General features: G+C 33.4%; 6 protein-coding genes and 1 long non-coding RNA gene across 14 annotated transcripts in view; 6 read left to right on the forward strand and 1 right to left on the reverse strand.

The window, feature by feature from the left end:
- The first annotated feature begins 10,222 nt into the window (after positions 1-10,222).
- On the forward strand, positions 10,223-11,038 carry LOC145317445 (uncharacterized). The gene is made up of 2 exons (XR_013879000.1): positions 10,223-10,372; positions 10,873-11,038. It is a non-coding gene; the product is annotated as an uncharacterized LOC145317445 (long non-coding RNA).
- Positions 11,039-11,533: 495 nt separating this feature from the next.
- Positions 11,534-37,627, forward strand: LOC145317437 (TRPL translocation defect protein 14-like). Its single transcript, XM_080158532.1, has 12 exons — positions 11,534-11,719; positions 12,141-12,299; positions 23,561-23,700; positions 24,055-24,142; positions 24,916-24,968; positions 30,498-30,662; positions 31,043-31,130; positions 32,073-32,166; positions 33,016-33,152; positions 35,490-35,630; positions 35,838-35,920; positions 37,372-37,627. Exons 1-12 carry the CDS (start codon positions 11,666-11,668, stop codon positions 37,466-37,468), a joined length of 1,299 nt encoding a protein of 432 aa, XP_080014658.1. The 5' UTR covers positions 11,534-11,665; the 3' UTR covers positions 37,469-37,627.
- Positions 37,628-50,435: 12,808 nt separating this feature from the next.
- Positions 50,436-87,826, forward strand: LOC145317430 (uncharacterized). Its single transcript, XM_080158517.1, has 9 exons — positions 50,436-50,918; positions 72,261-72,340; positions 74,558-74,774; positions 75,752-75,878; positions 76,119-77,169; positions 78,111-80,285; positions 83,895-84,068; positions 86,386-86,511; positions 87,367-87,826. Exons 3-9 carry the CDS (start codon positions 74,558-74,560, stop codon positions 87,505-87,507), a joined length of 4,011 nt encoding a protein of 1,336 aa, XP_080014643.1. The 5' UTR covers positions 50,436-50,918; positions 72,261-72,340; the 3' UTR covers positions 87,508-87,826.
- Positions 87,827-92,304: 4,478 nt separating this feature from the next.
- LOC145317431 (structural maintenance of chromosomes protein 5-like) lies at positions 92,305-128,827 on the reverse strand. Its single transcript, XM_080158518.1, has 28 exons — positions 128,678-128,827; positions 128,185-128,288; positions 127,863-127,954; positions 127,380-127,452; positions 127,240-127,292; positions 127,078-127,134; positions 121,715-121,798; positions 121,058-121,122; positions 120,610-120,670; positions 119,756-119,881; positions 119,321-119,437; positions 118,776-118,870; positions 116,073-116,252; positions 114,778-114,898; positions 114,427-114,596; positions 113,782-113,968; positions 113,119-113,417; positions 111,664-111,768; positions 108,831-108,932; positions 103,601-103,712; positions 102,985-103,074; positions 102,333-102,496; positions 100,236-100,301; positions 99,080-99,178; positions 97,239-97,368; positions 96,774-96,890; positions 93,838-93,912; positions 92,305-93,269 (listed from the first exon to the last, which is right to left on the reverse strand). Exons 1-28 carry the CDS (start codon positions 128,722-128,724, stop codon positions 93,120-93,122), a joined length of 3,141 nt encoding a protein of 1,046 aa, XP_080014644.1. The 5' UTR covers positions 128,725-128,827; the 3' UTR covers positions 92,305-93,119.
- Positions 128,828-129,649: 822 nt separating this feature from the next.
- LOC145317442 (DNA-directed RNA polymerase III subunit RPC9-like) lies at positions 129,650-132,549 on the forward strand. The gene is made up of 5 exons (XM_080158537.1): positions 129,650-130,260; positions 130,681-130,721; positions 130,939-131,024; positions 131,877-131,969; positions 132,307-132,549. The coding sequence occupies exons 1-5, from the start codon at positions 130,104-130,106 to the stop codon at positions 132,428-132,430; spliced, it is 501 nt and encodes a 166-aa protein (XP_080014663.1). The 5' UTR covers positions 129,650-130,103; the 3' UTR covers positions 132,431-132,549.
- Positions 132,479-136,534, forward strand: LOC145317436 (uncharacterized). 2 transcript variants are annotated; one of them, XM_080158530.1, is made up of 7 exons: positions 132,479-132,609; positions 132,872-133,066; positions 133,261-133,434; positions 133,710-133,759; positions 134,400-134,469; positions 134,946-135,006; positions 135,496-136,534. In XM_080158530.1, the coding sequence occupies exons 1-7, from the start codon at positions 132,557-132,559 to the stop codon at positions 136,207-136,209; spliced, it is 1,317 nt and encodes a 438-aa protein (XP_080014656.1). In that variant the 5' UTR covers positions 132,479-132,556; the 3' UTR covers positions 136,210-136,534. The 2 variants fall into 2 exon arrangements, with proteins under 2 accessions (XP_080014656.1, XP_080014657.1); XM_080158531.1 differs by having other exon boundaries at positions 133,261-133,335.
- A 1,040-nt stretch (positions 136,535-137,574) lies between these two features.
- Positions 137,575-144,179, forward strand: part of LOC145317433 (E3 ubiquitin-protein ligase MIB2-like) — a 17,059-nt gene continuing 10,454 nt past the window's right edge. For all 7 annotated transcript variants that reach the window (XM_080158521.1, XM_080158522.1, XM_080158523.1 and 4 more), the window contains exons 1-9: positions 137,575-137,650; positions 137,916-138,213; positions 138,542-139,196; positions 139,323-139,543; positions 139,672-139,766; positions 140,121-140,243; positions 140,584-140,718; positions 141,264-141,382; positions 141,569-141,669. In XM_080158521.1, coding sequence (XP_080014647.1) covers positions 137,608-137,650; positions 137,916-138,213; positions 138,542-139,196; positions 139,323-139,543; positions 139,672-139,766; positions 140,121-140,243; positions 140,584-140,718; positions 141,264-141,382; positions 141,569-141,669 — 1,790 coding nt within the window. In that variant the 5' untranslated portion in view covers positions 137,575-137,607. The remainder of the gene's footprint in view (positions 137,651-137,915; positions 138,214-138,541; positions 139,197-139,322; positions 139,544-139,671; positions 139,767-140,120; positions 140,244-140,583; positions 140,719-141,263; positions 141,383-141,568; positions 141,670-144,179) is intronic.

The following is a 144,179-nucleotide window of genomic DNA, read 5'->3' on the forward strand; positions in this document are numbered from 1 at the left end:
TGCAAAACATAGCAAATTCTTGCAAAACATAGCAAATTCTTGGAAAACTTAGCTATTATGTCCTTCACATAGCAAATTCTTGCAAAACATAGCAAATTCTTGCAAAACATAGCAAATTCTTGCAAAACATAGCAAATTCTTGCAAAACTTAGCTTTTCTGTCCTTCACATAGCAAATTCTTGCAAAACATAGCAAATTCTTGCAAAACAAAGCAAATTCTTGCAAAACATAGCAAATTCTTACAAAACATAGCAAATTCTTACAAAACATAGCAAATTCTTGGAAAACTTAGCTTTTCTGTCCTTCACATAGCAAATTCTTGCAAAACATAGCAAATTCTTGCAAAACATAACAAATTCTTGCAAAACATAGCAAATTTTTGCAAAACATAGCAAATTTTTGCAAAACATAGCAAATTCTTGCAAAACATAGCAAATTCTTGCAAAACATAGCAAATTCTTGCAAAACATAGCAAATTCTTGCAAAACATAGCAAATTCTTGCAAAACATAGCAAATTATTGGAAAACTTAGCTTTTTTGTCCTTCACATAGCAAATTCTTGCAAAACATAGCATTTATGTCCTTTACATAGCTAAATCTTTCAAAATGCAGCTTTTCTGTCCTAAACATAGCTAAATGTTGCAAAATGTAGCATATTCTTGCTATTTAGACCACCCATTCCTGGGATCTTAAGCTTTAAACAAGAAAACCTTACTGTTTGGTTATTGAATTGATAGGATTTCAGAACAATGATATTAATTTTGATGTTTTATAACTCTGAATTTTTTCATCCATTTAAAATAGCCAGCTTTTTGTTAATAAATGTGAAAACTAAAAATGCTTTTAAATTTAATGATCTACTAGCTGCTCTGCCCCTAGAGACCTTTTTTTTTGGGGGGGGGGGTGGTTAATTTTTACTAGGGGTGAATTCTCCTGGGAGGGTGGTACCTATACCTATAACCTATCCCAGAACTAATAAGAAGCTAAACTAAGTACAGAACCCTATAAGTTCAGAAGTTAACGAGATATACATACAGATAGACAGACACAGATCCTGTTACTTTTATTATAAGGATAGTAAAATATATGTTCTTGTGTAAAAGCTAGCTTTACAAAATAAGAAGAAAAAACTTGACACATCATGCCGTCCGCTGTCGCGAAGTATGGTCTATGAAGATTAGAGTGGGTCAATTTTCAAAGTTTTTTTTTAATTTTTAATTCATCACAATGGATTTATTATTACTTGGATCTTACACGAGATTTGCATGTTCTATAATAAAGTGAACTCTCTAGTGGGCTAAAATAACGATCTCCCCCACCCAATTCTTTTAACCTATTCCCTCTTCTCTTACTGGATAAATGGCCCACAAAATAAAATCGAAGAGAAATTGCAACCAAAATTTTCTCCTGTTATAATATCAACGTGAATCAATACAGAACTTAGCAACTTAATTTGGCGACAACTTTTCTATGTAATTCTATGTCAATAAGATAGCGTGCTTATCAGTTCCAAAATTGAGCCATCCTTATGACTTTTGACCCAACACGACCTGGGGTTGGTTAATTACCAATACTAAAATCTAATCACACAAAGTTTTGAAATTAAGAAATATTCTAATTTATTTTTTTGGTATTAATTAATATGAATACTAAGAAAATTTATAATCCCTGATAACTTTTCAACATATATATTTAATTGTAAAAAATTCCAAAAATTAACATTTCTTTAGCTCTGTTATTGGTCATCCCCCCATATAGTATTATAATGTCCATTTCGCAAAACGTACTATTTATAGGGATCTAAAGGGATAAGACAATTGCCGATAAGTTGATGTAAATCCTCAATGATTAAACATAAAATCATCCCTTCTGTAAGTTATAATTAGTGGTTGAATCGTTTACTATTAACAGGGATCTAAAATGATATTCAATTGCCAATAAGTTGATGTAAATCCTCAATGATTAAACATAAAGTTATCCCTTCTATAAGTTATGATTAGTGGTTGAATCGTTAATGGACAAGACACTCATTTTAATGTACCAACCAATAAAAATTCAATTATATTTCCCTAAGATTAAGCCAACGAATAAGAAAACGTTACTATAAAACTTTGGAGACCAGTGTAATAAGCAGCTCAATGTACACTCACTCCTTGGATTATTACACAGTACCCAAAGTTTTATCTTAACAATTTCTCATTTATGGGCTCAACATTTTGGAGACTTTTTATTTAATTAATTATGTAAATTGATTTATCATCCATTGTGTTATCCCTTTTAATTCCTGATTTTGGCGTGATTTTTATGTGACGGCATGGGTCAAAAATGTTTAACATCAAAGACAATTTATAAATATAGAATATCTATAATACAAAGTAGAACGATGTCCGTCTGTTTGTTTGTAGCAAAGGATCTCGCTAAACGCTGAACTGATCGGGTTCTCCTTTACAGGGTAGCTTCTCATAGGTCCCGGGAAGGTTTATAACTATTTTCTTAGGGGGTGGGACATCCCCAACCCCCCTATTTTTTTTTTCTTTTTAAAACTAAAATTAAAATAGTGGGCTGGACTACCCCCCAAGAAATTTTTTTTTTACATTCTTTTTTTAAATCTTAAATAAGAAATTTTGGTTTGATCAAACCTCTTGGTGCCCAAGCCCCTAGAGGCTAGGGGCGAAGCCGCTAGTGTAATATAAAAGATTTTAAGAAAAAAAATAATTAGGGACTGCTGAACCGTTCACTTTCATAGTGTAGCTTCTTACAGGACATGGGTAGGTTTATTGCTATTCTAGGGAAGGGTACCACCGTCCTCCTAAGATAAACCGTTCCTTGAAAAAATAACCCTTTAAAAAATCGAATGAAAAATGGGGGAGGAGTAATTTGTTTTTTACTTTTTCATTTTAAAAATAATATAAAAATGGAAGGGTTAAATCCAAACCACATCCACCTCAAGTACCCCTGGAGACCTCTAGGAGCGTAGCCGATAGTTTAAAATAAAACACCAACAGGCAACAATAAATCAAAATTCTTATAAATCTAAGCATACATAGTCTATGGTCTTTGTGTGTGTTCCGACCCATGCCGTAAACGCCCAACTAGCCACCTAGCCAAACAGTTTTTTTTTACTTATTTCTTTATTATAAAAAGCTATCTTTTAAAAAAATATATTTTTTTACTATGCTATTATAGTAATTGTATGATTCTTTTACAATTTATCTTTGTATGAGACCAATAAAGGTTTAAAGCTATTTGGGGGATAAGTACTACCACATTCTTAAGAGAAATTGCCCTAGAAAAATGAAATAAAAATTAGGTTGGGGAGACTTTTCCCTCTTTCCATTAATATGTCTATAGCATAGCAGTTAGTTGATCATTAAATTTAAAAGCATTTTTAGTTTTCACATTTATTAACAAAAAGCTGGCTATTTTAAATGGATGAAAAATTTCAGAGTTATAAAACATCAAAATTGATATCATTGTTCTGAAATCCTATCAATTCAATAACCAAACAGAAAGGTTTTCCTGTCTGAAGCTTAAGATCCCAGGAATGGGTGGTCTAAATAGCAAGAATATGCTACATTTTGCAACATTTAGCTATGTTTAGGACAGAAAAGCTGCATTTTGAAAGATTTAGCTATGTAAAGGACATAAATGCTATGTTTTGCAAGAATTTGCTATGTGAAGGACAAAAAAGCTAAGTTTTCCAATAATTTGCTATGTTTTGCAAGAATTTGCTATGTTTTGCAAGAATTTGCTATGTTTTGCAAGAATTTGCTATGTTTTGCAAGAATTTGCTATGTTTTGCAAAAATTTGCTATGTTTTGCAAGAATTTGCTATGTTTTGCAAAAATTTGCTATGTTTTGCAAGAATTTGTTATGTTTTGCAAGAATTTGCTATGTTTTGCAAGAATTTGCTATGTGAAGGACAGAAAAGCTAAGTTTTCCAAGAATTTGCTATGTTTTGCAAGAATTTGCTATGTTTTGCAAGAATTTGCTATGTTTTGCAAGAATTTGCTATGTTTTGCAAGAATTTGCTATGTTTTGCAAGAATTTGCTATGTGAAGGACAGAAAAGCTAAGTTTTCCAAGAATTTGCTATGTTTTGCAAGAATTTGCTATGTTTTGCAAGAATTTGCTATTTTTTGCAAGAATTTGCTATGTGAAGGACAAAAAAGCTAAGTTTTCCAAGAATTTGCTATGTTTTGCAAGAATTTGCTATGTTTTGCAAGAATTTGCTATGTGAAGGACAAAAAAGCTAAGTTTTCCAAGAATTTGCTATGTTTTGCAAGAATTTGCTATGTTTTGCAAGAATTTGCTATGTTTTGCAAGAATTTGCTATGTTTTGCAAGAATTTGCTATGTTTTGCAAGAATTTGCTATGTTTTGCAAGAATTTGCTATGTTTTGCAAGAATTTGCTATGTTTTACAAGAATTTGCTAAGTTTTGCAAGAATTTGCTATGTTTTGCAAGAATTTGCTATGTGAAGGACAAAAATGCTATGTTTTGTGAGGTTTTGCTATGTGAAGTAAAGAGAAGCTATGTTTTGCAAGATGAAGGACATAAGCAGCCTTCCTAATGTAAGAATTTGTTAGACAAAGGACATAAGTCACCTCCCTTAAGTTAGATTTTGTTAGATGAAGGACATAGGTAGCCTTCCTTAGACCAATTTCCAGTGACTTCTGTCCTAATTAGGAATGACTTTGTTTTCTTTCCATGATCCAAAAATTTTACTGATAGTTTATTTTAGGATAGGTTATATTGGTTTAGGTGATTGCCCCACATGGTTAAGCAATTGGCCCCCCGCAGGGGCTAGAAATAGGAGAGAAGCTTGTGTGAAAAAAACGAAGAAACGCCCCTTAAAGAGCGTTGCCACAAAAGGGACTATACCCCAATATAGTCCAACCAGTTAAAACAGTTCTTAACCATGATAACAAAAAAATTAATAGTTTGATCATGTTTTATTTGCTTGGGCCTTTATAAGGGCTAAAACCATCCCGGGGATCTATGATGTAATTGCAAAGCACTGAAGATTCCATAAAATAGATACCTAACTAAATTAAATATTTCATTAAATAATGAAAAAGAATTTCTATAGGCGATTTCTTTTGGGAGGATGTCAGGGTGTCTCAAAACTAGTTATAAAACTTACCAGGACCTATAAGACGCTTCACTTTAAAGTATAATCATATTGGTTCATTGGTTAGTGAGTTAATTATTGTATTTTTATGTTCTAAAGAATGAGATACTACTATATATTTGAATAGTAGTGGCGCCCTTAGCATCTAAGAACTCGTGTTTTCTAAAGGGTAAAAAGGGAGGAGAAAAATAGCCTAAAACCACTCAAAGGATTGACCTATAATAGTGTGGAACCATCATGGGATCTATGTGAAGCTTTCCTAAAAAGGAGAACTCAGTATTAAAAGTAATGAAATCTGAAGCTATAGTCAAATAAACCTTACTTACTACTTTATGTTATAGGATAGTACTTATTAACTTAATAGATTAGGTAGGTGCTTTTTTTACATAATTAAATTACCCCCCAAAAAAATTTTACCCCCCGGGGTAAATTAGTTTGGGGGGGGTAATTACCCCCCCCCAACAGATTTGGGGGGAGTATTTACCCCCCCCAACCGACTTTAGGGGGGGTAATTACCCCCCCCAATCAAATTTTACCCCCAGGGTAAAAATTTTGGGGGGGGTAAAAAAAAATTTCGGCGCGCTTCGCGCGCCATTTTACCCCCCCCAAACACGAATTACCCCCCCCCCTAAAATTTTTTACCCCCCCCAAAAAAAAAAGCTTGGACGCCCCTGCCTGGCAGGGTCATCCAGGTAAAGAGCAAAAATATTGTTTTTGACATAAACAAAGCATTTCATCTTACCTTAATACTAAAATATCCTCTAGTTATACAACCTAATATGAAATAAAGGTGTTCAAGTCAATTTCAGGTTCCAGGTATGATCCTCCAGGTCTCCAGAAATCTTTAAAAGGCTCCTGTGGCCGCAATTTTTGACTTAGAGACGTCAAATTTTAAACTTAAGCTTTTCTTAAAAGTCTACATGACGTATTAAAATTTAATAAAGATCCGCCGCCGTTTTCCCGCCGACCGCCGACTGCGGCGGATGGCAGCTGCCAAGTACAGCTGCGGCAGCTGAAATTTATATTTTGATATTTCTAATAAATAATATTTACATAAAGAAAAACATTTTTTGTAAAAACAATTGTTCTTCTAGCTTCAAAAATAAGGAAATTACAGCCGTTTTAAATTTTTAAGTAAAAAAGGACCTAAAAACAAAGGTTGTTAACTAAAAGGGTGAAGGAAGCGAAAATTGACTTTGACTTATAAAAGGTCGGAAATTCATTATCAAACAGGGGACTTGCAAATTTAGCCCTCTAGCTCTAAGAGGAACTGAGATAATAGGGGGGGGGGCGTTGAACGCCCCCCCTCCCGACCGATTAAGGTGCGGCAAGGGGCCCGACTGTTAAGGGTTAATATTGTTATTGTGTGGTTGAACCCCCCTTCTGTACTCCTCTGGTCAAGATATCCACCAATCAACATATTAAAAATGGACATGCGAAATATATTTTAATAAGGTATACCTATAGTTAACATAAGTAAACCTAGCTTAGAAGAAGTGTGCAGTGTACCTAACTTTTATTTAATTACACAAATATGATTCAAGTAATAATAATAATAATATGTATTTTATTCAAAACGTTTTTAAAATGACTTCTAAAAGAACACACTTGATGAATTTTAAAAATAACTTTCAGTGTCCAAAAAACCTATTGAGAAAAAACATTTAGTCTTAAATGTAAAAGACATTTAAATACAAAAATAAACCAACGTATTGAAACACCCTTTTTATGTGCAGTCGTCGAATGTTTGCATATGGTTTGAGTGCGAAAAAGAACAATAGTATGACAAAAAAAGGGAATGATTAAAGGATAAGCGAATAATCGAAAACATGCCTTGCCACTTTTGATTCAACTTCCTCTTTAACTCAGAATAATTTGTAGAAATGCAAACCAAGCAATGACTTTTTAGTTCATTACAGACAACTCGATCAACATACTTTAGATATAAAAATGCTTCAATTATAGAAATCCGCATAAATCTGCTTACTTCAGGAAAATTGAATTTAATCAGTGTAATTTTACATTGAAATGACGGACGCTTTACGTACGTTATTATGTAATGTTTACATTTTATATGCATTTTCAACAATTCTTACTTAAAAATAAAATTTCTTTAAAAAATTATAGAAAGTAAACTAAGAATTTCCTCAAAACTACATAATGCTGTTTCCTTTTTTTATTTAATGTACATATTAATTATACATACATTGTATATGTACAATTCTTGGCAGCGATGTATTTTTTACTTTTTCTCGTGACTCTTTTTCGCCGTAGTCAACCAAACCTGGGGGAAAAGCAGCAGCAAACAAAAAGAGGGACTTTTGTCATGGGGAAGGAAGGTTGGCATGAAGAAAAAGGCAGAGAAAAGGACAGGAGAGAGTTGACCGCTTGCACTTGAGTAAAAAAACCTCTCACACACACTAACACAAACAAACACACACACACACACGGCTAGACAAACACACTCACACACACTGATTTACACATACACGTAGCTCGACCCATGCTGGGTACGTGCAATAGTCGTGATTTTGTTAGTAGTTGTGCTTTTTAAGGCAGTAGCTTTCTTTACACTGGCCTCAAAAGAGACCTAGACTTAAGGCTCTGCACATGTCTATATATTATTGTTATTATTCGTAGATTTTTAACGATGAATGTTACACATAAATTTCTTTGTTTTGTGATGCTAATTTCTTTTGAAAAATTAAGCAATTTTAAGTCGTTTGAATGCCCCAAAATGTGTCAAGGTATTTCAAGTGATTTAAACAATTATTTTGGTTGATTAAAGCTGTTCAAAATAATAACGTATAATTGAAAATATAAAAAAAATAGTAGATTTATTAAAATAATTATCTGATGCAATTTATCTTTGAAATAACCCGCGAACGTGGCTCAACACGTAGCGCATCCGCTAGTCGTCGGGAGGGTGATAGGTTCAAATCTCGGCCCGACACCGCGTCATAACTAAAGATGTTTAAAATGGTTCTTACTGCTGCTATGTCAAGTGTGCTAAATAAATAGTTTGAGGAGTGGGAATTCCTTAACCCACAAACAGGCGCAACACGTTACCAAGCACATATCGGAAATAATTGGTACGATTAGAATGTGCTATGCCTGGAGGCTTATTCAATGTCCGTGGCACTGTGTTCCAGAAATCCCGAAAAATGACAAAAAATCATAGAGAGTGTATAAGTAAAAATATTGATGAAATTTTCTTTAAATAGCAATTAGTATACATATATCTTTTTAAAAATGGTGAAAAATACTTATAATAGGGGTTTTACACAAGGGGCGTCAACGGGGGGTGTAAAGATAGTCTAATAAGCACATTTTAGAAGCTGTAACTTCCTTTGTTTTTGAGCTACATTGACGGGAATTATATCAAAAGATAATGTACAACCCAAATAAAAATGTTTGTTAACCCTTAATAGTCTGGGGGGGAGGGTTGCCCCCCCTTGGGTTGCCACCCCTTCTGGTATTTTCTGTCTCATTTTCTGTGTGTGAAAGATAGAGAGCTATAACTGAGTGACTTGTTTTAAATGGGTATGACACATAACTGAAAGTTGAATATCTCTATCCTGGCGGGCCCAGGACGCCAGGATACCTTGCATATTATACAGGTAAAGAACAAAAATATTTTTTCTTATGATTTAAACTTAGCATTTCATCTTACCAAAATACTAAAATATCCTATATTACTACATCCGAATATGAAATATAGGTGTATATTTAAGCAAGGAGGGATCAATAAGCTGTTTATAATACTAGTCCACAAAGTTTTATAATAGTGTTTTCTTATTTGTAGGCACAACAACTTTTTGGACTTTTATTGAATCTGATTGGTTGGTTTATTAGTTGAGTGTCCAAACATTTCAACAACTAAATGTAATTTATAGAATACACAATGGGCAATTTTGTGTATTAGCATTGGGGATGTACATTAATTTATCTGCCATTGTCGTATCCCTTTAGATCCTAGATATGTAATACTTTAATTTTTATTTTCATTTTATCTTAAAGGAAACATTTTCTATCTTATTCAACATAAATTCTACTCTTCTTTGTTAATAAGTATGAAAGAACCTTTTGTGAAAGGTTGCTCAATAAAAGGGTAAAGGGAGTAGATAATGTTAAACATATAAAATCAGAATATTTTTTGTTGATCAAGGAAAACACATTTAAAATTTTAGACTTCTAGCTTTAATGGGATCTAAGATTGATATAAATCGAGCAAACCCCCCGCCCCCCCCCCCCCCCCCCAATAAGAGGTATGATAGTTCAAATAAGAGCTAAGACAATAGTAGATAATCTTTTATTTTATTTTAAAACTTTTCTTTACTTTAAGTTTAATTGAATATGTGTTTTAAATAATAAGAAAAATATATTACTTTTATGTCTTGAAAAATTGTTATTTTTTTGGTTGACCCTAGTTACTTAAGAGCTTAAAAAAACAAACTTCGCATGATTTCGGGAGATTAGGCTAAGGTTCTATGATATTATACATAGTTCTAATTTACTCATACGAGAGGATTTTATTGCCATCCTTTGCCATTTTTAGTTCTGGACCAAAACGTAAAATTTTCATTTTAAGAAAATTGTTTATCTTACAAGAAAAGGGTATGTCTAGAAAAGTACCTACAACTGCAACAAAAAATGGAGATTTGATTTCTTTTAAAGGCTAAACATTTAAAGCATTGCATATCGAATCCAAAAATGTATAATACTTAACAACAGCTTTAAAAATAAACCGTCCACACGGATTTGAAATGTAGTTTAGTTGACCGAAAAAAACAGTTGTCTACTATGATGAAAAGGAACTTAATTTGAAACCTCTGGTATAATTACAAATACAATTCTTATTTTTCATAGTAAAGAGTTAATTCTTTCGGTTTTATTTCCAAAAACTTGTGTATATTACTAAACAATTGTTTAAAAGTTTATTATCCAAAATGTAAAAATCGATTTTTTGTCACTGTCAGGAACATAGTGTGGATTGCTTTGTATTCTAAATTATACATTCTACGGGCCTAGAGGTTAAGGGCAAAGCTTTTAGTGAAATGCAACATAGTCTAAAACATAAACAGTGAACATTTTTTTCTTTCTTTTCAGATAATTTCAATTATAGAAGAGAATAGTTGAGGACTATAAATATAAGAAGAGGGGTATAAAGGATTGTTTTTACCTCCTCTCACAACCTGACAAACAATAATATTTTCACAAAGAAAACCTCACAAATATAAGTAAGTTTTACAACAACAACAAAAAATTTTAGATAAAATTTTTACATTTGTGTATTCTAGATTATGTATGTATTTGTTTTTTTAAGCAAGGCTTTTCTATTTAGGTTGTGTGCTTCTGTTCATAATGAGCGGATAGCTATGATAGTCCTTGGAAACGCTGAGTTTGTAAACAGCGATTCCAAGAACGATAGGGCACAATGCTATAAGCAAATTTTTGTTTAGGATTACATAATAAATCGCATTTTAAATTCTATTTGAACAATGTATAAAACTATACAGTACATGTGTTATCAGTGCGGTTTATGTTCAGAACACGTTTTTATCCAGCTAAAATTAAGCTGGAATATACATAAATTTAGTGATGCAATTCAAATAGAAATTTTAGTCATTTTTGAAATTTAGTTTATAACTCGTTTCTCATACTTATTGTAATTTCTGAGACGTATTTTTAAACCAAAAATTATGCTTTGAATATTTTTATCTAACAAATACCTTTTAAGGTAAATCCTGATGTTTGAAGAACCCTCACATATGATGAAAGAATTGACCTCCCGGCACAAGCACAGATTAAGATACACCACCTACCTCTCCCTTCTTACATAGCCATAGTACCTTACAAGTCGTACACCGTGTACGCCACTAACCCCCTCTGTATATAGTGCACCACCCCCCCATCATAACAAACCTCATATATTGAAGACATGATTAATATTCATATTAACTGATTATTATAATAAAGCTGACAACATTAGACAGATAATTAGGAAAGGACTAAAAAGCTTTTATTTTAGTTATTTTAAGAATAAAAATTTGGCAGGGATATAAAGGGATAAGACATTGGCCGATATATTGATGTACATTCCCAATTATAAAACACAAAATTACACCTTCAGTAGATTAAAATTAGTGATTGAAATGTTTGAACACTCAATTTAATGAGCCAACCAATCAAAATTTACCAAAAGTCCCCAAAGTTGTTAAGCCAACGAATGAGAAAACGTTATTATAAACCTTTGGGGACTAGTGCAATAAACAGCCCATTGTCCTCTCTCTCTCTCTGTGGTTTAATTTATATCTTCGGTTTAAATATCTGATGATATGTCTTTCGAATTCGTTGGAAAAATATGATTTTAAAATGTTTTTAATAAAAGCTTTTTTACCAGGATTGCTGTTATTTGATTATTTAGAGACCTTAACTGTAGCAAACTATATATCAACCAAGACATCATCCAACACTATTTCAACTTAATTCATCAATTTCTATTGTTATTAAACCAAAAAAAAATCTAAAAGATGAAGGATTTACACGTCAAAGAACCCATTCCTCCCACCCGCCGTATTCATAAGGTAAATTATATTTTTTTTTGTGAAAATTTATTGGAACCTAAAAATTTAAAAACGTTTCTCTAATGTTTTATTTTATAATGAAATTGTCAATTTTTCTTTTCTTTTTGGTATTTTCTTTTTAATATTTAATTAGTTTCATAATTGGTAGCAGATTATCATTGTTTTACAACAAAAAAAGTGCAGAAAAACAACATAGAAAATTTTTTTTTGGATATAATTGAACGTTATAATTTTGTTCCTACAATTACAGTTTAATTTAAAGTATTTTTCCACTGAAAAATTATGTATAGCATCGTATTATATCCAATAAAAATGTAAACAAAATGTCGGGACTAACAAAACTGTTTTTAATCTTATATTTGTACAGTTTTATGTCTGAGAAAAGCTGTTTATAATACGATGCGACAAATAACTATTTTAGCTTGTGCTGACTGGTGGACCATGTGGAGGCAAGACAACCGGCCAGGCCAGGCTGGCAACATTCTTCGAGAACCTGGGCTGGAAGGTGTTCCGAGTGCCAGAGACAGCCACTGTCCTCATGTCCGGTGGCATCTCATTTGGAGAGCTCAATGAGGAACAGGTAAAAACAATCAGTCCTACCTTAAATTAAAAACTTTAAATTACTTATTTTATCACAGGCAATTTTCTACGAATATTAAAATAAAAAATTATAAGATTAAAACCAGTTTTGTAAGTCCCTAGGGAAAGCTGTCTATAATATGATGCGATAGATAACTATTATAACATTTTCCTTTGCTATTTTTCCATCCATTTGAGACAGACAAGGGCAAATATTTATTGAGTCACGGGGAATTGTGAAAAGGGTAATACACATTAAAAACTTTTCAACTCCCAACCCAATTTTGCGTTCCTAAGACTCAGGACAAGGATAATTTTAATGCCCACTTAACAAGGATGACAACATCCATAAAAGAGAAGCACTGAAAAAGACAATAGGACAAACTAACATGTAGAGCGTCAGAATATTAATTTATAAGTTCATACAAAATTGTGTTTGAATTTGCTGAAAAACTGCTTAGATTTAGGATAATGAACATACTTTAATGTATCATGCAAAAAAATGTTGTCAAAAAAAATGTTTAAAATTAGCATATTTGAAATGGATGGTAATTGTTATAGAGTTGCTTCGCTTACAAGAACCACAATGCAAAGTTTGAAATCGATAGGACAATTCTAACTTTAATAAATAAACGATGAGAGTTATCCGTTACATAGGGAAGTTAGGAAGCACGTAAGCCTAGATATGCAGAATTGTCCTAATTATAGAAAGCTTCGCTTAAAAAATCCCCACCTGTGCTGATCAGAGACTCCGTTATGAAAACAAAGTACGCAGAAAATGCGTGCCCGCCGCGTACTTTTTTTTCTAAGCATTAAGGATAATTGTAATCTACCGCATCGAATTATAGATACTTTCCGCGGATAGTAAAATGATAAAATATAATAAAAGTACAAAAGTTTTGTTTGCTCAAAAGGACAGAAGTCCTTAACATGTGATACATGATTTTTCATTTGGCTCAGAACCGGTTCTAATCCAGCGGATATTAACCGGTTTCGAAGCCATAATGGAAAAAATCTTAGAATCCTTTCTATCTAGCACAAAGCTGTCTCAACTAATCAATGTATGACCTTTAGTCATGCCTATTTTCCTTCTCTTTAAATGTATAGTAAGCTCAAGGCCCGATCTAGATAGGCCTGTTGTTTTTATAAATGGAAGCTGTTAGAAAATTCAATTAAACAGTCATAACTTCTTATAATATTATTATTTTAATATCTATATGTCCACCATGGTATCGAAACCGATTAATATCCGCTGGATTAGAACCGGTTCTGAGCCGTACTAAAAAAGCATGTACAGAATTATAGCACATACTGTTTTCCACGAATATTAAAATAAAATGATAAAATTTACCAGGTTTGTTAGCCCGGGCTTTCGGTATCTCGGGGCTAACTAAACTGGTTTAAATCTTATTACTTTTCATTTTATATCCGCGAAAAGATGTTTATAATATATACGATAAATAGCTATTTTGCCTTTGTGTGTTGAGTTAATTATTGATTATTTTAATTATCTGATTGCCTTATTCTTGTTTACTAAATATTCCCAAATAAAAACTAGGCCTACATGTATTATATAATGTACATGCCTATAGCATATAGAATACTAAGTCTGGGCCCTAGCTAGCCAAACAGTCAAAACAAATACATACGGTTTTTATCTCTCTATCTCCTAAAAAATAGGCCATCATTTTAAGTTATTCAGGTTAAAAAAGTACTATTAAGAATATATGTATTAACCACGTGCTCAGACTTTATAGAAATGGCTACGATTAAATGTTTTTTTTTTATTTTAACAATTTTGACTTTATTCTCCAATTATAGCATTCACTATTTAAAAGGATGTAAATCAACTTTTTTGCAATCATTTATAAAAAGAGTCAAAATATTGCTAGAATAATTTTAAATAATTTAGTTTTACTTTTTAGATAACAACTTTGCTATAAATTATAAATATAATTAAGATCTTTTCAATATCTAAAAGAATTTGCTTTCAAAGTATTTTTGTAAATAAAGGATAATTTAAACAGTTTTAATTTGAATTTATGGTTTTATGAAAAAGATACTTTTTTTTTTGGGGGGGGGGGGGGGCTAAAAAAGATATTCAACAGGAATAAGCAATTTATGTTCGAAATTACTGTTTATTTTTTCTGTAATTCCAGCTGAATAAATGTTTGTGTGTCTATAGAATGTCTAAGAATCACCAGAGTCTGTCCTGATAACCGTACCTGTACTGTTTGTTCTTAAATACAGCAAAATAAATACTTTTAATTTATGAAGACTTCTTATCTAATAGCTGGAATAGTTATTTATCGCATCGTATTATAAACAGCTTCCCGGGGATATAAAAATGCTTCCCGGGGATATAAAAATGTACCATTATAAGATTAAAACTAGTTTTGTTAGCCCCGAGATGCCGAAGGAACAGGCTAACAAAATACATTTTTATATTCTTAGAAAACTGGATATAATACTATAAGATACTGATTTTTTCAGTGTGGCTTAGAACCGGTTCTAATCCAGCGGATATTAATCGGTGACGAAACCATACTGGAAAATAAATGATTAAGTTAATAAGTTTTAGAATCTTCTCAACCCTAGACAGACTCTCATTATCAAACTAGGGTTTATTACATATTGACATTGAATGTATGTATATCATTTTTTTATTATCAATTTTCATTATCAGTCATTTAATACTTTAAAAATGAAAATGTGTATTTAGCTTTTTAAAAGCTTTGGCTTCCAATCCGATTAATTTCTGCTGGATTTGAACAAGTTCTGGGACATGTCTGTCGAAACTAATATACGGGTTCTTTTTATACAAACTTTTCTTCGAAGAATTATTTTCTTTTTACTATCGATAAAACAATGCGATAAATAACTATTCTAAATGCTTTAATTCATTTTTAGTAAACCATACCTAACCAAATTATTATGCTTTAGGGAAAATATAAGAAATTTTTTTATATAGTGTAAATGACAATAAACTTTTACAAAAATAACATGGTTCAATTCCTTTTACCTTAAAAACATACATATTACATATGGGATACATAGTTTGCCTGTGTTTTATCACATCCCCAAGTATTTTAAAATCACAAAAAGACACAAAACTGTATATAGTGCTTATAAAAAAATGATGCAACACAATACAAATGACCAATAATAGGCCGATAAACAGACTAAATTACCAAATGGCAGGCCAGTATACATTTTAATTGACCAATGGTAGTCCAGTATAGCGTCATTTTTTATAGGTAATGTAAAAAGCTTTCGAAAACAGACATCAAAGTAGGAATATTTGATTTTACATCAAGCAAAGGGGAGCTGTCATTTTATGCTGTGTGTGTGTGTATTAATGTTCATTTGTGATGATTTGACAATGTTAAACATATGTGGAAGTTAATGTACACTAAGAAGCAAGTCAGGAAAGCCAGGGAGAGGACATTGGGCTGTTTATTACACTAATCCCCAAAGTCCTGTAATAATGTTTTCTTATTCATTGGCTTAACAACCTTGGCGACTTTAATTAATTTTTGATTGGTTGGTTTAATTCAACCACCAATTAAACTCCATCGAAGAAATATTTTTGTGTATAATCATTGGGGATGTACATCAATTTATCTAACATTGTCTTATCCCTTTAGCTGCCTGAAAGCAAGCATACATACATATAAAGCATCTAGTGCATAAGTAAATTTTTTAACAGCTTTCTACTGGACAAAAAAGTGTCCAGTCAAGCAAAGAAGGAAAGAGAGATAAGGGGAAAAAAGGGGGGGAGGGGCAAGAAAAAGCTCTAGGTGCAAATGATTTACTGCCTAGAAATAAGGTTTACGTCTATCTATCATGGGTCAACTTGCTAACAAGAAGATCAAGGCATATTATGCAACTTATTTTTTGGACTACGTGCCAAAGAAAATTGGGAAAACGCAATATGTATAAATCGATGGATAAATGGATGTATTTAATCATACTTCTTACCTTTAGGTATAACTACATTTTGTAGTGTACCTAATTTATATCATGACAAAGATGACATTAATCCATAAAAGCAAAGCTTACCAGAACCCTTGGTCAGACAAAAGAACAATAATAAATAAAGAGCAGGACAGATGAACACGAATTGTTTGTTTTATTGCTCTAAATTAATATTGAGTTCATTGTTACTCTATATTTGTCAATGTTCGCTAGTCTGTCTGAGCTTCGCTTTTATTAATGTTCTCATCCTTGTTATTAAGTTATTCAATCAAACAATTTTCCTGTATTAGATTAAGTATAAATAGATTAACATTTATAAATATCATATTCTCCGCGTGCATATAAGGCAGTCACGGCCAACTAACTAAGCCCAACATTTCTGAGACGAGACAAAAAAACGGAAATAAAATAGGGAATAGAGCTCAATCGGTTCAGCTTAAGACTTTATTATAGACTAGCAGCTACGCCCATAGAGGCCTCTAGGGGCCCTTGAGGGGAAGGGAAGTCGACCCCAAATTTACAATTGTAATATTAAAAAGAAAAAGGGGTTTAGTCCCTTTCGTGGATTAAAATAATCGCCCCTTAAGGTGCGTTGCCACGAAAAGGACTATGCCCAGAAAAAGTTTTTAAAAAGAATTTTTTTGCATGGGGTCAATTTTTTCTAGGGAGATTTATCTTGGAATAATGGTGGTACCCTCCACTATAATAGTAATAAACCTTCCCAGGACCTATGAGAAGTTACCCGGTAAAGGAGTACCATAATACTGAAGCGGTTAGAGAGATCCTTCGCCACAGACAAGAAAAAGCTTACAACTTTATATAATAGAATTACAAAATCTCGAAACCTTTCTTTTTATGGAGGCCATCTATTAAATGTATTCTTTATATGTCACAAAGTTACGGGATTATTCAGAAATTAAATCATAAGAAAAAGAACTGAGGTGGATTCTTTAAAAAAAAATTGGGTCGCTAAATCGCTGTTTAGTGAAAAATCTTCCAAAATCACATAAAATTTCTACAAAAATTAAATAAAATCTTTCTATGATTTTATTTTTATTTTGTAGATTTTTATAAGATTTTGGGGGATTTTTTACAAAAACAATTTTGGTGAGGCAGTGATGCAGCGACCCAAATCTTTTTTTAAGAATCCAACTCATATTCATTAAAAAATAATAATTATGTTCCTGAGAAATGTATACCATTATCTATAGGGATGTGCGTCAACTTTCCTTTTAGAGATTTTAATTAGTTTGAACTTTTAGAGATTGCAAGCGGCAGGCATAATGACTCTTTTTCTTCTATTTTATGCCCATTTTCCTAAACCTTTTTCCCTAATACCAGGACATTTGATTGATTTTTATGCTTATTACCTCATATACTGTAAAAAAAAAAGCAGATATTGTATGTAACTTTATCATAGTTTTGATTGAAAGTTGACATTTCTTTATCGAAAGGAAAATGTTAAAACACGAAAATTTTGGAATAGTTTTTTATCGTATCATATTATAGACAGCTTTCCACGGATAGCATTATTAAATTTTCGGAATATATTCATTTTGGTTGGCCCTGATCGAGGGGCCCGAAGCCAACTAAACTGGTGTTGATTTTATTATTTGTGGAAAATTGCTGTAATAAGATACGATACATGATTTTTTAGTTCTTATTTAGCAGATATAAATCGGTTTTAAATCCATACAAAAAGAAATATTTTTTTACAACGTAGCTGTCATTGATATGTATTTTTGTATACTCATCCTTAAGACGCATGTACAAAATTGATATGTGTGTATGATATTAACAAGGATGACACCATCCATAAAAGCGAAGCTCTGAAATGGAAGGACAAACGAACATTAGAAATTGTAGAGTGTCAGAACTGAATAAGCAGAATATTAATGCATAATACTAAACAAAATTGTAAGTAAATTTTTGCAAAACTTCTTAAATACAGGATACTGTATAAGGATATACTTACATTTTAGGACTTTATTACAGAGATTCTTCGCTTATAACATTGTACCTTGTGGTAATAGGAATCAGTATTCAAAAAATCAGATGAATAAGATTATAGAGTTCCTACGCTTTCTAATAGTACCGAATGGTTATAGGAATCATCATGAAATCGATAGTACAATTCTAACCTGTTTACATTAACGAATAGAGCTAACTGTCCTTGACGAACGTACGGACGGACCGACCTTAATTATAAAAAAAATTCGCTGAGGATAGGTCCAGACAAAACAAAAATAGATCAGAATTCAATTATTTGATGCATCATCATAGTTATAATATTTGGGCAGCGTAGCTAATCTATATCTAAGAAAGGTTCGTATGTCATTATGACTGACAGAATATCTTATGAGTGGCTCCAGTCCCAGAATTTAGGCGATCACTAAATTGGGGGAAAACTTAATTTTCATTTTGAAGGGGAGTTAATTTTTTTTTTGATGAGTGTTTCTCTTTAAGTTAAAGATTTAAATCATTACAGAAGCAATAAAAGTTTCCATTGAAAATATGACACAATTGGTCTAGTGATTACTGATATTTCTAGCTTAATTTAAAAAAATTACCTTATCTTGGAAGGAGCAGGGATCTAAAGGGATAAGACAATGACCGATAAATTGATGTACATCCCCAAAGTCAATTTACAAGATCGCCCCTTCTGTAGATTACAATTAGTGGTTGAAACGCTTGAACAGTCAGCTTATTAACCAACCAATCAAAATTTATTAAAAGTCCTTAAAGTTGTTAGGTCTACGAAAAAGAAAATGTTAATTTAAAACTTTGGGGACTTGTGTAAAAACAGACCATTGTCCCATCTCTCTAGACAGTCATTTCTTGAGATACAAGTATTTTTTGAGTTAGGCGTTTATTGAAGTAGGCGTTTTTTGAGTTAGGCGTTTTTTGAGATGACCCTTAATGGGGTAGACAAGGTACAGACTTAAAGATACACACTGTGGGCTAGAATTGAATCAAGACAAAAGTAAGTGCGAGCCCTGGGACCTGTGTATGGTGAAAATAGACAAAAAACCATGATGATTCCAGGTAAAACCAAAATATTTTAGCGGGGGCTTTTTGAGAAAATTAGATTTGAAAATTTCAAGTTCAATTTTCACCCGCTAGGAGTTGCCGCATAATCATGACAAGAAAAGCAAATATTATTTATTTTATATTTTGGACAACTTTGCTTTTTTGAAGTCCTTCTTAAAACTTCTCTGTGTATGATTTATTTTAGGCTGAATTTTCGTGACCTTTGCAAAGCAAGTGATAAAATGGCCATTTATTAACTCCCTTCAGGAGTGGTTTTATGAAGAACTTTATAAAAGCAAAGTTGTTCAAAATTTAAAATAAATAATATTTGCTTTTCTTGTCATGATTATGCGGCTTCTCCTAGGGAGTGAAAATTGAACTTGAAATTTTCAAATCTAATTTTCTCAAAAAGCCCCCGCTGAAATATTTTGGTTTTACCTGGAATCATCATAGTTTTATGTCTATTTTGACCATACATAGGTCCCAGGGCTCGGCACTTACTTTTGTCTTGATTCAATTCTAGCCCACAGTGTACATCTTCGCGTCTCATTAGAATAATCTCATTTTTCTTTTGTCTATAAGATTAACATATAGCAACTGATGCCAAAAAAAGTGTATAGATGTATAGATTTATTTATTGTTATTTTTGGACAAATAACATCAAAAGCTGCCCCTCCCCCCCCCCCCCCCCATCCCAAAAAAATACACTTTAAAGAAAATTATCACTAAACCTTATAAATAAATACTTCTACTTCTAGGAAACAGGAAATTAGTTTTCCTTAACAAGGATGATAATATAATTATACATATGAGTAATGTTCATGTAATCAGTCATAATATCAGAGAGAGAGAGGGGACAATGGAATGATTATTACACTAGTCCCCGTAGTTTTATAATAACGTTTTCTTATTCGTTGGCTTAACATTTTTGGGGACTTTGGTAAACTTTGATTGATTGTTAAAACGTTTCAACCGTTAATTGTAATCTACAGAAGGAGTAATTTTATTTATCATCATTAGGGATGTACAGCATTTTAACGGCCATTATCTTATCTCTTTAGATCTCTGTATAAATTATGTCTTAATTGTCAATCAAATCTGAAAGAAAGAAAATAATTGTTGTCCTTAAATTTTAGAGAGCTGAAGCTACATAGAACACATTAGATTTTTTTCAGTTTTTAAATAGCAAAGTTGCGCAATGTTTCCAAGTTTACACAAAAAAAAGAAATAAAAAAACTCAAACAAACACAAATAGATTTTAAGCATTAATTGCAACGTAATAATATTTCAGTTTACGATTAAAATATTTAAAGGTTTGATTTGACAGACCAACTTTATTTAGCTAAGAAAAAACTTTATATAAACAGTCCAGTGTACCTTTTTATAGATATTTTTTTCTACGACTTTAAAATGGAAATGAATACATAGGCGTCCAAGGGGGGGGGTAATGGGCCATTTGGCACCCCCAAACGATTTTGGGGGTGCCGTAGGCACCCCCAAAATTTTTTGAACAATACCCCCCCCCAAAAAAAATTACCCCTACCTTGGGGGTGCCGTAGGCACCCCCAACGATTTTGGGGGGGGTATTTACCCCCCCCAAACCATTTTGGGGGGGGTAATTACCCCCCCCCCCCAAATAAATGTTCTTTAAAAAAAAATTTTTTGGGGGGGTTTTTACCCCCCCCAAATTGAATGTTCTTAAAAAAAAAATTTTACTGAAAATTTTTTTTTTGGGGGGGGAGGGAGTAATCCCCGCCCCCCCCCCCTAAACCATCCCGGGGATCCATAAAATAGATACCTAACTAAATTAAATATTTCATTAAATAATGAAAAAGAATTTCTATAGGCGATTTCTTTTGGGAGGATGTCAGGGTGTCTCAAAACTAGTTATAAAACTTACCAGGACCTATAAGACGCTTCACTTTAAAGTATAATCATATTGGTTCATTGGTTAGTGAGTTAATTATTGTATTTTTATGTTCTAAAGAATGAGATACTACTATATATTTGAATAGTAGTGGCGCCCTTAGCATCTAAGAACTCGTGTTTTCTAAAGGGTAAAAAGGGAGGAGAAAAATAGCCTAAAACCACTCAAAGGATTGACCTATAATAGTGTGGAACCATCATGGGATCTATGTAAAGCTTTCCTAAAAAGGAGAACTCAGTATTAAAAGTAATGAAATCTGAAGCTATAGTCAAATAAACCTTACTTACTACTTTATGTTATAGGATAGTACTTATTAATATTAACTTAATAGATTAGGTAGGTGCTTTTTTACATAATTAAATTACCCCCCCAAAAAATTTTACCCCCGGGGTAAATTAGTTTGAGGGGGGTAATTACCCCCCCCCAACTGATTTGGGGGGAGTATTTACCCCCTCCAACAGACTTTAGGGGGGGTAATTACCCCCCCCAATAAAATTTTATCCCCGGGGTAAAAATTTGGGGGGGGGGTAAAAAAAAATTTCGGCGCGCTTCGCGCGCCATTTTACCCCCCCCAAACACGAATTACCCCCCCCCCTAAAATTTTTTACCCCCCACCCAAAAAAAAAGCTTGGACGCCCCTGAATGAATAAAAGTATTTAAATTTATTGAAATACAATCTATTAGCTTAGCGATTTTAGTTATGTATAGCTGTACTGTTTAAATAAATAATGAAAAACTATTTCTTTCTATGTACATTATTACAAAATGATAATAGTTATTTCTCGCATCGTATTATAAACGGCTTTCCGCGGATATAGAATGTACAATTATGAGATTAAAACTAGTTTTTTTAGCCCCGAGGTGCCGAAGGCACCGGCTAAAAAAACTGGTTTTAATATTATGATTGTACATTTTTATATTCGTAGAAAGTTGTATGTAATACGATGCTAGACATAGTTTTTTAGTATGGATGAGAACCGGTTCCTATCCACCGGATTCGAATGAATACGAGAAAAAGTTTTATATTGATAAACCTCAGACGTACATGGCAGAAGGATGACAATATCCCACAAAAATGACTATAGTATATCAAACCAATCCCCCACTCCCTCCCCCGACCCCTCCCTCGCTCTTTAGCTTATTTTCAAAAAAAATTCTAGCTATACGAGGACTTTAGTGGGTTACCAGATCGAGGGAATAATCCCCCCCCCCCCCCCATCCCTCCAATATTGTTTTTGTAATATCCTGACACCCCCGATGGTTCTTAATCTCACTAAGATGGTGTCCAGTTACGCAAGTAAACTTCTTTTTATAGCGGAAAATAATAATTATAGCGAAAATAATAATTGATGTAAGAAATATCTTTACAAAGATGTGAGATTTTGTTTGTCTGTCTGTATATTCATTCGTTCGTTCATCCCTTAAGATCTCGCTAACCACGGAACCGAAATGGTTTTACCTTCTTCTAATCCCCCCCCCCCCCACTTAATTAAAAATCAAAGCTTCTTTTTTTAACAATATTAAACTTTGGGATTACTTCTTATTAATTATTAGTTAATTGGCACATTTTTCTTTTCTGTTGATATTAAAATAAATGACATACGATTGGATTTTGGATTTTTTGTTAAATCGATATAATTAATGTAAGACTTTTTTGAAATGATGAAACACCTATCCTGATATAACTGTATAGCTGTACATACAGTATTGCGAAAGTATAATTCCCTTACTTTCATTATATTCTTTATTAAATACTTATCCTAAGTAATTGAGTTACTATTTATAATTCACGTGTGTGTACTGTATTGATAACGAAACGAATGTACTTAATGTACATACACCAAAGATCAAATGATAATTCTTCCTTTATAGCGAACGTATTCTATAGTTGGCTGTTATATGTTCCATAATTTTTGTTTCAATAAATTATTAAATGATGATTCCTGTAATAGTTAGGAATGATTTAGAACGCATAGAAGCTAAATAACAATAACTGGAAAGTCTGTAAGTCAATTTGGAAAATTCAATGTAGATTACAGTCACTATTAAAGTTTCCTATTGTTCTTTGTCAAATTGTCTGATTTGTTGAGCTTCGCTTTTATGGCTGCTGTAATCCTTGTTCATTTATAATTAAAGTTTAACTGGCTTCAATTATAAAAATAGCAAAGCATTATTATTGATTTGTAATTGAAATAAGAAGCTCTTTATGGTGCCTATAATTTAAATTGACCAATGGTAGGCCAGTATGACGTCATTTTTGAGAGGCACTATAAAAAGGTTCGTTATTTTGTAACATGAAATAATTAAGCTGTTTCTATTTATTTCAGGTGCTTGACTTCCAAGAACACCTGGTGGTGACCATGATGGCCCTGGAGGAGACCTACTTCTCCATGGCGGAGAAGTGCAGCCAGAACGTACTCATCATTGCTGACAGGGGTGTCATGGACGCCTCCGCTTTCATCTCCAGGTTAGTTTTATATACCTTTTGTTTGGTTTGAGAAAAACATATTTTTTTACATTTTAGAGCCTTTAAACAAGGCTCGGCAGCCGCGCGTCAGCCGCGTGTAAGCCTCAGTGAAATCGTGATATTAAAACTGTAAAATTTTGCTAGATTATAAACCTGTTCCTAAACAGGCAATCCATCATTTCGGAATTTACTTTAAAAAAATAATTTGGAACATTTTCCCTTAGTTCTGTATTTGGTAGTTTATAAATAAATCAATTAATTAATCTGTCAAGGTCTTGTCACTATTTACTGAACATTAAAATTTTACTTGAAATACACTTCATAATTTGGTCTAATTCTCTTGTTGTAATTAAGAGAGAACTGGGAGAGGATCCTAACTAAGCTGAACCTGGAGGATATTGAGATCAGTGATAACAGATATCATCAAGTTGTTCATATGCAGGTACTTGTTTTAGGCTAGGGAGCTCTTCTGCTGCTTCAGCAAATTTGGCCACGTTGGTCCTCTAGGCGGTACGGCAGGGAGGGAGGGGAAATTGGGCTGTTTATTACACTAGTCCCCAAAATCTTATAAAAACGTTTTCTTATTCGTTGGCTTAACAGCTTTGGGGGCTTTTATTAAATTTGATTTGTTGGTTCATTAAGTTGAGTGTCTAAACGATTCAACCACTAATTGTAATCTACACATGGAGTAATTTTGTGTATCATTATTGGGGATGTACTTCAATTTATCGGCTTTTGTCTTATCCCTGTAGATCCCTGGGTATTTAGCCAGTTTTTCAGCTTCCCGCCCAGGTAAGTTCCATCTTTCTAAGCTCCACTCCACATTGTCATTTATATACAGTTAAAGGCTCTTTATATGCAGGAATAAGATCCAAATCTGCAAGAAAAGTCTTAACATTTGCCTTTTCTTTTATTGTATAATTTCATTATCGATTCAAATAACAACATGGTAATACGTTTTCCAGTATGGCCTCGAAACCGATTAATATCCGACTGATAAAAACCGGCTCTCAGTCATACTGAAATAAAATGTATACCATCGTATTAAAGATAATTTTCCATGAATATTAAAATAAAATTAATACTAGTTTTGTTAGCCCGTGCCTTTAGCTACTCATGGTTAACAAAACTGGTTAATTTTTCATTTTAATATCCGTGGAAAGCTGTCTATAATACGATGCGTTAGATAACTATTATAATATTAATACTATTTAGAGTGCTGCCCTTGGTGCTGAGAAGTTCTATACCACCGAGGATCATGCTGCTAGGTTGGTACTTTGTTTCAATTAACAATTGAGTCAGCAATAAGGAATGATATTCCAGGGCTCGGCAGCCGCGCAACAGCCGCACCGAAGCCTTGAATTAAAACCCGGATGCTTAAAGAGGAATTGCCATTTTTACATCAGGTTTTGACTTCCAGCTGATTGTAAATGGTTGATTTCCCTGAGGTTGGCGAGTCCTTGAATATTTTAGGTTTTAATATATCTATTGATATTTCTCTTCCTATGTAAACTCTAAAAAGTAAGAAATAATCAAAAAAAAACTAATGCGCCTAAAAAGCAATGTTCAAATATGCACCAAAATGAGAACCAGACCTGTATGTTTTATGCCACCTGGATAAAAATAAATCTTTAAATTGACTCGAACAGACATACGGACGGACATAAATACAGGCCTATAAATTACATGTGATGGTAAAAGTCCTAATAAAAAGTAGAAGCTTTGTATAACTCTCGAGACTGGTTTTAGGCTATTGTTCTACCCTCCCCTTATACAAAATCCAGGAAGTGAGGGGACAATGGGTTGTTCATTACAGTAGTCCCCAAAGTTTTATTATTCGTAGGCTTAACAACTTTGAGGACTTTTATTGAATTTTGATTAGTTTGTTCATTAAGTTGAGTGTCCTAACTTTTCAACCATTAATTGTAATCTACTGAAGGAGTAATTTTGAGTGTAATCATTGGGGAGGTACATCACTTTATCGGCCATTGCCTTATCGCTTTAGATCCATGGGATAAATCCAATATAAAGTACTTTTACTGAAAATAATATTTGTTTGAGATTTTTGTACACTTCACATCTTAAAATAATTGATTTGAAAGTGGGAAATTTATCTTTCTATTGTGTTAAACACAAAAAGAGTCAATTACTAATTGTGTTACAAAAAAAAATTATATTATAATGAAGTAAAAGGAATTCTGTCTGTCTGAGTGTGTTTACCGAAGGATCTCGCTAACCACTGAACAGATATGGTTATCCTTTACAGGGTAGCTTCTCATAGGCCCCAGGAAAGGTTTATACTATTTTTGGGGGTGTATTACCACCCTCCCCAGAGAAATCGCCCCTAGCTGTTTTTTGTAAATATTCCCTATACAAATGAGCAAAGCACTAAGGATATAATTTACTTGGTTCGTTTAAAAGTGGAATTTTCTCAAAATTTATTTTTTATTAACTGACCATTGGTTAATTGTAACACCATTTTTATCATTGTTTTGCCATGTGTTAAATTTTTATTTGTTGAGACAATAAATGGTTGCAATATATGGATGTTTTCTTAAGACTCAGCCGAGCAAGGAATGTCAGCCGCCGAAGCAGCTTATGGTGCCTGATAAAAATTGCGTCATACATGATATAAAACAAATGATTAATTATAGGCTAATACACATTCTAAATTACCAATGACAGGTCAGTTTACATTTTAAATGACAAAGGGTAGACCAGTATGACGTCATTTTTCATTAGCACTAAATAAAGCTTATATTTATGTACATTACATGCGTTACGTGTAATGCTATACAGACGGACAGACAGTATAATATGAAGGATTCTAAGCTCTATAGAAGTAATTGTTCAAATGAGTGGTTCTGCCGTGTACGAAACTTTCTATAGTCCCTATAAAAATGACGTCATGCTGGCCTACCATTGGTTAATTAAATTGTACACCACTCTGCCATTGGTAATTTAGTCTGTGTATTGGCCAATCATTGGTCTTTTGTATTGTATGACGTAATTTTTTATAGGCACTATAAAGAGCTTCGCAGACTTACAAGTGAAAATTGAGACAATTTTCGCTAACCAGCTAAAATATCAGACATGTCGGTGGTTGCTTGCGGTCAGCTGCCACTTTTTTTAAAAGTGCCAATAAGTCTCGCATTTTTTTACCTCTGTATTTTCTTATTGTTCTGTTTTCGTGCACTTTTTAATGTCTAGAAGAATTTTCAGCCCTTTAAAAAGCTGTATTTAAAACTTTTTTACATATAACAGAAGAAAAGATTTAATGATTATTCGGAAAGGCTAATGGAATATTTTCATGTACTTTTTAGTATCTAGAAAAATCATTAGCCCTTTAAAAAGCTGGATTTTTTAATTAACATTTAACAGTAGAATAGTTATATATTGCATCCTATCATTGTTAGCTTTCCGCGGATATTAGAATGAAAAATTGTAAAATTAAAACCAGTCTTGTTAGCCACGATGGGCCCGGCCTAGCAAAACTGGTTTTAATTTTATGATTTTTATTTTAATATGCGTGAAAAATTGTCTGTACAAAGCTATGATTTTTCAGTATGGCTGAGAACCGGTTCTAATCCAGCGGATATTAATCGGTTTCGAAGCCACACTGGAAAAGCTTTAATGATTATTCTCGTATTCATTCGAATCCGGTGGATAGGAACCGGTTCTCATCCATACGAAAAAACTATGTCTAGCATCGTATTATATCCAGTTTTCTACGAATATAGAAATGTACAATCATAAGATTAAAACTAGTTTTTTTAGCCGGTGCCTTCGGCACAACGGGGCTTAAAAAAACTAGTTTTAATCTTATAATTGTACATTCTATATCCGCGGAAAGCCGTTTATAATACGATACGAGAAATAACTATTAAGAAAGTCTAATGGAATAGTTAACCTGGTCTTGACGACACACACGAAAATAAAAATATAAATTCTAAGTTTGTTTGTCATTTCAATGAAAGAATTGATTTATTTTTATGTTGAAAAATAAATTGACTTCCGTGCCTTGATTTCGTGCCTTTCTTACATCTTATATGAAAGGAAGAGGTTAATTTTGTTATTTTTAATTATTAAAAAGCCACCTTAGACTTTAAACATAAGTCTCTTAAAATAGATGCTTGGTTGATAATTTCAATCTTGCATTGACGGCTGAAAAAAGCGAGAACAGCTAAAAAAAAGTCTATGAAAATAAGACCGCTCATAGACTTAATTTTGCAGTTGCTTCTGGCTACTGCAGATTGTCCCTAAAATTAAACAGCTGTTAAACAATTTTTCAAATGGGAATGCCTGTTGCAGTTTTCAAAAATGGCAAAAAAAATCATAATTAACTTGTTTAATCACTAAACCTGTATTATAAAAATCTATTTTTATATTTTCAACTTTCAGTGTAGGTAAAAGACGGATAAAGCTAGATTTTGAACTTATTAATCCTAAATACATGCATATATTTTTTAACAATAGGAAGAAACATATCTCCGTATCCGTGGTTTTTAATGGCGCTACTATATGACTAGGGTATCTATCTAAAATCAGTTTTAAAAGCTATTGATCCATCTCAACCCAAGACTACTTTATCAAACTAACATCTTTGTACAGGCCAAATATATATTTCAATAACTAAGGTTATCATTCTCAATCGTCCTGTAAAGGAAAAAAAACACAAATCAGTAAATAATACATACAAAAAGTCTATTTTTGAAGAATCTGAATAAGATATTTAACGTTTCTTTTTTTCTTTTTGATTTAATGAATTGTAGAGATGCATCGCATCTTTATAAAAGGTTATGTAATTAAAATGCTGTTAAAATTAAATTTTTATAATTCATATTAATAAAAACACATACCTATAAACTTTTTTTTGACTTTTTAAACATATTTATCTAAAATCAACGGTCCGTCACTAAAAAATCCTACGCAAAAGAAGAATAATTTTTTAACAAAAAAAACTTTTGAAAAATGTTATTGTTGAGCTAATTATGGACTTAATGGTCCTAAATAATACATTTTCAATGTGTATACATACAATACAAATACAATAATAGTTATTTGTCGCATCGTATTATAAACAGCTTTCCGCGGATATGAAAATGTACAATTATAAGATTTAAACCATTTTTTAGCTTCGAGATGCCGAATGTATGAGCTAAAAAAACTGGTTTTGTTCATATGATTGTACATTTTTATATTCGTAGAAAACTGGATATAGTACGATACTGTATGGCTGGGAACCGGTTCTAATCCACCAGATATCAATCGGTTTCGAATGAATACGAGAAAATGTGTATTTAATGCTCTTAAAAGAATACACGTTCCACTGAATAAAAGAGTCTGAAAAATCAATATTTCAAACAAACTTGTCGCCAGCTACCTTTCTTATTAATTATTTATTCACCGCCACCGCTGGCTGTGTGTTTTTTTTTGGTTTGACGTCATTTTATACATTTTACTTATAGTACGCAATTATTGTTGTTATTATATAAATTTGTTTTTTTAATGATACATTTTTCAAGGCTAGATTTTCATTCTAAAATGACATAAATTTCTATTACATAAATCAACAGGTTGCGTTGTGTGTTTGTACTGAAAGATCTCGTAAATGGCTAGAGCGATAATTACACAATTTCCATGGAAGTTACGAAATGGTCCTAGGAAGGTTTGAACTTTAGACTAACGGGCGATGAAAAGGGGGGCGTTACTTTACTCGTGAAAAATTTCAATTATAGCTCTTTATTGACGCCATACAATACAAATGACCAATGATAGGCCAATACACAGACTAAATTGCCAATGGTCAGGCCAGTATACATTTTTAATGACCAATGGTAGTCCTGTATTAAAGTCATTTTTATAGGCACTATAAAAAGCTTCATTTTAATAGTAAAGGGAAGGTTTTAGGCTGTTTGGAAGGAGGATATTTTATCCCCAATTTATATTTCAGAGAAACACCCCACTCTCGTAGCAAAAAAATGGCTATAGTATATTAATAAAGTAAGATAGAATGTTAACTTGACTCTGCAAAGTTGTTTATGTGGGATTAAAATTAGAAATACCGAGCGACAAATTTCAAGTCATGCTTGATAAAACATTAACACTCTCACCTCCCCTGTCTGACTTGGAAGTTTCGTGTTATACAATTTCATTGATTATATGTCGACTGTATGGCATTGAAGGAAGTGGTCTTGAATGTAATACTATCTACTTGTTGTTTCGTCATTTCAACTTTATAACAGTCTTATGTTGATATGATAACAGCTCAAAGGTTTGATAGGGATAATACTGTAAAAATCCAATGACACCCGAAAACCAACGCAACAAAATAAGAATTAAGAAAATTAATTACTTTACTACACGTTATCTAAAGATTAGTGAACAAAAAAAACTTACTAAAAACCCTTAAATTATAGTGGGGGGGGGGGGGGGGGGTTGGAAATGTCCGTAAAAAGCCTGAAACCAACCCAAGGTTTCAGTATAAGATTCCCTTGAATTAAGAACTAGAATTAAGCTTTTATCGGACAAAATAAAAAAACTTACAAGTTTATATAACAGGGTAAGCTCAATCTAAATTATACTTATCTATCTCTTATTAAATGACGAAGCCCAATCTGTACTACTTTTGATTCCTGTGACGTCATAAAATGAGGGAGATAAGAGGAGAAGTGGGAAAGAAAATCCCTAAAAGAGAGATGGAAAATCCCTCATATTTATTACGTCACAGGAATCAAAACTGGTACAGATTGGGCTTCGTCATATTAAGTCTATAAGTTCATCAAGATATTTCCTAGGTTTGAAGGTCTTGAGTTGGCCAGGGAGAGGGACAGACGTGCCATGGACTCCTGGAGGGATCATCCATATGTTGACATCATCGACAATAGATCAGACTTTGATTCCAAAATCAACAAGCTCATTGATGTTGTCGTCAGAAGGATTGGCATCAATATTGGTGACAGGTATGAGTAGTTTAATTTTCTGTATAATTTAATTTTCTAGTTTTATTTCTTGATAGTAAAAATTCGATGGATAGTTTAAACATATTTTTCATAGCAATGTTCAGCAGCAAGCTCTCAAACGTTTGGAAACTCAACTAAATAACCAACAAATCAAAATTCACTAAAGTCTCCAAGCCCCAAGGTTGTTAAGCCAATGAATAAGAAAACGTTATCATAAGACTTTGGGGACTAGTGTAATAAACAGCCCAATGTCCACTTCCCCCTGTATACGACACAATTTTGACATTTTTTATGGTCGAATCCACACCACAACCTAACACATTGATATTAAATTAGTTTTTCCACTAGAATTTAAAATGAAATAATAATTACCTGTTCAGATTCAAGGCCAACTCTCGCAAGGTGAAGTTTGTCGTGTCCTCCCTGCCCAAGGATGAAGAGTTCCCGGTCAAGTTCACTGACTTCCAGGTATACAACTAGAAGCTCTTTATGACCAATGATAGGCCAATACACAGACTAAATTACCAATGGCAGGCCAGTGTACATTTTACTTGACCAATAGTAGGCCAGTATGCCGTCACAATTTTGTTAAGCACTTTAAAAAGCTTCTTACAACTATTTCTTAATGCTGGTCATAGGCCGGCAGGTTTAGGGGCTCGTGTGTTCACCAAAACGGCATTATATTTATATTAAGGTAAAAGATAGTACATAAAAATGACAAGTAATACCTTAGCCTAAAACAATAATTAGAATGCACAGATTCGACTTCATGACAAAGGTTTTACAATTCAAGTATCGGTGGTCTTAGGGACTTTTTATTGGGGAGATTTATCCTTTTTTGAGCCCCCCCCCCCCTTTGGATACAAACATATATGGATGTTAAATTGAAGCGTACTTTTCCCTATATAGATATTGCTATTATGTAGTAACAGGTGGACATGCCCTTGTATAATATAACTGCACTACTAATAAAATGTCGTATACACATACATAATCAAACAAAAGTGGCAAGTATAAAATGAATTATCAAAGTTGTTTACAGGTGTTTTAATACTTTGCTACTTTGTACTTGAATAGAAAACCCCGATTTTGTACACTTTACTATGACTCTGTGACTTAATTTTGGGACAAGTTTGTTTTTACGTAACGTTGAAGACTGCTTACTGTACACACATAGTCACACAGTCTAGCTTGGGATATCATTAGAACCAGCTTATACCAACAAGGAAATTGATTCGAAAAAAATACGAATCTTATACTTGAATTTTATCTGACTTTGTAGAATTGACGACCTTTTTGTCTGCCCCCCCCCCCCCCCCCAAATATTATTTTAGATTTATTTCGCTTGTTTGCTATTCCTTATTTCTGCATTAGAACTAACCAGTTGAGTTTTCATTTTTTTATTTTTAGGTTGTGCATCATTACCTACACTCAGCCCAGCGGGGTTTCCAGACCAGGCTTAGGAAGAGAGTTAGGAATGGAAGGGCTACCTATACTTTTACAGGTAATAATTTATTTTTACTTTTCCAGTATCGCTTAATTAATATCCGGTGGATTAGAACCGGTTTTCAGAAAATTATGTATAGCATCGTATTATATAAGTTTTGTTAGACCAGAGATGCTAAAGACGCGATACTTTTGTGGCCTTTGGGATCTCGGGGCTAAAATTTGTTTTTAATCTTATAATTGTACATTTTTATGTTAGTAGAAAATTGTTATAGCCTTAACTGTTAAATCAAATATTCACAAGGTTTAAGAAAAAAAACAGTCTACGCTTCACTCCTGTAGTTACTCTCAATTATTTAGAGTTTAATAATTTTAATGAATATAATTCTATAGAATGTTCATAATATTGGAAGGAAAATGGTTATTTTTTACCTTGAATTGACCAACATACCCCTTCCCTCTAACACGAGAAAGAGCGAACCCTCAAAAACAATTTTGGACGTCTTTTATAAAAAGTTGAAAAAACACCCCTTTGTTTTAACAAAAACTTGCTTCTAGCCCCTGCGGGATCCTGCTACCATGCTGGATTCTCCTCGACCTATCATCAACAATTTTCACTTCTTCAATAGTAGGGGGGGGGGGGGGTGGATGGGTCATTCACTGATTATTTGAGAGATATTGCCAAAAAGTAAGGTTATGAATACACGGCTTCCAAGTATTAAAGTAAACAGTGGACAATTGTGTTATCATAATATTTTCCAATAAATAGGTTTTATATTCATTCATGAATACAAAATATGAGGCGAGTACTTTTCATTATTTACCAGCGGCTGCGCTCTAACCAATTTATGAAACTAAAAGGGAGGGGGGGAGCAATTTTTTAAAATTCATCATATCTTATTTTCAGTGAGAAAGCCTCAGATCCAAGGGCAGACAGTGGAGGTGAAACAGCCCATCTCCCAGAGAGATTATCTCAATCTCCTGTCCCACCGGGATGACGCGCATCTTCCAGTATTCAAGACCAGGCGCTGCTTCCTATACCAGGTAAATAATATGTTTATTATTTCATCCTGGAAGGACCTCCAATTTCGGGTGAGGATACAGATGCCCCTGCTCCAGATAACCAGTAATAGACTTCAAAATTAAGGTATCAGAAATTTCATACAACTCAAGGTATGAATATGTCTATTTAGACAAAGCAGCTTATAGTGCTTAATACAAATGACCAATGGTAAAATGTATACTGACCTATAATTGGTCATTTGTATTGGATGATGTCATATTTTATTGGGCACTATAAGCTGCTTCTATTTAGACTGCATACAATTCAAAATAAGATATGAGGTTCATATCACATGATGCTTAGAAATTTTTTTGGATAATTTTTTGATAATGACTAGGTTAGGTTAGGTTTAGGGTTTAGGAAGGCCCCGCAAAGTCATATCCTTATTTTATTCAATTGATTCATTCAAAACATTTATAATTTGGTTGTCTGTTTGAAATTAATTTATTAAATATACAGTCAATAACTCTTTTTGAATAGAAATTTGTTTAGAAACTTATTTAAAAGATAATTTACTAATATTAAAAAATCGGGAAAAAGATTATATAATGCGTTTTTTATTATATAACACACTTTTGTTTACAAAATTTTCATTCAATGAATGAAAAGAGAAATAAAAGCCTTACCCATTTGATAACAATAGACTTTTCAATAATATTTAAATTGCTTTACAAATTTTTCCTTAGTTCTCAGGGATCTAAAGGGATAAGACAATGGCCGATAAATTGATGTACATCCCCAATTTTGGTGCATAATATTTCACTTTCTGTAGATTATAATTAGTGGTTGAAACGTTTGGACACTCAACTAAATGAACTAACCAATCAAAATTCATCAAACCCTCAAGGTTGTTAATCTAACGAATAAGGAAACGTATTATAAGACTTTGGGGACTAGTGTAATTAACAGCCTAATGACCCCTCCCTCCCTAATATTTCTAAATATTTTTTCATGCTCTCTATTTCTTTTTTTCTTATCCCTTTCAAGCTTTCCTTAATTCCTATCCCTTTTTAGTAGCGAAGCTACTCTATAATTTGAAATGTCCGTCTGTCCGTATGTCCGTCTGTCCGTCTGTCCGTCTGTCCGTATGTCCGTCTTAGTTTGGGGGAAACGTGATTTTCTCGGCTCCTATAAAAGATAAAAGGCTGAAATTTTTTGACAACATTCCCATTATCAAGAAGCACAATTAACTATAAAACATCAATGTCGATAGGACCGCTTTTTAGCAGGTTTTAGGCTATTTTTGTATTTTTCACATTTTTCTCCCTATCTTTGGTGTTTATGGTCCGATTTCCAAAATTTTTTCAGTAGTAGAATCAAAATTAAATTTCCTTTCGTTTCAAGAAAACAACTATGACGGTCAGACTGCCTTTAAGCAGGTTTTAGGCTATTTTTTATTTTTCACATTTTTCTCCATACCCTTGGTGTTTATAGCCCAATTTCCAAAGTTTTTCAGTTATAGATATCAAAATTAAATTTCCTTTCGTTTCAAGAACACATCAATGGCGGTCAGACTGCCTTTTTGCAGGTTTTTGGCTATTTTTATATTTTTCACATTTTTCTTCATATCTTTGGTGTTTATGGTCAGTTTTTTTTTTAATTTTTGTAGTTAAAAATATCAAAATTAAATTTCCCGTTGTTCTGAGCATCCAGTATGTAATTTACTTTGACCGTCAGTCTGTTAGTCATAGTGATGAAATATAAATAAATATTAAGAAATTAACAAATGTTGAACAGGTTTCGTGATTTTTTCCTAATATGCATGCTTTTGTCAACTAATATCTAAATTCTTATTTAATTGTCTATGCTTCGCTACTTATGGATGTTGTCATCCTTGTTCTTTCTATATCTCTCTTTCTACCTCTTAAAAATGGATTGATTAATATTTGGATTTTACAAAAGGTTGTCTAATGCTCTGATAAAGTGAAACTTGTAGAGGGCTAAAATAACGATCCCCCTACCCCTTTTACCATCCCCTCCCTTCCTGCTGAATGTACGCACTGACCAATAAATGATAGGGGAAATAGTAGCCTAGATAGAAGACAATTTTTCCTCTGTCATAATATCCACGTATATTCAACATCCATTCTCCTAATTATTAAATAAATAAATTTCAAATTAACTTAATCTATAGAGAAATTTATGAAATTATCGATTTTTTCAATAACTTCTCCTTCAATAAAAAAAATCAGCTTAATTTGTGTAATTTTTTTATTGTAATTTAAGTTTGTAACCAACTAATTAAAATTTTATAATAATACTAAAAGGTTTTGAGCAAATGATATGGGCTAATGTATAAATCTATTGTATTTGCCTAGAACCAACAGTACCAGCTGGACATGTACAAGTCACCGTGCCACCCCAGGTGCAAGAACCTGATCCTCCTCGAGACATTCACCACTCTGGACGACCAGGAGATCATGGCCTCCCTCCCACCCTTCCTCAGGGTCAAGAGAGAGGTATTAATCTAATTTATTTTGTATTTGATTCTCTAAATGACAGATTTTCAAAACTCAGATGCCTTTTCCTTCATTTCCATAAATTATAAATAGTGCTATAAGAATTAGGAATTAAAACTTTTTTAAACAAGGGCGTGTCGATGATGGTGCAGGTGTTGACTAGAATTTTATTTCATATAAATATTGATCTCCATTTTTAAATGTTAGGTAACCGGTGACCCAGCCTTCTCTATGTACAACTTGTCACTGCGTGGAGACTGGCAAGAGTCGGTAGACCAGTTCTGTCACAGGTAATACAAAATGTTGTGCGGCATTCCGCATAACTTGTAGAAACGTGGGAGGAAAAGGGGATACAGTGGGAAGTTATGCTAATTTACACCCAATAGTTATATTTCATTGCTTTATGTTTTATCCTTGCACCTTTATATAAACTAGCTGCTCGCATCAGGAACTCTATATTCAAAGGATTAAGAATGGGGCAGAAAACAGCCTAAAATCATTCAAGGCTTAGATCTAAAAATATAATAGTTTAAAACCATCCCCTGACTAATGTGAAGCTTCCTTAAAAAGAGAACTCAATAAGTTCAGAATTTATTGAAATCTTAAACTTCAAACAAAAAACATACTTTTTATTTACTAGTAGGATAATTATTTATTTTTTTAAAACCCCACACAAACTTTTTACATCCCGCTTCAACCAAAATCAAGGGCCTTAGAGGAATATTGTTATCGTTGTTTTGATTAAATAATTCAACTTACAGTACAAACAAAACAAAAATGTTTTTAGTAATAACCTGTAGAGAAACTAGATATGATAGGTTGAAAGGAAAGGCAGGAAACTAGCATGGAGGAAGGGGACATTGGGCTGTTTATTACACTAGTTCCCAAAGTCTTTTAACAACGATTTCTTAATCGTTTGCTTTACAAACTTGGGGACTTTCATTGAATTTTGATTGGTTTGTTCATTTAGTTGAGTGTCCAAACGTTTCAACCCCTAATTATAATCTACAGAAGGGGTAATTTTGTTTATCATCAATTTAACGGCTATTGTATTATCCCTTTAGCTCCCTGAATAATTAGAGTGCTATTTAATCACATATTTGGAATTTTAAAAGGGGTAAAATCCTTATTAATGAATAAAATCTATATTTAATACATTAATCCCCTCATTATAGTACAGCACCTTATTCAATATCACTATTTACTTTTACTGGGGTTGAGTAGTAGGACAATGTAAAACAAGTTATATATTTTATACTTCTTTCTCAATCCCTTCTTCTACTAAGCTACTTATACAGAATTTTACACATAAAAATGATTAATTTTCAGCGAATGTATAGTGCACACACATACGATAAAATTGCTTAACAGATAGAAGAAAAAATAGAGGGAACATTTTTAACCATGCACAATTAGTTATATTAAAAAAAGTTAGGTATACAGCAAACATATTTTTAAGATAACTATTTAGGAGAACCTTTTTCCAGTATTGCTTCGAAACGGTTTTATATCCGCTGGATTAGAACCGGTTTTCAGTCATATTAAAAACTATTTATAGCATCGTATTACAGACAGGTTTTTACGAATATTAAAATAAAAATCATAAAACTAACACCAGTTTTATTAGCCCCGATGGCACGATTTTAATCTTATAATTTTCATTATAATACGATGCGATAAATAACTATTATGTGATCCATGCATATAAAGAATATATATTTTTATATATGATAATATTTAGATTGTCCTCTGATGATGAGAGCGAGAGTGACGAGGTTTATGATGTAAAGAAAGCTCATGAGAGACTCACCTGTCTCTCAGAATCATCAGATGATTAGTTATAGAGTAGCTGCGCATCAAAAATATGAACCATTATTATTCTATCATCAGATTAGCATATTTTGTACCAGTTATCATAATGACAAACTTTTTAAAAAATTTCTGCACTTTAAAAATTGCTCAATGATGTCTAAAAATCCTAAATTTTAGTTTGAAAATAATTTCTGAGCGCACTATTATCATAAAAATTCACGAAAATACCAGTTTGTCGAGAACTCTTAAAATAATCACCTATTATGTATTAATAATTTTAATGTATGTATATTTAAAATCTAATGATCATTATAGATTGATCATTGGATAGATATTTGGATCTTGAAAAATTATAGAATATAGAGTATATTTATTATATTCATATGTATCAAAAATATATAATCAATAATGTAAAAATCTAAAAAAATATATATATTATATATTACAATTATTGATGAATCTAAAAGAATGATCAGCATACTTTTATTTGATATTATTGTTTTAAATTTTTTCATAATGTTAAATTTGATTCTATTTGACGGCTGGCCGCATATTTTATCTTTAAATTTTTGTTGTAAATTTAAGTTTGTTTAGATTGTAAGTACATGATCATGATAAAAAAATAAACCTTATAAAAAAAGATATGAATATAAAAAAGGATATCAAGGGCCAGAAGTGATCTGTCTATGGTTGTACAGTTTTATTTAATTCAAATGAAAGGACATATTTACTAAAATTACAATAATTAAAATTTCCCGCGCGCCCCAGTTTTTTGTTGGCACGCGCGTAAGTACACATGTACACTGTGCACAGTCAACATTTCATCTAAAATAAATAAATTTAACGATTTAGATTTTAATTTTAGTTAATATGTTCATCAAACATCAAAACATAATATTTATATACTTTACCTAATAAAAATTTTCAAAATCAATCTGTTGTGTTTTATTTTATCCACGGTAAAAACAGACTTAATTTTTTTTATTTGGGGGAGGGAGTACTTTTTCTCTGCCTACAGTTTACACCTGCAGTGTCCTAACACTTTTTAAATATTTTTAAAAATGAAAAAAATAGCTTTTAACCCAAACAAATATCTTAAATTTCAGCTGCAGCTTTATTCTATTGAAGCAATGCTCAGACGCGGCTAAAAGTTGCAGGCAGCTAGCCGCAAATAATCTGCAGCCAACAGTAGGCAAACTGCACTATTTTTGGCGGCTGTTGGGCCTGTAAAATAAATATTCAAGATAAAATTGATCTTAAAGATAACACTAAAAAGTAAGTTATAGAAGTGCCGCGTATAGAGGAAAGCGGATATTTAGGCGAAGCACAAAAGGATATCAAATTATTTCGGCCTTGATATTAATTATTAATCGTCTAAAAAAGAGGATCTGCGCCAAATAAAAACAAGGATGACATCCATGAAAGCGAAGCTCTGAAACGGTAGGACAAATACACATTAACACTTGTAGAGGGTCAGAATTTAATAAGCAGAATATAAATGTTTAAAAGATAAACAAAATTGTATGTATATTTGTTTCAAAACTGCATAAAATTTTTTTGTTAAAAAGGTTAAAAGCAACATTTTACGTTATGGGCGGGCCGACCCTTTTTATAGAAAAACTCCGCTTTTAACAAGGGCATAGTTAGTTTTTTTTTATTTTGGTAGGGAACTTATTGAGAGAAAAAAGATAAATTTGGCGAGTTTAGAGGTACTTACCAATGTCATAAATAAATGCAAGAGACTTTTTATCCAATTATATAAATTAGTAAGGTTTCGGGGAAGATTCGCAAAGGATGGTTTTAGGCAATTTATTTTGAGATATAACACTGGGAAAGGCTAAGATAAGATGTCTGACAGCACCTTGACAATTTTGTTGAGATGGGGGAGAGGTTATTAGTGGGGTTTAGCTATAAAAATTATTGTTAACATTCAAGATGCTGTGAATATTGGTGCAAAAAATATGACGTAACAAAAAAAATTAGCCAATGAGAGGCCATTATTGACCAATGGTAAAATTTATAGTGACCTCTCATTGGCTAATTTTTTTGGTTACGTCATATTTTTTGCACCAATACTCACAGCATCACATTCAACCCTACGTTATGAAATTTCCATACATCCCCCCCCCCCCTTCTTTCTCTCCTGTGCACGTCACTGTCATATTTACTGTTTTTATTAAGTAAGATGTATATATTGTATTTGAAGTATTCTCTATTTCTTAGTGTGTAATAAGTAATTCTCTTCAAGACTCTTCAGTAAATGATCTTATTTTACATATTTACATACAATATTCTTATTCTGTAAATAAAGAGGAAAAGTTTTTCATTTCCTCTTTAGTAGATATAGACAACCAAAAGTCTCACAAATTTATTGTTAAAGAACGTGTCCTAACTTTTGTGATTTTTTAAAAATAGCTAGTCGTTGCTCTAAGAAAGTGGTAGATGTAAAATGATCCATAAAATTTAGATATGCAATCGTTCTTTTTGTAGACCTCTCATTTTTGAAGTAATTAAGGTTTTTTTAATTAAGTTGGTTTTAAGGTACTAAAACACAACAAAAAAAAGAAGAAAATTGTCATTATGAACAAAAATAGTAAGATCTTTAATTTACAACCTTACTTTTTGAATTCTGTGAATCAAAACTTTTAACTTTAGGAGCTCGTCACGAATGGGTTAAAACAAATTCACAAAAGTTAGGACACGTTCTTTAAGCTTTTTATTTACAACTAGTGTGGTATCCTACCAGAATAATACTAGGAACTGACGGACAGCAGTTATAGAGTAGTCTTGCTATAAATATTTGTTAAACAATATGATTTGAATATACTTACTTTACTTAATTAAGCACTAGGTTTAAATGAGATGATTGGTATAGACTAACTGTGCTGCAATAATAAATAAAGCGAACTCCAGGCTAAGCCAGAATTTGGAGTCCACTGGTTGCCCATGAGAGACATGAACAATCCCAGCCAGAGTCTCACAAAGTTTCAACTTAAAGAAAGACAAAAAAACAGGGTGATTCTGAAAAACAATACTAAAGGAAAATTTCCCCACAACCCTATCTCTTTTTTCTTCCACTTCTTACCCAAACTTTACTCCAACCTTACTCCAACAGAATATTAGATTTTGCGGCATTTTCAATTGCAATTAATTGGCTGAATAGCAGCCCCTAGACAAAAAGAAACATTTGATTTTAACAAGTTATTTATCTATTTATGATTGTCTCACGTTTAATATGCATGATTTAGGATCAAAGTCCATTATGATAAATGTTAGGTTAGGTTACAAAACACACGATACTACACTAGCGAGTTCACCCTTAGGAAACTTGAGGGCTTCTCGAAGATCGAAGGGAGGTGAGGATATCGCACAAATTACTTAAAATTTTGTTTTAGATGATTCATATCAATCGTCTGGGTGGATGGGCTGAGGGGTTGTTTTTTCGGACTCTCAGGGCCAAGAAAACTGGAATCAAGCCTATAACTTTTGTATTTTCTATCCGCGGAAAACTCTCTATATAAATATGCGATAAATAACTATTCTGCACAACTTTGGGGTATAACTGTATTTCCCTTTTGTATGCGACAGAATAACACAAAACAAGAAAAACAAAGTAGCGCGGCGCTGAGACAATAAATTACATAAAAAATGTAATAGAAACTGGATGATAAGTATTACATACAAAGAAAATGGCAAAGCATTTTAAAGGGTGTTTAAGATTATATGATTAATACTTACTAGATTTAATTTTTTTGCAGGCAATGTCAATAATTCACTTATCTTTCAATAGGCTCAGAAATTTGAAAGCATTTTCTGTTAAAAACTAATAGGAAGACGCACAGAACTGTCCAAAGCGATATTGTGTGAATCTAGATATCATTTGACTTTTAATAACAACAAATCAATTACATACAAAGATGTATAAAAACGCTACTGGTTTAAAAGGTTGTGGTAAAAACCAGAGATAGGGGGGACAATGGACTGTTTATGACACTTGTCCCGAAAGGTTAATAATAACCTTTTATTTTTCAGTGGCTTAACAACTTTAGGGAATTTTACTGAATTTTGATCGGTTGGTTTTTAAAGTTGAGTGTTCAAACGTTTCAACCACTAATTCTAATATACAGAGGGTAACTTAATGTGTCATCATTATGGATGTACATCATTTTATCGGCCATTGTCTTATCCCTTTAGATCCCTGGGTAAAAACCCTCTAGATCTGAAACACCTATTAGTACTAAAGCACAGTACAAAGTAAAAAGGAAAGTATAGAGAAGAAGAAAAATAGTTTCGATAAAAGACAATATATTTTTTTCATGATCATATTTTAATAACCAATATTTCAAAATCATTAAATAATTGAAGGTGTAAAGTTTTCTAATTCGTAAAAAAAATTGGAGAGGAGGAGGCTTCAAACCCTTTATTTGTTTCTGTTTGTGGGGGTGTCCAACTCCTCAAGTAAATAGCTTAAAACCACCAGAGGTCCAGTAGCTACATTCCCTAAAAAGTAAATCCCAATCGGTTCAGCGGTTACTGAGATCTAAAGCTTCATACAGACGGATAGACATCGTACTACATTGTAATATATATTACAAGAAACCATTTATGATAAACTAGCTGCTTCGCCCCTAGCCTCTAGGGGCTTTGCCCCAAGAGGTTTGATCAATCTAATTTTTGTATTTTAGATTTAAAAAGAAACAGTAATTTTTCATTTTTCATTTTTTGGGGGGGTTGGGGGTGTCCCACCCCCCGAGAAAATAGCTTAAAACCATCACAGGACCAGTAGGTATATTCCCTGAAGAGCAGAGCCCAATCGGTTCAGTGGTTACTGAGATCTTAAGCTTCTTACAGACGGATAATCATCGTACTGCATTGTATTATATATTACAAGGAACAATTTATGATTAATATTACATAATATTTTGACCATACTTTACTACTTGTGGTTTATGTATGTGGTGGTAGAATTGAGAGGTTTATTTTAACTAATAAATTAATTGTTAACTAGTACAGTGTGTTCTATAATTAGCGTCGATCCGTCCCTTCGGGAACGTTAGCTCTTTTCGTTAATTTGAACAGGTTAGAATTATCCAATCGATTTCAAACATTGTATGATTATTCCCAAAACAATTAGGTACGATTTAGGAAGAATAGCAAATATGTTATCGTTACCAGAACGTCCATTCCGTTTCAGAGACTCGCTTTCATGTTAACTAGTATAGTGTGTTCTATATAGCATCGTCTCCTTTAAGTATTTATGTTTTAATGTAGACAAAGTTTTCTTTTCCTTTACTGTAATAATCTTACTGCTTTTCTTGTATTAGTAACTTTATTAATTTAATTTTCAATTTATATTTCACTTTATCCGTCCGTCAGTCCGTAAAACCTTTGGGGGAAATAAGAATTTTCTCAGCTGCTATTAAAGCTAAACCTTGTGAACATTCCCATCATTATGGAGCATTTTAAAGTATATAACATCCAGAGCAACTGCTTTATTGCTGCGTTTTTTTTTACTGATTTTAACATATATTTGGAAAACCAAAATAAATTTGATGTCACAAAGATAAAAACACAGTTAATATTTTTTTCAACAGGTAAGAGAAAAAAAACCAGGAGGGAGAGGACATTGGGCTGTTTATTTTACTTGTCTTCAAAGTTTTATAATTATGTTCTTATTCGTTGGTTTAACAACTTTGTGGGCCTTTATTGTATTTTGATTGGTTGATTAATTAAGTCGATTGTCCATACGTTACAAGCACTAATTGTAATCTAAAGAAGGGGTAATTTTGTGCATTATCATTAGGGATGTACATCAATTTATCAGCCATTGTCTTATCCCTTTAAATCCCTACAAAAAAGAAAAATATTGCTTTAGTATATACTAGCGGCTTCGCCCCTAGCCTCTAGGGGCTTTGCCCCAAGAGGTGATAAAAAAAATTAAGGCGAAATTCGTAAAAAATTAATATTTATTGTTTTTAGTGAGAGAATGTTGCTATTCTTTCATTCAAAATAAATGCTGGAATAAAAAATATTTTTGAACAAAGGACCAAGGAAATCTTTTGCAAAAAAAAAAAAAAAAAAAAAAAAAAAAAAAAAAAAAAAAATTGGGGGGGGATTTTTTTGTTTTTGGGGGGGTTGGGGGTGTCCCACCCCCCTAGAAAATAGCTTAAAACCACCACAGGACCAATAGGTATATACCCTGAAGAGTAGAATCCGATCGGTTCAGTGGTTACCGAGATCTTAAGGGACGGACGGACAGACAGACGGACAGACGGTCAGACGGACAGACGGACAGACGGACAGACGGACAGACATCGTTCTACTTTGTATTATAGATAAACAATGGACGCAGCAACTAATTTTTTTTTACTTCATTCAACATTTTTGGCAGCTAGCGTATCCCTATAAGCTTTAACGGCTATTAGCGGATGAGAAGACTCGTAACATTGTAGATAATTGCAGCTGCGTATAAGACTTTTGGATTGCGCTGTGGCTTGATTATAGTCATTTAAAAATAAACGTATTGACAACATCTACAAACTATACTGTTATAAATTATAATCCTAAACTAGAAATGAGAAGACATGAAAAGCCATTCAAAATTGACAGGCTTTTTATTCAAGGAGGAAGGGGACATTGAGCTGTTACACTATTCCCCAAAGTTTTTTTAAAAGCGAAGCTTTTCTATAATTAGGGTCGGTCCGTCCGTCCGTCCGTCCGTCCGTCCGTCCGAGATAGATAGCTTTTATTCGTTAATTTAGGCATGTTAGAATTGTCCTATCGATTTCAAACTTTGCATGATGATTCCTGTAGTAGTTGGGTACGATTTAGAAAGCGTAGCAACTCTATAATCATTACCAGAATGTCCGTACGTCCATTTTAAACAAGTTGATTTTTCTACCTTTTAAACAACAAATTTTCAAGGGTTTTAATTATCCGTTTGATCTGATTTTTGGTATATTGATTCCTGGGACAACAAAGAACAATATTATAAGCGAAGCAACTCTATAATCCAATGTCCAAAAATGTAAGTATGTCCATAAACATTATCCTGTTTTTAAGCAGTTTTTCAACAAATTTACCTACAATTTTGATTCGACATTTATATACATTTATGTTCCGATTTTTCAGTTCAGATACTATACAAGTGTTAATGTCCGTTTGTCCTACCGTTTCAGTGCTTCGCTTCTATGGATGTTGTCATCCTTGTTTATAAATGTTTCTTTCTTGTTGGATTATCAACTTTAGGTACTTTTATTTGAGAGTCCAAATGTTTTGTAACTGTAATCTACAGAAGGGTTAATATTGAGTATCATCATTGGGGATAAACATCAATTTAACGGTCATTGTCCTATCCCTTTATTATTATTATTATTGCCTTTTTAACAACAGCAGCCATAGATTTAATCTTGAGAAAATCTCAATGTTCATAAACATATATAATTTAATTTTAAGATTTGAGAAGTGGTAATTTCTCCTAGGAGTATAGAGGTACCTGCCCCTAAAAAAGTTTTATTAGGGACCTATATGAAGCTTCAATTTAAAAGAGAAATTGTAATGTCTAAGGTTATGTTTTTAACAAAATTTAAATGAAATTATTTGGAAATTTCAAATATATTTTAAAAACAAAACTTTTATGAATTTACGTAGTCAACTAACATATTTAGAGTAGCTGCGCCCCGTGTACTGAGACCAATGATATAAAAAAGCCAACACAAATCTGACATTTGTTACACAAAATGTTTGAGTTGTTTTGCAACATAGGTTGTGTAGGTTTATGATGAAACAACTATACAAAGTGGATATTTATCATATAATTAACCCATGCTTAAATATTAAATCGAACCTAAGTATAGAAAAGCATCGCTTCAATTTGTTGTATGAACCAGTTTTAAAAATCTTGGGAATTTGGAAGTTACTCCAAGCAGCTGTGAGGTAGACTTAAACAAGTATAATGACTTCCATTGTAGTGCAGCCTGTAGACGGGCTTTATAAACACAATCATTACAATAAAGTAACAGGATCTCTGTCTGTCTGTTTCTTTGTCTGATTGTACCGAAAGCTCTCACTAACCACTGAACCGATATGGTTCTTCTTTAAAGGGTAGCTTCTCATAGGCTCTAAGAAGGTTTATAAAATTTATCGTAGAAACAAGAATAAGAAACAGCTGATTTAAAGGGCCACTAGAGGCCTCTATGGCGTAGGGTCTAGTACTAAATAATGCTATGATGCTCTATTTTAAAGTAGTATTTACTTCATTATATGTTTTTAAAGTAATTTTTCTGATCAACAAAGTTGTAAACGTCTATTACTCTTATGAAAAGTTATAAATACAAAAAAAGAAATGTAATGGATAAACTTTATATTTTATAAACTAGCAACTACGCCCCTAGAGGCCTCTAGCGGCAAGTAAAATGTTAATCAAAAATATTTAAAGTCTGCTAGGTGGCGATAGTGATATTTTTGTTTTTTGGGCGATTTCACTTGGAAGTATGGTTATACCCTCTCAAAGATAGCTATAAAACTTCCCAGGACCCATCATTGAAAAGCTACATTTGTACATGAGAACCAGGTCGGTTTACCGTTTAGCGAGATCCTTCGGTACAGACACAAACACAAAGATCCTGTTTCTTTATAATAAGGATAATGATCATGGAATATATAGATACAGTAGTGGCATTGCCTCTCGCATTAAGGTACTCTTCGTTCGAAGGGGGCAGATGAGAGCTTCCTTTAAAAAGCACTTAATCGTTTCAATGGTCCAATTCATCTGTTCTATTAGTGTTCGAACCTACAACGCCAAACGCTTATAAAAATATCATTCGTATTATTAGATATCCTTATAAAAAAAAAGTAACAAAATGCTTCCACCGGCCTCCACCCTGTCAAAAGTTAGTTTCTAAATATAGAGGCCTCCTTGGTCGTACCTGCATCAATCAAGAGAGAGAACCTAAGCTTTAAATAACAGTCAAAGTATTATAACAAGGATGACAACATCCATAAAAGCGAAGCTCTGAAACAGTAGGACAAACGAACATTAACACTTGTATAGTGTCAGAACTGAATAATCAGAATATAAATGTATAAAAGTCGAACGAAACAAAATTGTAAGTAAATCGGATGAAAAACTGCTTAAATACAGGATTTGTTTAAGGACTTTCTTATAACTTGATTATAGAGATGATTCGTTTATAACAATTTACTTTGTTGTCCTAGGAATCAATGTTCCAAAAATCAGACCAATCGGATAATTTTGTCACATAAAAATTTAATGGTAAAAAAGTTAAGAATTAACATGTTTAAATTGGACGTACGGACTTTCTGGTAACGAATAAAGAGTTGCTTTGCTTTCTAACTCGTACCTAACTCCTATAGGAATCATCATGCAAAATTTAAAATCGATAGGACAATTATAAACGAAAAGAGCTATCCGTTACATACGGACCGACCCTAATTATAGAAAATCTTCGCTTTAAAAGGCAAGGTGGGTGGGGACATTGGTCTGTTTAAATCACTATTCCCAAAAAAATATAATAATGATTTCTTATTTGTGTGCTCTACAACTTTGGGGACTTTAATTGAACTTTGATTGGTTGGTTTATTAAATCGAGTGTCCAAAAGTTTAAACAACTAATTGTAATCAACAGATGGGTCAATTTTGTGTATCATCATTGGGGATGTACATCAGTTTATCGTCCATTGTCTTATCCCTTAGATTCCTGGATAAAAGGTAGTAGAAGAAGGTAAATTTGAAGGTGTAACTGATTAATTCTGGAAACCCAGGAATCTTAAGGATAAGACAATAAACGATAAATTGTTGTACATCCCCTTTATGACAAACAAAATTATATTTTCTTCAGATTAAAAGTATCAGTTGAAAATAAGTCCTCAAGTGCAAGTGTTTAAGGTAACTAATTAGAGAACGAATTTATTAAACTTTGGTTACCAGAATAATTTACTGTCCAATGTCCCCTCCCTCCACGTGGAAACCAAAGAAAATCGATCAACTGAAAATTGATTGACCATTTCTTCTCTAATTTCCGAAGTTGTACAGCAGATAACCCAACTATAACCCAAAGCTACTTTCAGCTACTCCGGTCAAAGGGAAAAGCGATATAATGTATAACAATTTATACATTATACATTCAAAATTTTAATTTTTCATATTTTTATTTTTTTGGAAGTTTGAAGCTTTTTTAGCTAATAGTAAATATTGTACACAATCAGAAACTCAAATTCAGCTGACCAGAAAATCTTATAAGAGTATCATTTCACAACACACATACGGTAGATATGTTGGATGCCACCAGGGATCTTAAGGGATAAGACAATGGTCGATAAACTGATGTACATCCCCAATATTGATACACAAAATCACCCCTTCTGTAGATTAAAATTATTAGTTTAAATGTTTGAACACTGAACTTATAAATCAACCAATCAAAATTTACTGAAGTCCTAAGGTTTTTAAGCCAACGAATAAGAAAACGTTTTTATAAAACTGTTGGGACTAGTGTAATAAACAGCCCATTATCCCCCCTCTCTCTTTCTCTGTCACTATTTGCTGTACGCTCGTGATAACATGGATAAAGGAGGGAGGGGACATTTGGCTGTTTATTACACTAGTCCCCAAAGTTTTAAAATAACTTTTTCTTATTTGTTGGCTTAACAACTTTAAGGAATTTTATTGAATTTTGATTGGTTGATTCATTAAGTAGAGTGTCAAAACATATTAACCACTAATGGTAACCTACATAAGGGATAATTTGTGTAACATCATTAGGAATATACATCATTTTATTGCCCATTGTTTTATCCCTTTAGATCCCTAAAAATAATCATTGGATCAAAACAAGACATTTTATTTTAGATTAGTGTTCTATAGTTAAAATCCACCTAGATTTGAATATTTTTATAGTGAGACATTTAAATTCAAAGTAACATCCTCTAGACAACAAACCTTTTCTTGTAATTCCATGTATGTATGATTATGAGTTGCATCTGTTTGGGAAAGACTGCATTCTGCCCTCCTTAAACAATGTAAACGTCTTTAGTATGATGCAGTGTAAGCTGGCTGTACCTTCACCCAACTACCATCGAATGTGTAGCATTATAATTTTAATTACTCTTTTTAAAAATAAAATGTTTTGTCAAAATCATAAATTTTTATGTTATGAAAAATAGACAGTAGCTGGAAACATAATATTGTCGGTAGCACGCCGGCTGCAAGACATATCATTAGAGCTCGGCAGCCGCGCCTCAGCCGCGCCTCAGCATCAAACTATAACTCACTAGTGTGACAAATATTTATTTTTCTAAAAAATGGATTGTCTGTTTAGGAACAGTAGTAGACATCCTAAATTTTTATGGTTATATTATGACGATTTAGCTGAGGCTAAAGCACGGCTGCCGAGCCCTGGATATTATATCAATATACCATAATTTAATTGCCAGTATTCGAGTTTTATCTTCCTGTATGCTCCCAGTCATTAAAATCAATTATTTTTCAATCTACTCACACTTTCAGATTTTTTTTTATTTTAGTCTAAATAAAATTCACAGATCAAAACTTTATTTTATTAAAGAGCGGACAATGGACTGTCAACTATACTCTGCCGTTTGTTGAGTTGAAAACCTTGGTAGCCTAAGTTGATTTATGATTGGTCTGTACAGTGTTACATTGTCCCAACATTTCAACCAATATTTCAATCAAAATGAAGAGTGGTTCTATTTCCACTATTACTTATATTTATCGCCTATTGTCCCATTCCTGAAGATCCTCGATTTTTTACATTTTGTACAATCAATTTTACCTAATTGTACAGACATCCTATAATATACAGTAATAAAGTTTTTTTGTCCTTTAACCAATGGACCGACAGAGTTTTACATTTTAAGGAAGCTTAACAGAGGTTCTTAATAGCTCTAGAATAGATGCTATTATTTCAATGCAAAGCTCCTAGATACTAAAGGTGCAGCCGCTAAAAAAATATATAAGAATTGTTATAGCCAAAAAAATACCTTTAAGCCTCTAGAATTCGAGCATTAGTTATTTAGTATGTGACGTTAAGACTTAAGGTTTAAACTATAGGATAATTGTTTAGATGCTGTCCACGCTACCAGGATTGCTTAAAGCTGATTTCTCCCTTGTGAAAACTGTACATACATACGTAGTTGACTTGATATAGATGCAGTCGCCAGATAGATTATAAAGAAATGTACACAATCATCATTTATACTCTCTCTCTCTCTCTCTCTATCTCTATCTCTATCTCTATCTCTATCTCTATCTCTCTCTCTATCTCTCTCTCTCTCTCTCTCTCTCTCTCTCTCCCTCTCTTTCTCTCTCTTTCTCTCTCTCTCTCTCTCATTTCTCTCTCTCTCTATCTCTCTCTCTATCTCTCTCTCTCTCTCTCTCTCTCTCTCTCTCTCTCTCTCTCTCTCTCTCTCTCTCTCTCTCTCTCTCTCTCTCTCTCTCTCTCTCTCTCTCTCTCTCTCTCTCTCTCTTTATCTCTCTCTCAATATCATCGATATCTAGTACATGTATATCATATATATAATGTAGAAAAAAAGAGAAATATGAGAGTCTGCTTTAAAGTTTCTCTCTCTCCCCCTCTCTTTCTCTCTCCCCCCCTCTCTTTCTTTCTCTCTCTCTCTCTCTCTTTCTCTCTATCCCTATATTAGAGAACATTCCACGTTCACAATAATATCATCCGTCCGTCTGTCTCTTCTTTACTTCCTTTCTCTGTCTCTATTTACATTTCCCCCTTTTCACGCATTTTCCCTTTCTCTCCCTTTCTCTCTCTCTGTACTATTCCCCCATTTGCATGGATACAAGCAGTTGATAGCGCATGGCAAGGCCTAGCCCCATCCTTCCCCCCTCTAACTACATCTTTTTTTCTTTTTCTTCCCCTCATTTCACGTTCCCCATTAATCAAATTTACCCCCCCCCCCCCCTCCACCCCTCCATGTGTTTACACTCTCTCTCCTAATAATTCTTTTTATAATGTGGAAAGGAACTTAACAGTGATCGAGTACGGAGCTGTGGTGTGTGTGTGTGTGTGTGTATTGAAACAACTTAGTGTAAACACTCTTCTCAATGCAATAAAACCTGTTGTCCAAAAAATCCCCTAAACCTGATCTAAATTTACTTAGTTTTCACAAAAAAATGGTGATTTAAAAACATTACAAAGCATGTAGTGTTCATAGAGAAGATTTTTATTGAAAATAGTTATAAAAATTAAATAAAAGGTGATTAAAAATGTTGTGATATGAAAAAAGTGTACGTAATTACATACATATTTTCAAGTTAGAAAAAGTGTTTAAAAGGCAAAAGCGTCATTGTCAGCTATACTTAACTACAACTTGCTTAGCTGCTACACATATTATATATTATACCATATTACAAAACAAGAGACACACAAAAAATATTTTGGAATGTTTACAATTATGGCAGAATTCTAATGGGTAATTAAGGTAAACATTTTTTATTTTTATTAAAGCGAAGCTTTTCTATAATTATGGTTGGTCCGTCCGTCCACCAGTCCGTAACGGATAGCTCTTAAACAAAATCTTTTTGTATGATATAATCATCCTATTCATTTGATTTTTGGAGTTCTGATTCCTATAACAACAAGGCACAACGTTATAAGCGGAACAACTCTATAATCTAGTCCTAAGAATGTAAGTATGTCCTTGAACAGTATTCTTTATATAAGCAGTTTTGCAACAAATTTATTTACCATTCTGTTTAGGCTTTATATTTTACTTATTCAGTTCTGACACTCTAAAAGAAATAATAAACCCACAAAGTTTCCCTTTATGCTGATTAAACTGTTAATATTTATTTAGTTTATCTATTTTTTTATTCAATACTCGTTCGATATTTTAGTGTACTTTAAAATACACATGTTAATGAATTACGTTTCATAAATTTTTGAAAATAAATCTATTCTAAAATTAGGGTCTTTATTTTGTTTAAAATTGTATTCTTATGTTTGATTATCATTGCGACTCCATAATGCCCTTGGTCGTCCTTGATGTTCTTAACTGTACTGTACAATTTTTACTATAAACTATCTTTCATCTAAATGATTAAAAAAAACTTGATTTGGGCAAAATCAAACTTGTCTCGTTGTTATTAAATACATGCAAGTTTCGTAACAAACAAGGACTACATTATTCAGGAGTAGAAGATCTTATTCGTCAATTAAAATAAATATAGTTAATCTTTGAAGTTCATAGTAAATTTGAGCCAAAACTAACCTTGAATAAAAAACAAAATAACTATATAAATAAGCAATCTTTTTAATCCTTACACATAAGTAACATAATGTCTGTCTGTCTATCTATCTGTCCTATTGTACCGAAGGATCTCGCTAACCGCTTATTAGATATGGTAAAATGACAGCCACCAAAAAAACTGTTTTCTTTTTAAAACTTAACTTAAAAGGGGAACCAACTCCTCACCCCCTTCTCAAGTGCCACGCGAGGCCTCTAGGAGGCAAAGCTGCTAATTTACCGATAAACCATTACTAAGTTTATCTATACAGAGCTTAGTAAAACCTTTAAAAAAAAAATTAAATAATTAATCAAGTAATCTATTTAATTGAAACAAATTTAGTCAAAAAAACCGTACTACAAATATACACTACTGAAAAAAAAATTAAAAAATAAAAGGAAGGTGTTTAAAAAAATAATGAAACACTACTCTTTTATAATTTCTGATGTCAAATAACGCTTTTTCAGCCATTTTAAAAAATAAAACTTGTATTTGTAGACTGAAAAAGTCAGACACAGCCCACAGGGTGACAGGGATAGATAAATTTATGATAAAATAAAATTCCCTCAAAAATTTCTTCTTTTTTGTACTTGGTTTTAATATTTTGATTGTACATTTTTATATTCGTATAAAATTAGATATAATACTATACGGTACATGATTTTCAATATGGTTTAGAACCGGTTCTTATCGAGGGGATATTAAACGGTTTCGACGCCATACTGGAAAATAGATTATCTTTTATTGACGTATCTCTGTATACGTGGCGAGACTGAACGTGTGTTAGCATTTATCATACTTCAATGTCAAAAATAAAAAGTTAACAAATTTAACACAAAACAAAAAATAAGCTAATTTTAATTCTTATAATAAAGTAACAGGATTTTTATTGTCTATCTTTTTGTCTGTATGTTTGTACCGAAGGATCTCGCTAACCGCTGAACCGAAATGGGTCTCCTTTACTACAGGGTAGCTCTCATAGGTTAATAACTGCATAAAGACAATTTTAAAGTTTTAAACTCTTTATTCATAAAGAAACTATAAGTAAACATTAATTTTAAAATTCACTATTTTGCCTGGGAAAAAACGGCAAAAAATTACCTAACTAAATTTGCTCCAAGAAATACAATTAAATAGTATTTATAGACAGAGAGATCTAGAGAGATAAGGCAATGCACAATAAATTTATGTAAATGAATGGTTGAAACGTTTGGACACTTGACCAATTAAAATTAAATAAATTTCCCCACAGATGTTGGGCCAACTAATAAGAAAAAGTTATTATAAAACTTTGGGGATTAGTGAAATAAACAGCTTAATGTTCCCTCCTCCGTGATTTATGGATGTATATTGTATAATTATAGAATAAGAAGTAGAGGAACATGGAATGCAAACTTTTATTACTTCTATTATTTAGGGTTTGAAAAGAGCTTTCCGTTTCGGATGGAGGGACTGACCCTAACTATAGAAAAGCTTCGCTTTTAATAATACGTTATCTATTGATTTCTTATCTTTTGTGCCTTGTGATATTATTTGTTTATCAATCTCAACTACGCATGCGTTTCTTCTTATAATCCTGATATAAAAGTAGCAGGATGTTTTTGTGTCAATCTGTCTGTTTGTAATGAAGGATCTTGCTAATTGCTGAACCAAAGTAGCTTTTCAAAGGTCCTAGGGTGTTTAATAACTATTTTGGGGTAGGGTACTAACACCGACACAAGAGAAATCGCCGTAGAATTTATTTAACTTTTTCTTTTTAAAACTACAATTGAAAGTTGGGAGTTGATTCCCCCTCCCCGCCGCCTTCAAGGGTCCCTTGAGGCCTCTGCGAGCTGCGAGTGTATATAAAAAGTAGAAGGATGTCCGAGATTCAATCTGTCTGCTTGTGCCGAAGGATCTTGCTAATTGCTGAACCAATAAGGTTCTCCTTTACAAATTAGGCTCTCAAAGGTCTTGGGAAAGATTGTGGTTGAGTTACAACCCCCCTCCTCCTTAAGGGCCTCTAGGGGTGTAGCTGCCAGTCCTTATATAAAAGTAGAAGGATGTCCGAGATTCTTTCTGTCTGCTTGTGCCGAAGGATCTTGCTAATTGCTAAACCAATAAGGTTCTCCTTTACAAATTAGGTTCTCAAAGGTCTTGGGAAAGTTTGTGATTGAGTTACAACCCCCCTCCTCCTTAAGGGCCTCTAGGGGTGTAGGTGCCAGTCCTTATATAAAAGTAGCAGGATATCCGTGATTTTTTCTGTCTGTTTGTACCGAAGGACCCCGCCAATTTCTGAACCAATATAGTTCTCCTTTACAATGTAGCTTCTTATAGGTCTTGGGAAGTTTTATAACTATTATAGGGGGGCGTTTGTTTGCCCGGACCTTTGGCCTCTCGGGTCTAACAAAACTGGTTTTAATTTTAAACTTTTTCATTTCAATATTCACAAAAAGCTGTCTATAATACGATGTGATTGATAACTATTCCCTGCCTCAATGACGCAATAGACATAATGAAAATATTTACGGTAAGGGCGTGTACATTTTTATCCATGGAGTTGCACGATCATCCTTCTAAATTTAAATTCGCCCCCACCCCCCAAAAAAAATATATATATAGCTTACCTTCCATTGTAAAGTAAAAATAAAATTACGACACTTTTTAACATCCTTTTTGTATTTTTTGACATTATGATATACATATAAAGTTACCTAAAGAAGGCGTCTTAACTTTTTTGCTTTTTATTTAAGATAGCTAGTCGGTGTTTTTAGTAAGTAGTAGATGTAAAACTTAGAATTAGATACCTATGCAATTGGTTTTTTTGTAGACCTCTTATTTTTTAGATAATTTAAGTTTTTTTTTTAAAAATGATTAAGTCGGTTTTAATGTACTAAAACGCAATAAAAAAAGAAGAAAATTGCCATTATAAACAAAAAAATAGTAAGATCTTTAATTTGACATCTTACTTTATTATTATTATATTATTTTATTATATTATTTATATTTGTAGTAAAAGATAGGATATGTTCAGGAAATCAGCTGTAATTAATTAGCAGAAACAAATATGTAACCATATGACCATATGTAACGCAGCAGTAACCAATTTAAGTAACTGTGGCTTCTAGTCGATTGGTTTGACACACACAAATTAAAATAAGAAATAAACAGCATGACTAGATTGTGTTATCTGAAGGCATTGGTCTGTCTCAAAAGAAATGGTTCCACTGTACAAAGTAATTTATTGTATACTGGTCTTTTTGGCAATCACACTGGTGTGGCTCTAACTCAGCAATGCCAAATAATTGCTCTAACTCAGCAATGCCAAATAATTGCTCTAACTCTCTCTTATCCAAAAATGTGTCTATATTTTCCTATATTTTGCGCTAGTATTAAATATTTGGTAATTTGTATGGAACTTTGAAAAAAGTATTCCCCCCCCCCCCACCCCCCTCCCGCGAAAAAACACCTAAAAGTGTCCTAATTAAAGAAAAAGACAATTATAAGAGAAAAAGGTTAAAAAAATCTTTTTCTTCCTCCTCTTTTGTTTTTGATGATAGAATTTTTTTATCTTTAGTAACAATTGAGATCAATTTTTAAGAACCTGTCTTTTGTGTATATTAATAATAAGAACTGGCTTTTTAAAGACACTTTTTTCACTGAGCTCACAATATAAATCATTAACGTATAATCCGTATTACTATAGAATAAGAATATCTTATTTAAGGTACAACGCAATTTTTTTTTAATCGCCTGTAGATAAGGACCCTCTGATAAGGCTAGGATTAAAGCAGCAGTTTTTGAGTATTTTTCAATGATATAATTAGAAAAACGTCAACAATTTTCAATAAGATTTACTTTCATCTAGTCTGTGCGTCATGGACTATTTGTTTTTGTATTTGATCTTGGCAGATCATTATTGCATCTGTGGCATATTTTTGTTTTGTTGTTTTAGTAGCGTAGCTTCTCTTAATCTATGGTTTGTCAGTCAGTCGTGTCAATACAATGTAAATGCAGATTTTAAAAACAGAACATACATATTGTTGTAACTTTTAATTTAAGAAATTTTAGCTTTTTTTCATCCTGTTCTACTAATGGACAAAATTACGGTAAAAAAAATATCCGATCAGTTAAAGTATTAAGTTTTTTTGTTTGTAGCAAAGGATCTCGCTAATCGCTAAACCGATATGATTCCCCTTTACAATGAAGCTTTTTATAGGACCTGAGATGGTTTTAGCATATTCTATTTTTATAAATAAGTTTTAGGCTATTATTTTGCCCTTTCATTTCCCTTCGAGTACAGAGCCCCTAGATGTTAGGGGCGCAGCCGTTAGTATTTATAATAATAACACAGGATGATTATATATCACTGAAATAAATAAATGATGAAAAAATCCGTCAAAATGTTGTTCAAAATCCGCAAATTTAGTTTTATTCATAAACATTTTGATAATTGCTTTAAACTATATTCATCCGCAATAGTGGATAGATCTGGAGGACCCTAACATTTTCTCAATCTAAAAGAAAATTTATTGTGCAAAACTGATAGTAAGATGATATTGAATATTATTGTTAAGATAATATTTTCTAATTGTACACCAGGGAGAGAGTACAATTCCCATTCACATCAATAATTAATTACAAACAAGAAAATTTATTTCCATAGTTAGCGCAGCAAATTCATTTTTCAGCAAGTGCAGCAAAGATGTTTCGGAACTGGTTTTTGAAATATCTTGCAATTTATTTTTATTTTTTCTAAATCCGTCAATGAAAGAGAATCGATGGCTTGAGATGGGGGGGGGGGGTGTAGAGAGATTATCCACCCCCTTCCCCCTCACCCTTGAACCATTCATGAATCATTTATTTACACATTCAAGTAAATTAAAACATTTATTTAACACTTCCTTTTAATACATTCGGGACTGTCTAAAAATAATCATCAAGAAGGTGTTAAAATATTTAGTTCACAACCCCCCCCCCCCCCCCTCCCAACCCCCGGAAAAAGCATTGTAGAAAATAGTTATTCATCGCATCTTATTATAAAAAGCTTTCCGTAGATAAAAAAAAATGTACAATTATAAGAATAAAACCATTTTTGTTTTTCAAAGCCGTTCTGGAAATCCAGATATTTGTTAACCTTCTTGGACTTGCGGATAGACACTATGAAGACGGCATACGGACAACAAGTTATCTATAGAGTAGCTGTGATACTGCAAATATGTCCGCATAACAAGAAGTAAAAATATGCTAATAATAAGTACACCATCAAAAATTCCCCTATATCTTCTTTTATTAATTTATTTCTAGGTTTATATTCCCCTAAAATGTACAGAAATTTACAGAATTTTCGTAATATTTCTTAACGTTCGTTATAGTGAATTTAAATCGCCAATTTCCTTTATCATAAAGTTTTTTTATGTAAGCAATAAAGTATTCTTTAAAGAGAGCGGGTTTTTACAGTGTCTATAATACATAATTTTAAAAACCTATCTAACCCTGCGGGACAGTCAAAAGCTACTGTGAAAATACGATGAAACGCCCCTGAAGAGGCGATGTCATGAAACCGACAATCCGCTGCTACTAACAACTTTGTTAAGTGCATACTGCATATACTGCACATACTGTACGTATTGCACATATTGTACATGAACCTAGTAATAGTGTCGGACTGATTATGACGTAAGAAAAAAAATTAGCCAATGAGAGGCCAATATTGACCAATGGTAAAACTTACAGTGGCCTCTCATTGGCTAATTTTTTTCTTACGTCATAATCAGTCCGACACTATTACTAGGTTCATTGTACATGATATTAATATAACATAATAGATGTTTTATTAATAATATTCTGCAAACCACCAGTCTTAATTATCTTATAATTCTGCATCTATTATTTATATTATAAATACATAACACACAGAACATACTGTGTACTGTGAATTCTATGACATAATAGCCACGGATAAAATAGCCTCAAATGTTAATAATTAGCATAGCTACAACGTTCGCCCCCCTGGCCTGCCTGACCCATCTATGTTTTAGAATATCATGGTGATATAAATAACGACTGATGCTGTGGAATTTTTAATATAGCTCAAATTAGTTTAGAATATCTTTACATTTTTTAAAAAGTTGGGATTGTGATATTTTCCTTATTGAGTACCTAAAGGCTTGTAAAACAAATGATAATGCATTAGTATTACCAATATTTCCTTTCAGATATCCTTTACAAAGTAAGGAAGAAAAACTGGATAGGATCCATTTTAGCAAACAAAAAAAACTGGGAATAACATATAAAAATATTCTGTTATGGTCATTAATAAAGAAACTGTTAAAATGTGTAAAGGTCAAGTGAAAAAATTTGTATTTCATTCTTAATCCTATGGAATTTCTTTAAGATATTTGATTTTAAAGACAAATATTAAAGTTTAAATAAACAAACAGAACGCCAAATAAACTATAAACGACTTAAGAGTGAAAGGACATGTATGAATATGATATTGTTGTAGTTATATTTATGTTTGGGTTATCAATAAAATATGTTTTATTATTCACAAGGAACCATCATCATCATGATATATATTCTAAAGATTTTTGGGGAATAGTCCCTTTCGTGGCAACGCCCCTTAAGGGACTTTTAAAATGGCTTTTTATTTATATTTTAGGTTAGGTTTTATTGGGTTAGGTGATTGCCCCACCGGGTTAGGTAATTGGGGCAATCACCGCAGGGTTAGAGCCCCCCGCAGGGTATAGAAATAGGAGAAAAGCTACTGTGAAAAATACGAAGAATCGCCCCTTGAGGTGTGTTGCCACGAAAGGGACTATACCAGATTTATGTGTATTTTCTTCCTTCTATTCACCTTATAACAACAATATTTATTATATTAAGGTTTGGCAGCTGCCGCAATGCTCATTTCTTTCAATTTCAGCCGCCAGTGAAAAATAGATAATAAAGATTTGCAGCCGCCGGCCCAATAATGTTCATCTATCTTTTTTTTGTGGAACTGGATTTTAAATTTTTTTTTGTTTTAAACTATTGTTGGTTTCTTTTAGAGTTTTCAGATACGACTGCCTAGCCCTGCAGTATATATTTGCCATAACAAACTGTATATTCTTGTATACATAGTACATACATTTTTAGAATGTAACAGAAATCTTTTCAGAGAGTAGTACTGTTTGTTATATGTAGTATATAATAAACAATTTAGAGGAAATACATAATATAATATGTAGATGGTCCATCTGACCCCATTTTTCGTCAAACTTAAAAAGAGATTTTTTGCTGACAGAAACCTTTGTTTACATCTTGTTACGGGCGACGAATTTTTTCCACAATATAATTTTTAGAAAGCTAACTTTCAACCGATGAGATGTCTTGATTGTACCTTTATAATTCTCCTATTGGCTGATTTAGACAGTATGTCTCTAGGTTATCTCTTTTTTTGGACATAGCCAATAATAAGTATAAAAACAAAAATGTACATATTAAAAACAATGACAAATATATCCATCATGTAACAACAGGGAAGCTACTCTGAAATCAGGGTATCTGAGTAAGTCTGTTCGTACGGGACATCACAATTATTGTTAGCTTGTCATTGCTGCGCTATTATTATGTTTAGGTCAAAATCATAAATGTGTGTAATCCTTTTCACTTTAACTGTTACAGATGAATAATTTCTTTGATTATTACAGATTAAACTGGATTTATTCAATAAAATTTCTCCAAAATTAGTAAATAATAATAGAACAAGAATGACAACATCCATAAGTGGCGAATGAAATAAAAATAAATTTATTAGAAAAATTTACGAAATTATTTTAGTTTATTTTTCTATTCTTTAAAATTTGTATTTTGTAGCATTAGCGACATGCCGACGGTCCCAGAAAATTAGATACTAGAAGCTAAAAAAATGATCTGTTAATCTTAAATAGCAGCCGAGTAAATTGCATTTTTATAATAGCGTTACATATTGAAGGATAGACAGACAACGTGAATTATATAGTATCTTCCATACTAAGAAGTTTTTGAAAGCCATTTCCATAGAATAATAACATTTAAAGAGAGAAAATTTGTTTTTGTTTGTTGGTTAGGTTTTTTTTTGTTGGTTTAATGTATATTCAAATTTTTCGTGGCTACTCTAAAACTTGCGTTGTCTGTCAGTTCGACAGTAAATCCGCAACGCTAGTGGGGAACCTTGATTTTCTCAGCTCCTATTTTAGATAGATGAATGATTTTTTCAAAGATTTTTATTACTTGGTCTGTTAGTCTGTTACTCGCTCATGCCACAAAAGACATGTATGTTTATATTTAAAGGTTTCACTATTTCTAATTTTTCTATTCTTGCTCTCTTTTTGTACGACCCCTTGTCTATAGCTCACTTTGTTCATTTGTCAGTCTCTATTATTGAGCTTCGCTTTTATGGATGTTTCATCCTTGTTAATGGTAAATAGTTTTAATGAAAAGAATAAAGAGAGAGAGAATTCTTTTCCAAAAATTACCATAATACGTTGTTTTTCAGTATCTATTATCTATACAATAATAAAGAAAATATTTTTATTTCTCTAATATTTTTAATATTTAACAATAATTAGAGGTAAAAAAGTTCTCATTGCTTTTGTAAAATGGTCAATGATTTATATATTTTCATATTTGCCTTACAGGCTAGTGACGTTTAAAATTAGGTTATACTTATTTGAATACTTTATTATTGAGACTGGCGTACGAACAAACCCTAGTTATAGAGTAGCTACAGTAAAAAATATTATTGATCACATTCATAAATAATTCTAGTATTCACACATATCATTTTAACCATATGTTAATAATAAACAAGGATGACAACATCCATAAAAGCTAAGCTCTAAAGTGGTTGGACAAACGAATAAACGAATATTAACAATTTATTCATTTTGTATTAATAGGTGTCCCATGGGTGGGTGGTAGCGAAAATGATGGGTGGGGGGGGGGGGTAACACCTCGTTTTCTGGGGAGAATTACACCTCTATCTCTCCTAAATAAAAATTAATTTAAGGGGGGTGTGGAAAGACTATTTTAAACTTAATTCCAAATAAAATTACCCCTATCCGGCTCTGGTAACTATTTAACTACCACCTGTTGTAACATTTTTATAACCATATAATTAGATTAAATCATTTTCTTGCAGAGAGATATTTTCCCAAAAAATAGATTCATTAAACAAGGACAATACACTCCAAAAGTGTAAGCAAGGAATAAATTATAAATATCTGGATATTGATTGAGAAAATATTCTTTAACAATAATATAATAAAAAGAATATAATGTTATAGAATAGCTTTCGATAATCCAAAAATCTTCTTTCCTATTTACACTGAAAATGTAGAATGTTTTCCGCAGATAGAAAAATTAACCAGACAACAAAAACAGGAAATAATAACATGATTTTTATTTTATTAATTTTCTGAAAATAACAAATTTTTAGATTATGCTTTTAGTACTTATTAATAGCAAAAAATTAACATTTAAAAAATCAAAATATTCGGGAATAGTCCCTTTCGTGGAACGCCCCTTAAATTTTTTTAAATTGATTTTATATTTTAGGTTAAGTTAGGTTATATTGGGTTAGGTGATTGCCCACAGGGTTAGGCAATTGGCCCCGCATGGTTAGAACCCCCCCCCCCCTACACAGGGGCTAGAAATAAGAGAAAAGCTAATGTGAAAAATACGAAGAATCGCCCCTTAAGGTGCGTTGCCACGAAAGGGACTATACCCAAATATTCTTTACGTAAATTCCATAATTTGAATATGTGTGCAAATTGATCAAATCTTATTTTTAACATTTGCCTATTCAGAAAGATTAATCATTGCACCGTAACAACCTTGCTTAAGTAATATAAAAACTTTTTAAAAGTTAAATTAGGTAAATATTATTTAAAGGATTTATCAGATTTCTATTTTTAAAATTTTTCTATCAAAGTTTACTGAGATATTTTATCAAGTACTTTGTAATAGGCGAAAGCGTTGATAATTAATTATAAGGTGCAATTTCGAAAAAGAAAAATTTTCAATTTAAAGTCTAGTGTGGCATTATTTTAAGATTTTTTTTTATTTTTACTTCACTATTAGATAAGAACATAATTAATTTGACTAATAGTTAATGTCAGGAGAACAAAAAGTGTTGCTCCCCCCCCTCACCTTAAAGTGCTTAGCGTGCACTAAAAAACCGCCTGTATTGGAACAGTTCTGTTTTATTTGAATCAAAAAAAAACCTCCTAGACTTTCTCCTCCTTTATACAGTTACTGGATTATGGACTTGCCCCCAGCCTAAATGTGGATCTTTAAGGGGAGTCCTAATCTCAAATCTGTAAAGTACAATCATAAGACTTAATAAGTAAGTTTTATATACATTATAGACTAGAGGTTTAGCCTCTGAACTTAATATTTGCTTCTGACAAAAAAAGGCCTTAATATTTTATGAATTAGAAAAATTACTTTGTAGAATAAGACTTAAAGGCTTTTCATAACTTTTTATTTCATTGATTAAAAATCCCTGTGTCTCAAGATTTCTCTCATTTCCCCTCTGCCAAAATATAACACAAGATTAATGTTTGAAATTTGCCCCGTAGACAGTTAGGCAGCTGAAAAATATTATTTATATTTCTATTGTTATATACATTTTTCCTAAATGTTAAATATTCTAATGAAACAGTGTCCAAAGAATCATGAAAATTGCCTCTTTTTTTGAAAGAAAATGACTATAAGGAAAACTTTATTGACAAATTTAATGAATGATGTTTTTTTTTTAGCTGCCCAACTTTTTTACGCGAGTCAGACTTACACAATGCTAAGTTTTGTTCACAGCAATAATTTCAGTACAGTACGTAACTTTAGCGTTCGAGAATTTGCAGCTGTGAAAAATTTGAAAAATGGAGGGAGAGGGTAGTCTTGTGATTGTACCATGAAATAAGAACTGTATTCCCGCCAAACTAAATCTCTCAAATAGCCGATTTTTAATTTTCAAACAAATTTGTTATTTATAGATTAGCAGCTTTTTATGTGAAAGTAGTTAGTTTGGAAAGAAATGTTGCATTTTATTGAAAAAATGTTTAAATTTAAAGAACTGTTCAAGTAATAATGTTTCTACAACTTGTACTCAAATGCATATTTTTACGTCTTAAGGTATACTACATTATTTTGGGTCAGTTTTTTTAGTTGAGTAAAATTACAATAAATACAACAAAAGGTCTCCAGGGCACTTGAGTTGGGGGAGTGGGGTAGGGGGAGAGTTAATAAGTTATCTCTCTTGGGAGGGTGACGATATCCTACCCCATAATAGTTATAAACCTTCCTTAGGCCTATGAGAAGCTACATTATAAAGACACTAGCGGCTTCGCCCCTAGCCTCTAGGGGCTTTGCCCCAAGAGGTGATAAAAAAAATTATTGCGAAAATCGTAAAGGACCATGGAAAAAAAAAAATGGGGGGGCATTTTTTGGTTTTTGGGGGGGTTGGGGGTGTCCCACCCCCCGAGAAAATAGCTTAAAACCACCACAGGACCAATAGGTAGATACCCTGAAGAGTAGAATCCGATCGGTTCAGTGGTTACCGAGATCTTAAGGGACAGACAGACAGACGGACAGACGGTCAGACGGACAGACGGACAGACAGACATCGTTCTACTTTGTATTATAGATGACGTTACTTTTAGTTAAGGATTGAAACAGACCAACAATTTGAAAATTAATTCCTTGAAGCCCTAGTTTTTTGATTTCTTTTTTCTACCCTTGATTTGTAAGAATTACAAACAAAATATCTTGTATTTTTATCATTTTTAAATAGTTCCGAGTCCAGCTAGTGCCTTTAAAAGATAATACAGATAGTTGAAAAATTAAATTAAAATAGAGTATTTGATATAAAGATAACGAAAAAGTAAACATTTAAAGTTTAAACTTTATCAAAAAAATAACTGGTAGATATGTTATAATTTAACTTAAATTAGAACAACTAAATTTCAAAGTGTATGAGTGTGCATTGAAATGCGCACTTATTGTACAAAATGCTAAAATAGTACATATTTAGAAAGCGTGCCAGCACGCCGTATGGTTAGAAAAAAATACATATAGATAGATAAATCACGAGGAAATAAATCACAATATATAGAAAATATCCAGCGACGTGGAGCTGGAGGCGACCATGTTTTCATTGGGGCTGGAACATCTTATTTTCGCCGGAGCCGAATCCAGGTGAATCTTTTATTCTCGCGGAGTCGGCCAACAAAAACGGCGTCTTCACATCGCTTATTATATATAACTTTAGCCAATCTTTTATACAAGAGTAGTTGGATATGTATGTATGCTTCATTATGTCTATAAAAAAAAAAGACGTCATACTGGCCTACCATTGGTCAATTAAAAGGTATATTGGCCTGCTATTGGTAATTTAGTCTGTGTATTGGCAAATCATTGGTCATTTGTATTGTATGACGCTTCGACAAAACCCTCTGAAGAAGAAAACAACATATTTAACCATCTTAAAGATATTCATATCTAATTAATTATAATCAATGTCAAATGAATAATGTAATGAATTTTAAAAATTTAAATGAGCATTGCACAAAACACAATATTGTCATTATATTAATGAACGCTATAATGACGCACTGGGCTGTCTATAGTCGACAGGAACACGGGGATAGGTCAGTACATGATTAATTGACCAAATTAACTATTTATGGATAATTTTGTATAAAATGCATGGGGGACAATGTGTGTTAAGCAACATAGTGATATGTTAAAAATATTTTCCATTGTTCAATGCCTCGGTACATGATGTCGAAGGAAAGAAAAGAATGAAAAATTAGACACTTTAAAAAGAAAAGATTAAAAATTATGTGTAATTTAAAAACTCTTGTTCAATTTTGTTCTTTGTTAAGAACAAGATTTCTAATGAAAGAAATATGGCGTTAATTTTTTAGTGTTTTAATTTAACCAAAATGTTTTGTTCATTAATAAAGAAAATGTCTTTAAACATATAGTCAACATGATGCTTAGTATGCCGGTCTAGCCGTTTGCTGGATCTTACAGTACAGACATATAATGAGGCACCCTGTAGTGAACACACCAGAGAGAAAGGGGACAATGGGCTGTTTATAACACTAGTCCCCAAAGTTTTATAATAACGTTTTCTTATTCGTTGGCTAACAACTTTGGGGACTTTTGATTGGTTGATTCATTAAGTGTAATTACAGAAGGGGTAATTTTGTGTATTAACATTAGGGATGTACATCAATTTATCGAGCATTGTCTTATCCTTTTATGTCCCTGGAACACACACACGAAAAAAAATTGCAACCATTACCGCAGTAATTGTTCATGTTGATCCCATAAAGAAAATAATAATGGACCTCTTGCACTTCCAGACAATATACCAAGGATAGATTATCAGGGAAGGAGGGGACATTGGGCTGTTTATTACACAAGTCCCCAAAGTTTTATAATAACGTTTTCTTCTTCGTTGACGTAACCAACTTTGGAGACTTTTATTTGAATTTTGATTGGTGGGTTCATAAGTTGGATGTCCAAACATCTCAATTACTAATTATAATCTACAGGTGTAATTTTCGGATTTGGGATTCACATAAATTTTTCAGCTATTGTCTTATCACTTTAGATCCCGGATAGATTATGATTATCAGACCTAGTCAATAAATTTATTCATTGGATTATTTCATTTTTCTTATTAAAGGATATTAAAGAGATATATAAGCCATTTAGGATACAAGCCTTTTTTTAAAATCATAGGCTATTCATAGCTCAAAGTAAAACAAGAAGCGCTCAATAGTGCCTAAAAAAATGACGTCAAATAATACAAATTACCAATGATAGGCTAAAACACAGACTAGATTACCAATGGCAGGCCAGTATATTTAATTGGCCAATGGTAAGCCAGTATGGCATCTTGAGGCACTATAAAAATTTTCTAAAACAAGAACGAAATAAATATGATTTATGAGCAGGTCTAATGACATCCTTTTATATCATACAATCAAAATTTGAATTAAATTATAATTACTTTCTGATGACTGTAGAATCTTTGAACAAAAAAAACAATATCACATGTGGTAGTAACACCCAAAGTTGAAAAAAAGTAAAAATAATGCGATTTAATATAGAAATAGCAAAGTATAGTATTTATTTGAATATAAATCTATGTCTAGATTTCTGATAGGACATTACAAAACAGTTTTTTCCTATGATAAGAAGTGAGAGCTTTTAATCTCTCCATTAAATCAAATAGGTTCCACATTTCAGAGAAGCTTTATACATGTTGAAGGGTTCTTTTTAGCTATCCTATAAAATAAAGTAGTAAGGTTTTTTTTTATCTGTAGCGTAGATTCTCTCTAACCGTTAAACAGATATGGTTCTCAGTTACCGTGAAGCTTCTTATATGTCGTGGGATGGTTTTTGATATTTAATTTTTAGATTCAAGTTTAGGGATTGATTTAGGCTTTTTTTCACTCTTTAAATACAGACCCCTAGGGGTGCGCAGTCACTATTTTTTTTGATCTAGTTAAAGACACTCCTAGAGGAGATGGCATAGCCGATAGTGTATATACAAAGAGAAGGGTAGGTTTCTGGTAGAATCCGTAAAGGTGTGTGTTTTAATGCTTAAAAATAGTTGTAGAACGATAATATTCACTAAATATGTGTATTTCTTATTAAAAAGAACTAAAGACAAAATATTTTTTTAAAAAGTTAACATAATTTTTTATCGTTTTACTACTGTTTTTAACTTATAACACATAACATTTACGGATTCTACCAGAAACCTACCCCTCTCTTTATTGTAACTTCATTTGAAGTAGGAGAAACAAAGCTTTATAGAATGCCAACTTTAAGTTTTATCTTTGCTAGTCTGTAGTCTATACATGATGATATCTAGACATTTGATAAGGAGGGAACAAATAAAATATGCAGTTCTTACATCCTTAGTTTGATAATTTTTATATTAAAATAATAGTAATTTAATAATTTTATGCTAAAAAAAAAATTAATAATGATATTATTATTAGAAAATTTAAGGTACAACACATCCATTTTTAATCTCATAAATTTAGTTTTGAATCTCATGAATTTAGTTTTTACCCCTTGTTACTAAAATTTTTTGTTAAATCTAATATATAATTATAACTATACCAAATAAGACACTTAAAATATTCCCAAAATTTTAGTTTTTAAATAATGTAAAAATAAATAATTGAAATGCTTAAATAATCATAAATAACTTTATGATAAACCGATGATAACAATGTCATAGAGAATCAACATTATAATGTTTAATACCGAGGCTATTATATAATTTCAAATGTCCGTACGTCCGTCTGTCTATCAGAATTTTTTTTTTGGGAGTATTGGGCCCTCCCTCCCGTATCAAATAGGATAAAACTTCATTTTGTCTGAGAGTCTATTTTGCTATTTCTTCTATCAAGCTCTATGGAATTCTACTTTTTTCTACTAATGGATGTTGTCATCCTTGTTTATATTTGTCCATTTGTGACAAATATGAACTTATGAAGAGATTAATTTAAGCGTAAAATTATACATTAACAATGATTTATAGTGAAAAAAAGTTTTTTGAACGTGTCATTTTATATCTATTTTCCCTTTAAAAAAACTTTTTTGATTTTGAAAGTTATATTATCATTTTTATTCATATGTAATTGGTTGATTTTCCCAAATTTATTATGTACTTTATTTCACATTTAAAAAGGTCATTTCTTTGGCCAGAATTAAAAGAAATAAGTAAATAGAAAATCAAATTTATTTTCATTTTTTATCAATTTTTTAATAAAATTTTTTTTCCTTATCTCTGGCATATGCCATATTTCTAAGAATTGCAGCAATTTTAAAAATAAAATAGTATTGACAAATTTATTTGAAACCAATAAGAAACAAATCATATTTGTTTGAAGGTCTTTGGAAAAGGATTGTGAAACTTCTGGATTTTTATCTTCTTTAAAGCGCAGTCAGTCCTTACAATAAAGTAACAGGATGTTTGTCTGTACCAAAGGATCTCGCCAGTGGCGTGCGAACCGAAGGGGGCATTTGGGGCAATCGCCCCCCCCCTAGTGACCAAAACGCCCCCCCCCCTGCCCCCCCCTAGCAACCGCCCCCCTGCCCCCCCCTAAATGTTAAAAAATGCCCCATTTTGCCCCCCCCTGGTCAACAAAAATGCCCCTTTTTGCCCCCTACCCTACAAAAAGCAAAACTATCCCAGTTTCCAAAAAAAGATCAAGAAATACTCAACAAAAAAAAAAATTTGGCGCTTCGCGCCAAACAGAGAGTTACTATTCATTTAACCTTACCAAATTTTTAAATTAGTGTAGAAATTAGGTTATAATCTTTTTTCACTGAACATAACAAACCAGGTTATAGGAAGTATTTTATTTTGTATAATATAAACTTTTTACCAAAGAAATTTTGTACATCCCCAATGATGATACACAAAATTACCCCTTATATAGATTACAATTAGTGGATGAAATGTATGGAAACTCGACTTAATTAACCAACCAATCAAAATTCCATTAAAGTCCCCAAAGTTGTTGAGCCAACGAATAAGAAAATTTTATATGAAATATTGGGGACTAATGTAATAAATAGCCCAAAAACCCCTCCCTCCCTGCATATTTGAAGAAAAAAATTTGCGCTTCGCGCTCTTCTAAATGGTTTCTGCTATGAAATATTGGGGACTAGTGTAATAAATAGCCCAAAAACCCCTCCCTCACTGCATATTTGAAGAAAAAAATTTGCGCTTCGCGCCCTTCCAAATGGTTTCTGCTATGAAATATTGGGGACTAGTGTAATAAATAGCCCAAAAACCCCTCCCTCCCTGCATATTTGAAGAAAAAAATTTGCGCTTCGCGCCCTTCCAAATGGTTTTTACTATGAAATATTGGGGAGTAGTGTAATAAATAGCCCAAAAACCCCTCCCTCCCTGCATATTTGAAGAAAAAAATTTGCTCTTGCGCCCTTCCAAATGATTTATGCTTTTTATCACAATGAAAGGACAAGTAATTTTTTTTATTTTTTACATAGTTCATTATATCTTTGGTTTTTATGGTATGATAAATTTTTTTGTGGAATATAATATTAAAAAAAATAAAATTTCTTGCTGTTTTGAGCATCCAGTATGTAATTTACTTTGACTTTCATCACACAACATACAGGAAAAAGGATTTGTGACTTTTTCTACCTAAAATATATATTTTTTTCAACAGATGCTCTTTAAATCTACTTGTCTGTATTCTTATTAATGATTTTTTGTGCTTTGCTACTTAAAGATTTTGTCATCCTTGTTGTCATACAATAAAGAAATATTTAATATCATTTTTTCATATTAGGTTGATTTTTGGTAAATTATTTCCAAAATGAGTGTTTTTATCTCCCCCCCCCCCCCAATTTTTTTAATGGGGTTGTTATTCATCCTTCCTGCTGAGATTTTTAACATCCCCTTCCACCCATTAAAAATGTTTTGTGGTGGAGGGGGGGGGGGGGGGGAAAGGTTAATTTATCTTCTGTACTATTTTTTCGAAGATGCTTTCTAGCTCCCTTCCCTTCGGTCATTGCAGGGTGGGGAGAAGGGATGGGGGAGAAGATATAGGGGGGGGGAGAGGTGGGGGATATAAATGGGAAATAGGGATGGGGAAGAAGGGATAGGGACTAGGAGGCCCATAATCAAATAATCCCACCCCTTAAAACGCCCTTATTTAAAATTAGTATATATAATCAAAATGCCCCCCCCTAAAGCAAAGTGCCCCCCCGGGGCACTTTGATTTAGGGGGGGCAAAATTATACAAAATCTTCAAAATGCCCCCCCCTAGACAAAGTGCTTCGCACGCCACTGGATCTCGCTAACCACTGAATCGGCATGGTTCTCCTTTACAAAGTAGCTTTTCATAGGTCCAGGGAAGGTTTATAACTATTTCGGGGGAGGGTACCACCACCCTCCCAAGAATTCAACTCCTCTCTCCTCAAGTGCCCCTAGAGGCCTCTAGGGGCGTATCCGCTAGTACTAAATGAGGACGTAAAGTCCATACGGCCTTTTTGAAAGATAGCTTTTACTTGATATTTACTACGTAAAAAGTAAGTTCATTTCATTGTTCTTTTTCAACAAAATAGTTATGAAATACATAATAACTTTTTGTCCCTACTCAAACTTATTTAATTCATACATGGGTTGGGTTACCCACCCCCTTTTCAAATGCATTTATTTGTTAGGCAATACAAAATAGATTTAGTTTTTATTGAAAACTCCATTGTCTCAGCAAAAGATTGTCTAGTTTTGATTAAAAATCTGACCAGGTTGCTAAGCTGATTTACATTTTTAGTAGCGAAGCTACTCTATAATTCACTTTGTCCGTCCGTCAGTCAGTCCGTCCGTAACGCTATGGGGGAAATGGGATTTACTCAGCTCCTATAAAAGATAGAATGCTGAAATTTTTTGACAACATTCCTATTATTAAGGAGCACAATTGACCATAAAACATCATTTGCGGTCGGACCGATTTTTAGCAGGTTTTAGGCTATTTTTATATTTTTCACATTTTTCTCCATATCTTCAGTGTTTATGGTCCGATTTTTAAAATTTTTTCAGTTACAGATATCAAAATTAAATTTCCTGTCGTTTAAAGCAACAATCATGAAGGTCAGACTGCCTTTTTAGCAGGTTTTAGGCTATTTTTATATTTTTCACATTTTTCTCCATATCTTCAGTGTATGGTCCAATTTTCAAATTTTTTTCAGTTATAGATATCAAAATTAAATTTCCCGTCTTTTAAAGATGACAATCATGACGGCAAGACTGCCTTTTCAGCAGGTTTTAGGCTGTTTTTTTATATTTTTAACATTTTTCTCCATATCTTCAGTGTTTATAGTCCGATTTTCAAAATTTTTTCAGTTGTAGATATCAAAATTAAATTTCCCGTCTTTAAAGGAAATAACCATGACGGCCAGACTGCCTTTTTGGCAGGTTTTAGGCTATTTATAAATATATTTAACACCTTTTTCCATATCTTCAGTGTATATGGTCCGATTTTCCAAATTTTTAAAGTTTTTAAGGATTTAAAAATTAAATTTTTTGTCGTTTTAAGAAAACAACCATGGCGGCCAGACTGCCTTTTATCAGGTTTTTGGCTATTTTTATATGTTTTACATATTTCCCAATATCTTTGTTTATTTTGATCCAATTTTCAAACTTTTATGGGATATCAGTATCAAAATAATTTTTCCCATTGTTATGAGCATCTTTAATATAATTTACTTTGACCATCGTCATCATACAAAATAAAACTAGGTTTCATATTTATTTTATCCAATAAATCTATTCTTGATTTTAGTAAAAACCTTTTAAATCTACCTGTACGTATTCCCATCTACGATTTTTTGTGCTTCGCTACTTATGGATGTTGTCATCCTTGTTTAACAATATTTTGTATACTATGTACTACGAACAAATTATTTTGTTGTTAATAGTACGCACCAGAGGCTGCTATTCAGCCAATTAATTCCATTTGAAATTGCCGGAAATTAAATATTTTGTTAAATTAAAAATGGAGTAAAACTTGTTTTTTGGTGTAACTGAAAAAGGAGTGGATAAGAAGGGGAGAAAAAAGGGAAGAAAGTTGAGGGGAAATTTTCACTTGGAATTGTTTGTTTGTCAGAATCACATTCCCTTTTCCCTAAGTACGCACGGCTTGAAATAATTCTTACTGAACACCTTGGTTGGTGGTTATAAAATGCATTGTCGACTAAATGGTTCACAATAAAGGGGTTAAGTTGCCACTGAAGCTAATTTTTTAAAAAATCTAAGATGATGAAATCATATGTAGGAATATAATTGTCTATAGGCATATTTGGCAAAGAGGCAGTTTCATAAAAGTTTATATATTACATACACAAAAATCACATAAAAAGTATTTTATAAATTTTTAGTTATTGCTTTTTTTTTTTAATCAACTTTGTAATATCTAATTATTGCCTATCTCATTAACCTTGTTTAAAGGAAGCATTTAATAAGTTATGAAAGCTTATCTAATAAACGTCCCATTTTGATAAAGGAAGTCTGTACAAAATACTCCTTTTTTGTACTGAAAAACTGCCACCTATAGACCTATAGAAACAGGACATTGTTTTTTCCCCCAAAAAATTAAAGACAGATTGCAGCTTTATCTGAAGTAATAATATACATTTTTTAATGTAAAAAAACGAAGTAGCTGGTTTCGTCGTATTTTCACTTAAGTGTTTCTCCTATTTCAAGCCACTGCGGGGGGCTCTAACACTGCGGGGCAATCATTAACATTTACTTTACCTAATCTAACCTGAAATAATCTATCAAAAGCTACTGTGAAAATACGACGAATACCGCTACTTCGATTTCTTTCCATGATCCATTTTTTTCTTATTTGATAATTTGATGAACGTGTGGAAATCATTACACACCTGAATATATCATATTTCGTTAAATATATCATACGTGTGGAAATCATTGCACACCTAAATATATCATATTTTTATTTCAGTATGAAGAATGAAGATAAATTGAAGCATAATATGAAAAGTTCAACTATCAGATGACCTTATTAACCAACACTTATTAAAGGTAAAGGATATGATATTTAATCAAAATATTTCTAGGACGACTATGTGATTGTGCATAAGAATTGCAGCAATAAAAAGGATTTTTGGAGATAAAATGTTAAATAAAAGTTGTTGAAAGATTCACAAAAATTTGGGACTTGGACCTAGTGGTAATAAACAGATTTACTGTCTAATACTTTTTGGGTGGGGAGTAGACATTGGGCTCTAAATTAAATTGACACTCAACATTTTATAAGACTTCACTCTAATTCGTTGGCTCAAACACTTTGGGTACTTCTATCGCATCTTTATTGGTTGGTTCTAGCTACCAGTCTCCACACTTTTCAACCAATAATTTTATTCAACAGAAGGTGTTATTTTGTTTATCATTCGTGTTGATGTAAATCAATTTAACATCCATTGTCTTAGCCCTTAAGATCCATGTCTGTATGTACAACTTCTTGGTTGTTTTTTTTTATAATTTTTTCCTTGGGCAATTTTCTATAAGTAGTCTAGTAATAAATAACCTTCTAGGCTTATTAGATCTTTATTAGTGATAAAAAATACTTGATTTTTGTCTGTTTTTAAGAAATTTAATTCATAATTTAACAGTTCTAAAGTAATCTTCAGATCAACTTTTATTGTATATGTTACATTTTAAATTACAAAATATAAATTTTCGTTATTCAAAGTGCGCAAAATAAATGCTTTTATAACAGAAAACATTTTGTAGCTCGGCCAAAATAACTAATTGTCATTGTTGAAAAAAAAGAATTAAAACATAAAATCATTCTATTCAGAAATACTCCAGCACAAAATAAACTTTGAAATAATTTGTTTACAAATACAAAATACAATTATTTCAAATTAAAAAAGTTCTCTAAAGAGTAAAGATAAGTAAATAAAACATCTTATGTAGGGTTCTTAAGAGATAAGACAATGAATGATAAAATGACGTACATTCCCAATGACGAAGTTCTTCTTACTGTAATTTTTGAGCCTATAGATAATATAACGAGGTTATTGGATACCAGTGTAATTTACAGTTCAATTAGAGTTGGTGATCATTTACTATGCTCTATAGTGAGTGATATAGAGCAGCTTCACTATACATATGTTATCCTATTAAAAGTAGTAAGGTTTTTTTGTCTGTAGCTTAAGAGTTCGATAACTATTAAACCTTTTGAGTTCTCCATTTTATGAAAGGTTCTTGTAGGTCCTTGGAAGGTTTTAATTATCATTTATATCTAAGGTTAGTTTTAAGCTATTTTTCTACTTTCCTTACTAAGAATACAAAGCTCCTGGATCCTAGGAGCGCAGCCACTAGTATTTACATATAGTATAATTATATATAGTAAAAATATCTATTATGTATAAATACTAGCGGCTTCGCCCCTAGCCTCTAGAGACTTTGCCCTAAGAGGTAATTAAAAAAAATTTCAAAATTAAGTACTACTGGTGCTGCCAGTAGTTTTATGGTACTAACTTTCCCATAAACAAAAAAATAGGGGGTGAGGATTTTTTTGTTTTTGGGGGAGGTTGGGGGTGTCCCACCCCTCAAGAAAATAGCTTAAAACCACCACAGGACCAATAGGTATATAACGTGAAGAGTAGAATCCGATCGGTTCAGTGGTTACCGGAGATCTTAAGGGACGGACAGACGGACAGACATCAAGCTACTTTGTATTATAGATTGTATGTAAATATAGGATTATCCCAAAGGATTAAACTAATAGTTATTTAACCCCCCCCCCCCCCCCACCCTGAAAGGTGTTATGATAATCAACCCGAATGATTCCAACAATTATTTGGTTATATTAAAATTACGAGGCATCAGATTTTTATAATTATTGAGTTGGCATTTCTTTTAAAGAAAAGCATATTCAACCTCACCTTAAGAAAATCTTATAAAACCATTAAAGCATATTCCATAAGAATTAAAACTCTGGCAGTCAGTGAAACAGTTGAACTGAAATCATTCTTTTTGGAATTAAACTGTATACTAGGATTGAAAACCAAATAGATAATTCATTATACAAATTATACAAATTATTTACGTATTATGTATCAATATTATACAAAAATTCAACTAAGTTTTTTTCTGGATATCCATCCAGAATTTTTTTTAGCTTCGCTACTTATTGATGTTGTCATCCTTGTTGTTAATTATAAGTAATAAAAAACTGAAAGGAACGAGATAAATTAGCAACAAAAGTTTTTATTATAATATCTTTTTTAGATGGACATCGGCAAAGCGGTTGGCAGCCCTAGTAGCGCTGGCGGCAGGGTGATTGTATCCGCACAGCAACCAACTACAGCTACTCCACGCCAAGAAATAAATCCTGAGGACACAGCTGATCATAATAATGTTGATGAAAGTGTGGAGGATCCTGAGACAGATTCTTATCCGCAGCAAGGGAATAGTCAGAATGGGGAATTTGGCCAGACGGCAAAAGGTAAGATTAATACCATCAAGTAACCTGAGCTGGGTTCTTAAAAAATCAAGCATCGCTGAATCGGCTATGGTATAAGCCAGGTCATAAAATTTATTTTGTACAAATTTATCTATGAATTTAAAGAAAATTGTTCTAAAATCATAGAAGGGTTATTGAAATAAGATTTTATTAATTTTTGTAGATTTTTATATGTTCTGGAGGATTTTTTACAAAAACAATTTTGGTAATCTGGCTACCATAGCTGATTCAGCGATCCTATTTGTTTAAGTATCCATCTCTGGTTAGTGCTGTTATTTTACAAACATTAGCATATCTTATTGAAGGCCAGTATAAGAAATCCATTTCATGGCCATCTTTATAAGTTTGTGTTTAAGTTTAATAATAAGCATAATTGTTATATAATATGGTTATATTTAGCATTATAATGTGGACAACTTGTAACTATTAATAATTTTATTACATCCCTGATAATTGAAAGTTGGCCCACTGAATATGTATGTTGATGCCCCCCTGTCTATTCGTAGCAACAAAATTTCATCACTTTTAGTGCAGCACATCTTCTTATCAAATAAATATTATGGGATTATATATATTATAAACAGTAGAAGGGTGTATGTCTTTCTGTTTAAGCATAAGATGTCGCGCGGACATCCCCCCCCCCCCCCCAACCTTATAAAGGCCCTATAGACCACAATTATTTTTCAAATATGGGGGTAACGCTCGACATCCCTATTGGAGCGAAGCCTCCTATACAAAGTTTTGTTTTTCTGTGCACTTATTTAGAAGCTCTTTATAGTGCCTACAGAAAATGACATCATGCAATACAAATTACCAATGATAGGCCAATACACAGACTAAATTACCAATGGCAGGCCAGTGTATACATTTTAATTGACGAATGGTAGTATGAAGTCATTTTTATAGGCACTGTAAAACGCGTCAATTTATTTAAAATGTAAACGTCAATAATATTGTAGGTGAAGCTGCCCTGAAAGCTGAGTGCAACGTCTGCGGGAGTCCCGCGGCTGCGCATCTACACTATGGAGCCATCTCATGCTACTCCTGCAGGGCTTTCTTCAGGAGAGGTCGTCCCAGACAAATGAGGTATAGTTTTGTATTTTAGTTATTGTTAATAAATCTATGAATATGACTTTGAAGAAATCACAGCTATTTTTTTACATCTTATTCTCAAGCGGGTTAACACAAATTCAATTTTTCTAGAGGGAGGGGAGGGGGGGGGGGACTTTCTGTTAGCCTCAAACATCTTTACAAAAAAATTGTACAAAATTTTTAAAGAAATATAATAAAAAATTGAAAAAATCTAATATATATAATAAATTGCAGGTGTATATTTGGAAACAATCAATGCAAGATCACCAAGTACAACAGAACAAACTGCAAATTTTGTCGCTACAACAAATGTATTGAAGTGGGCATGATCCCTGAGAAAGTAGATGCTACACTCAAGAAAAAGCAGGAAAGACTGGCGGCCGCGGCAGCTGCTGAGGCAGTCAACCAAAGAGATCCAGCTGGAGGCAACCGAGAAACTGGAGCGACAGGTGGTGGACCTTCAGATGAGCCTGATGGTCCCGATGAAGATACTAGAAATAAATCATCTGCACCTACAGCTGCCAGTGATAGAGATGCAGCAGCTGCTAAACGAATAACAGCCCCCACAGCTGGACCAGCTGCCGCAAGTAGAGCTTTTGAATCCGTAGCAAGATCAGCTGCCACCGCTGCAATGGACACAACTGGGCCAGATCAAAGAAACTTACATGAAAAGGGGGGCTCCAAAACATTATCCGACGATGGAGCACAAAAATCTACCAAACATCTAGGATTTATTGGAAATGAAATGCCGTCAAATTCCAAGAACGCAAGACTGAACATCAAAACTAACCAACAATTAATGGAAAATTGTAAAGGAAAAACGAAACCATTCTTTCATGGGGATGAAGAGGCACAAATGGATTATATGTCCACATGTGATTATCAAGGTTCTGGTAATGATGCAAGTAGAAAAGAAATGGTTGCTAAAGATTTCAATAGGTTGGCTAAACAACCTGAGGCAATGGACGTTGACTCAGATAATGAGGGCGACAACAAAATGGACGAAAAGCAGGCCCTTCATCATCAATCAATCAATAATGCTTTTCTTCAACATCCTATGTTTGGAGGTCCTGGTTGTTCCAGCGGCAATCCCCAGAGTGAGGAGCCAAGATCTTCTTGGCTGGCAGCACGCCAGAGAAAAGAGGAACCCGCTAGGTTGCCTGAGGTGGCCATGTATGAGCAGAGGCTGGCCAGTATGCATCAGGCTGATCCGCAGAGGATAGAAATGTTACAGAAGTACTATGAGTTGTCACAGGCACAATCCTTGCAACAACACAGAAATAAGGTAGGCATTTATTTCTAGTGGTTACGACCCTAGAGGCCCCTAGGGGACCATGTGGGCGGGAGGGTGGTGATACCCTTCTCCAAAATAGTTATAAACCTATGAGAAGCTACCCTCTATAGGAGAATCATTTCGGTTCAAAAATACTTCGGTACAGACAGAAAAAAAGGCAAACATCCTGTTACTTTATTGTAAGGATTTCATCTAAGAAAGAAATGTTTTTGTCAAACTCTTCCGCCAGTGAAAACAAAAGTTTCTTCTCGAACATGCAGAAACTAAATTTAAAACGCAACAAATAAAAGAAGCCAAATTAATTTTTCTGTAGAAAAACATGAAAATATTATACCAAAATATCTAGCAATACTTTTATATATATTTTATTTTAAGATTAAAAAGTTATCAAATTTATAATTATCAAACTTAGTTGATGTTTAAGTACATCAATTTCTAAGAATTTAAGTTAATATTATTTCAAATAAGTATACGTTTTAAAAGATAAGAATATTTGTTTTTCAACAAGGAGATGTATTTCCAGTAATGTTTTGAAACCAATTTATATCCGCGGGATTAGAACCAGTTTTCTGCCATACTGCAAAAGCATGTATAACATAGTGTAACACACAATTTTTCACGAATATTAAAATAAAAAAAAACTGGTTTTGATAATTTTTCATTTTAATGTACGCGGAAATCTGTCTATAATACGATTTCTAGTATGGCTCCGAAACCGATTTATATCCGCAGGATTAGAACCAGTTTTCCGCCATACTGAAAAAATCATGTATAGCATCGTATTAAAGAAAATATTTTACAATATTGAATAATGATAACAAAACTGGTTATATACTTATTTTTTTTCTATTTTATTATCCGTGGAAAGTTGTATATAATACGATGCGATAGAAAACTATTCATGCATTTTGAATAATTTTGTTTTGTTTTAGGGGAATAGTGGTTATCTTTCCGGAGGCAATCCGTTTAATGCAACCCAAAATTTTACCGACCGGCTGAAGGCTCGCAATTTTCTGCCTGTCATCCAACGTCCATCCGGATCTGTAGGTGACAAGATCCCATCTGATGCCGCTAAATACCTTCACAATCCATTAGCGCACCACTCCAGTGAAAACCAGCACAACAGCCCAATGCCTAATTTTTCAGCTGGCCAGGAACAAAAACCTTTGTTCCATGGATCATCCAATTGGGGAGGTACGAACTTTCCTGGGCGCCACCAGCCAAACGTGAGGAACGACGGGCCTTTTGAATTATCAATGCAGCATCAGCTGCATGCTATCCGTGGTTTAGGCGCTGCCAGAGGCAACCATGCTCCATCCAATCAAACCTCAGTCATTCAAAGGGGAGAAAGATGTCAGGACCGTAGTGCTCAACAGCCCTCCAGCAGCGGAGTTAATGATCATGTTCAGGTCAAGGTAGAATCACCCAATGTGCCCCAGGCCTGGGCCCGCGCTCAAACCCTCAAAATCCAACAGCAGCTGATGAGAGAACGGGACGCGTTCCAACGCAGCCAGCCGCACTGGAGCGATTTTATGCTGGCTAAAAATATGTTCAGGTCGCATCTTGATCCCGGGTACATGGGCGGTGCCGCCCAACAATATTCATACTACGGGACCAAGAATGAGAAAAATTACAACATGTCCTTGTACAACCAATACTGTAAAAAGGAGGAGGCTGACAACAGGATGGATACAGTCTACCAGGGACATAATTTGCCGCTTGTCCAAGATGGTAGACACAGAATTGGCGTCGATGAAAGGAACATTATGGAGGGCAGGCACGCTTTTGAAAGCAGTAAACATAGTAATAAACATCATGATATTTCTCAACAGTTAAATAACTTTTCGTCTAGAAGTGTAAATGTTAACAATCAATCGAACGCTATTACAGACAGGAGACCCAAAGAAGCTGGCAAAACAATAAAAAATTCTCCAAATAGTACTTTCTCATCTGATGTATTTCCCTCATCCTCGACCACAGCCATGGCGTTGTTACCACCCTCAGCTCAATATGACACGTCAAGCATAGCAGCCTACCAAGACTCCTCCAACTCCGGGTCTCCTCCAGCCTCCCAGGTGCTGCCCAAAGAGACTGGACCAGTGTCGCCAGACACAACCCAAGGCTGGGTGCCAGACCTTCAGACCCTGGCAAGGTTCGAGTATGACTCTACGCTGCAGCAGTCACTGCCTCTCCAGACCAGCACAAACTTGGCTGAAAACTTTGACGAAGCTCTGTCCAGCGGCCACAACGATTTCGAGTCGATGACAAGCAATATTGGATCCCAGGTGGTGCCGGACTATCTTCCGGATCTATCGGATCTCGAAACTCTGTTGTCAGAGTCAATAACTGATCAATCAGACCTGAGCGTGATCAGCAGCGGTTTCCGGGCGGCTGACAACCTGCTAGACTTTGAGAATGATGGCATGTTTGGTCCTCCCCACCACCACAGTAACCTGCATGATATTACAGATAAGAAGAAGCGCAACTATGATGATTCCTTGGAGGATACAAAGGTACCAGAATTTCAACCACCATCACCTAAGCGCCAAGTTCTCGAGTTGGGCTCCTCAATACCACTGAAAAAGCGACGCCGTATGTACCAACTAGAATATCCTATCGAGCACGGGATTAACAAGAAAGTGCTGCCTGTTCTTACGTTCACCGGAGAGGAAGAGCTGCAATTAATTGACTACATCGACAGGATAGAGGAGTACCAAAATAAGCGTGTGGAATTTTTGCTGCGAAATTTCCGCAGCTACCGCGAACTTTTGATATCCTACTTGAACTGTACAAAGTTGGACAGCAAGGTGCCATTTAGCAAGAAGATTGAGAACACGCTGTGCATTTTGGGCCTGGAGTTTACCAAAGCCAACGCGGCAAAAATGTTCGCGGAAATGAACAGTCTAAGCACAGACACGCGACGTACAGTGCTGCACTCCACCTACCCGCCTCTCTATGTCATTTTCTTCTCAATTCTGGAGGGAAATACGGGACAGCGCACCTGGATAGAACAACAGGAGAAGACCCTGTACATTACTCGCAAGACACATTCTCTCATTATGGATGATGCAAAGGGGTTAACCAATGTTCGAAGCATTAGTATAAAGGTAAAATGCGTTAGAATATTTTTTTTCCAGTCTTAGCTATAACTTGAACCTATAAACCGAATATTCCTTCACGCAATCAAATGACCCTTGAATTTTTTTTTTATGATTAGATGAAAATGTTTATATGTTTTTATGCAAAACTTTTGGTACACCGACAAACCTCCTAATGCGACAAACGTCCTAAACCTCAAAATGCGGCAAACGTCCAAACGCGACAAACCTCCTAATGCGACATCTCTTAAGTAAAACCCCCTTAAAAATTTTTTCAAGTGATATCATGTTTAATAAAGTGTGAGGTAAGGGTCGATTTTTTTAATGCAAGATTGCATCGGGTTCGTAACAATGCCGTTGGGTAGCAAACAAAGACTACTGTCGGACGAATTTTTAAATTTCACCCTGTGGACAAAGTTATTCAAGAAATAAATTTTGGTTTTGAATTTTGTCCCTATGTGTTTTATCGCCATATTGGATTGGATTTTTACATTGTTTCACTGTTTGTACATAATTTTTGGAATATTTTTTCTTTAATTTTTGGAAGTTTCAAAAATTAAAACTTTTTAAAGAGGTTTTAATTAAGAGATGTCGCATTAGGAGGTTGTCGCATTAGGAGGTTTGTCGCATTAGGATGTTTGTCGGTGTACCAAACTTTTTATTGTCGGCTTATATCATGGCAGAATAATGAGTGCAAGGAATGAAAATGCCTGACAAACAAGTATTACTCTAAATCTGAGTATAGACTCAATAAATCAATGTATGTATACAACCAATAAAAGTAATTACTAAAGAAAGGGAAGACTATGTATTAGCAGGGATATAAATGATATATGTCAATAAAGTTTTTTTTTAACTTTTTCATAAAAAAATTTTAGAAGATTTTTTTGCACATTGTAGTAAGGTATTTTAGATTGAAGTTGTTTTTTTTATCTTAAAAACTACCAGCCTGTCATGATCTAAAACTGAACTGCCCTGAGGAATACTGATGAGCATGTAGAAAGTATGCATACATAGTTATTGTACTATTTATATTTTTAAAAGCGAAGCTTTTCTATAATTAGGGTCGGTCCGTCCGTCCGTCCGAGATAGATAGCTTTTATTCGTTAATTTGGGCATGTTAGAATTGTCATATCGATTTAAAACTTTGCATGATAATTCCTGTAGTAGTTAGGTACGATTTAGAAACCGTAGCAACTCTATAATCATTACCAGAATGTCCGTGCGTTTTAAACGAGAAAGCCCAATCTGTCCTGATTTTTTATCACTTTTAAAAGTGCGATTCCAGTTACGTCATATACGTTTCGGGAAAGAAAAAGGGAAGGGGGGAAGAAAGAGATGGGAAAAAAGGGAAGATATTTTCTTTCCCCCTTCCCTTTTTATAGGACGTCACAGGAATCGCACTTTTCAAAAGTGATACAAAATCGGTACAGATTGGGCCTTCTCATTTTAAACAAGTTGATTTTTCTACTTTTTTAACAACAAATTCTTATGTGATCTAATCATCCGTTTGATCTGATTTTTAGTATATTGATTCCTGGGACAACAAAGAACAATATTATAAGCGAAGCAACTCTATAATCAAGTCCTAAAAATGTAAGTATGTCCATAAACATTATCCTGTATCAAGCAGTTTTTCAACAAATTTACTTACAATTTTGTTTCGACTCTTATATTTTTATATTCTGATTATTTAGTTCAGGCACAATACAAGTGTTAATGTCCGTTTGACCTACCGTTTCAGTGCTTCGCTTTTATGGATGTTGTCATCCTTGTTAGGCACAATAGTACATAATAGTACCCATAGTACCCATAAATGAACAAGGATGACAACATCTGTAAATAAAAAATCATGGACAAACGGACAAAATTATAAAGCAGATTTTCAGTTGTTATAACAATCTCGAAACTTAAAAAAAAAGGTTTATATCTTTTGAAGCATGACCGATAGACACATTAAATACACAAGTGAATTATAGAGTAGCTTCGCTCCTAAAAAGCCCAGAATAGATATACATACATACACCACATTTCATAAGTATAAAATGCGCACAAAGTTTATGCTTTCTAATAATGATGTACTAATGGTCTCCTGCTTTCTTTACAAAAATTATACTTTACATGTAGTTCTTTACCTAATTATTATTCATTTTTAGTTTTTTTTAATAGCTTAACTATGTTGAAGGCTTTGTCCCTTCCCAATGAGTCTTAGTCTCAAGTAAGAGAAGGGGAGAATTAAAGAGCAATTATTTCGGAATGAGTTTCTATCCCCATCGAAAAATTAGCGAAGACCCAATTAGTCCAAAGGTTTGCAAAATCTTAAACAGCTAGAACGTTTAGTTTTACATTATCAGTTGCTTCGCCCCTAGCTGTAAGACTTGGCTTACCTTCGCGGTGTTCATAAAAAATAATAATCATTTTTAGATTAATCAAAATCATTCCTTCAATTAAGTATAGAAATAGTTTACATAAAAGATATAAAAAATGTCATTAAAATATTTTTTGTAAATTATAAAATACTGTTATCATAGTTTTTGCTTATATAAGGTTTAAAGTATAAACAAGTAAAATTGTGTCCCAATGATTTAGGAATTGTTAAATTTAAGCATTTTGTTATACGTGACATTTGGTCATTTAGATTTTTTAACAAAAAAAGATGAAAATATATCAGGTTAGGCTAGGTTATATTGGTTATCGGGTAGCCTTACAGGTAGAGGCCCCGCGGGGTTAGAGCCTTTTAAAGTAATTAGGGATAAAAATACACCGCCCCTAACAAGGATAACAACATCCATGAGAGCAAAGCTCTGAAATGGTAGGACAAACGCACATTAACAATTATGGAGTGTCAGAACTGAAAAAGCAAGTTTAAACAAAATTTTAATTAAATAAGTTGCATAACTGCTTAAATACAAGATACTGTTTAAGGACATACTTACATTTTTAGGGCGTGGTTATAGAGAAGCGTCACCTATAAAATTGTACTATGTTGTCCTAGGAATCAGTATTCCAAAAATCAGATGAATAGGATAATTATATCACATGAAAAATTGTTGGCAAAGAGTTTAAAGAAAATCAAAACTTTTTAAATCCTTTGCACCCTGTATATTTATAATTAACCTGGTCCTTATGAAAGAATATTACTATAAATTATTCAGTTGAAGAGACAATTAAAGTTTGAATAATTAATCATAATTGAAATATCACTGACGCAAATGGGTTGTAATTATATAAGGCTGAGTGTAAATGCTAAATATAATTATAAGGTATAGTATTTATTAAACAAATTAATAAAAAAAATCTTTAAAGTTCAATTTTGGAATGATCACTTACTTAACTACAAATAAATAACATTATAGATATGAGCGAATAGTAATCATTTCATAAAAGAATGTCTAATGTTTACCTTAATGTGTTTGTACAGAAAAATCTCGCTAATCGTTATAATTGTTAATATTAACAAAACCTTGTATTTGGAAATTTTGTCTTTTAAAGCTTGTACAATATATACATACATTGAGGAGAAAAATAGAGATGTAGATTAAATTTACCTTTTAAGTCCCCTTCAACCCATATTTTTCATGTTTTTTTACTTGTTTATAAGCTGTGTCCATATTTTAGGACCAAGAACGCTTCACAAGTCCCTGGGCGCTGACGAGAGCGGACGAGGACAAGTTTGACTACACCATCTCCCTGGTGGGTCGGCTGGTCGGTCATGACAAGCGGCTGCAGGCCCTATTCCACATGCTTGTCATGCTAACTCCGGATTCAACGGACACACCTCTGGCTATTCAGGTAGGATTTATATTCGTCAGGAGACTTTTCCTTTAAGAATCTAGAAAAAAAGTTTAAGATATTATTCCTTATATAACAGGAGGTTCGTCTGTCTTAACCGAACTATCTCGCTGAACACTGGACTACTATGGTTCTTCTTTAAATTGAAGGTCCAGGGAAGGATTACATCTAATTTGAGGAAGGGTACTTCCACCCTGCCAGAGAAATCACCCTTGGAAATAATATTACCCCACCAAAAGAAATTATTTACTTTTTCCTAACGTTCAGGTTAGAATGGTTAAGAAGCATTGTGCTGACATACATTTTTCTTTGATATGTTATTTTTGCGCCTGTTACCTGGGGGGTAAAAATTGCTGGGGGGGGGGATGGGTAATTACCCCCCCTGAAATCTGTTGGCAAATTTTGTTTACCCCCCCACCCAAAATTTACCCCCAGTTTAAAATTTTTGGGGGGTAATTTAAATTTTATTAAATATTTAGTATTAAAAATTTTTTTTTTTTTTTTTTTTTTTTTTTGGGGGGGGGGTAATCCCCACTTTACTCCCCCCTTGGACGTCTATGGGTTCTCTATTAAAAAGTAACTGCTCTAAATACATCTAACATCTAGCATTTATTTATAATATCCAATGGCAAAAATACATCTGTTATGCCAAATTTACAGTTACATCAGTACATTTTAAAAAGTGAAGCTATAATCAAGTCCTAAAAATGTAAGTATGTCCATAAACATTATCCTGTATCAAGCAGTTTTTCAACAAATTTACCAACAATTTCGCTTTGACTCTTATACTTTTATATTCTGATTATTCAGTTCTGACACTATACAAGTGTTAATGTCCGTTTGTCCTACCGTTTCAGTGCTTCGCTTTTATGGATGTTGTCGTTCTTGTTGTTTATATAATTAATTAAAAGAGGTTGCTGTAAAAAAGTACACTATTTATTCAATAAAATAGCAATATTAACATTTTCCTGTTATGAATGATTTTAGTTTAATTTATGCCGCTTAAACTGTAAAATGCTGACTCGAATGCATCGTTTTAAAAATATATATCATATGTCTGAAAACACAATTTTTTAAGGATAATTTTATATAACCCTTTCTCTTGGGAGTGTGGCGGGATCCCTATCCTAAAAATAGTTACATACCTTTCCTTGACCAATAAGAAGCACCACTGTAAAGGAAAGCTATATTGGTCCATCGGTTAGCGAGACCTTAAGCTACAGACAGACAGTCATATTGTTACTTTTTTATATGATCGAAATAATGATTGATCTGCTTAAAGTAATTTTACAGCTTACATAAGTGTCGTCAAATTTGTTTACATTTTCAGCAAAATAATCGGTGAGAGAGGACAATGGGCTGTTTATTACACCAGTCCCCGAAGTTTTATAGTAACGTTTTCTTACTCGTTGGCTTAACATAAATGGGGAATATAGTGAATTTTGATTTGTTGGTTTATTATCTTAAGTAGGTATTCAATCGTTTTTACCATCTTACGCTACACAAGTCGTAAAGAAGGTGTATTAACTTTTATTTTTATAGCTAGCCGATTAATTCGATTTTTTTAAACCCACCAGAATAAAAACTTTGAACTTATTTATATAATTACAGAGGCATAAGAAATAGGTGTTTTATATACTTTTAGAATGAGAAAAATATTACAAATCCATTCTAAGCAAAATTGAAATAAAAAGTTTACAAAATAGTAAATAAACTACAATAAAAGGAATTATATGAAAACATTATAATATATTATACAGGCAACCATCTTATTTCTTGTTTTAAGAATAAAAATGGGAAGGGGGTAAAGAGGGGATATGTTAGGCCATTTTATATTTTTTACTATTTTTCAATTTTGCTTACAATGGATTTGTAATATTTTTCTGATTCTAAAGGTATATATGGACCCATATTTTTTATGCCTGTGTAATGATATAATTAAGTTCAAAGTTTTTATTCTCGTAGGTTTTAAAAAATCGATTTTTTCAATAATAAAAGTAAGGTGTCTAATTAAAGATCTTACTATTTTTGTTCATAATGGTCATTTTCTTTCTTTTTTTGTTGCGTTTTAGTACCTTAAAATCGATTCAATTTTTTTAAAAACTTAAATTACCTAAAAAATAAGAGGTCTACAAAAAAAACCGATTGCATATCTGAATTCTATGGAAAATTTTACATCTACTAAGTACTAAAAGCACCGGCTAGCTATAAAAATAAAAGTTAATACACCTTCTTTGTGTAACATCATTGGGGATATATATTTATTTATCGGCCATTGTCTTAGATACCTGAAAGTAATAAAATTCTATAATTTCAGTCGGACAGCATACTGTTGCGGATGCAGGCGCACATAACGAAGCTGATGTACAGATACCTGACCCACAGGCACAATATCGAGTCCCTGGTCAAGGAGGAGAAACCGGACCCTGCAACCCTTGGCAATGTAAGCTTTTAAAAAATTCGGATCATAGAAAGAAAACGAAGTAGCGGCTTTCGTCGTATTTTCACAGTAGCTTTTGATAGGTTATTTAAGGTAAATTTTAATGATTGCCCCGCAGGGTTAGAGCCCCACGTAGGGGCTAGAAAAAGGTAAAGAGCTACTGTGAAAATACGACGAAACCACATACTTCGTTTTCTTTCCATAATCAAAAAATTGTTTTTGTCGGTCAGAAGTGAAAAATGACCCTTCGTGTGCTATACCAGGGCAGTGAAGGCCCAACCATCTTCGTGTGCTATACCAGGGCAGTGAAGGCACAACCATTAAGGCGTTAAACTTATAAACTAGCGGCTGCGCTCCTGGCTTCTTTGGGCTCTGTATTTAAAGAAGAAACAGGACATAATAATAGCCTAAAACAATCCCAAGGCCTAAATCTTAAAAAAAAGTATAGTCTAAAACTAGCCTATAACCCGTTAAGCTTCCCTAAAAAAGGAGAACTCAATTAGCTCAGTAGTTATAGAAATCTTAAGCTTCAGACAAAAAAAATCTTTAGGATGATCAAATTAAAATTTGCTTTCATTAAATGACAGTTTCCCTGTATTTATGCGGGACGAAGGTAAACCCCCCAAATAATATTTGCTTTTTAAGCAACATGTTTGGGCGTTTGTTTTTTTAAGGTTGAGCAATTTTCAAGTATTGAGGTTTTCCACCCAATTGTTTAGAAGCCTCGAACCATAAAATGACAATTAGACTAATATTTCCTAAAAATTAAAGCCTTTTCGGCCCTAAGACTAAGAGAACATTCCTTACGGGCAGACAAGACAACGCTAGACTTTTGTAATGCAAAAATATTTTTTTTAGGAATCTAGTGTGATGAAGCTGACCGCAGACCTGCCCTACCTGGAACCAGCGGACAAAACAAGGATGTTCATCCATCTCATTGACGAGGTCCACGACTGTGCTAAAATAATGCGGAAGCGCAGCCTGCCTGGTCAGATATAAACATGGGATAGGACAATGGACGATTAATCAATCTTTCCCCGAAATATCACGCGTTTGAGGAAAAGTAAATATTTGGGGGAAGAATTTCGTCAGTGAACTTTTTCATATGAAAGAAATTTATGCTGTAATATCGAATTAGTCAGTTAAACCAACATAGTCAACAATAAGATGAAAACTGCAATAAACAAAAACTGAAAAATGTTACAATTGTGATAAAAACCATAAAAAAAAAACATAAAATTGTTACGATAAAGGCAAAATAATAAGTTGTGAATGACTCGAGTACAAAATATGACCAATAACTAAGAAGAAAAATAAATTGTGAATTTAGAAAAAAGCCTCAAAAAAACTGTGGAAATTTTATATTAAAATAACTACCCAGTGTGGTAAGTAATAGTGTTAACAGCTCAAAAATTTTAAACCAGAAAAAAGTTTAATTTTGATATGATTTTGTATGAAGAGAGAGGTCATTTTCTAGTAAATCCCGTAAAGGTGTGTGTTATAAGGCCTAAACATAGTAGTAGAACGATAAGGTGCTCTATATATTTGTATTCCCTATTGAATAGAACAATAGGTAAATTTTTTTTTTTTTTTATAACTGTACCTGGAATATCTTTGAAAAATACGAAATTTCTATCAAACGCTTTGTTTGGCTCAAACTGACAAAAATTTAAAAAAAATATAATTATAATAATAATGTTTTCTATAGATACATGGTAAAGGTTAAGAACAATCTATACCATTAAAAAAGGAAGAAGCTTTTCGTTACAGGTTGATTTATTATAATTTTATTTTTTTTTATTTGTGTCAGTTTGAGCCAAACAAAGCGTTTGATAGAAATTTCTTATTTTTTAAAGATATTCCAGGTACGGTTAAAAAAAAAAAAAAAATTTCTTCCCTATTGTTCTATTCAATAGGGAATACTAATATATAGAGCACCCTATCGTTCTACTACTATTTTTAGGCCGTATAACACACACCTTTACGGGATTTACTAGAAAATGACCTCTCTCTTTAATGTTTATTTTAAGGTGACTATATACGAACAAACCATGCACAAAACAATATCAATTTCAAGACTTTTTTTGTATATAAATTATTTTTCTGTTAAATATAGATAAATTGATAAAAAAAAGTTTCAGTTCTATCAAGAAAAAACTAAGACGTTCGTGTACAGTCCCCTTTCTAATGATTTTCTAGCATTAACATAATATACCTATTAGAAATAAGTTTAAAAGAATTTAAATGAAGAAATTTAATCCATAAAAGAAATATATAGTTCTAAAGATTAAACTTGATAAAGTTCTTTCTAAAAAAACTAGGTATTATTTCAAAATTTGTACTTTTTTATGAGAAATAAAAAATACCTCTTCTTGATATTAGAAAAAAATGATAGTTAAAAAATAATTACCTACATACGAAGAATCAATCTACCTCGAACCTAGAAAATAATATCCTTTTTCAACAGGAGTGGGGGGAGGGGACAATGACGGTTAAATTTATTTACAACCCTTTCTTTGCGGGGGTAAATAATTTATCTGCCATTGTCTTAACCTTCCATTCCATAAATCAATGCAGTTAAATTTTGCTGAGGTATCATCCAATATGATCCTGAATATATATAAACAAATTTACCTCCATCTTTCAATAATTTACCTCCCAAAAATATGGAATTTGTATATTTTATCATTTTTACTGAATTCATATTTTATAAGTTGCATATCTAATAAAAGCTAAAAAATTAATGGAAATATCTGAAATAAAAAGCTTTTTTAACCCACTGTGGTGAAAACTTTCAAGGAAAACTTGGTAACAACTACTATATATATTGTTTAATTGCATGCTCAAATTTACTGACTTTAAACTTAGGCTACTTTTGTATTGAAGCTTTACGGGTTGGCTCAATCTCGCAGTGTCCAAACTAGCCTATAAGGTGAAAATATTATCTACAGAAGGGATAATTTTGTTCATCATAATTGGTATCTGCATTAAGGGGGGGGGGAAGTTTTGACACATTTGCGTAAACAGGGAGCATAGGCTTTATCTTTGGACTGAGAGGATAGGTTATTAGGGATAAAATCATTCTTATATGATGAATTTTCCCAAGTTTTAAGATTTTTTGGATAGGCCTCCAGGTTCCGGAGCTCCAGGCCTCCTGGTCCTCTCTGTACAGGTAAAAATGAAAAAAAAAATTTTTTTTGAAGAGTTAGAAGTCAACTTATGAAACAAAATTTGCATTTTTTTCTTTAAATATGTGAATAACAATCAAAAATATGCATATTTTGTTTCATAGGTTGACTTCTAACTCTTAAAAAAAATTTTTTTTTTTTAAATTTTTACCTGTACAGAGAGGACCTGGAGGCCTGGAGCTCCGGAACCTGGAGGCCTATCCAAAAAATCTTAAAACTTGGGAAAATTCATCATATAAGAATGATTTTATCCCTAATAACCTATCCTCTCAGTCCAAAGATAAAGCCTATGCTCCCTGTTTACGCAAATGTGTCAAAACTTCCCCCCCCCCCCTTTATTATCCATTTTTATATACTAAATAGAATAGGAGGATTTGAATAATAAATTATCTAAAAAATCTAATTTCATGTGTAATACAGCGAAGAAATATATTGTCAGAATTTAATAAAAATATATTTGTCCAAGTTTTGAAAATTGTAAATATAATTGAAAAGCCTACATACTGTCCAAAAAATGATAAATTATCTGTATGTGAAAGAACTCTACTTGAGAAACACCTGTTCTTTCTCTCACAGGCAATGAGATAAATGGATGTTCTTTAAGATGTATTTTAAAATAATTACTTCTTTCTATTGAGCAAGACCTATTTATTTTAGTACGATTTTATTCATGGATTATTTTTGTGTAAATCTATATCTTATTTTTTAAAGATATAAAATTTCTGATAAAAACAAAAATAAATTTATTTATGACTTTTATCTTGAAAAATTTTCTATCTAAAAGAACTAAAAATTTAAATGTGTAGTGAATTGTATTTTCTTTAAATTAGAACTGCAATGCAATTTAGAAAAACTATTTTACTCCAACTTTTCGTCAGACAAAAATATCATTTATGGAAAAAAAATTAATTATATTTTATTTAATCAAGGGCCGTATATTAACTCCAATTTTTATGTGTAATTTTTTCATTACCTATAATAAATCCTTGGGATAATGCATATTTTAAGCGCCATTACCCTCTCCCTTCTTCACCATTTCCTATTATATGAAGTAGTAATGTTTTTTGTCTGGAGATAAAGATTTGCATAGGTCATGGGAGCGTTGTAGTCGTATTTTTATGCCCTTTGAATAGATGCTGTAATAAGCTACCATTTTAGAAAATTCCTTCAGAACAGGTTATTTTGGCGACAAGTGGGTTAAAATAGTTTTTCTTTATGTGTATCATCTTTCATAATCACAAATTAAATTCAGGGATTGAGATATATTTTTGCAATGTAAAGTATATATCCCTGTATGGAAAAATAAAGTAGAAACTTTTTAGAAGTATCAACAGTTTAATTGATTGTCTAATTCATATAACTTTATAATGAAAAAACGGATCATGGAAAGAAAACAAAGTAGCGGGTTTCGTCGTATTTTCACAGTAGCTTTTCTTCTATTTCTAGCCACTGCGAAGGGCTCTAACCCTGCGGGGCAATCCTTAACATCTACCTAACCTAACGAAAGCTACTGTAAAATTTCGACGAAAACCGCTACTTCGTTTTCTTTCCATGATCCTAAAAAAAAACTATTTTGTTATCTCTCAACAATTGTGATTGATGTTGTTATCAAAAAGGCTGAATGTGAATGCGTGAAAATAATTGTTATCAATTTAATTTTTACTATCTTGTGATATGGTTCTGTTATGTTGGATAAGTATAATGTATATTTCAAAATATATATTCGTAATCTAGTTTTTTTTCTTACCTATATGTCAACAGCTTCTTTAAAGGATTTTCAACCATTTCGGTTTATATTTACAGTTTTGCTAAGAACAAGGATGACAACATCCATAAAAGCGAAGCTTTGAAACAATAGGACAAGCAAACATCAAAACTTGTAGAGTGTCAGAACTTAATATAAATGAACAAGTCTAAACAAAATTTAAAGTTATAAGGTCACAAAACTGATTGAATACAGAATACTGTTTAAGGACATGCTTACATTTAAAGGACTTGATTATACAGCTGCTTCGCTTATAAAATTGTACCTTGTAATAAGAATCAGTATTCCAAAAATCAAATGAATAGGACAATCATTCACATTAAAAATTGTTGTCGAAAAGGTGAGAAATCAACATCTTTTAAATGTATGTAGGGAATTCTGGTAACGATTATAAAGTTGCTACGCATTCTAAATCGTACCTAAGTACTACAGAAATGACCATGTCAAGTTTTAAATAGATATGACAATTCTAACATTAACGATAAGAGCTATACGTTACGTACGGACCAATCCTAATTATAGAAAAGCTTCGCCTTAAAAAGTACAGATAAGTTATGTAGTAAGGGCCCAATTGTGTACAGTACATAAAATTGGGGACTAATTTTTTTAGAGATTCATTTACTCTAGTAATGAATTCTGTATGTATAAAATATCAATTCACTTTCAGACGCATTGTTTTAGTACTTATATAATATGCCCATTTGTACATTTAAAGCTTCCGTACTTGTTTGGTCTACTTGCCCTTTGTAACCGTTAAGCAGACCCCTTAGACATTTAGACGTCCAGCTACTTTGCTTAATTTTTTGTGGTTTCAAGTTTAAACAAAAATAATTAATCAAAAAATTAGATGGAGAAAAAAATATATTTTATTGTCCTTAATTAATAACAGGTTTATACATTTTAAATTTTCTTCAGGTTTTACATAAACTTTTGGTTTAACTAGGTATATTATATATATATTTTATTGGTACTATAAATTTTAAGCTCGAAATAGTTTTTTTTTTCTATTTTAGTCTTTTGTTTGACGGGGTTTTTAGCTTGGAATAAATGCCAAAAGTGTTAAAATATTCAAGATACGATTACGATTAAGGGCTATTCCTGTATAAAAATAATGAATGACAACATCCACAAGTAGCGAAAAACAAAAAATCATGGATGGACAAACTAGCAAAGTGATTAGTTAAGGATATGTTCAAAGTTCATAAGAAAATGAAAAAGCAGGATATAATAAATAATAGAAAATCACCAAACCTTAAAAAAATATCTTGTGGGATGACAAATAGACTAAGTAAATTGTTTACCGAATGCTCCACAAAAATCATCAGTATTTTAAACAGAGCAAACTAAGTGAATTGTAGTATAGCTTCGCTACTGAACTAGTTTTTCTATTACGATACGAAGCAAACAAAATATTTCGCGGAACAAAAAAATGGTTAAATTTGGCTTGGTCGGTACTTAAGTATAGTTGTTGTGTTGTTTTAGACGAAAAATAAACTTTGTCTTTGTATTTTATTGAATAATTTTCAATGGTTTAACTAAATAATATTCTCATTTAAAACTTATTAGTAAATTTTCCATTTTAATTTTTAAAAATGAGTGAAAAATGACAAAAAATACTTTGTCTTTTTTTGAATTATGAAATCCAAAAAAAGAAAACATTAGGCACCCCTGGCAACTGGGAAGCTTGTGATATCCTCCACCCTCCACTCCGAGTGGTGGGGAAGGTGGGGACCGTTGTGGACAATCAGGATGTTCATCCGCGGATTATAGTTCAGGTCCGGCAACAGCTTCGGAGTCAACAGGAAGTACTGAAATAAGTTAGATTAATAAAAATAATATGTAATAAGCTTGATGTTACTGCAAATGGATAAAGACCATTGAAAACCAAATAAGTTACACAAATCATGATATCATGTCTTAAAACAATAAGTGCATAAAACTATTTAAAGCATAAAAGTGATGATTGAAATAAAATGACAATTGCATATAATTTAAGGGATCTTAAAAGATCAGACAATGGCGGATACATTGATGTAAACCCCCATTGCCAATATACACAATTTTCCTATTTTGTAGATTCTTGGTTGAAAAGTAAGAAACCAACCAATCAAAAATCTATAATTGTATATTGTTTCATAGGTATAATGAAATAAATATCATAAATATCAATAAAGTACCCGAAGATGCTAAAGAATAAGATAACGTCATTAAAAACCTTGGGTATAGTGCAGTGTAATCTAAACTCAAATATCAACTTTCTCCCTGACAAGCAGACTTTGACATAAAAGTTAAATGTTGAAATGTCTTTTTGCCCTAAAAAATGTTTATTTCTCTTTAACCCTTCCCCTCGAAGCCACTGTGAAAACATCAGAATACCTGTGCGTTACTCTCATTGCATGAAGTTTCAACCAGCAAATCAAACACGAGTCTCTCATTGATTGGATCCATACCCTAAGTAAAACTAAATTGTATCATTAAAATCATAATATTTAAAATCAAGAACCATTTTCTTTGGGGGCGAAACCACTAGTTACGAAAAATAGTAGCAAAAAGAAAATATAGGAAAAAGAAATAATCCTTATAATAAAGTAACAGGATGTCTATCTGTTTGTCTGTACCGAAGGATCTCGATAACCGCTGAACCGATCGGGTTCTCCTTTACCGGGTAGCTTCTCATAGGTCCCGGGAAGGTTTATAGCTATTTTAAGGGAGGATACCACAACCCTCCCAAGAGAAATCGCCATAGAAAAAATACCCCCCCCAAAAAAAGAGGCGGGGGCACACCTCCCCCACAGTGCAGCAAAGCTGGACATTTCAAAATTTTTAACCATCGAATTTGAACCTTATCTTTTAATTAATATATAATATGAGCATAACGATGAAACTAGCAGTTGAAATTTTTAGAAAATATTTAAAATTGACTGAGTACCAGCTCGTTGAAGTTGGCTACCTAAACAAGAAATTATCTCAATTCAAGGAATTTAAAAATTTCGACCTTTTATCAATTGAGCAATGTTTTAACATATAAATTAATTTTCTAGTCGCTTTTAATTGTTAAAATCAGTAATGGCAATGTTAGTACTAAATAAAAAACCTGAAAAAGATTTATTTTTTATATCATTATTATGAATTAAAGGCATTTTTTCTAAAATAATTGTTTTTTTCATACGTTTCATTTTTACGTTTATGTTCTTTAGGTTATTTCTGAAAGAAAGCCGCTTGGGTAACCTTCCCACATACATTTATAATTTAGCAAGGTTATAATAATGATAAAAAAGTGGGTCCAATTTTTACCCAAGAGGCTTTTTTTCGTATATTCACATTTTTATACAGTCCATACTTAATGAGAAAGTGTGTAATATTTGACTTTATCAAAGCATTCGTTAATCTATCTTAGTAGTTATATTTAGCGTAGCAAGGGAAAACCAACATGAATAACCCTATTTCTTTATACAAGATCAATGAAAATACAAAAGGAAATATTTTTGTCCCCTTTTTTGAAAGGGAAGGGTAATTAATATTTACCCGCAACGATTTGAAAAAAAAGGTTGGTTTTCAGTATAATAAAGTCATTTACAATCCTATTAGCGAAGGTAATCTTATATTTCAAATGTCAAATATTTTTCTTTCTTAGGTGCTATTTAAGATAGAAAATTGGTCTTTGTTTTAACATTTCCCATAACAATTATATAAGCATTATTTATATATTTTACTTAGTCCGTCAAGAATGCTCAGAGAGTCATGGAAATTCTCTGTGAAAAATACTATTTCCTTGCTTCTTTAGATTTGATGTTCTATCATGGACATAAGGGTGAAATTGATCTCTTTAGTTGTGTATTTGTATAGATTGTAGAATGTTTCATGATGAAACCTTGACTCTAACCTTTATTCGGCATCTACACTGTAACTCATTTGTTCGTCTATTTGTACAATTCTTTAATATTTTTATTGCTTTCTACATATGGAAATTTTCACTTTTTTTTATCATTCTAGTCGCCTAGAGAAGAGGGAATGTCTTGACTTCTCCTTAGTTTTTGTTTTAAATTTAAAACTTGGGTCAAGGGTTATTTTTTCAAGGACGGTTTATCTTGGTAGGGTGAAGCAGTATACACATAATATTTTAAACTTTAGCCTGACATTAAGAAGCTGCATGAACATTTAGCGATCTCTCTTAATACAGGCAGGCAAACAATTTTTTAACTTATTTATAAAGGGTTGTTAATATTTAATTTTAGATTTTTAAAATATATTTTAATGTATTGCATATTAATTAGCAAGAATGATAAAGTCATAAGTACCAGACCAATTAGAGAAAGTCATTCCTTGGAAAGTTATTAAGCATTTAAAGATTTAAAATCTGTCATCAAACAACGAAGTATAATTATATTATTGGTTATCTTTTAGGGACAGATAGACCTACTGACAACTCTCAGTTAAAGAATAGTTGTGGTACAAACGGCTAGACTAAACAATTCTGTTTTATTTATAGCTAGTATATAGCGGCTATGTGGCACTTGAGATAGTGGGGAGGGGGTGGGGGTGATGAATTTGACCCATCCCATTTTTTATTTTAGTTTTTAAAATTAAAATCTGAAGAAAATTTTTTTTGGGGGTGATGAGTATTTTTTTCTAGGGGCGATTTTTCTTGTGAGGGTGTTGCCCCCCCCCCCCCCCAATAGTTATATAAACCTTCCCAGGATCTGTGTGAAGCTACATTGTAAAGGATAATAATATCCGTTTAGCGATTAGCGAGATCCTACAGTACACACCGACGCACACAGATCCTGTTACTTTATCAAAAGGGTAAACTTAAACAAATTTTTTAATTTATTTTTAGGCTATGTTTTGACGTTGAAAAAATAATAAAATTCATAATTAGCTATTTCAAAAAATGGATCTACTGTTTTCTCATTGCATTGACGATTCTAAATTGGTATTCTGCATTGATTTATCCCAAGAATTGATCGATTTATAAAGCTTTTAGTAAACATAGTTAAAATGTCCAAAAAAACGTACATTTGCTGCATTGTGTCCCCCCTACAATTTTTTTTTTATCAAATTCGACTCTCCACTCCTCAAGTGACCCTAGAGGCTTCTAGGGGCGTAGCCGCTAGTTAAAAATAAATTATAACATGATTGTATTAATAATTGTACTATTTACTTTACTATGATGTACAAATTGAACGGTATTCTTGTCATTTATGCTAACAATATTTACTCTGAAATTGTAACCTTTACAATCCCAAATTAGTAATTTTATGTGTATTTAAGGTTCACTCCTCCAAGTACCCCAACCTTTTTGAAGAAAAAACCTGATTGATTTCATCGACACATCTGAAAGGCACAGTGGTAAGTGTCTGAAGGGCGAGCATGTATATGGCAGTAGCAACACTTCTCTCTCCACCACTCTGTCTGTGCGGATCAAGCTCCTAAACAAACGTTTTCTATATAATATAGAGGAACAAAAACGTTATTTTTCATAACTAGAAAACTTTATATGACATAAAATTTTTTTGTAAGCAAATGCAAGTGTTTTCCCTCTAAGTGAATTGTTGAACAATAGCATAGATCCAAAATTAAAAATATTGGGTGTAAAGTTTTTGGTTTGTTTGATTTTTAATTTATGTCAGGTTAGGATAGGTTCTATTGTGTACTGGGTATGGTAGCCCCGCATAGGCGTATTAAAAAACTACCGACCTACCTTGCTTACTATCTATTTTATTTTCTGAATAGTTCGGCTTCGCTTTTTCGCTGTTGTATTCCTTGTTGAACAATACCTGATAATCATCGTTATCTCTGTACTTGACTAGAATCTTCATGCCGTAATTATCAAAATCATTCTCGTGTTTGCCAGTGTGCACAGCCACCTTACCAGCAAACTTCATGTGGTTCAGCAGCTTTCCGTATCTACATAAAATGAGTAAGATTTAATTATTTAGTATAATAATTATTTTCTACCACGACGATGATTCTAAATTCAAACCCTTTTGGTTCCTGAAATAAGGTTTAGCCAACAAGTGAACTAAATATAAAATAATATTTGGGGGGCAGATAAAAGATAAAATCAATTCTACTTAGCACATCTAAACTAACGACATAAAACTTTCAAAACCATTCAAATCACTCCTCTTTAGAAAAAAAGTTTCTTTACCCTTAAGCCCGTAGGAGAGGGAACATTGGACCGTAAATTAGACTGGTACCCAAAGTTAATAATCGTGCTATCTTTGCTCAAAAACTTTGGGTAATATTATTGAGTTAGTTGGTTATAAACTACTAGCGGCTACGCCCCTAGAAGAAGCCTTTAGGGACACTTAAGTCGACCTCATTCCATTATAAAGGGATAGTTTCACGAAGTGCATTTTAAAAAAAAATAGTGAACTGTAAGTTTTTTCTATTTTAAATAACGTAGTAGTGCATAATATAAAGTTATTGATTAAAATTAAAAGATTTGACCAGGGATTTTCCTTAAAAAATGAGTTTTTCATTTTTATTTTCAACTTCGTTGCGTGTTATATATGGCAAAAACTTTTTTCTCATAAATACAACTTTAGATAGCATTTACTAGTTAATAGAACTTTAAACTTTTTATACAACAAAATACACATAACAACAAAGAATGACCAATAAAATATTTAGTATGGTACTTAGAGTAGTGATCTTTTTATATGTCTTAGTAGAATATATTAGGCATTGGATAGATATGATTGTGATAAAGAATTTTAACATTGACCTGACTAAGCTTTTTTTATTTGACAATATCTAAAAGAGTGAGTGATTTGCAACATAAATTACATGAGAATGGTCTTTATATATATATATATATTGTATGGTTAGTTGGTATTTCCGCGTGAGATAATGTGTATATTGTAAGTAAACCGGACGGTTTTCTTTATTTTTTTAAAAAGAATCTATAGAAAACCTGTCCTATAATGAACCGGACGTTATTTTTTATGTTTTTTAAGTAACTTGTCACAAGGGGAATCCCTGTTCAATTTTTTTATAACTCTTGTGAAATATGTGGAAAAAGATTCTCTGATATTGGTGTTTTGGCTATACATATTTGGAAAAAAATAGACCATTCTCATGTAATTTATGTGGCAAATCACTTTAACTTTTTTCAATATTGTCAAATAAAAAAAGTTTGGTCTGGTCAATGTTAAAAATTCTTTAACATATAATCATATCTATCCAATTCCTAATATATTCTACTAAGACATATAAAAGTTCACTACTCTAAGTACCTTAACTCTTTAAATACACTTCATAGAACTATCCCTTTGAATTTCAAGAGTAAAAAAAAACCAATTTTTTTGGGGAGGGGGAGGGAGTGAAGACACCCTCCCCAAAAATAGTTTAAAACATTCCCAGGGCCTATAAGAAGCTTCACTGTAAAGGAGAACAATATCGGTTCAGCGGTTAGCGAGATCCTTTGGGACAGACAAAAAACGCTTACTTCTTTATAAACTAGGATAAGAATCCAAACTGTTCAACCAATGCATTTAATCTACATAAGGGGTATGTTTGTTTATCATCATTGGGGATATATATCACTTTAGCCTCCTTTGTATTATCCCTTTAGATCCCTAATTTAGCCAACATCAGAATAAAAATAATGTACCTGGAGTCAATTTCTTTGACTAGATTGTTGAGACTAGATAGCCAGGAATCTCGAACTTCTTGGATTTTGCGCATCTGCTTTTTCTTCGCTTTGTCACGACTGTGTAAATATAAATACAACTTTTCATAAAAATAATCCAACCTTTAGCAGCTATTCAAAATCAAAACCTTACTTTAAAGGGTTCATTAAACTAGATAATAAAATAGGGAAAAGAAATATTACGTAAACATGTAGAAACGTCATAAGAAGCTAATTGGCAATTGAATATCAAAACCTTCTAATTCATTTCGATATTTATCCATATATTTATATCAAACGATTTGCATTAGGAAAAATTGACAATTAAAAATCTTTTTATATTGGAAGATTTAAATGTATGTATATTGTATAGCTTTCTACTACCAAGACTATGTTTTATTAGATCTGTAAATTATTTTCCAGTATGGCTTCGAAACCGATTAATATCCACTGGATTAGAACCTTTTTAAGTCATACTGAAAAATCATGTATCGTATCGTATTAAATTCAGTTAAATCAATTATAAATATGCACAATCATTAAATTAAAACCTTCGGCATCTCGGGGCTAACAAAACTATTTATAATCTAACTTATAAATGTATATTTTTTATCCGCAGAACGCTGTTTATAATACAATGCGATAAATAACTATTTCTTCCTTTTATAAAGAGAACAATTTTGATAAAGTGAAATTTAGGCTGATATTACATAAGCTATATGTTTAACATTAAAATAGAAATTATTACATTCTGATATTAAAGCAGTTTTGTATATACAGGGGTGTATATTCTGCACAAGATTTATTTTTTTTCCCCTGCTACAAATTTTTTTTATTTTTTTTCCCCCCTAGTTTTTTCTTAAAAAGTAAGGGGGAAAATAGAAAAATATTTAAAGAACTCTATATCTTATTTATTTTATCCCTCCTACCACACATTTTTTTAGTTTTTTAACCAAGGAGGGGGGCGAAATGGAAAAAATGTTTTCAGTTTTCCTAATTTTTACATTTTTTTTCCCTCCAACCACTTATTTTTTATTTTTTTTCCCCCCCCCTGAGCAGGGGATCCCATGCAGAATATACACCCCTGATATAGTGTAAAAATTACAGGTGTAAAACTATCTATTAAAAATGTACTCACTTTTGAATATCTCTTTCTAATTCAGTTACTTGTTCTTTCAGATCTCTGTATCTATCAACTACGTCTCTATAAAAAGAAATAATGATAGACCAGGTTCAGTACGCCCAAAGAAGTCAATTTCAGGTAAATGCATTATTAACCATAACAAAAAGCCAGGGATCTAAGGAGATAAGACAATGGACGATAAATTGATGCATTCTGTAGACTAGATTATCAGTTGAAAATTAAACCAATAAAAATTCAAAGTTTGCCAACGCATAAGATATCATGGTTGTATAACTTTGGGTACCAGTGTGATTTACAGTCCAATGCCCCCTCCATCAAGTCAAATTTTGGCCTTAGTTATTAGTAATTAACCCTTTAAATTATAGTAAATCATAAAATATGGTATGCAAATAGCAGTCATATTAGATTCTGTTAGGACATCATAATAGAATTTTAGGAACTAGTATTCGTTTTTGTACCTGTCCGAAATAACACTAAATCACTCAATATAATAATGTATAAGCATTCAGACCGAAGGACACTAGTGATTAGTATAAAAGTTTACATATAAAACACAAATATCCTGGAATTATTTTTTATCCCAAGTGGAAAAATATTTGTTTTTCTAAAATGAATTACAACAAAAAAACGAAAACATGTTTGTCCTCCAATACCTAACGTGCATACCATTTTTTAATTTTTTTTTTATAAAATTACAGTGATGTAGAGCTATTTTCGGACGAGTAAGGTAATTTAGGACAAGTACAAATAACGGATTTTGGCCAATTCCTATTACTTCTTTCAGGGGTGTATATTCTACATGGGATCCCCTGCTAAGTGGGGGGGGGGGGGGGGGGAGGGGAATAAAAAATAAGTGGTTGGAGGGGGAAAAATATAAAAATTAAGAAGACTGAAAACATTTTTTCCATTTCCCCCCCACTCCTTGGTGAAAAAAAATAAAAAAATGTGTGGTAGGCGGGATAAATTAAATAAAATATAGAGTTCTTTAAATATTTTTCCATTTCTCCCCCTACTTGGTGAGAAAAAACTAGGGGGGGGGGGGGGGGAAATAAAAAAATTTGTAGACGGGGAAAAAAATCTTGTGCAGAATATACACCCCTGACTTCTTTGTCCATAATGTCCTAGTAAACGTTTTCACAACTATACTGTGTCGGGGCTTGTTTTCGAAAGGGTAAAGGCAAAAGATTACGTAAAACCACCCTGAAACGTCTATATGTCGATGAAAAGAACAACCAAATAATGACAGTCCTTTTTTATTGTTTGTTTTAAATACAAAAATTATACCATTTCATAAAAACTAGGGGTTTCGCCCCTAAAATAAGGTGCTTTTCCACATTAAGTGTTGCCCCTAAGAAAATAAAGTTTTACCTAGGGCAGGGTTTCGGATCCGCATTGATTGTATGCGGATCCGGATCCTCAAAATTTGGTCAGTGCGGATCCGGATCCTCAAAATTTGGTCAGTGCGGATCCGGATCCTTGACAATAAAAATAAAATCACAAAATTTTTCAAAAAAATTTTATTCTTTAATTCGAAGTCAAAAATACTTTTAATTTTTAAGTCTGAACCTAAACCTTAAAGATTTACTCTCATCAAGAGAATGTCTGAGATTTTATATAAATTTAGGTAGATTTTTCCATTTTTTCCACATTTTTTTGAGTCCAAGGATCCGGATCCTTGGACTCAAAAATATGCGGATCCTTGCGGATCCGGATCCGAAACCCTGACCTAGGGTATATTGCCTGAAAAGTGTAGCCCAATTGGTTAAGCAATTTACGAGATCTTAAGCTTTAAACAGACAGATAGACATCCTACTTCTACTTTGTATCATATGAGAGAAAGAGAAGACAATGTCCTGTTTATTACACTAGTCCCAAAGTTTTACAACAACGTTTTCTTATTCGTTGGCTCAACAACTTCGATGACTTTTACTAAGTTTTAATTAGTCTATTAAGTTGAGTGTTCAAACGTTTTAACCTCTAAATTAAATCTACAGAAGGGGTAATTTTGTGTGTCATCGTTGGGGATGTACATCAATTTATCGGCCAGTGTCTGTCTTATCTCTTTAGATCCCTGGATAAAACTACACTTACTGATCAACATCTCCAGCACACTGTATCTGAGCATCTAGATCTCCAATCATCTGATCTATAAGAGCCAGGCCATCCGGGAAATTCTCTTTCTTCCAGTAATCCAGGTAACTGTCTGGAGGTTGGTCCTTTTTGTTAGGATTGTTCCCGGTTTCTTTTCTTGCGGCCTTTAAAGATTAAACACGATATAACATTTATCATATAAAACCGACATTTTGACGAAACTATTAAAATATCTAATATGATAATCCAGCATCTAAGGTAGAAAGGGCAGTAATATAACCTCAAACCATCCAAACTCTCAATAAAATACAGGGATGTATATTCTGCATGGGATCCCCTGTCTAAGAGGGGGGGGGGGGATGAAATATTTTTCAGCAGGGAAAAAATAATCTTGTGCAGAATATACAATCCTGACAAAGAGCAAAAAAAAATATCCGGGAAGCCATAAGTGACTCCGATATAACATAAAACTCATTGAGAAATACACAGTCAAAAAAAAGGGTGGTGGCCTTGCCAATATTGCGTAGAAATATAATGGGTTACGATAAATAGATAGGGTAATGTCTTCAATAAAACTTAACACATAAAAGACGTCAGAATCAATTTAGGAGCCAGAGATTAAATCCTGAAATTCACAAATTAAAACACTAACCCTAAGAGCATCTATAACAGTTGCTTCTATTTGTTTTCTAGCCGCAGAGATGGATGCCAGTTCTCTCCTCATATCAACCATTCCTTCTTCCTAAATAATTAAGACTACGTGAATGAACGTTTTGATCGAATAATGAGAGTGGATATTAAAAAATGACCCCTGATACCCCCCCCCCCCCCAAGGGGGCCAGGCAACAAGACCAAGAGGGAGAGGGGGTAAAGAGATGTTTACACCCTTCAGTATGTCAGTGATGTCACGAAAGTCATTTTTATATTGATATCTAAGCGAAGGTTTCATGATTTTCTATTTATCTTTTCCTACTATTTTTTTTACCCTCACTATTTTTTTTACCCTCCTCCTTTTTTTTATGACCAACAAACATCTGCTCTATGAATCACTGTCCGTTTGTCCATCCATGATTTTTTTGTGCTTCGTAACTTACGGATTTTGTCATCCTATGTAGTTTATGAAAAATCTCTCTACAACTTTATTGAAAATGGCTGTCTAAAATAACTTTAAAGGCATATATATATAAGTTAGAAACTAACAAAATATCATAATCTTTATACACAGGTTATGTCCATTTCTTAGTCCAAATATTAATCTATTTGTTTACCTGAGAATTTAGCTGTATCTGTTTGTTATCCAGGAGTCCCTGGAGCGGGCTGTACTCTATACACCTGGCCTCGGTGTTCAAACTTGACTTTACAGCCTTCTCAATTGTGGTTCTGAGTAGTTTTTATTTTATTTTATCTCCCAAGTGTTTATTAAGATAGAATTAAAATAAATTTTGGATCATGAAAAGAAAACGAAGTTGCCGGTTTCATCGTATTTTCACAGTAGCTTTTGAAGGGTTATTTTAGGTTAGGTTAAGTAAATGTTAATGATTGCCCCGAAGGGTTAGAAAATATGCCCCGCAGGGGCTAGAAATAGGAGAAAGGCTACTGTGAAAAACGACGAAACCGGAAACTTCGTTTTCTTTTCATGATCCTTTTATTTTATTTTCAGGACTAAAAAAATTATGTCTGTATTTAAGCCTTAATATGAAAGTTGGGGGTAGAAGGTCATCATCCCACTTTTTCCAGAATTTTAAATTTTAGTATTCTGTTCCCGATTCTACGATGATGCGGTGAATTTTAGACACATATAAGCAGGGCGACCACTCCAAAACCAAAAAAATATAGTATTTTTATGGTATATTTTTAAAATCCATATAGTATATATAGTATATTTTTTTTAACTCATATAGTATGATATAGTATCGGACTTAGAATTATTTAGTAATACATAGTATATACATCATAAATAATAACTCAAAGCATAGGTGTTATCAAAGCAATTTCACATATAAGGGGCTTACGCTGTGATTATTAGGCTAGGTATTAATGTGAGATTATAGGTTATTTAGGATAAAAGTATGCTTTTGGTTAGTATTTCACATATATTTAATCATTTTTTGGATACCTAGTTCTCCTCAGATTCAGGTGCAGCAGGCTATCTGGATGGTGGTTTCTGGACAAGTAAAAAAAATTTAAATTTCTGTTTGAAGAGTTATAGATCAACTTATAAAACAAAATATGCATCTTTTTGGATGCTATTATCATAAATGAAGAAAAAAAATAAAATAGGCCTCCAAGTTCTGGTCTTGCAGGCCTCCAGGTCCACTCTGGACAGGTTATAGATATTTTTTTATTTGAAGAGTTAGAGGCCAACTAATAAAACAGAATATGCATCTTTTTGAATTCTATTAACATATCTGAAGAAAAAATTAAAATCGGCCTACAAGTTCTGGTCCTGTAGGCCTCTATGTCCACTCTGGACAGGTAAAAAATTCAAATTTCTTATTTGAAGAGTTAGAGGTCAACTTAGAAAAGTAATGCATCTTTTTGGATGTTATTAACATAACTGAAGAAAAAAATTAAGATCGACCTCTAAGTTCTGGTCCTGCAGACTCTGGACAGGTCAAAATCAAACTTCTCTTAATTGAACAGTTAAAGGTATATTTGTTAAACAAATGAGCTTATACTTGGATGTTCTTTATATATATGAAGGAAAAGTAAAAATGGCCTTCAGCTCAGAGATGGGAAAAAAACAGGTTTTTTTAAAAAGATCAAACCAGTGTGGTTTATTTGGTTTAAACCGGTTTTTATTGGTTTTTATTAATAAAAACCAGTTTTTTTTTGTTTTTTTTTAGTAATTTTTTTGGTTTTTTTTAATAATATCCAAATTAAAGTATTCTAATTTAGTATAAAGGGGTAGTTTCACGAAATGCATTTGAACTTAATTTAGTGAACCGCATATTTTATCCTGGTTAAATGGTTAAACTACATTTATATGGCATATATTTGAAAAAATTTCAATTTTCTACCACATAGTTTTTGAAATATCAAGACTTGAAAATCGTCTTTTTAAATTGCATATATCACAAAAAGACAATTTTCAGGTCTTGATATTTTAAAAACTACGTGATAGAAAATTGAATTTATTTCAAATATATGCTATTTAAATGTAGTTTACCCCAATAACTAAGAAAAAATATGCGGTTCACTAAATTAAGTTCAAATGCATTTCGTGAAACTACCCCTTTAGTATAAAGATTTAAACTATTAAAAGAATTTTGAATTAGGTATTTATGTTTTTGACTGTATTTTTTGCATTATAAAAAGACTAGCGACTAGGCCCCTAGAGGCCTCTAGGGGCACTTGAGGAGGAGAGAGTCGAATTTAATAATTGAATTTTTTATTTTATATTTTGTAAGAAAAAGTAAAAAAAATTTTTTTTGGGGGGGGGCGAACATTTTTTTTTGGGGGGGGGGGGTTGCCCCCCCCCCCTCATTTTTAAATTTAGTTAAAAAGTTTTTTAAAAATTTTTTTCGGAGGGGGGGTTGGGGGTGTCTCACCCCCAAAGAAAATAGTTATAAACCTTCCCGGGACCTATGAGAAGCTACCCTGTTAAGGAGAACCCAATCGGTTCAGCGGTTAGCGAGATCCTTTGGTACAAACATACAAACACACAAACAAACATCCTGTTACTTTATTATAAGGATATAACTGGAAAGATAGGCCTTTGTATTAAAAAAAGCATTTAAACCATCCCACTTGTTTTTTTTTTGGTTTAAACCACTTGATTAAAACCACGTGGTTTTTATTTTGCCATCCCTGCTTCAGCTTGGGAGCTGCAGGCCTCCAGGTGGACTCTGGACACGAATAAAGTAAAAATTTTAAATTTAAGGAGTTTGAGGTTTATTATACAACATAAGCATCTTTATAGATGCTATTTATATGTTTAAAGAAAAAACAACAATCGACCTCCAGGTTATGATGCTGCAGGCCTCCAGGTGGAATCTGGACAGGTAAAAATTTCTTATTTATGAAGTTAGAGGTTAGTTTATAAAACACCATAAGCATCTTTTTAGGGATCTTGGACAAAGTAGCTTCGGACAAAGTAGCTTCGGACAAAGTAGCTTCGGACAAAGTAGCTTCAGGACAAAGTAGCTTCCGGACAAAGTAGCTTCCGGACATTTACTTAAGAAAAGTAGCTTCCTTAGAAAAATAGGAAAATGTCTACACAGAAAAAGAGACATAAAGAAAGGCATAAAGACAGACATAAAGACAGACATAAAGACAGACAAAAAGACAGACAAAATGACAGACAAAATGACAGACAGAAAGGCGGACAGAAATTGTAAAAATTTTACAAAATGTTAAAACGAATTAAAAATTATAAAAAAAATCGCCGAACCATTTTTAGTAAAATCCACGATGCACTTTTTGTATACATAAGTTGTTAAAGTTTTGTTTGCTTTCAATAGAATTAGAAGTTAATGTACATAGGCAAGGGGGCCGAGCGCCCGCGGATAGGCAGGCCAGGGTGCCGAGCGCTGCGGCCATAACCTTTATTACTATTAGAAGCTACTTTTCTTAAGTAAATGTCCGGAAGCTACTTTGTCCGGAAGCTACTTTGTCCTGAAGCTACTTTGTCCGAAGCTACTTTGTCCGAAGCTACTTTGTCCAAGATCCCTTTTTAGATGTTTTTTACATATCTTAAGAAAAAATACAATTGATCTCCAGGTCCAGGTGCTGCAGGCTTCCATGTAGACTCTGTCCAGAGAAAACTTGGAGGCCTGAACTTGACCTCTTCAAATAAAAAATGTGAGTCTTTTACCTGTCCTAAATGAACCTTAACTTGGATCCCAATATGTTAATATTATCCAAATAAATGCATATTCCGTTATATAATTAGACCTCTGACTCTTCATATAAGAAATTTGATTGTTTACTTGTTCAGAGTGAACCTAAAGGCCTGCAGGACCTGAACTTGGAGGTCGATTTATATATTTTCTTCAGATATGTTAATAAGATAAAAAAAATACATATTCTGTTTTATAAGTTGATCTCTAACTCTTAAAATAATAAAGGGAGAGGTAGGTTTCTGGTAAAATCCGTAAAGGTTATGTGTTAAAAGTTAAATACAGTAGTAGAACGATAAAAATTTATGTTATGTTTTTTTTTTAAATTGTTGTCTACAGTTCTTTTCAAAAAGAAATACACACATTTAGTGAATATTATCGTTCTACTACTATTTTTAAGCCTTAAAACACTCACCTTTACGGATTTTACCAGAAACCTACCTCTCCCTTTGATTTTTTTACCAGAGTGGACCTGGAGGCCTGCAGGGCTTGACCCTGGGGGCTAATTTTCAATTTTTTTTCAGATATGTTAATAACATCCAAAATGATGCATATGCTGTTTTATAGGTTGACCTCTAACTCTTCAAACTAAAAATTTTAATTTTTACCAGTCCAGAGTGGACCTGGTGTCCTGCAGGACCAGAACTTGGAGGCCAATTTTAATTTTTTTCATGAGATATGTTAATAACATCCTGAAAGATGCATATTTAGTATAATAAGTTGATCTCTAAATATTACAATTTTTTTTACCTGTCCAGAAACCACCTTTTAGCCTGCAGCACCTGAACCTCGAAACTTATCCAAAAAAAATTATGAAATATAAGTGAACTACTAACCAAAAGTAAACTTTTATCTTAAATAATCTATAGTCTCAACTTAATACCTAGCCTAATAATCACGGAGTAAGCAAAAGTGGTAAAACTTCCCCCTCACCCTTAAGTTAATTCTATGAAAAATAACTGATATTTAAATCATAATCCCAAACAAAAATAAATTTTAAAGGATTTTCTTCATCTCTTTTTTACTATAGAGCTTTATGCATTTTTGTAGTATCACAGTATCTTTAGAGCCCCCCGCAGGGGCTAGAAAAAGGAGAAGACCTACTGTGAAAATAAGACAAAATGCTCCTTAAGAGGCGTTGTCACAAAACTGAAAATATTCGTTTTTTGTTATATAAATGTAATATTATATAGTATATATAGTAAATTTTGGTCAAGTAAAGGTAATAATATATAGTATATATAGTAAATTTTGGTCATATAGTATGATATAGTATCCAAATTCATCCTATATAGTATAAATAGTATATATAGTATGCAGTGGTCGTCCTGTATAAGAGAGGCCTTAAGATTTTGAATGAAATCACCAGGCATAATACTTGACAAAAGTAGTTAAAATCTACACATTTTCTTCAAGGTTCCACATTTTACCTCAGTAAAGAAACTGTCATGCAAAATTCAGTGTTTTTACTTTTCTTCTATTTGAGTTTCTTTCCGTAATAAGTTTGGTTTTAAAAAGTGTATTTTCCGCCTCCTCCCTTTTTTTATAAAAAAAAGGGGGGGGGGAGGTGGGATCTACAGACGTTTGTGAATGTTCCATTTGCCAAATATCAGACCAAAATTATGCTTCATATTAACCAGGGAATAAAGCTAAATGCCTGAGAAATCCACCAGATTTAATCATGCTCATAATAACTTCATGTTTGGCAGATTTTATTCTCTCCTTCTCTGCTTCGTCATCTTGACCATCCTCTGCTTCTCTACAAATATAATAAAGTAATTAAAATCATCCAATATCACGGAAAGGGTGATTATTGTAGATATCTTATAAAAAACGTTAAAAGGGCACTTCTAGTTTCTAAGACAAAAGGTACACAAAAACTCACAAATGCCAGTGTTTCTGCGGTAGGCCGCGGATTCTTATTCAATAAATTTTATTAAAAGAAGGCATTATGCCAGCTTATGCCAAACTTTTTTTCGTCGTACATTAATTTACGAGTTAACAGTAATCCAATATTATTTTTTAAAAGCGCAGCTGCCTCATAACCAGATTATGTTAGTTAGTCCGTCAAAGTGATTTAGACTGGAAACCTAATTCATTTAATCCTACTTTTCAGAATAAGGTGTTTTTTACTACTTTGAAAATCCTTAGGAATAAGAGCTTAAAATCTAAATATTCAGTTTTTTAGGTAACCGTGCGAGCGGTCATAACCGCTAAATGCGATTTGCGGATAACGTTCCCGAGTTTTAAGTATAATATCAATAGAAACAAAACTTTGTAACAAGTATTTAAAAATCGTCGATTATTGACTTTGGACATAACTTTTAATACCATATAAAAATAAAAATAATAAAATTATCATAGTATAACAACTTTTCTAGTAAAATCAGAATCTAAAACAGAACAATATAATATACTATGCTTTATTACGTAACAAGAAAAGCGGAATCAATCCTATTTCGTTTCCAAATTAGCGCAGAAAACCATCCAAAATTTAATATTTATTATTACGGCCGCTTTATAAGTCTAAAAATCAACGAAGAAAATCTTCTAATTCGTAACAAATAAAAACAGTAAAATACTTTCTTTTTATATTTTTAAACGCTAAAATAAACACGACACAAAATTATCACAAAGTAAGAATAAATAGATCATAACGAAATAAATACAATTGTTTAGTACATATACAATAATAAATAACATTAAATAAACATGATTTACATCAAGATGGCATCAAAATAATCTTCTGACACAGCGTCTTTTGGCAGCGGACTCCAGCAGATATTCTTCACAGATGGAAGTGAGGCTAGCACAGGGAGATGAAAGGGTTGTGGAATCATCAAAATCAGAACTGGTTGAGGATGAACAACTAGCTGGTGACGAGATTCGCGTGATGGGCGAAGAACTGGTTGAGGATGAACTGGTAGATGAAGAGCAGAGCTGCAGTAAAAGATCTTCGACACTCATTTCATACCGAAATGATTCTGCTTCCGACGAGATGGTTAATTGTGATGAAGATAATGGCGCGAATAAACTGGAATCATCCAAAGGTGTGATTGGGGATACGGATAAGTTTACAAACCACTGGTCCTGCTCGCAATCATCCAGTTTCTCTGGAGTGCTTGTATGACAGGATGAACACTCCTCGGTGGAATCTTCACTATCATAGTACACCTCAATTGTTACATCAGGTTCATGAGTGAGATGATCAAGCGGGACAACGTCTAAATTAAACGTGTTCTCATTAAGAAACGAGCCCATGTTGATGACAGCGTCGGACATCCAGTTGTTGTTGTTGACAGGATTAAACAGGTCAATAGAATAATCACCGTCATCATCAGCCAAAGTAACGTTATCGACGTCAAGGTTAGGAATCTCGGCTTCAAGAGTACTGATTCCATTATTGTTTTCAGCAACAAAGTCCATTTTACAGCAAGTTTCTTGTTTAGTTGTTGATCGCAGGAAGTTTGAACGTAAACTGATGCTATTCTGGTTTGACCGGAATACACTTAACCCCCAATTTACGCGCGGTCATAGCGCTTAGTTCAAGTCACGGTCAAGTGTTCTTACAAGTTGAGGGAGAGAAGGGGTGGGGTGGATATATTCTCTAGTTGGAAAGGGGCGGGGCAATGGCAAGTCTTTGGTTTTACGTAAATTCCACGTATTTATCTCCCGTATATTATAGAATTTTTAAAAATCCAAAATAAAATAAAAACATTCTAGAGTATTAGGTATTTTAAATATATGTTACTTTATGCATAATATTTTATATTTAATAAAATATTTTAATAGTTGCGAAGCCCTACAAGTAGGACATTCGCATTAAACGAAATATTAATTAAAAGTCTTCACCAACAAATATTTGAATAACTCTAAACATAGAACAGTATGCCTAATTGACATAGGAATAAATAAACAAATAAATGATTAGCACTTGGAGAAAATAAATATAATTTAACTGTACGTACGTAATAATTTTAGAAATACGTTTCTTTAAATTGTATCTCATTGTTACATTAATTCACATAAAAATGGTGATCAAAAAACGATTAAAACATGCATAATAAAACAATCATGGCTTTCCATGTATCATGCAGATATTCCCTAAATGTAAAAAAAACTTTGCTTCTTAAAAAGTCTACCTATCATGAAAATACTTTTAATCTGCACATTACTAGCCTATATGCTATGGTTTCCACCCCATATCAAGGATTTTAATTTTTTAACACGGATAATTTTACAAGATAGTCACTACTGCAAGCAAGAATAATATCCGCTAGGTTAGAACCGGTTCACAGACATATTGAAAAATTATGTATGGCATCGTATCGCAGACAGCTTTACAAGAATATTAAATAATAATTAAAAAATTAATACCAGTTTTGTTAGCCCGGCCCTTCGAGGCTAACAAAACTGGTTTTAATCTTATAATTTTCATTTTGATATCGACAGAAAACTGTATGTGATACGATGCGATAAATAACTGTTACCTTATTTGATCACGCAAGCGGGCAATTCTTTTGGCATTTTTATTGTAATTTGTTCGAGATTGCTCCAATTCTCTTTCCTCGGTTCTTCGCTTCTCCTGTTCTTCCCTGAAAAAAAATAATGTTGGAACGTTGATATTATAATTAAAATTAATTTTCCAGTATGGCATCGAAACCGATATCTACAGAACTGGATTGAGTCGAGCCATATTGTAATATCATGTATCGTATCGTATTTTATCAAGTTTTCTACGAATATAAAAATGTACAATCACTATATAAGCCCGTGCCTTCGGCATTCGGGGACAAAAAAAAAACTGGCTTTAATCTTATAATTGTACATTTTATATCAGCGGAAAGCTGTTTATAATACTATGCGAGAAATAACTATTCCAGAATGGCTTCGAAACCGATTAATATCCGCTGGATTAAAACCGGATCTAAGCCATACTGAGAAATCATGTATCCTATCGTATTTTATCCAGTTTTCTAGAAATTAAAAAATAAACAGTCAATCATAATATGCCTTTAAAACAAAACTGGTTTCAATCTTATAATGGTACAGTTTAATACTAGCGGAAAGCTGTTTATAATACGATGCGATAAATGACTATTAACATTCTTGATAATAAAATGCCAAATTTTTAGAAACTCATGCTGTGCAACACCGTTTAACTGCGGTATTAAGCGAGAACGGCAATATTTTCAATTTTGCTAAGTTTAGACTTCTAAAATATATTTTATTAGAACGAAAAAGTAAGTAACATTCAAGGACTTTGGACTACAGATCATCAGATGATCAAGACACAAACTTTTGTGATACGAGTCATATAAATTTACCAACGGCGAAGGTAATTAAATAATATAGTGAAATTAATAATCTGGGGCCATTTATTGCATTTAATGATATTTTTTTGATGTGATTTTCTTTGCAGATTGAACTCAACTCAACAAGCTGCTTAGAAAATATTTTTTATGTTTTTAACTATATGTTAAAGAAACATAGTGTTTATTCACCAAAAAAATATGTAACATCAGTGCTGGAAGGTGCTTAAAATCACTTGCTGTCGTTCGTACATCCATTTTTTTTATTTTCAAATATATTTTACTAGTGGCTTCGCCCCTAGCCTCTAGGAGCTTTGCCCCAAGAGGTTTAATCAACCTATTTTTGGGTTATTTATATTTTTAAAAATAAGTTTTGAAAAATATTTTTTATTTTTGGGTGGGGGGGGGATTTAATTTTTGGAGCGGGTTAAGGATGTCCCACCCCCAAGAAAATAGCTTAAAACCATCCCAGGACCAGTAGAAGAGTAGAGCCCATTCGGTTCAGTGGTTACTGAGATCTTAAGCTTCAGACAGAAGGACAGAGAGACAGACATCGTACTACTTTGTATTTTAGATAAAAATTAACAAAACAAGAACAAATTATTTTTATGTAGTATGTTTCTAATAGCTTACTTGAGATGTTTCAGATTTAACTGTAGCGACTCTAACTCTAGATTCAATCCCTTTATTTCAGCAACTATCATGTTGGCAGTATCGTGCAGCTCAGCTATCCTACTCTGATCAGCGCTTTGGCCCAACAGGTTTTTTCGCTGGACCATTGTCGTCCTTGTGGACATCTTGCCTGAGTAGGCCGACCTTGAGGCCGACTGTCTCTTGTGACCAAAGAAAAAGGTAGTTATTCCCAGGTCAAGAATTATACTGTTGTATTTCTCAGCATTTTGATGGAAGACTGCTGTGTTCTGGAGGTTATACTGAATTAAACAAACAGATTATTGTTTTTAAAATGCGAAGCTTTTTCTCAATCCCTATATAAAAGTAACAAGTTGTCTGTGTGTGTCTGTCTCACTGTCAGCTTGACCGATATGATTCTTCTTTACAAAATAGCTTCTAATAGGTTTTTAACTATTTTTGGGGTGGGAACCACCATCCTCCCAAGAGAAATCGACCCTGAAAAACATCAACAACTAACCCAAAAAATTAAAGTTATTAATCAACCCAAGTGAAAGATAAGCAATTATTGCACTTTTTGTAGGCAGATTTTTAAAGATTGAAAACAATTGAAGTTCCCCACCTTGTTTTATAAGAACTGAGAAATAAAGCGAAAAACACACTTACATTCTGACACATGTAGGCTAAAACAGGTTCTGGAGCCACGACCATGTCCTTCAGGTAGGAGACAAACCCGTATTTGGTGAGCGATTCCCCTGGGACCCTGGGCGCGTAGTACTCTAGGCCCTGTCTCGGGAGCATAGCGGCACCCACTTTCTCCAATCTCCGTTCGCCACGAATAACATTCAGAAATCTATGGGTCACGAGCATATTTGCATTTTAAAAAATTTATATTTCTTCACATTAATAAAAAAAAGTGGGTGATTTCGCATAATTCTGTAAAGGTGTGTCTTTCAAGACTTTAACACAGGAGTAGAACTCTAAAATTTGGAATGATAGATGCTTTAATATGGTACAATTTGGCGGTCTTCGGTTTTAAACACACCCCTTTTCGGAAAATCCAAGCAAAAAATGTATCTTCAGTAGACATAAAAAAATATTGAATTAATCTATTAATTTTAGCTTAGGCTTTGCTTAACGATGGGGGGGGGGGGGGGCCCGGGGGGGTAGTTGTAAATAAAGCGATATTAGTATAACCTCCACCAATAACAATGTAAGTAGCGCAGCAATAGATAAAACGAACGAACCTTACAACTTGTCCTATTTTATTAGTTTCTGAGCTCTTATATAAAACATCATATACGCTCTTCCCTATTCATATCCTCTTCGTAAGAAAAGAAGAATATTTGCATATCTCTGTTGTTCACAGAATTCTCCAGGTAAACTGCGTTCTCTGGTTTGGGCACATTGGCACAGATCAGGAAGGGCTCGTACACCTGGCCTCTGAAGTTCTCCTTATTGTTTCTCAGCCAGTTTACAGCCTAAAAATGTACATTTGAAAAATAAGTTACAACTACCTACACAGCGTTATTGTAAAACTTTTGAGATTAATGTAATAAACAGCCCATTGTCCAATCTCTCTCTCTCTCTGGCTAAATGCTCATTATGACTATTTCTTAACCCTTACTGTATATCAGGAACAAAATATAAATAAGTAATCACCTGCCACACTTCAATATTAACTCCTTTTAATGTGTTCATTTTACGTTGATCAATATCATCCAGCTTGGCCAGTTCAGATTTTACCAAGTTCAGCTCTCTTTCTTGGCTTTGTATATCATAACTAGAAATAACCAGAATTAGTCACAAAATTCAGAATAAGTTTCTGCAGGGATTTCAATTTGAAAGCACATCCTATTATGTAAAGTAGTAAGGTTATGATTCCGATATTTTTGCATTCATTGAATGATTTTAGGCAATATTTCTGCTCTTCTCTATCTCTTCCAATAAAGAGCCCTTAACTAACCTCGCTTTGATAATAAAGCAAAAGCAAAGTAGGCAAAGGATATGTTTATATTAGGGTTGACAACCGGATCCGGAATCCGTTTTTGGATCTACTGCAGTTCACGGTAAAATATTGCTGGTAACGAATATTGCCAAAAATTTATTAATTTAAAAGGCTGCTAGCTGCCAAACGGCCGAACGTACAGATCATGCCCGCACACTGTTTTAGGCGGCATAAGAAGGCCTAAAAATAATCTGAAATAGCCATAAATCAATAATGCATAATTATCTCGCAGTGCAGAGAAATGCGCGAATAAGGCCTATTTTACGCGTTTTTTCTTTAGTGAAGCTTTCCATGTGCATCATTGGATCTTGGCTATTCCAGATTATTTGTAGACCTTCTTATACCGCTTAAAATGGTGTGCGGGTATGATCTGTACGTTCAGCCGTTTGGCAGCTAGCAGCCTTTAAAATTCAAAGAGTTTTGGCAATATTCGTTACCAGCAATATTTTACCGTGAACTGCAGTAGATCCCCGTTTTTTAATAGCGGATTCCGGATTCTTAATTGGTAGGCTAAAATTAGCGACTTGAGTTTTTTCTTTCAACTGCCTCTTTTTGAAGGCAAAGATTATCATCATTACATAAAAAATCTTTTAAAATCTAGTTCGATTATCGAAAGTGAATTATAGAGAACACCAAGAACATTAATTTTTAGGACTTATGTAGCACTTATTTTTTTAAAAATCTTTTAAAATACTGCTAGAATCCGGAATCCGAATCATCCGAATCCGGAATCCGCCAAAAATAAGAATCCGGAATCCATAAGGAATCCGCCATTTTTTTTGACGGATTCTTTTAAGAATCCGGAATCCGGCCCAAAAATTTGACGGATTGCCATCACTAGTTATATACCTCAATATTTTTTTTTATTTTGACTTATATGGTTCTAGTAGAATTCTTACCTCTTATTATACTAACTACGAGTGTTCATAAACATAATAATCTTACTTACCGTTTGTTATCAATATTCTGCTTTTCTGCAACTAGCCTTTCTGATGCTTGGTTTGTATTTCTTTTAGCCTCAGTAATCTTGGCTTCTAATCCTTCAATGTTATCATCTCTAATCTCCCGTTCGTGCACTCGAATTTCACTCTCCCATTTTTCTTTATTTTTCTCCCTTTCCTTTATTTTCCTAAAAATGCAAATGAATTATGACTTTTGATGCTTTACACGTAACAAATCCACGAAATGTTTTTATATGTATTTGGCTATCGCAGCATTTTCTTGTGCCTATGATGAAATCAGCATAAAAATAACTATATTTCAATTTCTACCATATAGTTTTCAAAGTATTAATAATTTAAAATGATAATTCTTGTGATAAATGCATAAGAGTGTGAAAACAAACTGTAATCAGGGGTGTATATTCTACATGGGATCCCCTGCTCAGGTGGGGGGGAGGGGGGGGGGGGAATAAAAAATAAGTGGTTGGGGGGAAAAAAATGTAAAAATTAAGAAAACTGAAAACATTTTTTCCATTTCCCAAGACCCCCCCCCCCTAGATATACCACACTTTTCTGGGATCTTGCTGAGTCAAGTATCAACTGTTGGGAATATCAAAGGATGACTCCATGCCAAATTTGAGCCGGATCCGGCAAAAACCGGCCGTGAATTTTATGAAAAACCGGTTTTTTCCGGTTTTTAGGGGGTATCTGTAAATCGATTCAGCTGGAGCAAAACCGGTTAGAGGTACAAAAAATTTTACTTCACATGAAATTTAGCCAATGCAATTGCCTACAAAAATGTACTTCATCATCAACTTGATTGGACAACTATTTCCCCTCCTAAATGTCCATTAAAACCTCGGAAACGGCAAAAATCGCCAAAAATCAAGCCTTCGGCGGCAAATAACGGCTAAACGGTCAGTCGGAGGCGAATGAAACATAAATAAAGAAATGTCTGCCTCAATACGTTGTTCAACATCAAAGAGATGCTTGAAGTCTCTAAAACGACTCCTTCCCCTCCTTTAAGGGGAAAAACTGAAAAAACGTGAATTTCAAAAGTATGCCCACTTCGTGGGTGTGGGGGGCACTGAACCCGTCACCCCAGGGTTACCAAATATAAAGTCTAGGCGGCCCACAATGCTGAATTTTCACCAAGTGAAAGTCTTGTGTCATTATCTCTTATGAGAAAAAAGTTATTAATTAATTAAAATTTCAAATTGTGATTTTTTGATGGATTTCTTTGATGAAATGACAGGCAGGTCAATTTTTAGGCCATTTTTTGCGGTTTTTGGGCCGTCACGCCCAAACGGTTTGAGATAATCTCACGGGACCTTTTGCCCAACCTAAGTCTGGTTATTTGTGAGGTCTAGGAAAAAAACAGACTTACGCAAAAGATTATAATTTTAATCTTTACACAGAAAAATGGCACAAGGTGAGGGTTTGAGGGGGCAAAATGAGCCGACCAGCGATTTTTGATGGCGCGCTGCGACGTCGTGCTTCATCCAATCCGGGATTTTTTTTTCCTAGACCTTACAAATAACCAGGCTTAGGTCGGGCAAAAGGTCCCGTGAGATTATCTCAAACCGTTTGGGCGTGGCGGGCCGAAAACAGCAAAAAATGGCCTAAAAATTGACCTGCCTGTCATTTCATCAAAGAAATCCATCAAAAAATCACAATTTGAAATTTTAATTAATTAATAACTTTTTTCTCATAAGAGATAATGACACAAGACTTTCACTTGGTGAAAATTCAGCATTGTGGGCCGCCTAGACTTTATATTTGGTAACCCTGGGGTGACGGGTTCAGTGCCCCCCACACCCACGAAGTGGGCATACTTTTGAAATTCACGTTTTTTCAGTTTTTCCCCTTAAAGGAGGGGAAGGAGTCGTTTTAGAGACTTCAAGCATCTCTTTGATGTTGAACAACGTATTGAGGCAGACATTTCTTTATTTATGTTTCATTCGCCTCCGACTGACCGTTTAGCCGTTATTTGCCGCCGAAGGCTTGATTTTTGGCGATTTTTGCCGTTTCCGAGGTTTTAATGGACATTTAGGAGGGGAAAGAGTTGTCCAATCAAGTTGATGATGAAGTAAATTTTTGTAGGCAATTGCATTGGCTAAATTTCATGTGAAGTAAAATTTTTTGTACCTCTAACCGGTTTTGCTCCAGCTGAATCGATTTACAGATACCCCCTAAAAACCGGAAAAAACCGGTTTTTCATAAAATTCACGGCCGGTTTTTGCCGGATCCGGCTCAAATTTGGCATGGAGTCATCCTTTGATATTCCCAACAGTTGATACTTGACTCAGCAAGATCCCAGAAAAGTGTGGTATATCTACCCCCCCCCCCTCCTTGGTGAAAAAAACTAAAAAAATGTGTGGTAGGAGGGATAAAATATAGAGTTCTTTAAATATTTTTCCATTTTTCCCCCTACTTGGTGAGAAAAAACTAGAGGGGGGGTAGGGGGGAAATAAAAAATTTTGTAGCAGGGAAAAAAAAATTAATCTTGTGCAGAATATGCACCCCTGACTGTAATATTTACTAACAATACTTTTTATAAACTTTAACCATCAATATTGAACTTTTTTGTGTTATTATTAAAAAAAAGGCATTGTAAAAGTTTAATTTTCGTGAATATCCTAAAGTTACAAGGATTACAATTCTAAGTAACACACGGAACGCACAAACATCCTATTACTTTCTAAACCAACCTGATGCGAGCAGTTTCTTCATCCTCCAGGTCGACAAGTTTCATTTTACTGTTCTCAATATTTTTGCTGTGAATCTTGGCTTTGTCTGCATAATCCTAAAATATTATAATATGTCTTGTCTGCGTAATCCTAAAATATTAAATATGTGTTATCTGCGTAATCCTAAGCTATTAGTTTTTTCTCACCAAGTAGGAGGGAAAATGGAAAAATATTTAAGGAACTCTATATTTTATTTATTTTATCCCTCCTATCACACATTTTTTAATTTTTTTTACCAAGGAGGAGGGGGGGGGGGGAGAATGTTTTCAGTTTTCTTAATTTTTACATTTTTTTCCCTTCAATCGCTTATTTTTTATCCCCCCCCTCCCCCAGGGTCAATTTTGAAAATATACACCCATGCCTAAATACGAAGCTTTTTCTGACTTTAATTAATGATAAATTCATTGTTACTCCACACAAGTCAATGTTCGTTTTTCTGATTGTTAATTGATGAATTTCGCTTATATTAATGTTGGCAACCTTGTTCTACCATCGTTAGTTTATACCTTTTCACTTGAAGCAATGGTTCCTTTCACTTTTGTAATCTTTGTTATTCTTGTTTTAATTTCCACTATTTCCTTTTTCAAGGGGCCCAAACTTCGCTCAGCTTTTTCCACCACTTCCTTGATTAATAAAAACAGAAATATTATTTTGAATTAAAGAGAAGTAACAGAATGTCTGTCTGTCAGTGTGTGGGGAGAGCATTACCACCTAGAAAAACATGACCATTTACCAAAAATTTTCTTTATACAACTTTAATTTTTTGGAGGAGGACTATATCTCCCACCTCAAATGCAACTAGAGACATCTAGGAATGTAGCGGTAGTCGCTAATTAAAGTAAACTAACATTTATTGGTAGAAAAAAAGGCAAAAAGGCTAGTGAAAAAAAATCTACAATTCCTAAAAATGTCAAAATATTTTTTTTCTGACTCAATGTTACCTTTTGTTTACTCTCCGAGGAGATAACTTCCTTGCATTCTTTTTTCTTTCTGTAGAAAAGTTCCCAAACTCTTCGTTTGGCCAACATTTCCTGTTTTTTCATCAGATCACGTTTTTGTTTGAAAATCTTAAGAAAAGAAGATCATATTTATAAGTTATGAAAGCTGTGTTTCATTTTCTAATTTTCAGAAAGATGACCTAAGACTAACGAGTCCAGACCATTTCATATTAATACGAAGACGTTTGTAAATGTTCCTACTACTGCTATACGTTGTGTATATAAGACGCTTTAATAAGTAAAAAACATCCATTATAGAAAGCCATAATTTTAAAAGCTTTTCACTTAAAATTTACACTCATCTTTAAATTAGAGCTTCTTATAGGTCCTGAGATAGTTTAGGCTATTTTATTTTTATAAATAAGCAGGGGTGTATATTCTACATGGGATCCCCGGCTCAGGGGGGGGGAAAAAAAATAAAAAATTAGTGGTTGGAGGGAAAAAAAATGTAAAAATTAAGAAAACTGAAAACATTTTTTCCATTTCCCCCCCCTCCTTGGTAAAAAAAACTAAAAGAATGTGTGGTAGGAGGGATAAAATCAATAAATTATAGAGTTCTTTAAATATTTTTCCATTTTCCCCCCTACTTGGTGAGAAAAAACTAGGGGGGGAAAAAAAATAAAAAAATTTGTAGCCGGGGAAAAAAAATAAATCTTGTGCAGAATATACACCCCTGTAAATAAGTATGGTTATGGTTTTAATTTAGGCTATTTATCTGCCCTTCAATATCACTTCAAATTTAGAGCCCCCAGATGCAAGGGGTTCAGCCACTAATATAATAAAAAAAAATTTCAAACCTTAACTTCTTCCTCCATTTTATCACATTTTTCTTTCTTCTCCTCGTACACCTTCTCCTTTCTGGGAAAAAAATATTTGTTAGGTGAGAATGACAATAAGAGGCGAAGCACAAAACTCATGGAAAGTACAAATGAACAAAGTGAATTATAGAGCAGATGCTAAATTCGCAAAACAAAGAAAAATAAGAGAGTATGCATATGCAAACTCAAAAAATCACAAAACCTTTAAAAAATGGTGTGTTTTTTTAGAGCATGACCGACAGAAAGACTAACAAAGCTATGTAGGTATAGATTAGATGCGCCTTCATAGGATTCTTTACTTAAACTTTCAGTTGTCTATCTTTAATAGCAGCCAATAAAATTACATTTCCCCCATAGCTTTACGGACAAACTGACTGACGTACAAACAAGGATAATTATAGAGTAGCTTCGATACTAAAAAACTTACTGAGCATGAATATTATCTCCTTCGTCAAATTCTTTCTGAAGAGTCTTCAATTCACTGTGTTTTTCCTAAAATTAAAATTGTTTTATCTTAAAACATAAGTTTTCTATGTTGAATCATTTGATAGAGTAATCATTAAGTCTTTTTAAAATACTGAACAATAGTTAAAACAAGGATGACAACATCCATAAGTAGCGAAGCTCAAAATTATGGATGGATATTCGGAAAAAATGAACATTATTGCAGTTCATAAAAAAAACATTAAACAAAAAAAATCACGAAACCCCAACCAATAAGCAAATCAATAAAACTTAATAAAAGTATGCAGAATATGAAAGTATTCAATCCCTGAAAATTTCAGCCGTCTATGTTAAATAAGAGTTGAGCAAATCAATAAAACGTAATAAAAGTATGCAGAATCGATCTAGCACCCCAATCAACTAACGAATCTTAATGAAACTTGGTGAAAATATAAAGACTGTTAACATAATTAATCTCTGAAAATTTCAGCTCTCTATCTTTTATAGGAGCCGAGGAAATCACATTTCCCCCTTTCTGTCTCAGGCGGACAGACGGACATTTCGAATTATAGAGTAGCATCGCTACTAATAAAATAAGTGTTGAAATAATTAAAATATAGTTTATCAAATAAAAAAGCACCTTGAGTCCAGTATCGCCAACGGCATCAATGGTGCTGTCAAGAAGATCCTTGTTGTTCAATCTGGAAAAATCGTGAACTTTGTCCTGAAGAATAAACACATTTATTAGGTATAAAAATTTTGTTTAATATTGAAGAGAAAAATATTTTTATTGACAGTTCTCATCTGAAATAAGACTCGTTTTCCACAAGAATTTAATCTTTGACTAGTTCGCAGATTTAGACTGAGATTTCATGAAAGAAGACCAATAAAAAGTAGTAAAATTCAAATAATTAAATTCAAGAAAATTAAAATAACTCGAACATCCATATAAGGGGGGGGGGGGTTTTAATGCAACCATCTCGTAATCAGTGAGCAAATGGCACTTAGAATTCGAATTTCCATCTGAAATTTTGCATGAGTAATCCTTGGTAGGTCTATTTTCCCTAAATCGAACAAAAAGTTGAAAAAGTAACGGCTAACGGCTGGCGGCTCAGCTGTTTTGTCATTTTTTGTATATCTATATTGCAAAGGGGGGGGGGGGAAGTTTTGACACATTTGCGTAAACAGGGAGTATAGGCTTTATCTTTGGACTGAGAGGATAGGTTATTAGGGATAAAATCATTCTTATATGATGAATTTTCCCAAGTTTTAAGATTTTTTGGATAGGCCTCCAGGTTCCGGAGCTCCAGGCCTCCAGGTCCTCTCTGTACAGGTAAAAATTACAAAAATAATTTTTTTTTGAAGAGTTAGAAGTCAACCTATGAAACAAAATATGCATATTTTTGAATGTTATTCACATATTTGAAGAAAAAAACGCATATTTTGTTTCATAAGTTGACTTCTAACTCTTCAAAAAAAAATTTTTTTTTTTCATTTTTACCTGTACAGAGAGGACCTGGAGGCCTGGAGCTCCGAAACCTGGAGGCCTATCCAAAAAATCTTAAAACTTGGGAAAATTCATCATATAAAAATGATTTTATCCCTAATAACCTATACTCTCAGTCCAAAGATAAAGCCTATACTCCCTGTTTACGCAAATGTGTCAAAACTTCCCCCCCCCCCTTAGTCACGAAACCTCTCTCAACATAATACTCTTTTCTACTCCAAAACGCTATCAAACGGTTCTACACGGTAGCTGTTGGTGCTAGAAGTTTTAAAAATGGTTATTGCTATCATTTAACATGAATTAAACCAAAAATATGTTTTAAAAAGTTGATTCCTACGTAATTGATGATGGATTTACCCTGAAAATAGGCTAAAAACGGCTGAACGGCTGAGCCGCTATGTTGGTCATGTCTACGCCGTGCATCCACCTCTACTACAGCAGCAACACCATCAGCAGCAGCAGCAGAGCCAAGAACCAACGCACACAATCTCCCACCCTTCAAGAGAGATCATCAACATCAAAACCGGTTTTTCACTAAATCCGACAATGAGGCACATTCCTCAGCTAAACAGAGTTTTTAATTTGGTTGACAAAGAATAGGACAACACCAGCATGTCTTATTCGGCTCCTATTATTCAGAGCTGGCATTGAACAAAACCCAGGTCCTACTTGGTTCTGCTCACTATGCAACAAACAACTTTCACCAGTTTCTGTCGAATGTTCCATCTGCTTAAAATGGCTCCATGTCAAATGCTCCGGCCTTAAATCATCAAATGAACGGAGAAAATACAAGACCTGGACTGGACCATGCTGCACAGGATTCACCCACACCAAATCCTCACCCCCTCCCCCTAAACTTTCACCCCCAAAATCTTCACCCCCAAAATCTTCACCCCCAAAATTTTCACCCCCTAAAAGATCTCAAAAACCCCCAAATAGGCGGAATCCCCCCCGCCCCCCTTCTTCCCCCCCCAACCCCCGCCCCAACATACTCCCCAACAGAGGATACAACACTCAAGTATTGCAATGGAATATAAATGGCATCCAGAATAAACTCGATGAACTTCTTCACCATATGGAGAATAGCAAGATCCTCATCGCTGCAATACAAGAAACGAAGCTTACACGTCTTTCAAAAGAGAGGAAAACACCCAACTACACATTTGTTAGACAAGATCGTGGTAGAGACAAAGGAGGAGGGCTAGCTTTCTTAATTCACAAAGAAGTTAGTTTTAACCTTGAGAAAACACCTGCGAGACTTGCCCAAGACCCACACTTGGAATCTATGACCATCTCCATACCAAGCAAGGACTCACCACTCTACATTAGAAATGTGTACATTCCTCCACAAAGTAGCTGCGCAAGCGGCTACGCCCCCCCCTCTCAACGACCTTTTTACAGGCCTTGGTGACTCCTACTATATTCTTGGAGATATGAATGCCCATAACATTCTTTGGCATTCTGACGCCACCAACGACACTAGAGAGGAAGAACTGGCTGACGCTGTATCCAATCAAGACGCTGCCATCATAAATCTTGATATGCCCACCAGAGTCACCAGTACAGCATCAACTGCTCCTGATGTAAGCATAGCTTCTTCTAATCTTATTCCTGTTACAAATTGGAAAGTCGAGAACAAGATGAGCTCCGACCACCAGCCCATCACTATAAGTCTGACAGCTGAACTTACTAAATCTAACTCCAAACATCAAACCTTCATAAATTTCTCCAAAGCTGACTGGCCTAAATTCACCTCCTTCACAGAAAGCATTTTCTCTAAAGCAAGACCAGTCAGAGATGTCCACAAAGCTGAAAAATTTTTCCGCAAAACCCTCCAAAAAGCTTCCAAAAAATACATTCCTGCAGGCAGAATCCCTCAGACATTTAATGCCCTACCTACAGAAGCTGCTAGACTTATAAACCAGCGTGATGAAATCAAGATAGCTAATCCAGCTGACAACAGATTGTCCGATTTAAACAAACAAATCAACAAGACAATAAACGAACACCGTAAAAAGAAATGGATTGAACACCTTTCCACTTGTCAGCCCGGTTCCAAGAAACTCTGGACGACCATCAAGAGTCTTGGCAACCAGCCTCAACAACCCAGCAACCAAGGTATTAGCTTCAACGATAAAACCTATTCCCACGCTAAGAAGATTGCTGACCAATTTAACAGGCAATATACACCAGAATCCAAGAAGAAACCTAACCAAGCTCTGCGACGAACTTTAAGATCCCTGAAAAAGAAATCTAAACATCAACAGATTATCTTCACTCCAGAGCAGACGTTAGCAGCAATCAAGAAGGCCAAGAATTCTAAAGCTCTTGGCCCGGATGATCTTTCACCTGTCACCTTAAAACATCTTGGACCGAATGCCATCAATTTTCTTACCGAGATTTTTAACAAATGCATGAAAGATTCAATCATCCCAAGCATCTGGAAAACGGCCAAGATCATTCCTCTACTGAAACCTGGCAAACAATCCAACCTCGGACCGAGCTACAGACCAGTATCACTACTGTCTCCAGCCATCAAGATCCTTGAAGCTCTGCTCCTCCCATATGTCACGGAGGCCGTCCAACTTGCCGACCACCAACATGGTTTCAGGAAAGGAAGATCCACATGTACTGCTCTATATTCCATCATAGACCACGTACATAAAGGACTAAACAGGAAGAAACCATCACATAGAACCGTGTCAGTTGCCATAGACCTGTCCAGGGCATTTGACACAGTTGACCACCAGCTCCTTCTTGATGATATAAACCAGCTCCATCTCAACGACTACATCAAGAGGTTTCTATGTGCATATCTCAGAGGCAGGCAGACCTATGTTGTGTTTAGAAACTCTAGATGCAAATATAGGAAGGTAAAACAGGGTGTACCGCAAGGTGGCGTCCTGTCTCCAGTCCTGTTTAATCTCTACATGGCCTCCATGCCGCAACCTCCAGGGGACATAAAACTTGTCTCCTACGCAGATGACAGCAACATACTTAATTCTGGCCCGGTAATTGAACCAATTGTCAAAGAGCTCAACTCTTATCTTAATGTCCTGGACACCTGGTTCAAGAGCCGCAACTTGTTTATCTCTCCATCCAAGTCCTCAGCCACAGTTTTTACAACCTTCTCCAATGAAGTTAGTATGGAACTAGGAGTTGAAATTGCTGGAGAGAAAGTTCCAACAGTGAAGAAACCAAAAATCCTTGGGATCACTTTCGATGGCCTCCTCTCCTTCAGAGAACACACCAAGAACCTTAAATCCAACATACAGTCACGAAACAACATCCTCAAAGCCCTGACTGGTACATCTTGGGGGAAGGAGAAGGAAGTCATTGTCAACACTTACAAGGCAACAGGACAATCCCTGCTCAACTACTGTTGCCCAATCTGGACACCTGCCCTTAGTAAAACCTCCTGGGAAGACCTCCAGACAGCACAGAATACTGCTCTCAGAGTAGCCACAGGCTGTCACATGATGTCAGACACTGACCACCTTCACTCAGAAACTAAGGTAATGCAGATGCGCCAACATTGTGAAATGTTGAGCAAACAGTTTCTACTTGCAACGCAGAAATCGGGACACCCGAACAAGGTGGACCTAAATTCTCCCCCACCACCCAGGCAGATGAAACAAACCTTAAAGTCAAAATTTGGCAAGGAAGTCAAGAATATTTCTAGACCTAACCTGCCAGAGGCTGACTACAAGTCCAGGCTGAAAGTCATTCACACTAAATCCGTGAAGGACCTAATCAGCAGCACCACCAACAAGGTCTTAAATGCCCGCCCACCAGAGATCAGTAAAACTGAACGCGACCTCCCTAGAGCCACCAGATCAACTCTGGCACAACTGAGATCTGGATACAGTACTTATCTTAATAGTTACAAGGCCCGCATAGATAAGACTGGTTCCACAGTGGATAAATGCCCCAACTGTGACAGTTCCCACACAACATCACATTTATTCAACTGTCGACAAAACCCAACCAGCCTCACATCCAAGGATTTGTGGAAAAACCCGGTGAAAACTGCCAGATTTCTGAATCTGGCAACAGATGTTGATGATCACGGATAGAAGGGTCAGGGCTAAAAGAAGAAGAAGCTAGCCGTTACTTTTCCAACTTTTTGTTCAATTTAGGGAAAATAGACCTACCAAGGATTACTCATGCAAAAGTTCAGATCGAAATTCGAATTCTAAGTGTCATTTGCTCACTGATTACGAGATGGTTGCATTAAAAAAAAACCCCTTAGAAACTTTGGGTTTTGTCCCTTTCGTGACAACGCCTCTTAAAGGGCGATTCGTCGTCTTTTCACAGTAGCTTTTTAAAGGTTATTTCAGGTTAGGTTATGTAAGTTAGGTGTTTGCTCCACATGATTAGAGCCCCCTACAGGGGCTATAAATAGGAGAGATTCTACTGTAAAAATACAAAAAAAACGCCCCTTAAGAGGCGTTGTCACGAAAGGGACTAAACCCGAAACTTTGTGATGTTTGAACCTGTGGAAGAAATTGGCAGAGGTTGTCCACTTGGATTCTGTACTTGGCAACTTTTTCCTAAAACATAAATCTATTTTAAACACACGCTGTCAAATTCAACTTAACTTTTCAATTAAAAACTAAGGTTTCAAAAAACATAAAATAACGTTTGTAAAATCTTACTCTAACATCTTTTTCTGTAGTTTTCTTCCCGTTCAGTCGCCATTCACTTTTACCTTCAAATAAAAATTAATCAAATATATATCTATCGCGATTCGCCTATCGGTATTTTAGTTGTAAAAAATATAAGAAAATAAGCTTACCTGCACGATTAAACTTGCGGTAGACAATAATATTTTCCCCTTTGTCGTTATACAGCTCTGTTTCAATTGAAGCCTAGCAAAGTAAAAGTCATATTAATGTTGTTAATTAAATATATCCTACGACCTACTTTATAAAGTAGTGAGGTTAACTTTGTCCAAAACTTAAGATTTCAATTTCTGCTCAAATGATAAATGAGTTAAGGGAAGCTTCAAATCAAGCTACTCTGACAAATGCGTGAATAAATAATTCTTTGTCTAAAATTTGTTTTGAAGCTAAAAAATAGCTTAAGTTACTACCTATCGTTTACACATTGTCTCAGTATGGAGTTATCATTTAACTACAACTACCAAATAGTTTACTGTTGTATTCTCATCAAAAATATTTAAAACTTTTTATTGTTGTTTTACGTATGGGCATTTTAATCCTTATTTAATATGCATATAATTAAGTATTATCATATATTAGAAAAATCTAATATCAACCTCATCTTTTCTCTCTTGAACAAAGTCTCCAACTTTGGAAGCTCTTCCGAGAATACTTGGTTTACCAGCCAAACCAATACAAATTCCATTTACTGCAAAGATTTCATTTTCTTCAGAATAAAAATACTTTAAAATTAGATTTATAATAGGTATAATATTAAAAAAGGAATAAGAATAGGTCAGCTTATAGAAAAACAAACAAACATAAAACAGTAGGCAAATAGGCCATGCAATGATAAAATACTTCAAATTTACATGCAGCCTTGAATATATTAATCCCTAATACCTACTTTAATACTCTAAAGTAAAGATGAAATCTTTCCTAATGTTGATTTTCCTGATCCATTTGGTCCAATAATGACGTTTAGATTTGGACCCATGAAAACTTCAGTTTCTGAGTACACCATGAAGTTTATAAACTTCATCCTAAATTATTAGAATTACATTAATATGTCATAGCATTTGCGACCCCCTGGCATCTAGGGGCTCTATATTCTATAGGGGCAGGGAAAAGCAGAAAAGTAGCCTTAAAACGTGAGATTTCAAATTTAAAAAAATGGTCTAAAATCCCAAAATTTATATATAAGTTTGGATATTAACAGCATAGTTTTTTTTTTATTTACCCTCCTCCAAACCAGTAATAAACCTTCCCTGGACTTATAATATGCTTTGCTGTAAAGGAGAACCATGTAGGTTTAGCAGATAGCGAGATCCTTCGCTATAGACAAAAAAGCTTTTTACTTTAAATAACAGGATGTCTTAGCCCATAATTCTTGAATTCATTTACCGAAATCTATCCATTATGGAACTTATACCTGACAATGGCACCAGGTTGCTGAAACCCGGTGGTCCTCTCCCCCATTTTGTGCCTAAAATATATCTTAAAAATATGCTTAATCTAGCTCTGATAAAGCAAACACCAACAAGCAAAATAAGTTGAAAAGTCACATATACAAGTCAAATAAAGAACTGAGTTGAAAATATATTACATTGCATTGGTTGAAAAAAAAATATTTATGGATAGCATTTCTCACAATTAAATTATCTTAAAATTGCCGAAAAAAATAATAAATATACATGCAAAAGTCATTTATTTACACCATTTCCGATTTCGAATTCAAGAATGAATTTCGCAATTTCTTTCGTGAATTTGCTCATTGGCGCGATAATAAACAGGGTTGCCATTTTTTTCAAAAAAGAATTACATTTTTATATTACATTAAAGAACTGCAGATCGAAAAAAAAATTAAGGCAGATTCAAAGTCCAGGAGTGAATCATAGCCCCATAACTTAAAAAAAAATACTTTATCCCCGCTAAAGGTAAAAAAATTTCCATTCTATCATTTGATCCCCTGTATTAATTTTTCGTTTTCGTGTTTTACCCAAGATTAGTTTGTAATATATTGGGTACAGGTTAACCCTACAGGGATAAGGCACAGAAGGGTTTAGGGTAGGCCTAGTTAAAACTTGTTAAATCGATCTAACAAAAAACCCTAAAATAATCAATTATTGCGGTAATTAAATCATGCGATGTCCCAAGGGGAGATTTTTATTCACTAAAAGGGAGGTTAGGTAGTTTTATTCTTTTATTTTAATCTACTTGATTCAGAAGCGCAAATAAGTGAAAATATTAGGTTCTTTGTAAGTAAACATTTTAATATACAAATTTAAAACAAGATTTCTTTATTTTTTGGCAACCTTGAGCGCAAATGCCGCTGTTTTTAATTTAAGGAGAAAAGAATCATAACAACGCCGGACTTGATTATTGTAAAAATCAAATTAATCGATGAAAAATGATGTTAAAGTAAACATTAAAATATATCTAATTATTAAACTATTTTATCGTATTTGTGCATTTTCCAGGGAATTTGATATTAAAGAAGTTTTTATTTAGGAATTGCTAGTTGGAATAAAAAAGATGATAATTAATTGTTTATAATGATTCATAATCATTAAAAAACCTTATATGTACATTGATATGGTTGAAGAAATAGTCGTTGTTCTTCAAACTGTTTAATAGTCTCATGTATAAATATGTTGGACAAATTCAGTGGTTTATTGTCATCGAAAATTATTTTAGTATGAAAAATTAAACAATGGCATTTTGAATAAGAGTATTAGGTGAGGGGCCGGATATTATTATGCAAGATTTAGACAATTTATAGAGTGTCCCCTTTGTAAAAACGCTTGTTATCTTAGTCAATTTATTCATTAAAAACTTCCCATTTTCAGATTATTGCAATGGAGATATTATCGGCTCAGGAAATTCAAATTTCTAATTTTGAATGTTTACAAATTTTAAAACAAGTCAAGTCCGACCATGGTATTAAAAAGAATAAAAACAAAAGTAAAAATGACAGACTTTTAACATTGGTCCTTGAAACTATTAAATATTTAGGTAAGGTTAATTTTCAATATCTTTTTTAGAAGTATATAATTTTTAATTGCTCTATATCGACTTGTTAAATTGGGGAAAAGGTGGCGATTTTCTGCACAGTCAACCAAATTTTTCTTGTGTTACAATTTAGATTACATTAAAACATAGTTTTACGGTTAACACATTCACTCATGTTTTTAGCGTTCAATACAATAAAAAAAAGATTCTTTTAAAAAGAGCTATTATGATATCTAATGTTAAAAACAACTAGTGGCTTAATTATTGAAATAAGGTTGCATCGTCAAGTAGCCCAAAAACACAAGGCCTTTACTAAGCTTGCCCGTAAGCACAACTTAACCCACCTGAAAATTCCATCCATTGCTTCAAACTAAACAAATTCACTTGGTACTTTTATTTTTAATTGTATTCATTTCTATTTAGAAGACAGTCCAGCTGGGTTACAAGAAGAAACACATCTACAGGTAAATTTGTTTTTCAAACTAGATAGTAAGAATGAAAACAATTTTGACGTATCTAAATGGCAAGGAAATTAATTTATTCCTATGTATATATATTGCTCCTTAAATCTAACATAATGCCATTTTACAAAACGTCAAAGATTCAAACAAACAAACGACTGTCTAGGATAATTAAACAGTTTAATTCATTATTCAAAAAATTTACAATTACTTTATTTAGGAATTTGTGACAAACTTACAAACATTTTGTATAGAAGAAAATTGTCTCCTCACCAAAAAAGAAATAATACAATTAGTAAATATTAGGTAATTCTTATAGTCGAAGCATATATTTTATATTATCCACTCATGGTTCGTCCATTTCTTTACGGTTGCCATTAATTTCTCTCATAGCTTTTTATAAACTTGATTATTTCTTTTCCTAGTGGTTTTGCTCCTAGCCTCTATGGTATGCAGCAGGGTTTCGGATCCGGATCTGGATCCGGATCCGGATCCGCAAGGATCCGCATATTTTTGAGTCCAAGGATCCGGATCCGCAAAAAAATGCGGATCCGGATCCTTAGACTCCAAAAATGCGGAAAAAATGGAAAAATCTACCTAAATTTATATAAAATCTCAGACATTCTCTTGATGAGAGCCAATCTTTAAGGTTTAGGTTCAGACTTGAAAATTAAAAGTATTTTTGACTTCGAATTAAAGAATAAAATTTTTTTGAAAAATTTGGTGATTTTATTTTTATTGTCAAAGATCCGGATCCGGATCCAGTAGGATCCGGATCCGCATCCGGATCCGGATCCGCACTGACCAAACTTTGAGGATCCGGATCCGGATCCGCATAAAATCAATGCGGATCCGAAACCCTGGTATGCAGGAAGCACAAAATTGTCTAAAAACACCCTAAGATCTTATTAGAGAATTGAAATAGCCTAGAATATTACAAACCACCATTTATTTATGGGTTTAGAAAATATTTGAGGTTGATATTTTTGTCATAAGATGGTGTTGCATGGTTAAATCCCTGACCCATTTAAAATATGTGGAACGATCAGTTAACGATATCTTAGCGGACATATATACATTTAGACATCCTGTTACTAGAACAATGACATAAGATTTATTTTAAGGGAAAAAGTATATAACAAGAATTATTTTGTATAGGCCTCAGACACCTGTAGAAATTCAACTTTTAATTGATGACAGCGAAGAGAGACTTTCCGAAGAACAAGTGCAGAAAATTATTGAGATCATTGGGTATGTAACATGTTTTAGTGCAATATCCTTCTGTCTAAAAAATATGATTTTTCTTGCTTCATCGAGCTGACATAAACACAAATCAGAAATAATGCAAAAATGTTTTATTAGATAATTTAAAACTTAATGTTCTGAAACTCGAATTGTTCTATATATTATGTAGTACACATTACACATTTATGTGAGAGAATATTTCACATAACATTATACTTTTTCAAAATATTGAGCCATCATAAAAAATACACAAGATAAAAAAAATAAACGGTCAAACATGGCGTCAGACGGACGGTCATATCCTTGTTATTTAATAGCTGCTCTTCTAAAAAATATGTTACAGGACTTATATACCCGGCCCGGAGGAAGAGAATGTTGAAGAGGAAACTGTGGAAGGTGAAGATGGTAATGGAGAAGAACAAGGAGAAGTTACAGAAGATTTACCTGACCAAGCTGGTCAGGAATAACAAGTTTCGTTTGCTATACTTTTCAAAAATTATGAAGCAAACAAACTTTCCAAGAATATTTACATACCTTTTGCATTTTTTGAAATATGGATTCAATTTTTATTTTTTTTTCCAGAAAATTATAAAATGGGTCGAGACGACTCGAGAGAAAGAAAAAGTAAAAAGAAAAAATCTAAAACGTAAGTTGAAATTTTGAGTTTAAAGTTATTAACAATTTCGATATCAAGGGATAGATGAACGAAGCACATTTTAATGAAAATTTCAATGATATGAAAATACTATTTGAAGCATTAATGTTCTATAGGTAACTAATGTTGTTTTAAAATATTAAGACTTAAAAGTCATACCTACACATATAATATTTGCAGCTTTCTATGTATCTAATTTAATTTATGATTGAAGTGTCACAAATGATACATTTTTATGTTTTATATTTTTAAGATCCCGCTCAAGGTCAAGATCCAGATCACGTGAACGCAAACGTGCCCGGTCAAGATCACGCGACAGACGCTCACGATCACGTGGTAGAAGGTCTAGGTCACGGTCCCGTGGTGGTAAACGCTCTCGTTCCAGAGATAGGCGGTCCAGGGACAGAAGATCCAGGTCCAAATCAAGATCTCGGGATAGAAAATCAAGGTTAGTAGATCATGGAAATAGTTGGAAAACATACAGAATATTTTTGTTTGGTGTTATAATCTCATTAGTATACTCTATAGTATGAATAAAGCCAGTATTTTCTTAAGCCAGACTATGAATCTCGTCCATTACTCAGAGATAGCTGAGAAAAGCAGCTTCTTACCCATCACACACCCAACGTTTTTGTTGTTTAGACGGAGTATAAGTAGATCAAGAAGGAGGTCAAATTCACGAGGGCGCAGAAGATCGAGGTCAGACTCCAGAAAAAGGTCAGTTTCAAGAAGCAGACGGTCAGATTCCAGAAGCAGGAGGCGATCAAGGTCTGTTAGCAAAGGGGCTAATTCTAAGACAACATCGCAAAAATCGAGGTATATTTTCTTCCTTAAATTAAAATTTTGAAATACCTACTAAAATTCGGTGTCAAAACAGCAAAATTAATTCAACATTTTTTAGTATTTTTATATATATAATGACTTCCTCATTCTCCCCTGTTCCTGAAACCCATGCAAATATGATAGGATTTGATGCCTACACGGACACTCAACACCAAAATGTAGAAAGTCTTCTAATTTTAAGATGATTATGAACTGAAGGTATCTTATAGCCAAATAATGAAAGGTATAAGATAATTTATTTTATTTAGAGAGACAAGTAAATCACCAGAAAAGAAATCAGAAATTCAACTTTCAATAGGTGAGTATTAGAAATTTTTTAGTTTCACAGAAACAAAATGTTGTAGTATGCTTTCACTACAAATATCTCTTTAAGCCTTAGTTGTTCTTAAAACAACGGTTTTTATTATCGTCTAATAGGAATTTGTTATTGAAAAAATATATACTCATTATTTGAATTGAAGTGGTTACCGAGATCTTAAGGAACAGACGGTCAGACAAACATCATTCTACTTTGTATTATCTTCTATAATATAAAGTAGAACTATGTCTGTCCGTCCGTCCATCCGTCCCTTAAGATCTTGGTAACCACTGAAGCGATCGGATTCTACTCTTCAGGGAATATACCTACTGGCCCTGTGGTGGTTTTAGGCTATATTCTTGGGGGGTGGGACACCCCCAACCCCCCAAAAATAAACAAATCCCCTCATCAATTTTTTTTCCTTTTTTTTCTTGCGTAGGTACCTATTATTCCACAATTTTTTTTCAATGTATATGAATATAAAGAGTTATAAAATGTTAAAAAATACAGAAAATATCTAAAAAAAAAAATGTAAACAAAATTTTAAAATTCTCCCCTAAACCTTCAGGAAAAAAAGCCCCTAGAGGCTAGGGGCGAAGCCGCTAGTAGGATATAAACCAACATTATGTTATTGGTTTAGGAGAAGAGATGAAAAGGCAGCGACAGATAGCAGATATTGAATCAGAATCTTTTGTCCAACAAGATTTCAGGTGATTATATATAAGTTTAGTTTCTTTGTTTATTGTTTTATTGTTGTAGTACTCTGTCAAATATTTTACAGTGTAACAGTACAAAGAGACAACGAATTTATTCAAATATAGTTTCTTGGGTCGCCGTGGACTACTACAGACTCAATGTCTTTTGTAGGTCTGATTTTCAAAAGTGCCAAATCTTACTTCTCCCTTCTATTTATTACATTTATAGTTATGCAAAATTTGAATGTTCTTATTCTACACTAACTTTAATATAAAAAAAATTAATCAAAGGCGACTTTCTAATATTATAAAGTACTAAGGTTTTTTGTCTAAAGCTTAAGATCTTAGAAACTGTTGGTCCGAATGTGTTGTATTTTTTAAAGAATCTTTATAAATGTCTTGTAGTGATTTTAGGCTGTTTTCCAGAACTCTCCCGCGTTCCTCTAGAGGCAATGGGCGAGGCAACTAGTTATTAATATTATACATACCAGGTCTGACACCCGTACAGTGAGCATGAAGGGAGCAGCAGATGAGGATGATGAGATACAGGAGGTAGGACTACACTTTGGAACAATTGCTGAGATAAGCGCCAACAAAGATGCCAAGGAAATTTGGGTTTAGATCAACTTTTCTCAGCGTTTCAGGATTTTTAGTTTTAGATTAAAAGTATTTAGTCCTTCGGACAAAAACAAATTGTAAAGTGTTACATCAAAATTAATAACTTACACAGAGTGGGATTGTATTCTACATATTTATTTTACATAATAGCATAAATATTCATTTCTACAAATTCCAGGTTCTTTACCATTTCATTGATTGTGAAAAGAGTTAATAATTCCATATAATGGTGAAAAAAAGAGCTTCTAAACTCACGTTACCAATTGCAATAGTCAAAAATGGCAAAACTGAATTCCGAAGGTTTGATTAACCCAGATTTTTTCGGCGACCAGGAATGGATATTTTGATCGTTTTCATTTGAGTTTTGTCTGATTTTTTTAGGACAGGTTTTTTAATAAGGTTATATTTTTTGCTGTTATCTAGAAAGGTTGGGAGCCCTACAATCCAGTAGCAGCTGACTACTCACCTGACACAAGTGATGAAGAAACAGAAAAGAAGTTGCCAGAGGAGCCAGATTTATCCATGATGGAGGAGGAAATGCGCCAATGCGCCATGGAGGAACACCGCAGAATAATTGCTGAAATTGCTCGCAATTGGGATAGCAGGGTGGAGGAGAGTAAGCGGAAGCACAAGTCCCTTGCCATCCTTATTGAGGCCAAGGAGGAGGAGAAGCAGCGCAAGGCAGAGCTGAATATGAAACGATGGGCCAGGGCAATAGATCCAAGCGGAGCACCAAGCTACACAATGAATGAAATCATGCAAGATCCGGTTCTGAAAGAAAAGTACCTCGAGGACACGCAAGCACTGCACGTTTTTAAATCTAGCAAACTGTTGAGTAAAACTAAGGCAAAACTGAAGCAAATTGACCAACAAGAAAGGGCCAAGCAGTTGGAGGAAGAGGCCGCCAGAATGGCCGCACAGGAAGAAAATGCCAAAGTTGAGAAAGAAGACAAGAACGAGATAATTGGCAGTATTCACGAGTACGCAAACCTTATGGGCAAGTCTGTAAAGGAGTTGGCAGAGGCTAAATATGAACCTCCGGAGGAGAGTAGCTCAGATGAAGAGGGAAGTGACGGAGGCGGGGATGAGGATGGTAACCTCTGGGGGGCTATAATGGGATCAGGGGGAGCAGATTGATATGTAGCCAATATAAATTAACCTTTAGCTGCGCTACTTATATTTTAAAATTTAAACCTTTTTTAGGTTTGTTATTTTTGTTAAATGTACAAATAAAGATAAATACAACTTATTCATGAGTCAATTCACTTGTTAAAAATAAAAAGAAATACGATCAAAATATCCTGTTTGTCAAAGGACGAGCGAGAAGAGAGATATCTAACAGAATTATTTTCAATCAGACAAAAATATTTGAATAAAAGATCAATTTAGAATTGCTATGCGTTTGTATTTGATATTCTTGTCGATTTCAACATCTGTATAATAAAATATCTTTACACCTTTATATTGTTTGTTTATCTATTTTTTTGCTTGTTCACATGCTATTTAATGTTTGGATTGGAACATGTTAGATTATCAATCGTTTATTTACTATAATTTTACAAATGAAGGAACACTTTTTTGTGGATATATCATCCATTTTGGCCTCTGAACTGTGAATAAAATAAAAATAAACATGGTAGATTTTGCCATGCTGACGCTGAGCTTCTAACATCATTTTAACGTTAGATTGATTAAACATCTGAAGGATTCGGAATTTGGCAATGGTTTGAACATTTTTTTGTCCATTGTACTACCCCTGGATAGTGAAAAGTACATTTTTTGTCAAATGAATTTGCTTTGGGGTACCAAAAATGGCAGGTAGTTCTCAAAATCTATTCTAAGGAAGGTGTTTAGTATTTACATCCCTCTCCCGCACGCTACTATACTTTCTATCTACAATAATTTTTATTTATTATGACGCCATTATTATTTCTATTTGTATAGCAAATCCTTATCTTTTACTTGAATCATGTATATGAACAAGTATTTAGTTTTTTTAATTTTCCCGGATATCATTGCATTTTAGTCTGGTTAGGTACCTTATCCAAGGACAAAGGGGTAGTTCTGTGGCATGTATTTGGATTAAAAACTAGTAAACAACACATTTGCCTCATAAATTATAATTAAACTACATTTTTAGGGGCATGTATTTGAAAGACTTTAAATTTTTTACGTCGTGGTTTAAAAATATCAAGATTTTATATATGACAAACGGTATTCTTGTGATTTATGGTTTTATTCATTGTTCTGAAATCGTGACATACTCGCAGCAAACACAAATGCTCCCAGTAAGGTTATATTGAGGACATAAAATATTAATTAGTGTTCCTATAATAAAAAGTAAGTTAGACTGTAGTTAAGAGAAGTAAGGATTATCTCAGATAGAACCTCAGTCTGCCAATGGATCAACGCCTACCCTCATGTCCTATTTAACCTTCAAGAATTTATTAAAGAAAATATCCATTATTAACATTTACACTTTTCTTCTATAGTTAATGGATCTTAAATATTTCAGATAGATTAAAATGAGATTAAATGGCTGACACAGGCTTACAACTTGGCGTTAGGTGTATCAGAGGTAAGCAACAAAATTTTGAATATAGAATCGTGGTCTATTTTGATTTATTAAGCGAAGCGTTTCTATATAGGGTAGATCCTTCCGTCTGTAGCGGTTAGCTCTGTTGTCAATTTAGACATGTTAGAGTTGTCCCATCGATTTCAAACTTTGCATTATGATTAGGTTCGTTAAAAAAATACATGATGTTATAGGAGAATAAAAGTTTCTATCTTTTTGAATACATTTCATGAAATTTAAATTAATACGTACATTGTTAAACATCTAGGTCCTGATTGGAATTGGGACAATCAGGATGGTGGGCCTGGTCACGCGGGAACCGTTGTGCTCATTGGCTCAACAGACAACCCGCACTGCCTGCCGGGCTCGGTCATGGTGCTCTGGGACAACGGGTTCTGCAACAACTACCACGCGGGGCGCTCCAACCTGTATGATCTGCGTGTCCTGGATACTGGTCCGTCTGGCATAGTGCATGAGAACGCGCTGTGTGCTGGCTGCTCCGCGGATAGAATTTTTGGTATACGATGGACTTGTAATCAGTGCCTGAGTGTTCATCTCTGTTCCAGGTTTTATTTTTATTCTTTTATAGATTTCTAACTTACAGGTTTTTATCATTGGAAAAATTAAATTCGACAGTTTGTTCATAAATTCGCCAAGTTGAAAGAAGATATACAGCTAGTAATTTTTATATTAGGTTTATTGGTAATAAACTTTGGAATTTAAAAAATACGTCACCTCAATTTCTTTTCTCAAAAGAACGTTGAATCGTTGATATCCTTCTACTGCACTCCAATGGTTAAAAAAATTATTTCAATGTTTTTATATGCTTAGAGATTTTATATTTTGTTAGAAACCTAATTTATCTATAAGTATTCAAAGATTATTATTTTACAGGTGCTATCATTTAAAATATCATGATCTGACTCACGAATTTATTCGTTACCTGGTTCCTGGCGGCCACGGTGTGGTTGTGCCTTGCCGAGCAGCCAGCCAGACACCCACTGAGATTCACGGCATCTTTCGCAGCGCTGTGGTGGTGCGTGGACAGGACTGGAAGTGGGGCGACCAAGATGGAGGTGTTGGTAGTCAGGGGCTGGTCAAAGAGATTGCCAACTGGAAAGATCTGACGGGCAACAGCGTGGCTTGTGTTATCTGGCACGGCAGTAAGGCAGAGAATCTGTACCGTGTTGGCCATGACAGCAAAGTCGATGTGCGTTGTATTAAACCTGGGAGTGGAGGAAAGATTTACACAACACATTTGCCACTCCTCGGGAAGTCTGTTGATTCAGTACAAACATTTAAAATTGGACAAACCGTGGAGGTGTGTGTTGACCTTCCCACCCTGATACAGCTACAGGCAGGTCACGGAGAATACAGGCCGGAGATGGCAGTTGTTGTCGGCCGCAAGGGACGGGTGCATCGGATTACCGAGAAGGGAGACGTTAGAGTTCAGTTTGCTGCGGCTGCAGGCACCGACGCGAAATTTAGCAGATGGACCTTAAATCCGATGGCGTTAAAATCAGTCAAGGTCTTTGCCGTAGGGGAGCAGGTAAGAAAATTAAAACTTCTAGAATTATCAACAAATTTTTTTACCATTTGTTCCATTAATTTAAAAAGATGAAATAATGGAAGACTTGTATATTTAACTTACGTATTGGTAATAATATTTTTTTAGGTAAAAATAACTAATGACAAGTCTCTGATCGCCAGATATCATACAAACCATGCAGTAATGAGCGGCTACTCCGGATTAACCGCCAGGATCCAGTTGCTGCACTCTGAGTCCAGTGCTACAGTTGACCTTGGCCATGGACGCGTGATTACTCTCCACCCTGCCATTCTCGAGCATATAGAAAGGCAACAAGAAACTGTTCCAACACAAAATATGAATGAAAGGTATTTTTATTCTACTTTAAGGGAATAATGGAGTTAAAATTACAGAGGAGAAAGAAAAGATTTATTATCATAGATGGCCAATCGCCCACAATAATCCGTTCATATTTAAAGATATATTTATCATTTAGGTTTATGTCGTTGGCCTGCTCTGGAGATGTAATGGAAGTGGAAAAGATTCTTTCTAATCCTCTGCTAATACCAGATAATAATGCTCTTCTTATTGGTAAGTTTCTTTACTGACGTACTAGCAGCTACGCTCCTAGACGAATATAGGGACTATTTAAAGGGATGTCTAAGTAATTGACCCACCATTACCACCTTAGATTTTTTTTGAAAAATTGAAGGGGAGAGGCGCGCGGGTTGTAATTTTTTCAGGGGGGGGGGGCGATTTCTCTCCAAAAAAAGTTCAAAACACTCCCTTTACCTATAAGCAGCCATTCTAAAGGATAACCCTATCGATGCAGCGTTTACGAGATCCTTCGCAGCACACACACACACACAGAAAAGACAGACAGACTGGCCTCTCGTTACTTTGAAGTTAGAATGATGCTCAAATTGTAATTAGTATTTTATTTAGCCCTGCACAAGGCGGCCAACCTGGGTTTGTTGGCTGTTGTATCCAGCATAGTCAGGTTTCGTCCTGTTCTAGTCAACCAAAAATTGGAGCAGAAAACTGTTCTTATGGTTGCAGCTTATCAAGGTAGATAATAAACATCAAAAAACCTATAAGTGATTTTTAGCTCTCGTTAAGCTACACTTAGCAGAATTGAAGACCTATTTATCTGCCCCCCAAATATTATTTTAGATTCATTTCCTGGGTAAGTGACATTATTTGGTAAATAAAATGTATAAGTATTAACGTATTGTCAGTTTTGGTTTTTAGATTTTGAAAATATTTGTTAAGTTTATACTTTATGTATCAAGAAATTCTCTGTACATTGTACATTACCATTTATTTTGATAAGGAATAAGCTTTTATATATTGTTTAATTAGATTTAAAGATTTTTTAAAATAAAAATTAGAAAAAAATGGTGTTCAGGTTATGTTGAAATCCTGCGAACACTATTATCAAGTGGAGGAGACGGATCTATACCTGACCAGGCTGGGGATCTACCAATCCATTATGCTGCTATTGGCTCCAAACCTGCAGCTATTCTTACATTAATTGACAGAGGTAAATCCCCGAAGTTTTATAATAACAATACTCCTTTCTTCATATTCGTTGGCTTAACAACTTTGGGCACTTATATTGAATTTTGATTTGTTAGTTCCTTAAGTTGAGTTTCCAAACGTTTCAACCACTAATTGTAATACACATACAGAAGGGGTAATTTTACGTATCATCATAGAGGACATACACCAATTTGTTGGCCATTGTCTCATTCTTTTAGATCCTTGTTTTAAAATCCTGTAACCCAGTTTTCCTCTTTACTTTTATGTATTTGTAATGATTCTTTTACATAAGATTTTGCAAAGATTGGTATAAAAAATTCCTTATGGATTAGCCCCCCCCCCCCCCCCCCCCTCCTATATAAGACATCACAATAAAAAGGAACAGTTTAATTATAAGTTATCAATGGGCAATACAAGATAACCCAATTTTCTTTGTAGTATTTGAAGTCTAATACTACTTGTTAATATTTGTATCTTATCTTCCAAATAGGATAGCCTTTCTATATAAAATATATTTCCTCATTATTATTTTAAACCAAATTTTAGGCAGTCCAATCAACAGTCAAAATAAGGAGGGTAGGACACCCCTGCATCAAGCTGTTATTGGTCGCAGTATGGAGACATTAACTGCTCTCCTGAAAGCTGGTGCTGCTGTCAATATACAGGTTAGTAAAGGTGAACCATATTGGTTCAGCGATTAACAAGATACTTCAGTATACACACACACACACACAGAGACACAGATCCTGTTACCTATACATTTAATTTCAATTAGATTTTGCAAAAAAGCTTTTAAAAGATTTATTTTATTTCCCAATTATTGACCTAACCTTACAGCTTCAATTATAAAGGACAAGAATGGAGAAACACCACTGCAGATAGCCATAAACATGAAGAATGAGGATACAGCATGTCATATGGTTGATCAAGCAGATCTGCTTGTATTTGAAAAGTACGTATGTAATAATATTTCTCATGCATAGACGTCCAAGGTGGGGGGTAAAGGGTTGTTTACCCCTCACAAACTTTAAAATCCATTATTTTACCCCTGCCACATTTTTTTAAGGGGGACGTAACTGAAGCTTTTTTGATGCTGGGGGGGGGGGTTTTCTCCGGAACCACTTGATGAACCGTGCAATTTTTTTGGACTTAAGCTTTTAGGGGTATGAACATCTTATGGTTTCAAAGTCAACCCCTTACCCCCACCCCCTAGCCCCCCGGGGCTCAAAACCCCCCTAAAAATGAACCTAACCTTAAATTTCTCAGAAACCATTTGACCAATAGGGATGATTTCTTAAACTTAAGCTTTTATGGTTATAAACTAACTCCTAGTTTAGAAGTCACCACCCTGCTACCAACCCCTAGCCCTCTGGGGCTCCAAAAAACCCTAAAAATGAACCTAACCTTTATTTCCTCACAAACCATTCGACCAATAGAGATGATTTCTTAAACTAAAGCTTTTATGGTTATAAACTAAATTTTGGTTTATAGGTCACCCCCCTGCCACCAACCCCTAGCCCTCCGGGGCTCAAAAAAATCCTAAAAATTAACCTAACCTTAATTTTCTCAGAAACCATTCGACCAATAGAGATGATTTCTTAAACTTAAGCTTTTATGGTTATAAACTAACTCCTAGTTTAGAAGTCACCACCCTGCCACCAACCCCTAGCCCTCTGGGGCTTCAAAAAACCCTAAAAATGAACCTAACCTTAATTTCCTCACAAACCATTCGACCAATAGAGACGATTTCTTAAACTTAAGCCTTTATGGTTATAAACTAGCTTTTGGTATAGAAGTCACCACCCTGCCGCTAACCCCTAGCCCTCCGGGGATCAAAAAAACTCATAAAAATGAACCTAACCTTTATTTTCTCAGGAACCATTTGACCAATAGAGATGCTTTCTTAAACTTAAGCTTTTATGGTGATAAACTAACTCTAGTCTAAAACGACCAAGCTAATATTGCTTGATTCACTTCTACAACACTGTGGGCTACAATTGAATCAAGACAAAAGTAAGTGCCGAGCCCTGGGACCTATGTAGGGTGAAAATAGACATAAATCCTTGATGATTCCAGGTGGAGACAAAATATTTCAGCGGGGTCTTTTGTTTTTTTTTCAATTTTAAGTTCTGAAAAAAAATTGAAAAAAATATGAAAATCTTTAATAAAAAACAAACAAAAAATAATTTTCAATATTTTTTTTCACAAAAAGATTCAAACAACTTATATAAATACTATAAGCTTTAAAAAAATCACAATTTTCAAATTTAGACTTTCAATAAAAAGATTTGTAGAAAAAACCTAACAACATATTCTAACATATTTCTGATCAACATAGCAATAAAACATCTTTTGCAAAATCTTTATCATCAAAAATAAATAGCACTTACTAAAGACTTTTTTTCATTTAAACTTATACTTTTCACATTAATTAACTTTAAAGATTGATTTTTTTAAAAAGAAAGGTTGCGTGATTTTTTTATTCATAATTAATTGCCTAATTTTGAGATTCAGATAAAAAACTTTACTGCTTTATATCATGGGATACTCTACTAGCAGCGGCTACGCCTCTAGAGGCATATGAGGCCCTTAGGTTGGGGGGGAAGACGAACCCTCCCTTATAATTACAGTTTTTTTAATGAAAAAGTTAAAAACATTTATTTTTGAGAGTTAATTCTCTTGGGATAGTGATGGTACCCTTCCCCAAAATAGTAATAAACCTTACCAGGACATATAAGAAGCTACCATGTAAAGGAGAACCATATTGGTTCAGTAATTAGTGAGATCCCTTGGTGCACAAAGACTCACATAGAACCTGTTACTTTATTATAAAGATACATATATACACAGAAACTCTACAATCAGAGTATGTCTGTTTGTTCATCCGTCTGTATAAAAATATTACAGAATATATTTATTTGGTACTAGCGGCTACGCCCCTAGAGGCCTTTAGGGGCACTTGAGAGGGGAAGAAGTGGTTGAATTCTACAACTAGATTTTTATTTCAGACTTAAAAAGAAAAAGTTATTTTTTGTGTGTGAAATGGGGTCCTTTTTTAGGGGTTGATTTCTCCTAGGATGGTGGAGGTACCCTCCCAAAAAAGTTATAGAACTTCCAAGAACCAATGAGAAGCTACATAGAAAAAAAAGAACCATTGATCATTGTTAATTACTATTCAGGGATCTAAAGGGATAAGACAATGACCGCTAAATTGATTTACATTCCCAAATATGATACATGGATAACCCTTCTGTATGTTTCAGTTAATGGTTGAAACGTTGGGCACTTAATTTAATAATCTAACCAAACAAAAATCGCAACAAGTCCCCTAAGTAGTTAAGGCAACGAATAACAAATTGCTATATTAAACTATGGGGACTAGTGTAATAAACAGTCCATTGTCCCATCTCGCTCTGATTAATATATCTTTGCATCTGTATATTACACTTGCTATTTTCTTTA

The sequence above is a fragment of the Acartia tonsa genome, chromosome 4 (assembly GCF_053477335.1).
Source record: "Acartia tonsa isolate MP-2025a chromosome 4, ASM5347733v1, whole genome shotgun sequence".
Classification (NCBI taxonomy): Eukaryota; Metazoa; Arthropoda; class Copepoda; order Calanoida; family Acartiidae; genus Acartia; species Acartia tonsa.

Coding starts and splice junctions, on each gene's coding strand:
- LOC145317437 (XM_080158532.1), top strand. CDS start 11,666: ATGAAGGATTTACACGTCAAAGAACCCATTCCTCCCACCCGCCGTATT. Junction 30,663..31,042: donor GGCATCAATATTGGTGACAG/GTATGAGTAGTT, acceptor TTACCTGTTCAG/ATTCAAGGCCAACTCTCGCA. Junction 35,631..35,837: donor TCCTCAGGGTCAAGAGAGAG/GTATTAATCTAA, acceptor TTTAAATGTTAG/GTAACCGGTGACCCAGCCTT.
- LOC145317430 (XM_080158517.1), top strand. CDS start 74,558: ATGGACATCGGCAAAGCGGTTGGCAGCCCTAGTAGCGCTGGCGGCAGG. Junction 75,879..76,118: donor GGTCGTCCCAGACAAATGAG/GTATAGTTTTGT, acceptor AATAAATTGCAG/GTGTATATTTGGAAACAATC. Junction 86,512..87,366: donor ACCCTGCAACCCTTGGCAAT/GTAAGCTTTTAA, acceptor TATTTTTTTTAG/GAATCTAGTGTGATGAAGCT.
- LOC145317431 (XM_080158518.1), bottom strand. CDS start 128,724: ATGGGGGAGAGGACCACCGGGTTTCAGCAACCTGGTGCCATTGTCAG. Junction 120,671..121,057: donor GGAGATAATATTCATGCTCA/GTAAGTTTTTTA, acceptor TTTTTTTCCCAG/AAAGGAGAAGGTGTACGAGG. Junction 96,891..97,238: donor GAGATAACGATGATTATCAG/GTATTGTTCAAC, acceptor ACGTTTGTTTAG/GAGCTTGATCCGCACAGACA.
- LOC145317442 (XM_080158537.1), top strand. CDS start 130,104: ATGGAGATATTATCGGCTCAGGAAATTCAAATTTCTAATTTTGAATGT. Junction 131,025..131,876: donor ATACAATTAGTAAATATTAG/GTAATTCTTATA, acceptor TATTTTGTATAG/GCCTCAGACACCTGTAGAAA. Junction 131,970..132,306: donor AAAATTATTGAGATCATTGG/GTATGTAACATG, acceptor AATATGTTACAG/GACTTATATACCCGGCCCGG.
- LOC145317436 (XM_080158530.1), top strand. CDS start 132,557: ATGGGTCGAGACGACTCGAGAGAAAGAAAAAGTAAAAAGAAAAAATCT. Junction 133,435..133,709: donor ACAACATCGCAAAAATCGAG/GTATATTTTCTT, acceptor TATTTTATTTAG/AGAGACAAGTAAATCACCAG. Junction 134,470..134,945: donor TTTGTCCAACAAGATTTCAG/GTGATTATATAT, acceptor TATACATACCAG/GTCTGACACCCGTACAGTGA.